Raw genomic sequence first — 130,301 nt, 5'->3', positions numbered from 1 at the left:
AATAGTATATTATTTATTTCTTTTGATTTACAGTTGCAATAAACTCAAATGAACCCACTGTACAGTATATCACACTTTTGCTAACACTCACATAAAGAACATAAAGTTTTACACACGCCATGCACACGATTCAAATTCTAATTCTAAGCTTGCAATAATAGTCAATAAATTAATTTAGTTTATGCGAAACGATGATATGGATTTTTTATATATAAAGACTGGGTTATTACCATGTGATCAATCACAGGCTTCTGTGATTTAATACCATAGTAATATAGAGACGGTCATTTTTTTTTGCATTTTGAATGAAGCTTTTATGTACGCTTTATGACCAAAAGTTTGTGGACAGCTGACCATAACATTTGCATGTGTTTTTTGAACACTGTTTCCCACATTTAGTTCATATTTGCTGCTATAATAATAGTCTCTACTCTTCTGTGAAGATGTTCCACTGGATTTTTTGAGTTTGCTTGTGGAGATTTGTGCCGTTTTAATTCAGCCCCAAGGTCTTCAGTAGGTTTCAGGTCAGAGCTCTTTAGCAGGCCACTCAAAATGTTTCACTCCCATGTAAAGCATATCATCATGAAGCTGGTTTTGTGGTTTTGGTGTGTGGGCGAATGACTGTAAACCGCAGTTGCTCTGCACAGGAAACAGAAAGGAATGACTCGAAGCAGAAGACTAGGCAGGTGCAATAATCACTTCCTGTACAGAGCTGTTGTAGTTTTGAGATAAAAAAATTAAAAAAATCGTATGCATCCACATCCAACACAAAATGAACATTTCGATTCGTATTGGTTTCTCATCATTTGTTCTGCATATTAAATGTTTATCCTTCTTTGGACCAACGTGTGTAAATGTGCTAAAAGTGTTGGATTATTTCAAATGGAACGTTTGATCAAATGAACAAAATACCTGGAAGATTTTTTCATTTTCAGTGGTGCAAAGTATTTGAGTGAATGTACTTCTTCCTCAGACAATATATGGTCAAAAGTATTGGGACATCCGACATTTCCACGCTGTGTTTTTCTTCCCCAAACTGTTACCACAAAGTTGGTGGCAGAAGAGGATTAAGGGCCATGCTCAAGGGCCCAGCAGTGGCAGCTTGTTGGTGGTGGGATTCAAACTTGTAAGCTTCTGATCCAAGTCAAATGCCCTAACCACTGAGCTACCACCTCACTTGTACGCACCAAACACGAGCCTGGTACCAAAATCAGCCCTGGTATGTCGACTGGTCAGGTGAAAATTCTCACCCTAGGGAAAAGATTAAACTAGACATTACCATGTAGCCTCATTTTCAGTCCAAATAGAGCTCGATACATTCCAAAAACCTCAAGAACCTGCTTTTGTTCAATTTTAATAATAATATTGTCCCTTCCTGAGACTGAGAGGTGCATCAATCACAGTCAGCTCTGAAAATGTGGTTTTAACTTAATATAAATCATACTTCAATTAGATTTTTCCATTAAATACTAATCGTTCTTCTACTTTGTAACATGATAGTCATTTTTTTTATTCATTAAAGAGTCCCTTTTTGAAAGATTGCTTTACTACTTGTCTTTTTTTGACCGACTTGTTTGTTGCCGTTGTATTGATGGTCGTGTTGAGGTGTACAGATCGTTTTGTATTTTAGGAAATAAAACCTAACAAATCAAATGTTATTGCGTCTTTGTGCCTACATTCAATATGATTAAAATACTCAAGTACTGTTTAAATCAAATACTCTAAGACGTTTACTTGTCATAATCAAAATGTGAGTTGTAATGGAGTATGGTTTGCAGTAACATATATCTATATCTATTATCTATACTGTTACTCAAAGATAATTTTCAGGTACTCTTTACCCCTCTGTTCATTTTGTTGAACGAGATACAAAGATCGGAGTCGGTAAAACGAGATGTTCTTCCTGTCGTATACTGTAGCCACTAGGGGGCAGCAGAGGCATAGATACAACTGCACCATACAGTGGCATGCATGAAACGTTTCCATACTGTCTAGACAGTTATAAAGAGCACAGCCTGAGGGTCAGCCTGATAGGCCTGCAGCACAGCCATGGTTGACCTGCGGAGGCATAAGCGTTTCCCACCAGCACCGAGGTAGTTTGAGGGGACTTGGTGGGCATCTTTGAGGCATCCGGGGAGAGATAGCAGCCAGCGTCTCTACAACCAGGTGGATTGTCCCAAAAACACAGCTTTTTTTCTAAGGGCCGAATAAGGCTTCACCCAAGACCTGGACACCTCAGTGAAGGTCCAAAAAAAAGAAGGAGCAGATCCCAGCGTGGAGGCAGTGATGCGGTTTGCAGAAATCGCTGACTGGCCGGCTATTTACTTCTTTATTTATTTTTATATTATTACATTGTTTTTATTTTTGTTATCTATCTCAAGCATGGCTCGGCATGGGTCACTACCTCTAATAGCTGCTCGAAGGGGACTGGGTGGGAGGTTGTCTCCATCCCCACCCCCTCCTCAGAGGAAGAGAGGCGGAGCTGAGCGCTCATAGCAAGGGGAAGAAACCGTCAAAGAAGTGCTTCCGAGCCTTGTGACAGAATGCTGGACCGGCTGCGAGCCCCAGGTCTTAGCGAAAGCGAGGCCAGAACCACGAGGAGTGGAGCACTCTCCTCAAAGAGTGCTCCCTGGGAGCGGAGCATGCGAGCGCAATCTGCGCAGCTGACCTAGCATGCTCCGCTTCCAGACAAGCAACACAGAGATTGTGCGCTCCCCACATGCATTAATTAACCTTGAAAATTGAAGTAGAAAGTACAGATATTTGTGTAAAAAATGTAACAAATGAAAGTAAAATGTTGACCAAAAAATAAATAGTAAAGTACTTATACCAGAAAAAATATACTTTAATACAGTAACAAAGTACTTGGACTTGGTAACTTCCCATTTCTTCTTACCAGTTCCAGCATGCAACAAGTCTAAAAGTCTCTCATCCAACAGAAATGAAAGGCGCATCCCCTGAAAGCGCATGTTGTACATTTAGATTCATGGCATACGCCCTTATCCAGAGTGACTTACAAATGAGCAGTGGAGGATTAGGGGCCTTGCTCAAGGGCCCAGCAGTGGCAGCTTGTTAGTGGGATTTGAACTTGTGAGCTCCTGACCCAAAGTCAGGGGAAAATTCTCACCCTAGAGAAAAGATCGAACTGAACATTACCATGTGCATCTAAAAACTCTTAAAAGGCCCTACGTCCATGTTGGCTCACATGCTTTCACAGCCTCTTGGAGGTGCTGTAGGACAAATCATTCTCACTCTCATACATCAAGCACTGTTGGACTTCTAATACTTGGATTTATTGGTATAAAATTACACTATATAATTAAATATAGCCCAAGATTATACAAAATACTGCAAAAAGCTGTATCTACTTACCTTATTTTTTCACGACATAAAAATAAAAATTCTATTTTATTTGTATAGTGCTTTTAACAATAGACATTGTTACCAATAAACATACAGACAGTGTGGAAGAAAATGAGTTAGTACAGTTTGGGATGAATAAAAAAATATCCAATGTTCTAGAAATAAGCATGCACAGTAGTGATGGTAAGAATTACCGATTCGGCATAAAAGTTAACGATGTGATGCATCGATTTTAAAAAGTGTTGGCATTTGTATCAAGATGCATCTTTTTAAGATTTGAAGGATTTATTTATACATAACTATTAGTAGATGCGCTAGACTTTTATTATTTAGAAAGTGAATTTGTGAGCAATATTTAACATGTAGATGCACGTTCTCATAGAATCACATTAATACAGATACAGATTAACATGGCAGAGGTAGAGCTGCATCTTCCTGCAGACACAACAGAAAAAAAAGAACCTCTGGTTATTTAATTTTTCTTTTTTTTTTCACTACAAATATCTGAGAGTGTTTACTAGTGATGGGTGAAAGAATTATTCAATTTGAATGAATACCAATTGACTAAGGACAAAAGTTGGTGCATAACTGACTATACGACTAATACGCAACATCCTGTTCCACATTTAGTTGTTTAGAATAAGTTCCACTCTTTCTGAAGATGTTCCACTTAATTTTGGACTGTGCTTGTGGAGATTTGTGAGATTTCATTCAGAAACAAAGGTGTTAGTAAAGTCAGGTACTGATGTAGGTGAGGTGAGGAGGCCTGGGGTGCAGTCAGTGTTCACAATCATCCCAAAGGTGTTCAAAAGGGGTTGAGGTCAGAGCTCTATAGCAGAAGCTCTGACTTTATAGTGGAGCTTTGTGCACAGTGGCATTGTAATGCTAGAACAGGTTAAAGTGAAGAGGAAATTTCATGCTACCTTCTCCAATGACATCTATACAATTGTGTGTGTCCGAGTTTTGGCAAAAGTGTATTTCCAGGTATATACAGAAAAGACTTATATATATATATATATATATATATATATATATACAGTAAAAAACTTTTAAGTTTAATTACAGCAAGTAATTAACATAAAAAAACTGTTCATGTCTGGGTTTTGCAAATATATGCGTATTGTTTCCCCAGATGATCCACCCGGAGTGTTTTCATCAGTGAGAGATTAAAGACGCCGATTTATCACGGTTATTTATTGCTGTGTAAAGCCCTCGTCCTGTTGCAGCTCAGCCTGAGTAATTTAGAGCCGATGGCAAGAGAAAATAGCATCAAACAGAAGCGCTTCTCCTTCGTTTTTCCTTTTTTTCCCCCTTACCAGCCCTGCAGGCTCTGGCACGCGCACATGTACGCTCGCATTAATCTGCATTTAAAAATTTTTCTTATAAAGACACAGTAAACTCAACAAGTCTTGCTGAAAATAACTTCACGCACAATCAAAAGCTGAGAATGTTTCTATAATTTTATAAAAACTAATACAAATAAATGGCCTCATGGCCGTGTGATGAATATGCATGACATGTTAAAATTCGGTGCTTTACAGAATAAATTCTGACCAAATCTTGAATTTTACGGCTAATTCCAGCACAGGTGTGATCACATTCATCCTCTCGGTAAGTTCGGAAACTAGCTGATCCGAGTCTCACCGTGACTGGGTTGTACTGCCGTACTGCACTCTGGGACTTTGCACAATTGCTGAACAAACAACCCAATAACTACTGAATGACTATTCCAATGTAGTAAAATGTTTAACAATATAGGATGAATAAAAGTTTTCTGGACACCGGACCATAAGATTTATATGTAGTTTTTTTGAACATCACATTCTAAAATTCTCAATGACTTGAAACGTGAGTGTATGATGAAAAGCAAGAGAACTCAGAACACCAGCACACATGACTACCAAAGCTTGCAGATGACGAAGGCTGACTAAATAGAAGCAGCAAATTTCAACAAAAGTGTAAAAATGTAGTGATAAAAATCTATCTACGTTTCTCCCTGATGTGCTACGTTACTACGAAATAGTTAAAATGATTTGATATTTGGCAAATTAAGTGCAAATAACAATTACATCATTTAATCAATTGACTAGTTGTCATGAGTCATTGCTTAAAAGACTAGCGGTTGCAGCACGGGGGTGCAGGTAAATGAACTCATGACCTTCTGATCTACAGCATTTAGCAGACGCCCTTATCCAGATCGAGACACTATCAATGAATAAATCAACACTGGTTCACTAGGTTGCAAACTTAGGATAGCATCAGCCTAAAATTCTGTTGAGAGCAATTACAGCACGCTTTTCTTACAGAAAGACATAAAACAAACAGGAAAAATACACTGATCAGGCATAACTTTATGCCACCTGCCTAATATTGTGTTGGTCCCCCTTTTGCTGCCAAAACATTCCTGAGCATTAACAGCATTAACTTCTTCAGCAATTTGAGCTACCGGAGCTCGTCTGTTGGATTGGACCACATGCCACACACACATCCTACAAGAGCTGCAATTTTGGAATGCTCTGACCCAGTCAGCTAGCTGTCACAATTCAGCTCTTGTCAAACTCACTCAAATTCTTGCGCTTAAATATTTTTCCTGCTTTTAACACATCAACTTTGAGGACAAAATGTTCACTCGCTGTCTAATAAATATATCCACCCACTAACAGGTTGCTGTTTTCATGCTAAAGAGATAATCAGTGTTATTCACTAGCCAGTTCTAATGTTATAATGAAATAATGTTGTGCCTGATCGGTGCTAGTTTAAGTGTTTCAGGAAGAGGTACGTCTTTTAAAGATAGGCAGTGATTCAGCTGTTCGGGGAAGTTCAATCCACTACCTCAGTGCCAGAACAGAAAATAATCTTTTACCCTGAGTGATGGTGTGAGCATTGGTGTGCTAAAAGATCTGAGGTAGCATGGTGCAGTGCAAGTAGTGATAATAGCTTTATTTTAATCATATTAATAAGAAACTCAGCATAGAAGTCTGTACAAATTAGTGATGAGACAGTGAGATCATTTGATCAACTCGGACATTTGAATCTCAACGTTCAAAATTAACTAATTGTTTATGAATGAACAGTCACTAGTGCTAGTCCCAGGATGCAGTGGTGAAAAGAATATGAAAATCATTCAGTTTAATAAATAAATCATTTCATATTATTTATAATTTGTCCCCAGCTGTATTATTATTTTTGCCTTCTTTGGAATACAGAAATCCCCCGCTTTACCGCGGTTCGAATCTCGTGCCCCCTGTTTATCACGGAATTGCATTTGCCACATAACTAATTTGTTTTGAATATTTTCCCAGTTTCTCGCGGATAAGCACGATAGACCAAAACACTTCTAAGGAATGTATTTTTTTAGAGTTTCAAGTTAAAATAAAGAAATGTATTAATAAAAATATAAATATCAATTATAAAATAAAGTAAAATGTTAATACAGTACAGTACTGTATACATAAAATAGCATTTTTAAGGTAGCTTCTGTTTATCGAGGTTTTTCCTTTATCGCAGGCGGTTTTGAAACATAACCACCGCCATAAACGGGAGATTACTGTATAATTAAACGTGCATTTGGCATTGTGTGTCGAAAACAGAACATTTGAATTCGATTCAGCCTAAATGAACAAAATAACTTTTGTAAAAAAAAAGTTTAACATTTGTACATTTTAAATGTTAAAATTCAAAGGTCTGAGCTGGTAAAATGATCCACTGAGATCAACCTCTATGTTACACAGTTTTCTCTTTAATATGATCAAAATAATCACAGCTAATTAACAAAGTAAGCAAAAAGAAGACCTTATGTTTCAAATCATTGAAACAGCATTGCAACTAAGCTAGCGATGTTGTTGTGTGCCCTCAGCACATGACTCAACCTTGATTTTCTGACAGAGAGAATATAAATATAGCACCAATTGACATATTAGTACCACAATCACTTAACATACTGTAAACAATATCATAGCATAAACATATTCAGTGTGTTCCATGGTTTTCCTTCGAGACTGAGTAAGGGTCTTATTAGCTTTGACAAGCCCTGTAGCTCCTTGAATTTAGCCTTGTAGGTTCCTCATGTTGATATTTTAGCAAACATGTGAGGCGGATCGTGTTACAATAGTGAAAATGATCTTAATCATCAAAGTTTATTCAGTTCGCTGCAGTTCTTTCATTGGATTTCCTTCTTTCACTAAACTTCCTGCTCGAGAGAGCGTGAATAGCCCAAGGTGAATGCAGGCAGGTGAGCCGCTTCTCTTTTGTGTCTTAAAAGACTCCCAGCGCTTCGAGGGAGCTTGAAGTGTTTGCCTTGTTTATATGTGTGTGTGGATGTGTGTGTGTCTACAGGTTTCTACGTCGCCTTCCCCAGCAGGTGGCTGAAGGTATGAACTGTTTGCAGAGCTGTGTTTGTTGACAGCAGACTTTAACTTTCGAGACGCATTGTTCGCAAATCCTCGCTTTTTCTGAACGACGCCGCTTTTTTCTTTTTCCTCGCTTCTCTTTTTTTCAGGCTCCATCTTCAATCGCAAAGCCATGACCTAACACTTGGAAATGTTTACTATGTAGTAATCTCGAAGAACACAATTTTGAACATGTGGGTTCGATCACGAGAAGATTGTTAAATTTTAAACACAAATTGTTTTCACGTTAAAAATGTGTGTGATGTAGAGAATAGTGGCAGACTGCGCTAAGTGCTACCTGATGTTCGGATGCTAGGTTATGCCTGGTTTTTATGCCGTGCAGTTCAGTCTTTTAGGATTATGACTTGTTTACTGCGAAAGACGTGATCCGAAATAAAAGTTTGGCTCAATTCTATAAAAGCCAATATCATTGTTCTTTAAATCAGAAGATTCCTGATCGATAGGAAGATAGACCTCTAATTAATAGATTTTGTCCAGATCTTTGTCATGGCTATGATAAATACATCCCATTATGTGTTCCCAGACCACTAAGCTCAACACACAGCTTACCTTTTTTTTTTTTTTTTTTACAGAGTACATTTTTTGTCTCTGTATGCCAAAGTAAAAACGACTAGAAATACTAGAAAACCATTCACTAATGCTAGCTAGCTTGAATTGAAGTGCTGTCACTGAGCTATGCTAGCGAAACATTACACTAATAGCTAGCTAGCTCTACCTACTATTAATATTATCATTACTTGGTTGCATACAGAATTATAGAATAATACATTATAGCATAGATTTTATAGCCATGTCCCAGACTGAATTTGATTGACAAATATGTAAGTGCTAATCCACAGCTAGGTTAGCATTATATAATTTCAATGCGCAGCATTGAGGTGAATAATGGCCCAGTGTGTATTATAATGGTGTAACGTCTTAAATCTCGCTGTGGATTTTTTTTCCTATATCATGTCTCTCATTGATGTTTACAGTGCAAAACTGACCAAAGAAATAAAAAATAACTTTATTTTATATACACATTTGAAATCTGGTGGCTCATACATAGAGATCAATTAGTTTCATATGGTTACATTTTAATAATCAGTTCAATTTAAGTGTGACACAGAGAGAGCAATAGGATATGAATAACCTGAGTACCTCCACGTTTGTACTCATAATGAGTGTTAACTCCTGTTGCTGTTTTTCATTATAATTCTCATTCGAACATTTTTATTAAGCCCTGACCCAGATATTAAAAACAACATATTTCATGAAAATATCCTGTATTTATCTTCTTAAGATCATAAGGAAATGTTTATATATACTGTATATATTTGTTACTTTAATCAATTCAAAATATTTTATCAATTTATCAACACTTGCTCACTCACACAATTCAGGGATTTTGTAGAATCAGAGCCAGGTGTGTGATTAACCAATTCTAATGATCAATTTCATATGTAGGTTAAAACCCAGTCATTACATGAAACAGAAACAGCTGTGTAGGAGCTTCAATGGATGAGGAACAGCCAACTCTGCTATAAATGAGGTGGTGGAAGACACTTTCATGTCATGGTCATACACTATGGTGAGACTGAGCATAGCACCAAGACACAAGGTAGCTATACTGCATCAGCAAGGTCTCTCGCAGACAAACATTTCAAAGACGCAGTGGTCAGCCAAGGAAACTAAGTTCAGCAAATGAAAGATGCGTACTTTTCTTTGATATCTTCCTGCAGTGTCATCAGCAAAGAAACCAGTGGGATCAGGTACATCCATTTACTCTCTGGAGTTGTCTGGCCAGTAGTGGTCGTGTGGAAAAATTGCAGTCAAAAAGCCATTCCTCCAACATGAAAACAAGGAAAAGCGACTTAATTATGCATGAAAACATTGAAACTTGGTTGCAGAAAAATGGCAGCAGGTGCTATGCGGAGATATTTGTCTGTAGCAAAAAATGTATTGTTTGCCAATGGGGTAGAGAGCGGTATAATAATGGATACAGGCTACAGTAAAGCATGGTGGAGTTAGAGATTTGGTTGAACCAAATTTATTCTTTACTAGAAAAACGACCACAAACATACAGCCAAAGTCATTAAGAAACATCTTCAACCTAGAAAAAAAAAGGAGTCCTGCAATTCATGCTTTTGGTCCCCCTAGAGCTCTGATCTCAACATCATGGAGACTGTCTGTGGTTACTTGAAAAGACAGAAGTTTTAAGGCAGCCTGCATCCACAGAAGATCTTCGGTTAGTTCTTCAAGACGTTTGGAACAACCTACCTGCCGAGGTTCTTAAAAAAACATGTGTAAGTGTACCGGGAAGAATTGATGGTGTTTTGGTCACACAAAATATTGATTTGATTCGGATCTCGCTTCTGTTCATTTACTTTCCTTTTTTTGTTAAGTAATAAAGATAAACTATTAACAAATCTAATTTTGAGAGCATTCTCATTTTACAGCATTTTCCCCACAAATGTATAAAACGTTTGCACAGTATGGTATATATTTTATTATTATTTTATTGTTAGATCTTTTATTTTATAGTTTATATTTATTTTATTATTTTTTATAGCCAAATATTTATAGTGTAATTATCTTATTGCTATATATTGTATTGTATTGGTTATATTTATTTTATTATTGGTAATTTGTCAGTTATTTAGTTTATTATGCCTCTGTTGATTTACTTGGGAGAAAATAATTATATTGAAATATCTTCATCCACATCAAAACGTTTACACTTCAGACACACGAACAATTACAGAGATGAAATTACACTGCTCTTAACACTGTAATTTAATAGAGAGAAAGTGTGTGTGTGTGTGTGTGTGTGTGTGTGTGTGTGTGTGTGTGTGGGTGTTATACGGCCTTCCTCAGGCTATGCATTTACGAGGCAAAAAGAGTGTTTGATGTCATGATGAGACTGCAGGTGCTGGCTGGGAATTGTGTGTGTGTGTGTGTGTGTGTGTGTGTGTGTGTGTGTGTGTGTGTGTAAGAGAGAGAGAGTGTGTGTTGGTGCAATGAAGTGAGTGAGTTCAAAATAACAAAATCTAAGCACAAAACATGTTAGGCTGTGGAATGCTAATTACAATTCGAGTCTTTATTTGAGAATAAAGAATAAACCTGAGAATAAAATAAATGAGCTAGATCTCCACTGTGTGTGTGTGTGTGTGTGTGTGTGTGTGTGTGTGTGTGTGCGTGCGTGCGTGCGTGTGTGTGTGTGTGTTTGTGTGTGTGTACACTTGAGGGTTCTTTAGAAGTAGTTTTTTTTAGGAAATCAGTTTTCTACAAAACTGTGTTTTGATTCGAGGATTTGACCACTCAAAGAAAATGAGTAAACACATTCTGACCAATCAGGATGAAGAATGCAATATAATCCACAACTTATGTAATAATTGAAATATTGTCTATATAGTGTGTTATAGTGTATTGTAGTGGGTTATATTGTATTGTTTATTGTGTTATAGCACGTTGAAGTGGGTTATAGTGTGCTGTGTAGTGTGTTATAACGTTGTAGTGGGTTATAGTGGATTACAATGTGTTTAGTATGTTATTGTATTTTGTGTAGTATGTTATAACGTGTTGTAGTGGGTTATAGTGTGTTGTAGTGGGTTTTAATGTGTTCTAAAGTGTTATACTGGGTTGTATTGGGTTATAGTGTGTTGTGTAGTGGGTTATAGTTGGTTGTGTAGAGTGTCATAGCAAGTTGTAGTGTGCCATTGGTGATAATGATTTTTTTCATTGTTTGTTGTGTTGTAATAAGTGATTGTGGGTTACAGTGTTTTGTCTAGTGTGTTATAGCATGTTGCAGTGGGTTATAGTGTGTTGTAGTGTGTTATAGTGTGTTGTGTAGTGGGTTTATAGCATGTTGTAGTCCGGAGCTTGTCTAAAGAGGGGGTAGAAGAAGGAACTGGTTCCCATGCTGTGCCCCCCAAAACAGCGCAGACTGAACAAAGTATAACATCTGTTGCCGGAGCAATTCAGGTGCATTTGAAATTTCACGCGCTGATGTCATATGCTAATCGGCAGCTTGAAGTAAAACACAAACCTACTCACTGTCTGGTTCATTGCCAAATATTTCCTGCATATATAAGACGCCATTGGATTAGAGTGCTGCCAATTTCATGGCTCAAGCAAGAGAAGCGCGATTTCACAGGCTGCAGAACACGTCTTTGTTCAAGTGTTAAATTATATTTAATTATAGCCCCCCTTCTCTCTCTTTATATATATATATATATATATATATATATATATATATATATATATATATATATATATATATATATAAACATTTCACCAACTGTGCCACGTACATCATCTGGAGCTGTTCAGAATCAATATTTGAGGCTGTAAAACAGTGGTACCGCTCGTATTCACTGATCTGGAAGTGGAGAACAAACCTTTACCCGGGCTGAGAAAAGCTAGCTAGCTTCAGGGTTGTCCGACCTCCTTACGATGTCTACATTTGTCTACAGTATGTCCGTGACCAAATGAATTTCTCTAATAAAAAAGTCTAAATCAGATGTATTAGTGTGTGCAGAGCTACACATGTGTTTTGCCAGTCGAACTTGGCTGTAACAGTTTCCCTCTGACCAACCAATCAGAGGACAAAAAACTGCTTACGCAATTCTGGGCCAGCTAGCTGCCCTGTGAGGTGAATATGAAATCTGATTGGTTAAAGAAACAAACCCGTTGCTAATATAGAGGATGAAATCAAATTGGACAAAAAATCTAACATACACTTACACGTATTGGAAGCAGTGCAGCCAAGAGAAACACTACGAAATAAAGAGAATAAACTGTTGCGAATAAATGTATAAAATCTCATGGAACAAATATTAGAATTTAGGTTGTAAATGTAGGTCAGTGCTTCTGATAGTGTTCAGGCCAGCAGAGAAGGCTCCGTCACTATGGCTATGTCGAAAGCTCCTTAGAGTTTGTGCTTAATAGTGTTAATCAGTAATGTTAGGTTTCTTCCTGTTGGTTCAGAGATGAAATGCTCACTTTCCTCGCTAAAATTGGGGTTTTAATAATGTTAGCATTCTGACACTTGGAATTTTAAGATGTAGAAAAGTAAATACCAGTTTGTATTAAATAACATATGTGTGGTAGTAATGCAATGTGGTAGTGGGTTATAGTGTGTTGTGTAGTGTGTTATAGAATGTTGTAGTGGGGTATAATGTGTTGTAGTCAGAGGTAGGAAGTAACGAAGTACAAATACTTTGTTACTGTACTTAAGTAGATTTTTCTGGTATCAGTACTTTACTATTTATTTTTCAGACAACTTTTTACTTTCACTTATAAAATATTTACACTGCTTACATTACTTTCTACTGCTAACATTTCCAAACCAGGTTCGTTATTTTAGTTTTAATCTATTTGGTGAAGATTTTTTTGTTCTCAAGCGCGCCATTTTCAGACCATCAGCCAATTTCCTGTCATTGCACAGCTTTTTCAATCTACCACTAGTTTATCGTTTCACACCACAGACATAGGCTAGTTTACGAAGCTCACAATGACCAGCACAGAAGGCAACATGAAGTCTGGGGGTAACGTGGATGAGACAGAGGGAGTCAGCAATGAAAACATGACTGAGAACAGAGACATTCCTGATCACCTGAACATACTTTTATTCACGACGTCCGTTCTTTACTCGGATATAAAATAAATAAATAAACTCTACCAAAAAATTATTTTGAATCAGAAAAACATTTGTCTTAAATCTCAAATCTCAAATGATGCTCACAATTAACCCTCTGGGGGTCGACAACCGTACCAGCGCGTTTTGTGGGAGTTTTTCCTCATAATGCTGAAACAAACTGAAATTACTGAAATTCTTTTTTGATTTTACAGATAAGAGCAATACATCTTTCGAATCTGAAAAGTGTCTACTTTTATTTGAACTTTTATTTTGACAAAATGCTGTGCTTTTGTAAAATAAAGAAAACATTCACGGTGTGTCTCTGTCATCTCTCTTCACAAACACAACCTGAATCTCAGTGAATATTTGCCTCACAGACAAAATAAATATATGAATAGAAAACTCGAAAAGTATCTTTTAAATGAACCTATTCACATCATAAACAAATATTCTGTCATTATGTAATCCGTATGAAAGTTAGAAGTGGTACAGTTTCTCTGGTTTCACCTCATTAACCGTCCGTGTGGAAACATAACAAAAGTTCTGTTTTGGTGTCCTGATAATTTAGATTAGAACAACAATAATTACTTTAAAACATTTACAAGAATATTTTGTCTTCTTACTCTATTCGATTTGGTTTCACTAATAATAAACATACACTTTTTAAATTAATTTATGGTACATTTAGAACAGATAATAATGTGCGATTAAGTTGCGATGAAATATTTTAATCGATTATCAGCCCTGATTTTAATATGATGTAAGGTGACAGTACTACGCTACTACTGTAGTCAGTACTACAACTTTTATCAGTCTTTTAAAACATGAGCATCTGTACTTCTACTTGAGTGAAGGATGTGTGTACTTTTGCCACCTCTAGTTGTAATGTGTTATAGTGTGTTGTGTAGTGTTATAACACATCACATTTTAGTGTGTTATAGTGTGTTGTGTAGTCTGTTATAGCATGTTGTAGTGGATTACAGTATTTAGTGGGTTATAGTGTGTTGCGTAGTGTGTTATAGTATTTTGTAGTGTGTCACTGTGTGTTATCGATTTTTGCATTGGTAGTTATGCTGTAATAAGTAAAAGTGTGTTACATTAGGTTGTGCACCATGTTGTTCTGGGTTGTAGAGAGTGGAGGCAACTTCTCTCCCTTCTTCATCTGCCTGAAAGAGAGAAAGAGAGAGAGAAAGAGAGAGAGAGAGACCTGCGCTTCCTAGCAGGGGGGTGTGTGAAGGGCGGCTCCACCCATCCTCAAAGCTCCAGCCAATCAGATGACACATACACACTTCCACTACAATAGGTGAATGTCTTCTAAATGGGATGGGAGGGAGAGAGAGAGAAAAAGAGAGAGGGAGAGAGAGAGAGAGAGGCCTGCACACCCTTCTCACTCGTTCACTCGGGATTTGGATTGACAGAATAAATGTGCAGAGACTCAGAGGGGAGGCTCAGAGTTGTTCAGTTACGGCATCTGAACACACACATACACACACACACACACACACACACACATACACATACACTCATTCACACACATACACTTATTCACAGCACATATTTACATACAGCCACACACACACACACACACACACACACACACACACACACACACACACACACACACACACACACACACACACACACAGTTAGTTCTAAAACCTCAACAAGACAGATAGCTATACAGTCATATAGTATTTCATATTCACAAACTCATCAACATATATTCACACACACACACACACACACACACACACACACACACGCACACACACACACTCATGTTGCGGGAGCTGCTGTTGGTGTGTGTGGTGGGCAGCGTTGGTGCAGCTGTGGGCACGAGTGTGTGTCCCTCTGTGTGCTCATGTCAACAGGAAGGAGCTCTGCTGATTACCGACTGCTCCGAACTTGGACTATCATCCGTCCCTGAGGATCTAAACCCCCTTACTTCTTACCTGTGAGTACACACACATACACACACACACACACACACACACACACACACACACACGCATCTATCTATCTATCTATCTATCTATCTATCTATCTATCTATCTATCTATCTATCTATCTATCTATCTATCTATCTATCTATCTATCTATCTATCTATCATCTTCCTACATCCCTTCATTCATACTTTATACTCACACAGACGCACACACACACACACACTACACCTGCTCCTCTCGAGTCTCATGTTCTCTCTTTCTCTCTTCTCCATCTCTCACTCCTCTACTCTCTTTCTGTTTCGTTCACTCTCTAAGTCTCTCCCAGCATCCCTCCTCTAGCCTTATTCACTGCACCCCCACTCTATCTCTCATTCTTCATTTCTCTCCCCTCTCTTTCTCCTTCTCCATTCCACCTCAATCCTTTTCTCCATCTTGTTCAACATCCACTCTCAATCCTTGTTCTCTATTTCCCTTTCTTTTCTCCCTTTCTCCCAATCACTACTCGACTGTTATGTAATCCCTTCACGAGCCTGTCTGATTGTCTTTCTGTCCCACTGTCTTTTACTGTAATTTCCAGTATCTCTCTTTCAGTATCTCCATCACTCATCATCTTTGTCCTCACCATCTCTCGGTTTTTCTTTCTGTCTCAAGATCTGCCCATTTTCGGTCAACATTTCAAAGGCTTTCAGTCTTTCATTTTTGTTTTTCTGTGAATTCCTTTCTTTTAGTCTCGATCACTTCTATCTTTTGATGATTTTGATGCTCCTTTTTCCTTTCTTTCAATCCTTCCTGCAAAATACATCTCAACTTTTTTCCCCAGTCTATCGCTTTTTCTGCCCACCAATCTCTCTCTCTCTCTTTCTTACCATCTCAAGCTGATTAATTCAACGAATCCCTATCAAACTTGAACACTCCTCGTTTCAGTCAATCTTAACTCTTTTATTACTTCTCTCTCTCTCTCTCTCTCTCTCTCTCTCTCGCGCTCTCTCCTCCCGTGTTGCAACCACGTGCTGTGTGTTGCTGTCATGCTGTAATGCCAAACAGACCTGGATTGCACTAAAGTGTGTAATAAGATTGTTATTAAAGAGTTGTTATGAAGCCTCATGTGCAGATGTGACAGTTGTGAACCGCACGTCATGTTTCATGATCTGGGAACTCACTAGATCGCTTTATGCATAGCGAAAGGAACAGAAAACAGCTGGAGCAGATCGGAGATAATCCGGTCCGCGAAGTGCTGCAGTAAGTGCGTTACGGACAGGACAGACATTCTCCATGCCTATGCATTTCATCCTACAACGCATGTGTACGTGCGTGTTTGTGCACGAGGCCGCTATCCGATGGGAATGTGTGCGTAGAGTATTGCGGATTGAGTTTCTCCATGTCAGCTGGACGTTAGCCCACGCTAAGCGCTAAGCCGTGCCAGATGGCCGGTGATAGTGAAACGATGACGCAGGACGAGTGAAATGTTCCATCATAAAAAAAATAAAATAAAAATAATCTTTCGGCTCACGTGAAAGGATAAACAAGAGGTGAGCCGGGGTGTAAACATTTCCTACCGTCGTTTACTTTCAAAATAGCAAGCCATTTTCACGATCCAGTCATGTGACCAGCGGCACTGTGGATCAGATTGATTTGAATTGATTTCATTCAAACTTCTCATAATGAACACAATATTGAATGGAATCTTGGAAATGTGCTGATGATCAGTTCTGCAATCTACCGTGCTATAGCATCAAACTATACTTAAAGAAGAAATGTTTGTGTTTCAGGGAAATTCTGTCCCAACCAGAACACACAATATGAATTGTTTGTCTTCAAAGATTATTTTGCCATATTTTGGAAAACATCCTGGAAATTTTGTAGTCAGATTTAGAAAAAAGAAAAGAACAAGTCGCTCCAGGTATAACATGTAGTCAGTTATTAAAGATGCAACTTGAAATAGTTCAAGTGTATTTTGAAAAGTGCCTTTTGTTATTTTAAAAGGGGTTTTAAAGGTGCAGTTTTATGTGCAAACAAATGATTGAAAGAGGCAGCTTGTAATATTTGAATGTGTTTAAAGGGGCAGTCTGTAATTGTTTAATGTGTTTATTGGGACAGATTATACTATTTTAATGTGTTTATATGTGTAGTTAGTGATTTTGAGGGTTTATTTAAAGGGGCAGTTTGTAATATTTTAATGTATTTAAAGGGGCAGTATATATTTTTTCAGTGAGTTTAAAGGTGCAGTTTGTAATATTTTATTGAGTTTAAAGGTGGAGTTTGTAATATTTTAATGAGTTTAAAGGTGGAGTTTGTAATATTTAAATGTGTTTAAAGGGGCAGTTTATATTTTTTTCAGTGTGTTTAAAGGTGCATTTGTAATATTTTAATGAGTTTAAAGGTGCAGTTTGTAATATTTTAATGTGCTTGTAGGTGCAGTTTGTAATATTAAAAGGTTATTTAAAGTAGTGATTTAGATTAGATTAGATTAGATTCAACTTTATTGTCAATGTGCAGGTTACATGAACTGAGCCAATGAAATGCAGTTTATAATATTTTCGTGTGTTTAAAGGTGTAGATTGTAACATTTTAATAAGTTTAAAGATGCAGTTATATCCGTTAATAATATTGAAGGATTATTTAAAGGTCTAATTTGTAATATCAAAATGTTTTTAAAGGTGCAGTTAGTAATATTAATATTTGTTTAAAGCTGGAGTTTGTAATGTTGAAGGGTTATTTAAAGGCACAGTTTGTAATATTGAAATGAAACTTCAACTTTAGACTTTTAGCCAAAAAAGACTTTATTCGGCAACAACCCTTGTTATTTTAAAAGTTTGAATTTTTAAACACTGTCACAGTAACACTAAATGGAGAATGGTATAATTAAGTCATGTCTATTATGGTGGGCGTGGTCTCTAATGGGGAGGTGTTAGCTTAGTGGTTATCGCATTGGATTTTGGATCTGGACTTTGAATCTAAAGGTCTAGCCACACCAAACTGCCACTTCTGAACCTCTACGCAAAGCCCTTAACCACATAGCTGCTCGGATGTATGAATGGCATGGATAAGGGCGTCTGCCAAATGCCATAAATATAATGTAAATGTCTAATGGGATGACTCCACCCCCACGGAGAAGGCATGAAAATGACCTTTGCACTCTGTTCATCTCGGCACAGTTAACGTTGTTGGAGCAATTTTGTAGTGATGTGGTAGAAATTTCACAATGTCTTTTAACATCACAACACCAGCTGAGGGAAAAGGCAGTGATCGTCAGTCCAGTATGTTTGGAGACTTGTAGATTAAATGCTAAGGCACATTAAAGCTGTTCTAGTGGCTTAATAACTAAAACTTTTTTTTTTAATCTGTAACTTGGACGAGGGCTTATTGTAATCATATCTCTCTTCATAGCTAAGCTTAAAGGAACTGAAAGGATGTCATTCAGCAAGCTTGTATTGAAGACTGTTCTAGACAGAGCTTCACAACTGTTCGTCCTTGGCTGCTGATTAAGTTACAGTCTGGTGTCGATATTGCTGAGCGATTACAGGATCTCATTGACGGGAACAGCAGTCTTTACTGTCTACAAATGTAAACATTGTGATTTGCCACCGAGAGGCGGCAGGAGATCTGAGGGGAAAAAATGGCCTTGAACTCTTGATGGAGGAAAAATACTCAGGGCCTCTAGCAGCAAAACATACCAAGCTGTGTTAATCACACTCAATGGAAGCTCTATGCAGCTTTTCCCACTCAACATGATGAATTTCTGAGCTTTAATGTGTCTTTATATTTAGGCTGCAAATTGGCCAGTGAGCACCAACATAGAACTGGGACACCAGGGGACACCAATTCTGTCTGTGATGTTTTTGGTCCAGTCATAAAAGTGGCAAAAACAAAGCTGTAAGTTGCACTATCATGGAAGTCTAGAGACCACAGGATAATACTTGTGTTTTTTAATGTTGATCCACTTTGAAGAGCTGAATTAAAATGGTATATGGACAATGAGGCACACATTTGTATAAAATGGCTTTGGATATGATTTAATTTTCATTTAAACTAGAAGTCCCAAACATGTTCCAGCCTGACAGTGCCCCTGTGCACAAAGCCAGCTCCATGAAGATATGCTTTACATGGTCTGGAGTGGTCTCCATTAGTACCTGACTTTACTAACACCCTTGTAGATTAAACCCATGTCACACTGTAGGATCTCAGTTGTCATGCCAGACTGTACGACGTGCACACAAGAAAAAGACTCGAAGTTTTACGTCATAAATCTGTAACACATTCAGACCCCCATTCTCTCGCTAACGGTAGCTAGCAAAAAATAAAAACAATTTGTAGCGTTTATTTTGTTCATGACATGCCCTGATAATAAAAACATCATACAAACACCAATTTTCTTCCATAACTCAATAAGTTTCTCTTTTTGCTGCTTTGTCCATCTGACTCTTTTCAAAATTTTTCCTGAGGTGTTTTGATTTTGTCACGCTAATTGCTTTATCTGGTTCTGCGCTCCTATTGGTTTTTGGTTTGACGGTTGTTGTCGGAGAATCAAACTGCAGAAAAGAGTCAGAAATCTTCTGGAACTGGCAGAATTTCATTGGAGGAAAAAAATCTGTAATTTTTTGTTGCTATCGGTGAACATGTCAAACCAGCTTTTACAGAATACAGATTTTAGCCTAGGATTATAGAAATCATTTAGGTTTTTTCCAAATTTGTCTCAGGCGACCAAATCGTGTCTACATGAAATCAAATGACGAAACTCTTATACATCTCTTTGTATAAGATGTACATAACTGTATTCAAGGAAAAAAGAGTATATAGAGTTTGTATGTTATTAAGAAGTACTCTTTTTTCCTTGAATACAGTTGAGTATTAGACTGATTTTGAGTAAATTTGGCAACCCTATCATCACCCATTCTGTCTGCTGCTTCTCCCCTTGAGAATTGGAGCAGCAGGATTCCTGCCCCAATGAGACCAAAGGCAGCCCTAAACAGACAATGTGTGGGGGTATGTGTGAATATTTTATTGCGACAGTACAGTACATCTAGTAGTAAATGATTCCATTGGTAATATTCCCTACCCCAGCCTAAAACCTGATCTTATATCTACCCATCTGGAGAGACACACACCTGGCCCTAATGGACCTCTGTTTCTAGACCACTACGTGCTCTAATACCTCTCAGAGCTAAATACATGAATAAGCATCCTGCCCCAATAATTTGGCACCACCCTTAACCCTAAACCCTAAATCCCTACACCTTAATCGCTTAGAGCCGAGTTACACAGCAAGTGTTCACAGTCGGAGTTCGGTTTGAAATGGAAATACCGTACATTTTCCGACCTTCTGACGGTAAATGAGGGTAAATATTGACTCCACTTTGATGTGTGTGTGTGTGTGTGTGTGTGTATGGGTGTGTGAGGACTTTCTTAGACTGTCTAAATGTTTTGGTGAAATCCTACCTTACCGGTAAAGCTTTTTCACATCACTTTAGATGTTGTGCCAGGACACAGGATTACACACACACACACACACACACACACACACACACACACACACACACACACACTCAGGGTATAAGACAGAGAAAGACGGTACTGTTCACAGGTTTACAGTGGAAATGCTATTTCCTTTTACTTCTGAATCAGCACACACTCACTTTTTGGACAGCTTTTCCTTTAGAGAAACCTGTAGAGAGAGACAATCATTCATTTCAGAACTTTTGAAATATTTATGAAAATTCATTCACATGTAAACTTGAAGTGAGGATCACAGAAAAGAATGAGGGTTAACGACACGGACAATCTCAATCCTTTAGGGTTAAAGGTTAAGGCCTTGTGTTTAGTTTTGGGGTCAAGGATTAATTGTTGTGGTTTTTACCCACGGTTTTAGAGGTGGAATGATTTGTGGGACATATTAGGATTAAAAGTTCAGGGGTTTAGTTTCAGTTTAGAGTTAGAACTAAGATTTATATTAGTGGATTTCACAATGTCCCTTAATGTTTGTGGAAAACTGACTGTAATATTCCTATGTGCTTCCACATTTAGGCCCTGTTTGCTCTTCTGGGAAGATGATCCACTAGATTTTGGAGTTTGCTTGTGGAGATTTGAACTTTTTCAAGCCACAAGGTTGTTTTTAAAGTCAGGTAGTGATGTAGGTGAGCTAAGGTGAGGTGAGGTGAGGTGAGGTGAAAAGGCCTGGGGTTCCATTAATCCCAATGGTGTTCAATAAGGTTGAGATCAAAGCTATATAGCAGGAGATCGTCCACCCCAACCCATATCTTCAAGGAGGTTTGAGTTTTCGGAAAAATTTCATGCTACAGATTCCAAAGACATCCTATACAATTGTGTGCCCCAACTTTGTGGTAAAACTTCGAGGAAGAATCACATGTGGCTGGAAAAGTCAGGTGTCCCGATATATTTGGTCGAAAGGTGTTCGATGAAACGTGATACCAGGAACAAACTCATTTCTAACTCATGATTTCAGCAGATGAGAAATAACACTGTTGAATGATAATTTTTCTATAACAGAATAACAAGTGTTTATTGTACAGTGAACCCTTGGTTTATGAGCATAATTCGTTCCGGAAAGACGCTCGCAAAAAAACCAATTTACTCGTATATCGACACGGGTTTTCCCATGAGAAATAATATCAATTCAGATAATACGTTTCAGAATTAAAATTGTTCATATAAAATGATTCCTATAAAAATAAAAGTACAGTACAGTATACAGTCATACAGTATAATAATACATTTATAAGTGATGTTGTTGTATTACTCTATACTGTAACAATAATAATCTTAAATAAAACTAAATAAACATGATGTTTTCTGTACCTTTGAGAAGAGTCAAGGATGGTATGAGGGCGATGAGGAGGAAAGAGGAGGAGGAGAAGGGTTATTGCTTGGAAGGGTATGATGTCAGGAAGACTTTCACCCAAATCACTGGCTTCACTTAATTTATGCTTTTTAAGTCATTTTAATTTTTTGAGTCACTTGAATCTCTTTCTTTTCTCTCAATTTTCACAAATCCTCTCAGCACCTTTCATTTCAGGGTTCTTCTTCATGGGAGACATTGCTTCACCATTAAACTAATCACTACACTTATTAATATACTTCAAGGCTGTTCTCTGTTCTGGCACCGAGCTGGTGGAATGAACTTCCCCTAGATGTCTGATAGAGTCCCTGACTATCTTTAAGTGATGGTTGAAGACCTACTTCTTCCTGAAACACTTAAATGAGCTCTTACCAAGTTTGCTTTGTAAAAATCAACAGTTGTAGTCTGATTTATCTTAAGTTTGTAATGTTGTGTACCAGTGTAGATTTATTCATTGCTAGAGACTCAAAGCACTTTTGTATGTGGCTTTGGACACGGGTGTCTACCAAATGCCACAAATGTATGTCCCGTGATTGGGGGTATTCGATACTCGTATATCGGATTTTTGCTCGCAATCCAATGCAAATTTCAACAAAAATGTTTTGCCCGTATTACAAAACATTTGCAAACTGAGGTTCTACTGTATACAAATATGTATATATCATACTGTAGTAATTATTATTATTTTTTATTATTACTTTTTTTTTTAGGCATTTCTATTTCTAACACATTTACTTATTAATGTCCAATATTTTTGTAGTAATACCAACAAATCACTACATTGAATCACTTCCCAGTAGTGCCCTCGGACCTTTGGATTCGAGTGTGTGTTAAACCCTAAGTGCTGTGAAATGAATTCCCAAACAAATAGCAACACGCATTACTGCATATTTGCAGCTCGCTTGATGTCATTTTATTAACCACACACTGCGTGTACAGAGGGGAACGCACATGTTCACCCGCAGAGACGCTGATTCGACTTCAGCCTCAAACAAACACGGCAGTAATTGTTCATTTCCTCCTGTTCCCGTACCGACCAGTGAAATGAGAGCAATTATTGCCTTGTGAAGTCGGCCCAAAAATAGTCGGAGTCCATGAAGGGCAAATAAACAGCGAGACCTACCGCAGACAAGCGCATCATCATCATCTCTTGGGCCATCTTTAAATAAATCCAGAGAGCTGAAGCTCGGCGGCGGGAAAAAAAGCATCGACGGCTTAAGAGCTTCAGTGGTCACAATTCCACTGGACGTTCTGGTGGTTCGAGTCCAGTAATCCATTTGAGCAAAAGGGAAATCATTTAATTAGCAAAGCTGCATGTCTTTCCGCATCGAAATATCGAATAAAGTGTTAAGCATCCACCATAATAAATTTAGGTGGATATGTGGTATAGTTTATCAAAATGCCCAGGAGTTGCTCCTATTTTAAAAAAGTCAGTGATTTAGAGTGACAGGAACAGAGCTAGCATTAGTATGTACTCAGTGTTTATTTGGAACCATATTAGAGCTAATTTAAATGGAAAAAACAATTACTATTCTGTACCATGTGACCCGTTTAAGATTAACACGACTCCGATCGCTTAGAATGAATAAAGATACATCCAAGGACATTGTTTAACAGCTGAGCCATGAGATATGGAGCATCTGCAGCGAGTTTGAGTCGGCGTAAAACCCCATTTAACGCTCGAGCTGCGCTCCGTGTATAAACCAATAACTTCAGCCGTCAACTCTCATCCAAACAACTGTAACACAGTGCAAACAGATCCCTCGTGTGCTATCACGGATACGGTAAATACATCAAGCCCTAGCGCCTTTGATAGAGCTCTGGGAAGTTCGGATTATGCTGAATGACACATGGTCAGTGTTGTTTAGCTGATTTCAGACTTCACCATATGGCATCAGGACTACCATGTCTCGTCACTTACTGGGGCTCAAAAAATAACGCGCCATGAAATATCACTTTACAGTAGTCGTTTCTCTTCAGGAAGGTCTCTATCCTGATCTGGACCATAGTGGATGGTTGATAGGAAGGCTATCCAGGGAAGATGAGGATGAGGCAGGAACAGACCCTTCATACACTCGTACACACCTTGAAGCAATTTAGCACAAACAGTATAAACACTTATTAGTATGGGTTTTTTGAGGTCGGGTGGAATCTGAAGAGCAGGAAGGACATTTGGAAAACATTTGAAACTCCACAGAGACGTTCATCTTAACAAATGTATAGTAACATACTGTAATGCTCCAGGATTATCATTAAATAATAATCAGCTACATGTATATAAGTTCTCCTGTTTTTTATTGTATTTTCAGTTCTTAGGCAAAAATGTAAAAACATGCTAATATAGTTCATTTTACACCATGAAATACAAAAACAGCAACATTATTTAGCTTGTTTGCAAACATAGATAGACAGATAGCCAGACAGACATACATGTAGATAGATAGATAGATAGATAGATAGATAGATAGATAGATAGATAGATAGATAGATAGATAGATAGATAGACATTCAAATTATACCATTTAAGAAAAAAAACCCCACAGAATGTGAAATGGTTGTAATGGATGTAATGGGAATTGTATCGGTTTTGATGTAAATTCCCTCATTTGGAAATGCCTCCTCGTGGTGACATTTTAAATCCAGTGGACACCATTAAAGGCGATAAGAGGATAATAGAACATCTTCAGCAAAGTCGCATGTTGGTATCTACTGGACACCAATAAACTTTCTTTCGGCTTCTCCCATTAGGGGTCGCCACAGCGGATCATCCGTATTCATGATCCACATGTTTGATTTGGCACATGTTTTTACGGCTGATGCCCTTCCTAACGCAACCCTCCCCATTTATCCAGGCTTAGGACCGGCACTAAGAGTGGCTGGGGTTGGTTCCCTGACCGGGGATCCTAACCACTATACCACCAGGGAACCCATCTACTGGACACCAATAGAGACCATTAAACATTCAAATACCAAAAGGTTTCTACAATGGTGTCTTTGATATATTGATAATGATTATACACAAACACACTTAGTAATGGAAAAGATTTGTTAATGGTTTTAATGGTTAACCGCTTGTGGTTTGTAATGAAGTGCAATGTTGTTGTAGTGGAAACCATAGTGAAATGTTTCTGTGTCTTTGTTTCAGCAGGGAATTGACCAAATGTTAGCTAGTTGGTAAACACCTGGCTAGGTCTAGCTAATCTTATCGAAGTTTAAGTACAGATGGATCATCATCATCATCTTGATCTGTGCATTGCTAATGTGAAATGTACAGCAAGCAAAAGAGGGATGTAGCGAGCAGAGGAAGGGTATAGGAAGTGAGGAGAGTCGTATTTGATCATATTCCATTAACAGCAAGAACAGACTGCTTTCCTGGGCTGGAGGCAGGATCCTTTATGTTTTTAATGAGGAAAACTTCTGCATGTTCTTACTCGCTATCCTGTTCACAAACATCAAAGTCTTTTGGTGAAAATGCACCAGAGTTATGTATGTGGATCGCTTACGGCATCTCAAGAATAGATCGCCAGAAACTCCTGTTTAAATATCATTAATATTCAATAAAGGAAAAAGAAACTTGAAGAATCAGAGAGAATTTATACTGTATTTTTAAGTTCAGGTGTGACCGGAAGTTATTCAGATAAAACAATTTAATATAAAAACTTATCATTTGTTTACATTTTCTGAAATATAAAAGATTTGGGGGAAAAAGAATCTGGACATACACCTCGCCCTTGGCGACATGCCAGAATTTATTACAACACTCATCTCTGTAGGCAACACTTTAAACCAGATACTGTACTAAATGGTGCTTTGAAAAAAAAAACCTGCCTTTTGATAGTTTTGTGAGTGTGGATCACTCAATTATGTATCAAGTTTTATTTTTTTACCCACAGTAATCTTTACATGTATCATGTGAACTGTGAACATTAGTGATTAGTGGTTGGTCATTTAAAAACAAAAATGAGCAGTAATTGGTCATTAGGAACAATGGTGCTCAGTAATTGGTCATTAGGAACAATGGTGCTCAGTGATTTTTTATTGGGAACAATGGTGCTCAGTGATTGGTCATTGGGAACAATGGTGCTCAGGGATTAGTTATAAGGACTAATAGTGCTAAGCGATTGGTCATTAATAACAATGGTGCTGAGTGATTAGTCATTAGTAACAATGGTGCTCTGTGATTGGACATTGGGAACAATGGTGCTCAGCGATTGATCGAATACTAACAATGGTGCTCAGTTACTGGTCATTGGGAACAATGGTGCTCAGCAACTATTCCTCAGAAAACAATAGTGATCAGTGATTGGTCATTGTGGACAATTGTGCTCAGGTATTGGTCATTAATAACAATGTGCTAAGTGGTTCGTCATTGGAAGCAATGGTGTTCAGCTCAGTATTTATGACACCTGACTTAAAAATTCCAAGTGTAAAATATAGTCAGCTTCAGAATGATTGGAACCCACAACCTTTCTCATGAATGCTAACCTGCAAGTCAGTTTATGAACATAATACAAATAATAGTTTTAAAAATACCATTTAGCAAAGATTTAAGAGTGTGGATCACATACTTTTTGATACCAAGGAATGTAAAGGAGGTGAATAAAAAAAAACCTAGAGATTCCAGTTTCAAAATTGTACTGTCGATGTGAACTTTTTGACCAGTGACATCAATGTGTTATGCTGCACACAAGCAAAATCCCTCAAATCCAATGTGATATACGGCAGGGGATCAGAAATGCTTTAGGGCTGTTTTAAAGGTGGTGGTCCTAGTCGATTTGAGAAGATTGATGGTATCACAAGTTCTGCTAGGATTTTCTGGCTAAAACCTTGTTGAAAGGTTAAGTTCTGTCTTTGAGACTAATATTTAATCAAGATAGTGACTAAAAACATGCATTCAGAATTTGAAAATATTCTGCATGGAGAAATCATCATTTTCTCTATGTAATAGCTTTTAAAGCTAATATAAAGGTTAGCAGTGCTAATAATTATAAAACATGTGCTCATACAGAAATTTTAAAATATTAAAAGTTAAGATTATGGTCATTATATCATCCAATGACTGTGCTTATGGATTATAAAGCTCCTTATACTTTCTAAAGTGTGTTAAGATGTCTATATATATACAGCTTCATGCAAAGTGCATTTTGTGCACCTCCAGTCATTTGAAGTTTCTTGTGTGTGTGTATGTGTATTCACTTTTCAACAGCCTTAGACTAAAGCTTACATTTATCACTGCTGAACAGAGTCTACAAAGTCTACAGTGATTTATCGGCAGTTCCAGAAGCAAAGTGTGTAAAACATTTACAATACGGCACAAAAATGAAAACACATGTCAGATGTGTGTGTTACTCTGCGTGTGTTACTTGTGTGACTCTGTCAGGAAGCATTGAGTGTGTGTGTGTGTGTGTGTGTGTGTGTGTGTGTGTGTGTATGTGTGTGTGTGTGTGTGTGTGTGTGTGTGTGAGAGAGAGAGAGAGAGAGAGAGAGAGAGAGAGAGAGAAAGAAAGAAAGAAAGAAAGAAAGAAAGAAAGAAAGAAAGAAAGAAAGAAAAAGAGAGACTCTGTCAGGAAGCAATGTGTGTGTGTGTGTGTGGTAAAACTTACAGTGTGCATTAACACAGCATAGACCAAAATCCATCACTGTCTATGTGAGACTGAACACTAGCTGAGGAAGGGCACAGGTGCAGTGTCACATTTAAGAATAAGGCCAGCTGGAGGCTATAAAACCTGGTTTTGTGTGTGTGTGTGTGTGTGTGTGTGTGTGTGTGTGTGTGTGTGTGTGTGTGTGTGTGTGTGTGTGTGTGTGTGTGTGTAGGGTGTAAGAAACACCTGGCTGTCCATCGAAGAAAGATTTCTAAGCTAACTACTAATATGTACCTTTACTTTTAAAATGCTATTGCTAGCATACAGAAGCATCAATACAACAAAATGATTTAACTTTTTTAACAGCCATATTTCCACTCTTTAATATTCCAGATTGAACCAAATGACTACCATCAAAAGTGTGTGAAACTGGGAGGGGAACTTCTAGCAAGTTCCTGACTAAAACTGCAGTCCAGCTAACTGATTAGCTGATTAAATGATTAGCATCCATTTTTTTTTCCACTTAATTTTAAGTTCTGTAAATAAAAGTGATAATAAAATGGCAACATTGAGCAGAATAGACTACAGACAAAGTGAAGGACGGTTGACAATAGACGAAACTATAGCGTGGAATGAGATGTATTATTACATAATGTTGAAAACTGACTAATCTGAGGCTTATTTATGTGTCACACTCATGTACATTCCTGCTTCCTTTCCTCTCTGGAGTCCCTGTTTCTCTGTTTCTGTCACTATGACCACAAACTGCTGTCGTTAATTGCAATTGAGGCAGTTCAGCGGTGATGGCTAACCAGTCTGGCCTGTGGAGGAAACCGTGACAAGCAAATTAAGAGTTTTGGGGTAATTCAGACTGCCTGTAATGTGTGTATTTGGAGACCACCCACACACTGCCGACCACGGGGTGAGAGACCATAAACAGGAGCTGCTGGAGCTGCTGAGCCTTTGTAAGCCTCCACCTTCCTCCTTAGAATGCGCGTCCTTCTTCCTTAACTCCTATTCTGATTTTGAGTTGGATGTCCAACTTAAGCCAGACAGTCTTTTTAAAGCTTTTAATTTGAATAATAACAATAAAAAATGCATATAAAATATACTATATATACTAATGTATAGACTATGTGACTTTTTCACCCATATGTGGATCGTCCACAGACTATTACCACAAAAGTTAGAGGCACACGATTGTGTACAATGTCTGTGGATGCAGTTGCATTAAATTCTCCCTTTAAAAAGGAGACCCAAACCTTTTCCAGCATGACTATGCCCCTGCACACAAAACCAGCTTCTAGCAGCTCCAGTGGAAGATCTTGAGTGACCTGCTACAGAGCTCTGACCTCAACCCTATTGATAACCTTTTGGATATATTGGAATGCTGACTGCACCCCAGGCCTCCTCACCCTACATCACTACCTGACTTTGCCAATACCCTTGTAGCTGATGAACACAGATCTCAACAAGCACACTCCAAAATCTAGTGAAACATCTTCCTAGAAGAGTGGAGGGAATTATAAGAGCAAATTGAAACTAAATGTGTAATGCGGTGCTCAGAAAGCACCTATTATATTTGAATGGGTTGGAGTGGAAGATCTTGAGTGACCTGCTATAGAGCTCAACCCTCCTGAACACCTTTGCAATGAATTGAAACACTGACTGCAGTCCAAGTCTCCTTACGTACCTACATCACTACCCAACTTTACTAGCATCCTTGTGGCTGAATGAGCACAAATTTCCACAAGCACACTCCAAAATCTAGAAAAACACATTCTCAGAAGAGTGGAGGTTATCATAACAGCAAATGCAGACTAAAAGTGGAATGGGGTGCTCAAAAACCACATATACAGTACAGACCAAAAGTTTGGATACACCTTCTCATTCAAAGAGTTTTCTTTATTTTCATGACTATGAAAATTGTAGAGTCACACTGAAGGCATCAAGGGCTATTTGACCAAGAAGGAGAGTGATGGGGTGCTGCGCCAGATGACCTGGCCTCCACAGTCACCGGACCTGAACCCAATCGAGATGGTTTAGGGGTGAGCTGGACCGCAGAGTGAAGGCAAAAGGGCCAACAAGTGCCAAGCATCTCTCGGGGAACTCCTTCAAGACTGTTGGAAGACCATTTCAGGTGACTACCTCTTAAAGCTCATCAAGAGAATGCCAAGAGTGTGTAAAGCAGTAATCAAAGCAAAAGGTGGCTACTTTGAAGAACCTAGAATATTAAATTTTTCAGTTGTTTCACACTTTTTTGTTAAGTATATAATTCCATATATAATTCCACATGTGTTAATTCATAGTTTTGATGCCTTCAGTGTGACTCTACAATTTTCATAGTCATGAAAATAAAGAAAACTCTTTGAATGAGAAGGTGTGTCCAAACTTTTGGTCTGTACTGTAAATCTTATGCTTTGGTGTCCACAAACCTTATTTTTTCAAAAATAGTGTTATGATTGCACCCAAATTGTTTAATTTTCCACAAATCTGGCATGTATTAGCGGAAAAGATTATGAAGTTGTTTGCAGCCTGATGGAATACACAAACATACTGTATTGAAATGCTAATGACTGCTTTTGTCCTGCTACAGACGTCTGAATGAACGCACATTCCTATTTTTCAGTACACACCCACTCAGACCAAATCTCATATATAAAGCGAAATATTAGACACACCTAGTATTCTACAAACAGACTATGTAGACCTTACTGGAAGCCCAGCTACAGAACATACAATATAAGGAGACACGACAGCATACAATAGCAGCTACATACACGTAACAGCAAGTCCAATAACACAATAAAATACGATACGTTAAATCCTGTTCACATTATGTAAACAAGATGTAGGAAAAATATATCTGCAGGTGCCAGGTGGTTCTACAAGCAACGACAGGCTAGGTGACAGAATGTCTTCCAAGCAAATGTATTGGCAATGTAAAGCCCTATTTAAGGTGGATTAGTTTGACCTGGGCAGCTGCAATAATTACAGACAAGATTCTGTTCAAATCAGAACTAATGAAAAACCCAGTAACAGTTGACAGCCTCTTTTTTTTTACAGCCTTAGAACATGAGGTATATTCCGGTCAAATGAAGCACGGCTTGACATGGGCTCTTTATTCCCAACAAAGCCCTTCTGTGGGCCCCTTTATTTTTTGTAAAGGCCTAATTAGAAGGAGAAGGAAAATAAAACACCTTCAAAGTACCTCTCATAAAGCAGTTCTACTCAGGCCCTTGTCGAGTCTTGTTGGTTGATGCGGCATTTGGAAAGTTGGGGGCTTTCACCATTTCACTGGTCGAATGTTCTTTTGTCATGAATTAAGCTTGTTATAATTGTATATTTCAGGGTGGAAAGCTTGTCATGATGGTTGAGTAACTGTATATAACTGAGAAACAGTCGGATGTATCTGTTTAACGTTTATTGGACCTGAAGAATTTAGATCATTTTGTGGTAACATATCTCTTAACATATAGAACTATAGAACTTTACCAATTACTAGGTAAAATGATTGCTTCTGACACTATATGGACAAAAGTTGGTGGACACCTCATCATAAGATCAGAGGTGTTCAATAGGATTGAGGTCAGAGCTTTATAGCAGGCCATACAAGATCTTCCACTCCAACCCATGTAAACCATATCTTTATGGAGATCGCTCTATGCACAGGGGCATTGTCATGCTGGAGCAGGTTTAGGTCTCTTAGTTTAAGTGTAGAGAAAATGTAATGCTACTGCATCCAAAGACATCCAACACAATTGTGTGCCTCTAACAGTGTGATAACAGTTTAGGAAAGAATCTAATTCTCTAACCTGGCATGAAAACTTTTTGGAGTTTATTGTAAGTTGAGTTTTTCATAGAGTCACCATAAGTCTGCATGGGTTTGACAGCACTGGACATGGACATGGACATGACAGATATTTTATATTGTTTTAATTATCCCATTGTGTTCCTTAATAAGTACAAAACAGGACTTTTGGACATAATTGGAAGTGTACTGTTAACTGCTAATCGACTTATTAATCTTATTAATCAGTCCTTCTGGAATGATGCCAACTCATTTTAGAAGCTCATACATGCCCACAAAAGTGCAATTAGTCACCAGATAAAATCACATACTAATGCATTATCATTGTGATCACTTGGTGAAAAAACAGGCCAAGGTGATTGTTTTGATTGGTTATTGAGAACAAAGGTGCTCAGTGATTGGTTATTGGACTCAGTGGTGATTGATGACTAGTTGGGTGGAAGAATCATGATCATTCAACCAAGATGATGCTGAGTTGACTGAACTTGCTCTATATATATTCTCTATATACTGTTTATATTCTTATATAAACAGTAAAGGACAGTTTTTTAGGTTGTGCAGCCTTTAAAAAATAGTTCATGCACTGCTGTTCAAATTGGTGTCGCTTGCAGAGAGTGATGTGCATGTGTTCCCTTAGGAATGTCAAAGTGAAAAAAACGTTAATCTCTTCCTGCTACACTTCCACATCACATTCCCCGGCTTGAAAACGTAAAGCTTTTTTCCCTGATCTGTCAGTGGTGCGATGGCTATCAGGCATAACCCGGGTCAGAGAGGGAGGTAAACACGGCCTTGTGAGGAGAGGACCAACGATATTATCAAACCTCTGGCTCCAGACAGTTCCCTCGCTCCCTCTGTTTCCCTCTCCCAGCCCTGAGTCATGCTGCATTCATGTCTAACTGTCTGAAAGCACCGCAATGGACGCTTGATCTCAAATGGATAATTAGAATTGTTATGGTTCTGATACTGACCGGATGAGAGTGTTCTCCATATCAAGCCACACCATTCAGGACACTAGGGAAGGGTGATGGAGTCATTCTATTGAACAAGAATTTGATAAAAAATACAGTTTTAACCCACAGTTCTTATAAAGAAAAAGAGGTGTGGCCTAATATTTTAATGAGCACAAGTGATTGATGGGTTAAATGACTTCAAGCCTGCTTTACAACTAAAAAGCACAAGCAAGAATAATCTGAATTGATTTAAGATGTATACATTTCATGCAAACTAGCTTTAGCTTGCTAGGTTAGAAATGTCTGTGCACTTTGTCCAGTAGCTTAGCATGCATTTGCAATGTTGATTAGCTTTAGGTAGGTTTTTATTGCTTGGAACTCAGAGTTTTGCTCAGAAATGTCGTCATTTTTTGACTGCATCGTTAAAATTTGAGGTGGTAAGAGCCAATATACCATCAACTTGGAGCTGGAGCTTCTATTTTTACACTAAAACGGATGACAAACAATAGAACATTAATTCCACATCATGTTACCCATTAGCACGCTTTCACAATTATTATTAGCAACATTAGCGCTCTGCCGAATGCCTGTATGTGTGTGTATGTGTGTGTGATGTGGAAAAAGTCACAAAAGATGACATCTCAAATGATATTTCATATTAGTGGAGACTCTGAAGTGTGTGTGTGGGCTTTTTGGTAATCAAAGTGATGGTTAATGATTCCCATCTGCAAGAGACTGCGCTGGTTTCGCCTCCTCACGCTTTCCATGCCGTAGACGACAATAAGCAGATGTCACACTGCCGTTTCTCCCCATAATAATCCAGCATAATTCCGAAAACAACAACATCGGATCGGCGCCAGGCCTCGCTCCTGCTCTGTATTTTGTTACTGAGCAGAAAGAGTAAGAGGATAAAGCGTGTAATACCTACACCACTATTTCCATGATTTATACTCTCAGGTTCCTTTAGGCAGATCCGAATGCTAATTACCTGCTTTGATATATATACCTGGATAATTCATATAATACCTGTACAAGTGTAAAGACATCAAATCTGAACACAGACAATCGAATGTATGTTTGATGAAATATACATTTCACATGCTGTAAGTTTTTTCAAACATATTTTATTACAGTTGTCAATAAGTGCCAATATAAACCAAGTTTTTCACTCTGGCAACAAGTCACTCCTCTTACATATGGCCTAGTAACGGCCACTGTTTAAGTTGCTTGTGGGTGTGTAGTCTACTCTCTAGCATTTTACTAAATAAACTATATATACCTGCTAAAGCTATCTAGATACAACAAATGAAATTATCCAAAATGCAGCAGCATGGCTTTTTTTCCAAACTTACCAATACCACTCTATCACAATGTTCCCTCCACTGGTTTTCTGTAGCAGTCTGCATCAGATTTAAAACACTGATGTTTGCCTTTAAAGCCAATAAAAATGGACCAGCACTTCTATTTCTCACGGCACTTACAGTATCTCACCCCACACTGCACTACACTTCCTTAATCCTCAAGCACTGCTCAACTGGTCCCTCAATCTCTCCAGGTACAAGCAAGGGAAACGTCAAAACTCGTCTCTGTTCTGGCACCTCAGCGGTGGAATAGACTTCCACTTGATATCCGAATTGCTGAGTCACTAGCAGTTCAGGACCAGAAATAAAGTTGTAGAACATAATTTACAGTGCCGTAATGAATAAACTATACAGTATATATATAATACTGATGTGCGACAAAATACACACACTGAGACAACTGAAATCTGTCGACCGAGTAAGGCATCTCACAAGGTGGGAGATATGTACATCCTGGCAGCATCCCAGTGTATCGCACCGCATATACGCTGCTACGTTTGACTGCCACACAAAAGTTACAATATTTTGTACAATTCTGTCGTATCGCTATCGGCATCGCAAGATCGAGAAGCGAAAGTTGTACCATCGTAACTCGGTGACTGCCGTAACTATCTGTAATTTAATGAGCATTTCTCAGTTGCTTTTTGATTGACGTCCCATTCTCGGATTTGTTCTAGCTTCCCTGACAAATCGACCCAATTATACTAGTGACATGCATTCACACGAGATTCCAACAATCTTGTTCCTAAGCGTAATTATTCTGGAGATGGCTTTAATGGCTGGTTAATTATGAGAGGGTAAGATGAAAACCATTGATTTTTTTTTTTACTTAGTTTTTTTTGCATAGCAAACAGTAAATAGGAATGAACTGCAGGAACTTATGTAGAAAGTGAGTACCTGAAGAAACATCAGACCACATGCTGGCCAGAGCAATTGTTTTAGCCAATCATTTGCATTTCTTGTGTTATATAGACATAAAATTTGGTAGTCTAATCTTTAGTTCAGTATATCTTATTATTTTTCAACCTTCTGGGAAAATCCTTCTCTCCGATTCAAACACTCAAAATGTATTAGCACAGCCTTTAAGTTGAGAAAAAGAATCGAAATATACCGAAAAGGAAGACAGAATTATTTTAAAGAAATCAACTGAGCTGAAAAAAGTGAGTAGCATTCATAAGAGAGGTAAGTAAGGCAACGTGGAAGGAGAGAAGTCAATAAATGTGCACTAAGAACACGGCCAGGACAAAAGCAGTAGAGTAAGGTTTCAACTGTAACGACAGCTTACAGACAGCTAGGAGAGAGACAAAGAGGAGGGTGACCTCATTGCTACAGCGATATTCCTGTTCCCGTTAAAGGAACAAAGGTGGCCAAGGTGTGTGTGAGTGTGTGTGTTACTTCATTGTGAGTTGATGTTCACCTCGAGCAAGTGTGATCTCATAGTTCTCATAAATAAATGGATGTTTACGAGCAAAAAAATCATTACACACTGGCGTGAAACACAGCAAGAAACATTATTATTATTAGTATCATTATTAGCAGTAGTAGTAATCAGCAGTAGTTGTAATAGTAGTGCTAGTAGAAATGTATACAGTACAGTGCATCAAGAAAGCATTCACAGCACTTCACTTTTTCCACATTTTATGGTGTTACAGCCCTAATCCAAAATGGATTATGTGAACAATGTGAAAGAATTTAGTTTGAAATCTTTGCAAAATTAATTAAAAATAAAAAATGAAAAAATCACATGTACATAAATACATGAATCCCCTGTTACAATCCAAAACCGCCCGTGATAAAAAAAACAACCTTTTTTTAGCCTTTGCAATGACACTCAAAATTAAGATCAGGTGCATCCTGTTTCCACTGATCATCCTTAAGATGTTTCTACAACTTGATTAGAGTCCACCTGTGGTAAATTTAGATGATTGGACATGATTTGGAAAGGCACACACCTGTCTATAGAAGGTCCCACAGTTAACAGTGCATGTCAGAGCACAAACCAAGCCATGAAGTTCAAGGAATCATCTGTAGACCCCAAGACAGGATTGCATAGAGGCAGAGATCTGGGGAAGGGGACAGAAGAATTTCTGCAGCATTGAATGTCCCAATGAGCACAGTGGCCTCCATTATCTGTAAATGGAAGAAGTTCGGAACCACCAGGACTCTTCCTAGAGCAGGCCACACCGGCAAACTGAGTGATCGTGGTAGAAGGGCCTTAGTCAGGGAGGTAATCAAGAACCTGATGGTCAATCTGAAAGAGCTCCAGCATTATTCTGAAGAGAGGTGCACCTTCCAGAATAACAACCATCTCTGCAGAACTCCACTAATCAGGTATGTATGGTAGAGTGGCCAGATGGAAGCCACTCCACATGAGAGGTACATGGCAGCTGACCTTGAGTTTGCCAAAAGGCACCTGACTTTCAGACCATGAAAAACATAGATTTAACTTTTTAGCCTGAATGTCAAGTGTCATGTCTGGAGGAAATCAGGCACCGTTTATCACCTGGCCAAAACCATCCCTACAGTGAAGCATGGTGGTGGCAGCATCATGCTGTGGGGATGTTTTTTGCAGAAGGAACTGCGACTATTCAGGATCGAAGGGAAGATTAATGCAGAAATGTACAGAGACATTTTTGATAAAAACCTGCTATAGAGCGCTCTGGACCTCAGACTGGGGCGACGGTTCATCTTCCAACACAATAACTGTAATTTTAACTCTATTATTTTGTAAATCTGCTTCGAGACAATGTCCGTTGTAAAAAGGCTATAGAAATAAAGTTGAATTGATTGTAGAATTTTGAGGAAAATAACGAATCTAATCCATTTTGGAATAAGGCTGTAACATAACAAAATATAGAAAAAGTGAAGAGCTGTGAATTCTTTCCCGGATGCACTGTAGTAGTACCTGTTGCAATGGTAGTAGTAGTAGTAGTAGTAGTAGTAGTAGTAGTAGCAATGGAAGTGGCCTCTGCTTGCCTAAACTCTATCAAATTACATACTTACATTTTAATATATTTTTGTCCATAAATATGTATTCAGTTATTCTTATTAGACTATTCTCTTTTTTACCCGAGTGTCTGTAGGGCCAGTAGAGTCAGTACTGTGAACTTGTTTAGCATAAACTCATTGTTGCTTGATGCTGTTGATTTAACCATCAGATTTCGATTTGGCCCCTAGAAGGCGTCCAAACATGTTGCCATTTTCACAACCCTTGAATGTATGGTCAGAGAGTGCATTAGTCAGAGCCAACAACCCACATCTCGTAGAAACTACACAAACGCAAATATATTCGTGTAACTGTTCTTCCACAATGGTTGACCAAGGGGAAGAAACTGATTTGGTCACAGACACACTTACAAGGACATTTATACAACCATTAAAAAAAAAAAAAAAAAAAAAGGTTATACTTTAGCATTTTCTTTCCTGTAGACAAAAAACACAATTTGCCTTCATTTCAAATCCTCAGGATAACTGTAATGCATAGAAAAAGTACACAGAAAACCTGTGGCCATTTTATGAGGAAAGGAAATTTGTTGAATTGTGTTTGTTGCGTTTCTTGCTTTAGTAATGGCATTCAATCTTGCATGAGTGCATGAGATACCTGTCTGTGATGCAGCCGCTTATATTGTGTTTCTGTATAATATTGATGGCTTCTACAGCAGTGGTGTCATAATGATGGTATTAAAAGGTGGATTGACTCAGGTACTATACCACTGAAGGTCTGGGTGGGAAATTTACAGCCTGACATTGAATAATGATAGTAGAAATTGTACTAGTAGTAGATGTTCTAGTTGCAGTAGTAGTAATAGAAGCAGAAATACTAGTAGTATTAATCAGTCAATTAAGGAAGGACTTAAATAAACTAAACTGCGAAAAACTTAGTTTGACTTTGTTTAAGTGTTCATTGTGTGTTATTGGGGAACACATATGGGGTTAAGTGAGTTTCTCTCTATTTCTGAATCGTTTGTACACGTGAGCGGCCTGCGACCGAATTCCTAGTCGAGCTTGAGTGCATGTTCGCATTGTACAGATTCTTCCTTGTGCATGGGACTCTGCTGAATCGTCATACCCTATTCTTTCGAAAGACAAAGGGGGCTTTTATAGAATCGCTGGACTATCCTCAAACCAATCGTGTTTGGCAAAGTGAGTCCCATTAGAGCCGAGGGATTTAAAGAAAAAGCACGACGCCACTCGATGACAAGATGATGATGTCAGGAGGAAAGAGTAGGACAGGGACAAGATATTGGGAAGGCTGTAGACCACAAGGCTGCACGATAAAGGCTAAAACAATAATTACAAACAGTCACAATCATTCCACATGTTTACATTTTAATTATTGGAAGGATTAAACAAGTATTTCTAATAAACAATTTTCAGGAAACAACCTAAATTAGCTACAGAATTGAATGGGATATTAGAAACATATTTATGATGCAATCGAGGAACCAAAAATGGTGTAAGAAGAAATAAGAAGAGAATCAAGCAAACTGAAAAATAGGGAACAAAATTAAAACAAAGTTTTTTCTCAACGTGTGTATTAATGAGCGAAGCTGCTGACATAAGCTGGTAGTTGGAATAAAGATTTCTCAAAAATTGTTTAGGGTGTTTTGGAAATTTGAATGTTTATTTGAAAATGTGTAGAATTAGTAGAAAAATGCAAAGTAGAAGGAAAAACTAAGGCAAAATATGTACATTTGCTAATTTTAGGCTAGCATGCAGATAATGTGCATCGGGTATACATTCAATTTACAGTTCTCTATGAGTAATAACAGTGTGCACTACACAGGGAACATATTATCATCATTAAAATGTGAACGACGTTCAGACAAACTTTGGAATTATATTAACCGAAGTTCCTCTTCAGGTTACAACGACAATAACTTGCATGATTCAAATTAGACCAGGAGGAAGAGAATTTCAAACCAGAAAACCTGATTTGAAAAAGGTTTTAAGGAGAAGAAAAAGAAGGAAAAAGACATTCCACCTGAATGAAGCCCATTCATTTCTCTTTCAGCCGGGATTTGGCAGGTGAAATAAACGGAGCTGCCGTTAATGACACTTAATGCTTCCTCAAATCCCCACAGTAGCATCAAAGATGAGGAGGGAAAAGGAGAAGCGGATTACACGGTGGTGGAAAAAAAAAACCCTTTGCATGGGACATTGCAGTCAATGAGGAGAAAAGGCAGAGCTCGATGTATACACTTGATGACAAGAGAGAAGATGTGGAGGAATGTGTGGTGTATGATTGTGTGTGTGTGTGTGTGTGTGTGTGGGGGTGTTAAGACCCTCTGAATGTCTCCATCAAAGAGACTAGGTGCTTCCGTTCCACCTGAAAACAAGGGAAAGAGAGTGTTTGTGAAAGAAAAAGAGAGAGAAATTAGGAGCCACAGAGTAAATATCATTAGTGCCTGAGGAGAATCAGGCTGTAACACAGCTAACCTGTCAGGAGTAATGGATCGCCTTTTAGACATTCCAGACGAAAACCGGCTGCAGCCGGATATTTAAAATGCAGCTCTTATTCTAAAGTTTGAAGTCCCTCGTACGGAGAAAAAACAGGATTCCACATTTCCTTCAAATCCTACAATAAACCCTTCATAAATTAAAGTGTAACTGATCTGCTCATGATCTGCATATAGTGGAAAACCCTGTTGCTACTGTAGAAACAGCTACAAAGCAGAGTACAATACCGTAGTGTCCAAAATCCCATATTTTATTAAATATTATAATATAACATTGACAGGGAAGAAACAGTATTATAATGGCAGCTTTCACCAAGAATGGCACTGTGCTTTTTGATCCCCTGATGAAAAGCACTTGATTTGATTCTTTTTGATTACGGTGTCACAAATGTTGAGAGCTGTGGTCTGAATGGTGATGCCTTAGTGGTTAAGACAACCAATGAAAAAGTTGTACACTTTAGAATAATCAAGCTGCCACTGTTGGGTCCTTTGGAAAGACCCTCAAAAAATCATGTGTTCAGTGGTATGCAGTAAAAATGTGTTTGGATATCAACTTATAACAAAAAGTAGCATTGGTGAAAGAATCTGTCATTTTATTGTTTACAGAAGCATTATGATATGGAACCATGAATTAATTGGTCACAGGGGAGGAGATCTGTGGTCTAAATGATGGTGTCTTAATAATTAATACTTGGGTCAAGCCTAGTGATCAGAAGGTTTTGAGTTCAAACCATAGAACCTCCAAGTTGGCAGAGCTTTTTTTGAGAAAGTTCCATCTAAGTTGTATAATATTTCAATTGCAAATTGCTTTGGATAAAATCATTAGCCAAATAAACAAATAAGTGGCACTGGAGGATAGTGCTGGAATTGTGATGGTAGCTGTAGTCATGAGTGGTGGTGGGAGCTGTTGTTTGATAACAATGGTTACGGTGGGGTGGCAGCTGTGGTACACAATATTTCTGAGTATCGCATTCCATATTTAGTCCCAGTTTGCGCTTATAATTTCCTCCACTCTTCTGGAAAGATGTTCCACTAGATTTTGAAATGTGTTTGCAGAGATTTGTATTTATCAGCCGTAAGGGTGTAATGTCAGATACTGATGTAGGGTGAGGAGGCCTGGGGAGCAGTCAGTGTTTCAATTGATCCAAAATGTGTTTGGTATAGTTGAGATCACAGCTCTACAACAAGCCATTCAACATCTTCCTCTTCAAACCATGTCTTCTTGGAGCTGGTTTTGTGCACAGGGGCATTGCCATGCTGAAACAGGTCAAGTGAAAGCTAAATTTTATTATACCACATCCAAAGGCATCTGATCCAATTGTGTGCTTCCAGCTTTGTAGTAACAGTTTGAAGAACCACATATGGCAGGAAAGGTCAGGTGTCCCAATACTTTTATCCATATAGATAAAATGGTTAAAGTTAAGTGGGAAATGTGGCCTGAATGATTACCGTGGGGTGGGAGCTGTGGTCTGATTGGTCACAATGGGGTAGGAGCTGAGGTATCAATGGTTACAATGGAGGTGGGAGTTGTGATCTAAATTGTTACGAGTGGAAAGGAGCTGTGATCTGATTGGCAGTGATTTAATGGTCTGAACAGAGGTGGCAAAAGTACACACATGCTTTACTTAAGTACAAGTACAGATACTTATGTTTTAAAATATTCGGGTAAAAGTTGATGTACTGACTAAACTTTTTTACGTAAGTTAAAGTAAAGAAGTTTGGGCTCTGACATGTACTTAAGTAAAAAGTAGCCATTTCTAATACCAGTTTTAGTGTCAAGCTGATAACTGGACCTCACATCATATTAATATAAGGGCTGTCAAATAAATAAAATATTTAATCACGATTAATCGCATGATTGTCATGAGTTAACTCACGATTAGGTTAATACTTCTATATTTGTTTTTACTTTAATCATTTTACATAATCATCAGTTCCCCAAATTACATAAATCATCAGTACATCAAACGGAACCTTTGCTATGTTTCCACACGGACTGTTAATGAGGTGATACCGGAGAAACTATACCTCTTATAACTTTCATATGGACTACATAATCAGAGAATATTTGCATTCGATGTGAATTCGTTTATTTAAAAATAGACCTTTCGAGTTTTCTATACATATATTTATTATGTCTGTGAGGCAAATATTCACTGAGATTTAGGTTGTTTTATTTATGAGTCTGGCAAGAGAGATGACAGAGACGGCAGAAAGCGCCCCCTGTCTGTTTGCTCTATTTAAAAAAAAAAAGCACAGCATAATGTTGTTATTATGAGTGTATACAAATAAAATTTGTTCCGGCGTTTTGAGAAAAAAATTTGGCCCCAGAACGTAAATTGTCAGATCGTGTACATCATGGTGGATTACAGTGGTGATTTAAGACTTCAAAATGTACGTTTATTTATAATTTTTTTTATATACGAGTAAATAAAGGATTCCGAGAATAAACGTGTTGCGCTGAAGTCTTTATTTTCGCCTCTTTTATATTTCTTTTTTTATATATTTAATAAAAATGGTGAAACAGAAATAAGCACTGCATTAATCGTGCGTTAATAAAACCAGTGCCGTTCAAATTTATTTGCATTTATTTGACAGCCTTAACTAATTAAGCCTTAAGCGAATTAAAAATGTTGTTAACTAATGAATGTTTTAAGGCAAAGAAAAGATGATGATCAGGTGATTAGGAATGTCTCTGTTCTCAGTCATGTTTACATCACTGACTTTCTCTGTCTCATCCACGTCACCCCCAGACTTCTTGTTGCCTTCTGCATGGCTTGTTGTTAGTTTTGTAAACAAGCCTACGCCTGTGGTGTGTGAGAGCCAGGAAATGATACACCAGTGGATTGAAATATCTACGCAATGACAGGAAATCGGTTGATGTTCTGAAAACGGAGCTCGGTGAGAAGATAAAATATTGACATTTCACCAAATAGGTTAAAACTATCTGGTTTGAAAATGTTAGAAGTAGAATGTACAGATATTTGTGTAAAAATGTAATGAGTGAATGAAAAAGTTGTCAGAAAAATAAATAGTAAAGTATAGTACTTATACCAGAAAAATATATAATAAAAATAAATACATTAAGTATTTGTACTTAAATTAATGAATGAAGTATTTGTACTTTATTTCCCACCCCTGGTCTGGAAAAAAATGTACCAATGCCAGTCGATTATTTCTGACTAGTGCTCACTTGCTAACTACTAACAATTGAGAGAGCAGAAGATCTAACAGCTTTACCAACAATCTTTCAGTTCCTCTAAAGGTGTTTTTTAAATAAATACTTTTTTCCACTTCTGTATTCCTTTAATAAAGAAATGCATGAAATGCAAGCCAAAGACTTTATTTAAAAAATGTTGTCAAAGCCTCAAACATTACAGGCTGTACTGAGTCACTTTGAGATGGACACAGTACACATGTTTACTTAATGCACGTGGCATGATGTAAGCATGTGCGGTTAATATGTTCCTATATTTCCTGTACATTTAGCAAACAGGGAGTTCCTGATTTCTTCATGTCGCTTGCAGCAAAAACATTAGGAGCTGCAGTGACACGGAAACAGAGCTCAGAGTTACTCATCCGAGGGATCAGGCTTCACTGAAAATGATGATGAGCAATAATAAAAAGTAATTCCAGCCATGTGTGTGCGAGTGTGCGTTTCAGTTCATCCTTCCAGTGCCCCAAGGGGAGAGTGGAGTGTAAAACGCAGCTCCCATGACGTATACACAGACTAAACATCCCATTTAACCACCCAGACATCTGACTCTCTCTCTCTCTCTCTCTCTCTCTCTCTCTCTCTCTCTCTTTCATGTGTTCCATCTAAAAAGAAAGACAACACTGCTCTCCTTCCTCCTTCCTTGTTCTCTCCCTTTCCGGCATGTGTATGTGTGCTATGTTATAAACTCAGGTGAAAGGATAGCAGACAAACCTGAGGAAACTTGACGATGCGTCAAATAAAGGAGAAAAGGAGGACACTACTTAAAAACAAAACAAAAGGAGGGGAAGTGTGTATTGTCTCCTTGTCCTTTCTGTGTCTGTGTGAGCACAATGCTAATGTGCACCACCTTTTCACCAGCACAGGAAGAGCAAACAAAGTCGCTTTTTTTTTCCCCCCTTTCACCTACTTTTCTGCTCGTCCTCTTTTTGTCACGGTCGATCCGGTCCGTATCTCCTTTCAGACTCTTAGAGCTCATCTACCTCCGCTCCATTTATGAGGACTAAACTTATGTAACAAGCAACAAATTCTACCCTAAAGCCATTCATTAAGGAGGTATTGCATGGCCATTTATGTAACTTACCATTCAAGTTGCAAAAAGGGTTCTTAATGCTTCCATACTTGATACTTAAATAAATAAGATGACTTTTGGGGTTTTGTCAGGTTCCTTTCTTAGCAAAACAAAATTCATAGTATTTTTTTGTCCTCGAATTGTGTTTTAGCCAAGAGCAATTGCATGAAACGGGAATCCAACCTGAATGGGATCTAGTTCATCACAAGGCCAACCTCCAGGGGGGCAATTTATTGTAGTCAGTCCACCTCCTGGCATGCTTTTGGGTGATAGGTCGGAACCATATCACTAATACTATAGCTAATTCTAGGTTAGCATATGCCACATAGCTAGCCAGTGGGTCATTCTGAGCAATTTGGGATATAAATGTGTTTATTAAACGTTGAATTTGTTCTTGTTGAACATCTTTTTCTAGACCTTTGCTCTTATGATAAATTTTAGAGCATAGCGTTCTCCATGGGAAGGTGGACTAATATATTATTTCCAGATCTCTTAGACTTTAGTCCTGATCTGCTTTTTATGGACTGCTTCTGCATAACCTTTGGAAGATAACATCACATTTGACCTTTTATAAAATTACAAGTTACAATTTCTTCACTGCCAATTACTTCACCACCAATAACCTCACCTCCAATTATTTCACCACAATTACCTCACTACCAGTCACTTCACCAACAATTACTTCACCAACAATTACCTCACTACCAATTACTTTACCAACAATTCTTTCACCAACAATTACTTCACTAACAATTACTTCTCCACCAATTACTTTATGGCAATTACCTTACTACCAATTACTTTACCAACAATTACTTCACCAACACTTACCTTACCAACAAATACTTCACTAACAATTACCTCACCAACAATTACCTCACCAACAATTACTTCACCAACAATTACTTCTCAACCAATTACCTCACCAGCAATTGCTTGTTCACTAATTACTTGTTCACCAATTACTTCACCAACAGTTACTTCCCTACCAATTGCCTCACCAATTACCTCACTACCAATTAATTATTTAACTATTACTTCACCACCAACTGCTTTTCCACTAATTACCTCTTTACAAATTACTTCACTACCAATTATTTCTCCAACATTTACTTCATTGCCAATTACTTTTCAACAACTTCAACACCACATACTTTTCTACCATTTTCTTTACTACTAATTACCTCTCCAACAATTACCTTACCACTAATTACTTAATTACCAAATACGTCACCACCAAAAACTGTACTTCTTCATCATTTACCCTGCCACCAACTACTTTTCCACTAATAACTTCACTACCAATTACTTCAACAATTTGTTCATTACTAATTACTTTACCACCAAATAAATAACCACCAATTACTTAATAGCCATGCAGTGTGTCTGGTAAAAAGACACCATGTAAGGTGTAACAGCTTCAGCGTAGAAAAAGAAAGAAAGATGAGCGAGTGATAACTGCGTTCCAGTCTCCCCATAACTATGTACAATCAACAGTCGATTTCATCATGACATCATCTTATTAATACAAACAGATCTATTTATATGATATATAATATAGAGCAAAAGCATAAAGTTTGAGTATTATTCATTTATTCGCATCAGGACCTGAAGTCATTTGTGGGTAAAAAAAAAAAAAAAAAAAAAAGGCATTAGAGTCATAGAAAGGCAGCACCCATCATTTGTGTGCGTAGTGACGTTGCTTACTCAGGCATGGTGTGTTATGAGAACCCTCATCCCGGTGCCTTTTAAAGTGTAGCTATGAATTAGCCATCTATATCTCGAGCTTTGTTCAGTCAATCCTGCCGTTCTCTCCAGGGTGGTCTCATCTGAAGCACAGAACTGTGTCTCCTGACCTGCAGGGAAGTGTGTGTGAGTCAGTATTGTGTGTGTTCATAGAAGAAAGGCGAAAAAACAGAATGCATGCCAACAATGTTCAGATTGTTCCACTAGCAATGATGAATGAAGCTCTGTCATCATCAGGCTGAGGAAGACGAGGCGTTTCCATACCAAACCTAGTCCAACACTTGGAATGCTCTTATCAGAGACATGAATTCATAAATTTGGGCCGGGCGAGACATGGCCTTGCACTTGACACAGGAATATATACAGTATATTGGCTTGTTTGTTTTGGGGTCTACAAATTCCCAGGTTATGATTGATGACTGGCAACTTCCTTCACACTTTGATTCACCTGAAAAGGACTCGAGGTTTCTCTCCATGGAGACTTTGGCAGCATCCTTCAAAACAGGATTGTAATCTATACTGCAATTTCCTCTTCTTTATGCATCAAATAAGTCTTTTTTCCCCCTCATCCCCCAATCCTTTTGAAAATTAAACGTTTTCTTGTATTCTTGTTCATGGTGTGGCGGTTGTGAGTCACAGGAAAGTCACTGAGCACAAAGAAGCTTAGAATACATCGCCAGACGTTTACATGATGTCTAGATTTCCAGAATGAGGGTTTGTTTGAAATAAACATGGCTACTGAGCCCTACAGTTAACAGACATCTCTGATTGGCTCACCTTACTATGATTGACAGACAGACAATGACCATCCCACTTGAAAATAAGACGATTCTTTTTCTCTCTCCAGTATAAAGACAGCACCACCAGAACCAATGCTTCATCATACAAATCTGGATTCAAATGGTACATTCTAGAATAAAATGATGACCCAGGAGAAGTGCAGGGAAAGAAAGAAAGAAAGAAAGAAAGAAAGAAAGAAAGAAAGAAAGAAAGAAAGAAAGAATGAAAGAAATTACACAAAGAAGAAAATGACAAAAAGACAAAGAAAGAAAATGTTGTTGTAATTCTTTAATTACAATTAAAGCTGAAATTGAAGTGTAATACAAATTTATCAGACTTTCAAACTGCTTCTTATGAAAGAGATTTTAAAAATCTAATTTATTTAATTTTTGTGTCAAATAAACTCTGGTCGGAATCATTATATGAACACTTAAAATAATTGAAAAATGTAAAGAAATTAATTCTAATCTGATTAATGTGGACTAAAGTGGGCTTAGAATGGATGAATAATGACTCCATCTCAGGCCGCCAGGCCCAGTGACTCTAGTGGCCCGGTGGAGGCTGAGAGGCTCTGAGAAAAACTATGTGTATTTTGCACTGCTTATCCACTACACATTTTTGCCCCAAACATAACTCACATTTATCATTGCACTCCTGTATATTCCACCCATATTTATTCTTTGTATACATTCATACTTGTACATAACTATATCATGTCATTTGAGTATATTATCTTTTGACATGTCTGGCTATGCATAATCTTTGCACAGTATATTCTATATTACTATATAAAACATATTATTACCTACTGCACCTTCTGTACATTAATCACCCCCACCCCTGTATATACTGTATGACCTCATATGCTATTTATATTACTGCTACTTATGCAATTCTGGTTAGATGCCAACTGCATTTCATTGGCTCTATGCACAATGACAATAAAGTTGAATCTAATCTAATCTAATCTAATCTAATCTAATCTAATCTAATCTAATCTAACCTAATCTAATCTAACTACACTTCTTATGTGTATCCTGATGTAAATATCTCACACCCTGTAGCCAGACTGACTCAGCAGTTTACAACACTGATGTGTTTGCAATAGCCCTATTTGGAAAACATCTCATTGGTTTCACTGCAGAGTGTGTGTACACAGAGATGAGTGTGTGATCGGACGCGAACATGTACGGCTCTCTAAATCCCCTCCTGCAGCATTACGGACGCTGTCAGTGGGAGGGCTCGGTGGATTAAAGCATACCTGTGCACTTTGGAGCGAAATCTTCGAAGCCACTTCAAAGACGGCGATTTTCACTTTGTGTGTCTTGACACGATCGGCAGAGCAGTCTGGTCATGTTCTCATGTCTTATACAACACCTCTATAGCTTTCTATAGCATTCCAAAAAATGTTTTTAATGTCTTTCCGGGTGTTCAGTCCTCCGGGACATTTTAAAGCGTCTTCTGAGAACAAATGAAAGCGAAATGTGTGCATTTGTGTGTTTGGAATCCTGAACTTGTCTCTGTGAGGTTCTCCATCACTACTAGGGTTTAAGTGTAATAATCACTGTCTGGTTGATCAATAACTGAACGTCCTGAAGTATTTTATTCATCTCACACCTTTACACACAGCCAAAGCTATGGTTCAGAGGACCAACAACAAAAAGGTGTGATGCGTCAAAATGCACATGTGCAATATAGACATTATTTTTCATAAAACAGCATGGCATTGAGTTCGTCATTCCACTTATAACACAAAGATTTTAGCCTCAACGATGTCACCATTTTTAAAGGCCTGTAGTTGGATTCACTACTGTGGAATGTCAGAAAGAGGAATTAATATACATTTAATATAATCATATAATTTATATTTGATATTTATTATCATTTGAAGTGTATGAGCTTTAACTATAAAAACAACAATGTTTTTGTGAGGATGTAAAGTTGGAGACCCCTGGTGTATTCAAATCTGGCAGATTTTTGTTAATGTTATATGATATGAAAGCTGTTTTGTATAAAACAGGATAGAATTTTGTATTCTCTGCAGTTCACACTGTGAGGTATCGACTATCAGTAACACATCTTCATGTGAGCAGAGTCAGGTGAAGGTCAGAGTTGACCCAACTTACTGAGCTTGCATTTCCAGCATTCACATACATACTATAGGAATGGAAGTTAATAAAACAAAAATGTAATGTGGAAAGTGAAATAAAAGTAAAGGTGAGGAAAGGAAAGGAATAAGAGTAAAAAGAAAGCAAAGGAAAAAGAGTAATGTGGAAAAAAGGAAAGGAAAGTTAATAAATAAAATAAAATAAATATGAAATAAAAGGATGACAAGTGAAAAGGAAAGGAAAGGAAAGGAAAGGAAAGGAAAGGAAAGGAAAGGAAAAAAGTGAAAAGTGATAGGAAGAAGAGGAAAATGAAAGGAAAGGAAATAAAATGAAATGAATGAAATAGAAGGAAAGGAAAGGAAAGGAAAGGAAAGGAAAGGAAAGGAAAGGAAAGGAAAGGAAAGGAAAGGAAAAAGAGAAAAAGGATAGGAAGAAGAGTAAGCAAATGAAAAGGAGAAAAGGGATAAGAATAAGGAATAGGAAGAATGAAGTATGAAAAATTAAATGAAAGGATAAAGAGGAAAAGGAAAGGAAATAATAAGAAAAGGAAAGAATAAGGAAAGGAAAGGAAAGGAAAGGAAAGGAAAGGAAAGGAAAGGAAAGGAAAGGAAAAATAACACGTAAATAAAGGAAAAGGGAAAGAAAAGGAAAGGATAAAGAGAAAAAGGACAGGAAATGGGAATGGAAAGACAAAACTACTTTGCCTATTTTGCTGTTCCAATCTGTTTTCCACATTCAGAATGAAGAATTTAACACTGTTGTGGTAGAACTACGCACAAAGTGTTTACTCCATGTATACTATAGTGTATTAATGGAAAATACATTTGTATTCTGATGTTTGCTTTTTTCGCTCACACACTCAACTTTATTTTTTGAACTCTTTTTTCTCTTATAAGCTGGTTTATTTCAGACTGGTTCCGAACACAAAACTACAAAACACGGAGGAAGATGTACAGACCGAGCTTCACTCTTATTACGAATCACACTAGTGGGTCCTTGTCATTCAGATGCTTTGCATTGGGCATTGCTTCGAACTTGGTCCAAATAATTCCCATTTCTGGCCGCAAAAAAACAAATGTGGTTTGCATTAGGTCGTAATTATTTCAATAAAAACAGCAGCAGATGTTATGTAAGGGATAAGAGAAGGGAATATGAATTACCACCCAGTGGAATAGACTCAAATAAAACAAGCTGTCAATTGAATCCTGATGGATACGAATGACTATTTCTATGGAAAAAGGCGGTTTTGTTTTGAATGTTGTGTCAGTGTTGGGGTTTTCAAGGCTATTTTTCACCTCGGACATTTTGATTAATGCGCAGTCATTAAAATCATAAATCTGCTGGAGGATCGTAGCGCCATAATTTGTCGAAAATCTTTGTACATCGACTGCTTGGTTTTGTTGAGTTACTTCATGATTTATTTATTTTTGTAAAGAGGCTTCAGAATCCCGATGTTCAGCGTGGCTTGCGGCTTCACGTCATGCTTACAGTAAGCGGACAGCATGGCCTGTGGAAAATGACTGCACCGAAATCATCGAGTAATTGCACAGTGATGTCATTTAACTGAAGCAGATTAGATTAAACGTTACCACTAAAATTAAAGCAATGCTTAAAGAAAAACGATTGCACTATGAATCTTGACAAAAGAGAAAATATTAGGTTTATATTGTATTATTGAGCCTGTTGTAGAATCCACATTCAGGAACAGTATTGTGGGCATGGCCTTAATGAGTATTTTTGGATGTTTGAAAGGGTTTATCTGTACCAACTGAGAGCATTGAAGGACAGAATCCTCTTTTAGAAAGTTAGAATTATTAATCATTTAAAGCATCCTGTTTACTTTAATGTGTTGAAAAATAGAGAGCGTTTGTTGGGGTTCATATAAAAAACTTTCTTTCGGCTTCCCCATTAGGGGTTGCGACAGCGGATCTTCCGTATTCGTGATCCGCATGTTCGATTTGGCACATCTTTTTACGCTGGATGCTCTTCCTAACACAACCCTCCCCATTTATCCCGGCTTGGGACCGGCACTAAGAGTGCACTGGCTTGTGCAACCCTAATGGCTGGGGTTCATATACAGATTACAAATACAGACAAAAGGTTTGGCTCTCTGATGCTGCAAAAGGCATATTTAAAAAAGTCCAGCTGCAAAAACGAAAAATGAAAAATGTAATGTTCTTCAGAATTATGAAGCTTGTGGCCAGAAAAGTGATACAAATGATATCAGACACTCAGCACGATGGGTTAGGTGGGGCGGGGTGTTGCAGCAAGATCTATAGGTTGATCCTAAAGGCAGTAGTGGCTCAAAGGTTAAGGCTCTGGGGTACTGATCAGACGGTAGTGGGGGTTCAAGTCCTCCCAGTTCTACCACTGTTAGGCCCTTCAGCAAGACACTTAACCTTGTCTGTTCCAGAAGTGCCATATCATGGCTAACCCTGATTTCTGACCCCAACTGACCCCAAGAGGTTGGAATAGCTTTTGATTCTAAAGGTCAAGTTCTTTCTCAAGTTTTGCCTGTTCTACTATGATCTAAATGTGTTTTCAGTTTCTTCCAAAACGAAATATGTTACTTATACAGACTGTATTCCCATCTAAGCATTCTTGGGTTTGACTCTGGATTCTTAGCAACCCTGACTGGAACAAAATGCTTAGCGACGATCTTCATGATTAAATGTAGCGTGTGGAGAGGGGATGTGAATTGGTAAGAATGTAGATTTTATTTTATAGAATGTATCTGGAAACTTTTCCTTTACAAATGATATGAACGTGCCGTTTTTTCCTGTGAAGTAAACAGATTCCAATCCACTCTATACAGATGGAAACACCATCAACGCTGAAAACTATATGTTTTCCTTCAGTAACACTACACGATGTATGTATGCGATGTATGCGATATTGTGTTTGCTCGAAAACGTCCAAATCCTCCCCGCCGTTTTACAGGTTTGTGTTGAGTGTACTCCATGCCACCGTGTCAGTATAAAGCGTCGGCGTTCCTCCTCGGCATGTGCTCCCGCGCTCCTGTTTTCCATAAGATGTTTTCCAGACGCCCTGCCGTGCAAATTAGCTTTTCACCTCGCCGTGCCTGACACTCTGACAAAAGAAATAAATAAGAGAGTATCAAAGTCTCGGGCGATGAATATTTTTCAGACCACTCCGTTTATCCTCTCTTGCTTGGTGGTCTCGGGTTATGGATTCCCTTTGGGACGTAAATGAAGTAATGTTGCAGTTCGGTTCTGTTCGCAATGGTTTGCAGGCTCGCACAGACGTCTCGCGAGGGAACTGACACTCGCTGAAGGTTTCGATTTAAATCAAACGCGACGCTCCGCCTGGCTGCTACATACGATGCGAGAATTTGTAATCCAATCACGGCCAGAGTGACTGCCGTTTTGAAAATAGTAATTTTTTCATAGAGGACTGAGAACGATTGATAGAAAAATTAAGCATTGTTTCCTTCCAAATGTAGTCGCTCGACCGAACTGTGAAATTCGCTTCTATTTAGTTTTGCTAATCTGATTTATCTTTAGCATGTATCTTTATACCTTAAATAATCATTTCCAGCAGAGTTCCAAAGATTCACCTCAACGATAAGGTCCATTAGAGTTTAGTACAATGTAAAAACAAATAACTCAAACCACATGTCATTTGATGCTAAACTAGAGGATATACGCTTTGCTTATTTATAAAGCTACAAGAGCTCCATAGCGCCAGTCCAAAACTAAAGCAGCACTCTTGTAGCAAGAACCTTTCTGAAAGCATGATGGGTAAGGTGTCAATTCTGAGCTGTCTGTCTCTAAAGACAGAGAGGAGTTGCCTTGATTAGACAGAAGGTAAAAAAAACATCTGGAAAACACCCTGAGAAACCTGACCTTGTCCACACACACATAAAAAAAGAAAAAAAAATTACCAGCTGCAAAACACTGATTCACAATGGAAAGTTCCTTCCTCTCACTCCATGTTTCTTGTTTTCTTTGATGGATGGTAAAAAGTGCTAGTGCACAGCATCCGTCTTTGATATCCGAGTCCACATGTTTTGTTCGGATTGGGTTTGGCTAGATTGACCGACTCGTTCTTTCTTTCCGTCCAGATCCTCTCATCGAGATGGTCCGGGTCAAGTCTTACAGGTGCGGCGTGAGTGGCTCGGGCCGTTAATCAAGGCGATAAAAGGCTGAAACGCGATACGTCGACTTTCATCAGCGAACGAGCGCGCTCTCTCGAAAGTTTCTCCCCCGTCAGGAAATCCAGACCCGCATCTGCATCATGTTAATTAATGAGATGGGAAATTGGGAAAGACACGAATAATGGAAAGACAGTTCCAGATTTCAGATGCTTTAATTAGGGTCCGGATCCTTCTGGGCAATGACCTTCTCTGGCATGAAATACTAGAACAAGACGGAGCAATTACCACGCAAAAAGTAATAGATGCTCTGCAGTTTTCATCACATCATGAAAATGGATTGAAGGTGTGGAAGATGGTGGAAATGAAAGAGAGAGAGAGAGAGAGAGAGAGAGAGAGAGAGAGAGAGAGAGAGAGAGAGAAAGAGAGAGAGAGTTATGTTAATAGTCCAGCAGCAGTTTATCATATGTGTCAGAGGCTCCACATGTAGAGATGGTGATTTGGTGAACTACAAATATTTGGACATTATTCAGTTTCTGATTCAGTTCAAATTCATACCTGTTCAAGCCGTACTCATACATACAGTATTTACTCATAGAGATGTATTTATTCCTACTATCACTCAACAAATCTTATATTTGGAGCTTTTAGTTTTTGCTTTATTAGATGCCTAATTATGGAATTTTTTATATAAATCTATCAACTCGACCCCTCATCAAAAAACAGAAAGCCTGGTAAATCCTGGATGACTCTGAAGCATCTAGGAAGGGTTCTTCTGCAATGATAATAGTACTTGTTATTGTTACTGTTACTGGTTTGTTATACTTCATTGCATTTTGTAGTTTGAACATCTAAATATATTTGCACTATTTTTTAAATACCACTTAATCATTATCTAATATATTTTCTCATACCTTCTCTTATTCTCTTGCATTTTCTAATATTTTTCTGTAATTTTAGATTCATAGTTCCTAATGCACACATTTCTAAGTGGCCAATCAGGTTACATTTTACTGCAAGTTATATTCTGCATATAATTATGTTTGTTACAAATAAAAATCTTTAAGTTTTTGCTTTACTCATCTTATTTTTACCTTTGTTAACCAAGAACAATAAAATTACTTAAAACAATTATTATTATTATAAATATAATATTATTTTGGGAAAAAAGCGCCTTTTTTTCAAAAGATGGAAAAATTCAAAGGAAACAATAAAAAAAAATTTTTTTTACTCCCCAAATATGACAAGACGACTATTTTTTTACTTTTTTATTCTATTTTTATTCTAACATTTTTTTTTATCATATAATTACTTTCTTTTCCCTTCTTTTACTTTACTTTTATTTTCATGTTATTTTTCTATATTTTTCTATAATCCTCCTGTTGTGCATATTATCCCCACTCCAAATACATATAATTCCTTGCCTAATTTTGAATGTATTTTATAAAAAACACTTTCAGATTGCGATCTCAATGTGCAAAGTGCTATATGATGATGAAGATGATGTTGAAAGTCCTGTACTTTATATCCATGTTTCTTAATCATCTCAGAATCATGCATTCATTATTTCTGTAAATCTCTTTTATTTATGAGGTTAATTTACTTTGAAATCTTTATAATCAGCATGTGTTTACCACAACATACTTTCTGACACTCCTCCTCCTCCTCCATGTGTCTTTACAGAGATCTCAGCATGAACAACATCAGCGAAATCCAAGCCAACGCTTTTCACGGCCTGCCCTTCCTCACCGAACTGTAAGTGTGTGTGTGTGTGTGTGTGTGTGTGTGTGCGTGTGTGTGTGTGTAAGAGAGAGACCCTAATGCACTCGTGTAAACAAGTGAACAGGAAAAAGTTCAATGCTACAGCCTCATGTCAGTCAGGATCAGTTATGTGTGATTGGTTCCAGCAGGATATGATTCAGTGAGGCAGAAGATCTGCTCTCCTACAAACAAAACCATACATGTTCTGCCACGAAGAACCTCTCATTAGTGATTAAGAGTCATTACAGCCTTATTGCATGCTTTATATTTTTACAGCTTAGAAAACAGTGAGTAGGACGTAATGGTAACGATGATCAATTATCCTGATTGCTTTTGTTGTGCGACACTAAAGAGCAAACAGTCTGTCTGCAACATGGGCGTATTCTGCGACAAGATAACAACCCAAATCAGGGCAAATCAAGGCAAGTAAACAGAACCAGTTTTGCCATAAACTTCTCAGGCTCCACAACTGATTTAATAAAGGTATTGTGTTGTAATGGATATGTCAAGATTAAATAGCAAAGGGCTGCCAAGCAATCTGGAAAAATAAAAACAAATATGTCAAGAAGACTCTATGGTAGGATAGGGTTCTGAATGCAGACGTTTTCCAGTGGAGAAAATAAATGAAAAGATGAAAATAGATTATCAGAGGATTATTCTATGATAGGTGCAAGATATAGGTTATATTACTGTTTAATATCTAAGCCTTCTTTATTTATAATTTATTTTTAGTCAACCTGATCTGACATTTTTTGTAAAATTGCCCAAACTTTCCTCACACAAATCACACACAACAACTCGAAATGCCCTTGTGCCACTACCACTTATATCTAAAGAACCTTAAACTAAAATCCCAAATCTAACCTCTTAATTTATCTACCCCTTTCCATATTTGATTCCACCCTCCCAAACACCCAATTGTACCTGCCCTTTAACCTTTAACTTCCATTCAAACCACCTCTTTACTATATTTAACCACTCCCCCTCTCCATAGTTTTACTTGCACCATTAAACATTGCAACAAACCCTTTAAAAACAAACTACCAATTACTCTTTATAGGTAAGTATACTATTTTACCACATAAGCCTAAAACTACACTACCCTTTAACAGCCCTTTAAGTACCACCAATGACACCACCCAACAACCGCTCAGTTATCTCAATTAAAAGTGTATCGTCATAATATAGTAACTATCCTTTTTAAACTACCCCCAAACACAAAAAATACCTAAGAATACTTACCCACCCTAAGTTCCTGCTGTAGATACCTAATTACCATAAACTACCCTTCAAGTACGCACCCATACTACCTCTCCAGCTAATTACAGCCCTAAATATACCTCTTGTTCCTGTCGGCCAATACCCCCCCAGTCATCAGTTATCCCCTAACAACCAATATCTATCATTTTAAAGTTGTCCACGACCCAATATTTTTTATAAAAGTTACAAATAAAGGATGTTATACAGGTTAATAGTGAATAATTCAATGGTAGGTGAAGGATGTTATATAACTTGTAATATCTTTGCATACTTTATCAATTTTCCATTAGTGAAATCAATCAAATCTAATGCTATACTGCTATAATTTCTCCTTATTTTTTATTTGTCTTGAGGACTTTTCTTTAGATTTCAAATTCTAGATATTTCTCTGACCCCTAAAAACATTGTTGGTGTACGTCAGCCATGGATGTACACGATTGTGTTCACTTGGAGAAACACAAACAATTGTACCGTAACAAGGATAAATGGTGGACCGTATGCCAAACAAATGTCTACTCATGCAGTACGAAAATGAACGGGAGAAGTCCATCAAAATATTACATACAAAACAATCATGGATACTGATGAGAGTGTGTTTCTGCTGTATGCCTTCATCTCAGTGGAAAGTCATTAAGTGACAAATTAGACAGAATTGCAAATTTTGTGTGAATTCTGAACCTCATTTGCATATTCAGATATGCTAAATAAAGAAGGAAGATTTTCTGAATCTATTTGAATTGGCGATTCGTCATTGCAAACACTGTTAACCAATGACTTATCACTGGGGAAAAGGGTAATCAGTGATTGGTTGTTGTGAACAACGATAATCAGTAATTGTTTTTATTTTTAGAACAATTATAATTATTGACTGGTTGTTGAGAACGGTCAGTGGTTGGTCACTGGGAAAAATAGTATTTAATGACTGCCTTTTGTGAACAATATTAATCAATGATTGCTAATTGGTAAAAGGAGTAATCTATAGTTAGATTTTAAAAACATTGGTTATTTGTGACCAGTTGTTGGTAATGAGAGTAATCAGTAAAAAAATGTTGAAGTGATAATTTGTGGTAACAGCAGATGATTTTACCAGCCAGTCCAAAGAGCTCAATGTATTTCAGGTAATATTCCCATTGGCATAAAGTCCAAAGCCACCCACAGACCCACACATTTCTATAAAATTGTGCAATTAGCTGGACTGAGACGTATGAGACTCCCCAGAGTTTCTGGAGAAGGTTAGCATGGAGGCTGTTGGCAGTGCTTCTTCGATTCTGTATACTGACACGGACAAACTTGGCCTGAGTGAGAATCCCGGATCTGTTTAGCATTTGCAGAGTGAACGTTCTCTACACAGAACCGGAGAATGCAGTGTACTGAAGGAATCAATAAGTTCTACTTCAGAGCCACCGAAGCAGAGCGACCCCCCACCTAATTCTACCTCACACAGCTATGGAGTGCAGACGAAATCCTGCAGCTTCGAGTGTGTTTAAACAGAAACACTGCCAAATACCTCCATTAATGTGGATCAGCTTGCTTTTGTGTCTCAGCTTAACCTCTTCATTTTTTCCTTATCTTGGTAGCTCTAAATTGGGGCTTTCACACTAAGTCTAAGAGGTAACTTTAGCAGGTATACCTTAACACAGGAGTTAAATGCTTTTAAATGTAAGCCCTGCCTAGTGAATGGTAATTGCCCAACTGGGAAAACCATAATTTAATTAGCAGATGACCACATATATTGAGACTATGAGACTATATATAAAATCTTTTCCTTAGGCTTTCCACTTATATACCAATTTCTTTGCAACTAGAACTGGTCTACATGTGCAAGTGTTTTCAATAATATTAGAGTTCAATGTAGGGTGTAGGCTGCCCATTACTTGTGACAGGATAGCATTTTTAATCTTAAACCTGCTCTGACTTCTCCAGTTACCTTCCACCTTAACTTAGCACTTTAAAAACCTCACACAAATCAACCCAAAATAACATTGTGTCACTGCCTCTTACCTGTGACCTCTGCTAATCACAAAAGCCTAACCCCTGCTAAACCCTAATCCAAAACCCTAACTCATCTACCCACTACTGATATTTGATACCACTTTTACACCCACCCTTTCACCCTTCAACTGCCATTCCAACAATTCTAATAACCCATTTACCATTTTTTACCCATTCCTCCTTTCTACAACAACTGATTATCATACTACTAATTACCCCTATAGACAAGTATACTATTTTGCAACTCAAGCCTAAAACCACATTACATTCCCTTAAACAGCCCTTGAAGTACGCCTAATGACTTCATTAATGCTACTATCCCTCAATATACCGCCACCCAAAGACCCCTCATCTATCTCATTTACAACTTTTTCCTCCTTAAACCGCAACAAATTTTTTTAAATTACCCCCTGACACAAAAAATACCACCTTTTTACATTTTTTATTAGAGACTAAAAATGCATTTTAGATCCTGGGTGTTAAAATCTGGATTTCATAGTCAAGAAAAAGGGTAGCAATCTGTTCATACCCACCCTCAATGTACGGCATGCGTGAGTGCAACTTCAGGAGAAAGTACTTACTTAAGTGTGTGTGTGTGTGTGTGTAGGAATGCATGAACACCAACTCTAAGCTCAAGAGTTGACAAGAACAATATTCAAATATGTGTGTGATCAGATGTCTCAAATCCGAGCGGATCGTTCGTCTTCTGCACTGCTTAAGCTGCACAGCTGCAGATGCCTAAGCGAAAAAAAAGAGGGATCAAAATTTTATCTCTCTCTTCCTCTCTTGTATATGTATTTTTTTTTCCTTCTGTCATTCCGTCAGCGGAGATGAAAAGCAGCAGATTGAATGAGGGAGAGTAAGACCAGCTGCTTTTTTAAGACCCCATATATAGTCCCCACATACCAACCTCATACCCCTAAACTACTTCAGGCAAACCCCACCATGGTGTATCATTTCCTGGCACCACAGATGTAGGCTAGCCTACGAAGCTAACAACGAGCAAGGCAGAAGGCAGCAAGAAGTATGGGGCTAATAAAAGTATGGGGCTAGATAATCATCTTTGCTTAGTTCAGACGGGATACATTCATTAGATAACAAAAATGTGAAATTCTTTTGTATAAATAAATTAATATGATGTGAGGTCCAGTTACCAGCGTGACACTAAGACACTTTTCTGCAGTGTGCCTTCTCCTACGACGACCGTCCAACCAAGAACCAATAGGATCGCTGAACCAGATGATGCAATTAGCGCAATTAACCAGTCAGGTGAACAGTACAGCCAAAAGAGAAACTTATAGAGATATGGAGGCAAAAGGAGTGTTTGAATAACATTTTTATTATGATGGCATGTCCTGAACAAAATTAACAATACAGATTGTTTAGGTTTGTTATTAGCGTACCATAAGTAAAGAGAACGTGGGTCTGAACATGTAACAGTTTTTGACTGTCATTGTTGACATTATGACAACTACAGTGTGACATCGGGATCATGTTTGTGTAGTCTGACACAAAACATGCAAAGGACTTAATAAAAATTGCTCAGTGTATTTACCTTGAAACTAATTCTTCTATTACCTGCCCACCCCAACCACTTATTCAACTGCTGTAACTTTCCAAAAATTGACACATGGCTACTTATACTTTAATCCTAATCCCATTGGATTCTTTAACTACTCATCTACCTAAAAACTCCCTGGTCCTAGTGAAGTCTAACTACCATAAACTTCCTTCTATGCACATGTCACTCTGGGCACCCACAAGACAACCCACAAACACAAACAATGAACAGATCTTATATCTTATCGGAGTTCTATATTGAAAAATTAAGCAACACACATATAAGTATTATGTCCTTTTTAATTTGCTTTGGTAAACACATTTTGGTCATTTGGAAAAACTGCTGAGGAGGACACGAGCACCATGGAGAGAGCGCTGTAACGACGTGTTGATTCTCCTGCGGCTGGCGATGCGGAGACGCGTGACCACAGCGTCTAAAACACAAACCCCATCTGAGCTGTGGGAGGTTTCGAACGAGCAACCAAAATCATTTATATTATTTACAGCCGAAAACGATCCAAAGTTTACAAAGTTTCACAACTCTGAAATTGAACAAGCCGAAGAAGGACAGCAATGTTATTAGAAGCTGATGAGGATGGAAAGATTGTGAGCGAGCGTGTCAGCTCATCAGGGAGACGATGGGAGGTAAATGACAGCGTTTCTTAATCAGGCGAGAAATGCACAGCGCCTTCTACCTCCTGGTCCACTAAACACAACGCCGCGGCAAAACACACAAATCACGCTCCGGACGCAGTTTCGGAATTCACATCTGCTGTGCGTGTGTTTACACGTGTAATTTGTGTATTTTCACACAAAAACCGTGTTTACAGTTTCGGGCTGCAGTGAAAAATCGGAGTAACGAGAAGCATTCGGCGGCAGATAAATCATTTTCAAGTCGTCCAAGAATGCATTATTACAGGCCACCCATCGCTATTATTGTCGTTATAACTATTTTTTTGTCTTAATATATTTCTCGATTTTGTAAACAGGATCAGGAGGATGATCTGGTCTATAGATGAGCAGACCAACTTGCACCATGTTTACACCAATTGTTGGACTGCTATACAGCGGAGGACATTGTCATAGACATAAGTCATATGTAATGATCTAATAACTGTGGGACAATCAGACACACAGATGTTAAAAGGCACTAATTGTTTTACCAGTCTGTAAAATATGTAAAAGCTGAAAGGGGAGGATTAGGACTTAGTCACACAAGGGGACCAGGAGGACCCCATACAATACAAAAACTGAATGATTTTGGTATTTAAATTGCTTTTCTGCACAATAATCTGTTAGGAAGCATGCTATAATGAATGCCCCCTTTGTGCCGAGTGCCTGTGCGTATCCGTGAACATGTGTCCCCTTAAGACGTTTGCGGGATTCAGAAAAGCAGCACTTCACAGACAGCAAAACTCAAGAATGGTGCAGAGAGAATCAGGTGTCTAAAGAGAAAAACTGAAAAAAGTAGAAAAAGGGGAGAGAGCAAGACGGGAAAGACAGCTAGTCAGCCAGTTTTCAAAAAAGAAATAGTGATTATTGTTCCCTATTTTGTGTTGCAATTCTAAAGTTAGCCCTTAATGAAGCTGTTTTAATAAACATTAATTAGAAATTCTATCAGTTACTCCAAAGTTTATCCACTCCACAGTATTTCCAACTATTAATCTTTTTCCAGTTTTTTTAACATGCCAACAGATGGCAGCACAAGGCTGCATGCACATTCATAGGGAGCACCGACCTTCATAAGTTAGTGTGTCAAAAAACATTGTCCTGTGTACATCGGGAGCTGTGCGACGGGTGCTATTCTGACCACATGCATAACCACGTCTGCAATGTCATCATCGACAGCAAGTTAGAACAAAGAGCAAATTCTACATGAAACTTGACAAATCTGCTAGAGAGACGTTTGATATGATTTAGAAAGTTTACGGCGATACTGCAACGAGTCGTTTGAGGTGCTTGGTGTGGCACGAGCGCTGCAAGAGTGGAATAACTTCACTGGAAGATGATGAGAGATCAGGAAGAACTTCAACAAGCTCAACCTCCGAAAATTTTGCAACCGTTCGACAACTTCCACAATGTTGCTGCCGTTGTCAGTCTGTCAAATGGAACAGTCCAGGCGATCCTCACGTGATTTGAACATGCGCCGTGTTGCTGAAGCAGAAGGAACACCGTGTCAAAGTCTGTTAAGAACTCTGAATCGTGTCATAGATGAACCATCCTTCATGTCGAGGATCATCATCGGTGACGAAACTTGGGTGTACAGGTATGACCATGAGACAAATCAACAGTCCACAATGGAAGAGCCAATCATCTCCACGAAAAAAAGGAAGGCAGGTCTGCAGCTCGACCGAATGCATGCACATCATCTTTTTCGATATTGTGCATCGAAAATTCGTTCCCAGGGGCAAGACCATCAACGGGGCGTTCTAGTACCAGATTTTTAGGCGTACGAGGGAGGACATTTAGGGCGCTACTCTATAAACTTTTTGATACCATGTCGTACAGTATGCATAATTCCAGTTAATTTATTAAACTGCTCAAATTTTGTTCTTTATTGTCTCTTATAGAAAATGCAATAATAATTATGCTTTTTGATAACGATTGTTGTTACATGTAGCACCAAAGATCAGATAATTGGGGGATAGGGCACCGGGGATGGGCCCCTGATCGTAAATGCTGGTGCGAAATAAAAGACGCAAACTTCAAACAATACGACTTTGCTGGAACAGAAGATGAGCCGTTCTTAAGCTTAAGTGTTCCAATTAAAATGAGCTTTGATTATTTTGCTAAAAGGTCAAAGGTCACCTTAGTCTCACTGTGCTGTTGGAGGATTTTGATTGACGCATGTCAGGGCAGGTGACGGTGTGTTTGTATCTGCGTGTTTGTGTGTATGGGTGTGTGAACCTACCGCAGTGTTTTGGCTAGTTTCCCACTCTGAGTCCTGCCATAATAAACCATAACCCAGCAGCTCTGCTCATATGGAGTAAATTACACACACACACACACACACACACACACACACACACATGCACGCCATGATAATTTGTAGCATGTCTTGTTCTGTACAGTGCCACACAGATAAATGCTGTGCATAAATGAACACACACATTCATCTTACTAACCTTTTGATTACCTTTAATTGATGTTTATTTCATTAATTTATGCTATGCTAAGCCTAAATCTAACCCCAAAGTAAACCGAATGAACCGTATTTAGAGTTTTTGTTTTGTTTTGCTTAATAAAGGCAGCTTTGTTAAAAAAACAACAAAAAAAACACACTCACACAGATCAACTGAGGTTAAGAACGAGCTAAGCTAGCTCCAACCTCGGCTTTTGCTAGCTAACGTCAGTCACGTTTCAATTGAATTCAGATCAGATTTATTTGTATATTGCTGTGAACTGTTTTAGAGCAGCTTAACAGAATGAAATAGATTGCGATTATACATTTTAGCACTATAAAATAATTTGCACTATAAATTAGTCCGGAATGAGCGAGCCAATGGCGACAATATCACAACATCCGTGGGATGGTATGAAGAAGAGACCTTGAGAGGAACCAGACTCTTAGGAGAACCCATCCTTATCTGGGTGACACTAGATGCCCATTCATTACAGTTCTGTTGCTTTGTCCATGAATTTCTTAATATTACATCTAAATCTTTACATTTATGGCATTTGTCAGATGACCTTTTTATATCCCACATTCTGTACACACACTAATATAACTTCTCATGTATGTTCTTACATATTCTTAGAGTATGTGCTCACCAGCTGCTGCATATTTTTACACTACCTAGAGCCTTTATATTTATTTGTTGCACTTACTCAACAGCTCATGATCATCTTTGAGCGCTATAGCCTTTATATTTATTTGCTGTGCATTTATTTACTTATTTTCTACTGTACATATATTTGCACATTTATCTGCTCTTGGCAATTTGTACATTTGCTACTATCTGCATTTCTGTTAGATGCTAAACATCCATCCATCCATCCATCCATCCATCCATCCATCCATCCATCCATCCATCCATCCATTTATCCATCCATTTATCCATCCATCCTTCCATCCATCCATCCATCCATCCATCCATCCATCCATCCATCCATCCATCTATTCATCCATCCATTTATCCATCCATCCTTACATCCATCCATCCATCCATCCATCCATTCATCCATCCAACCTCCTGATCCAAAGTCTTAATCAATGAGCTACCTTATGTTTCTTTCGGCTTCTCCCATTAGGGGTCGCCACCGCGGATCATCCGTATTCATGATCCACATGTTCGATTTAGCACGTTTTTACACTGGATGCCCTTCCTAACGCAACCCTCCCCATTTATCCGGGCTTGGGACCGGCACTAAGAGTGCACTGGCTTGTGCAACCCTAATGGCTGGGGTTGGTTCCCTGGGTTATTTTCCAAAGTATAAATGTGAATTCCAGGTGTAGTTTAAGGTTTTGAAGATGAGGTGCGCAGAAGAGTCAATCAGAGGAATATCAGAATGCTGCGGTGTAAAGTGCTAGCGTGCTAAGCATCTGTATTGAAAACAAGCGAACGTGACATTTTTATAGTTACACATACGACAAACAGCTTTCAGACAAACAGCTTTCGAAAAAACATTTCAAATCGTATTTAACAAAGGCATACAACCGGTTCTCACAGAATGTCAAACTTCACTCCCAAGTGCAGCCTGTGTTTAGATGAACACGTCTCTGATGTGAAGTGTTTTCATGTTGTTCACACTGTGGAGAGAAAGCATATCAGGGGTTAGAGAGTAAAATAGAGAACAGAGCACATGGTTAGTCATGCTGAATGGCTCAGTAGAAGCGGTTTGGAGGTGACGATTGATATCATAGAGCATTTACAGTATCTCACAAAACTGAGTACACCCCTCACATTTTAGCTATCATTCTAGTACGTCTTCTCAGGGGACAATACTATAGAATTGAAACTTGGATATATTTAAAAATAGTAAATGTGCAGCTTGTATAGCAGTACAGATTTACTGTCTTCTGAAAATACCAACATACAGTACAACTATTACAGTCTAAATAGCTGGCAACAAAAGTGAGTACACCTTAAGTGATAACAGCTGTACGTCGCTTAACCATGCAAAGGCACATGTCCTATTCATTCTGTTCATGTTTTTGTTAGCTTGACAGGACCTTACAAATTTTGTATTAGAGCACCTAAAATTTGGTGCTTTGAGTACAATTCTCTCATACTGACCACTGGATGTTTAACATGCACCTCATGGCAAAGGCTCTCTAAAGATTTAAGAATTAGACTTGTTGCTCTCCACAAAAATGCCGAGGCTATAAGAAGATCTGTAACACCCTGGAACTGAGTTACAGCACAGTGGTCAAGGTCATACAGAGGTTTACCAAGAAAGGTTCCACTTGGAACAGACTTTGCAAGGGTTCATCAAAGAAGTTGGGTCCTCGTGCTGTGTGTCAGGTGCAGAAGCTGCTTCAAAAAACAAACGCTTGAGTGCTGCAGCATTGCTTTAGAGGTTGCAGAGACAGAAGGTCCACTTGTCAGTGCTCAGACCAAATGGCATACATTGCAGCAAGTCGGTTTGTATGGTGGTCGTCCCGGAAGGAGCCTCTTCTAAAGCTGGCTTACAGTTTGCTAAAGAAAACCTGCCAAAGAGCATGAATTACTGGAACTATGTCTCGTGGTCTGATGACAAATAAAATAAACTTGTTTGGCTCAGATGGTGTCCAGCATGTGTGATGACACCCTGGTGAGGAGTAGCAAAACATTTTGTCTTGCCTGCAGTCAAGCATGGTGGTGGTAGCATCATGGTCTGGGGCTGCATGAGTGCTGCTGGTTCTGAGAAGCTGCGGTTCATTGAGGGCAACATGGATTCCAACATATAATGTGACATTCTAAAGCAGAACATGATGCCATCCCTTCAGAAACCGGGACGGACAGCAGTTTTCCAACATAATAACGACCCCAAACACATAGCCAAGATGACAACTGCGTTGCTTAGCAAGCTAAAGGTGATGGAGTGGCCAAGTATGTCTCCTGACCTAAACCCAATTGAGCACCTGTGGGGCATCCTCAAGTGGAAGGTGGAGATGCACCATGTGTCTAACATCCAGCAGCTCTGTGATGTCAAAATACAAAATATTGACTATTTTGACTATAATTTGACTATTATAGTATTGTCCCTTAAGAAGATATACTAAAATGGTTGCTGAAATATGAGGGGTGTATTCACTTTTGTCAGATACTGTATATGTAAAAAAAATCTTAAATTGGTTTTGCAAACACTATGCATAGCATTCTCTAAATCCATTCAGGCTGTGGGTTTTTTAAGAAAAGTAAAAAGAATGGGATGCTCAGCTTGAGATGATCATCTCAGATGTCACAAGATACACTGCATCTGAACATATTTTGTACACTTTTTTTTTGGCCAGAAGCTTCAGAATCCTTGATGTTACAATCTAGTTGATATTTAATCAGTGTGCTGGTTTCTCAGTGGGAATACAAACAGCAAGAAAAGACGTTTACGGATTTTCATAACTGAATTTGAGTTTTTTTGAGAAAAAAATAATGTTGCGTGCTTGATGACAGACTGATGGTTTGGAAAGTGTGTTAGCGGATAATCTACCAAGTCAAATTGCCATTTTCTGTAAAAGTATTCAGATGTTGATTGCATTTATTTGACAAAACCTTCTACCTCCTTGCAGGACATAGGTTTGTTCAACTGCTGGCCAAAAGCTTATCTTTTTGATTATACACATTTCTACTTTTAGCTCTGATTGGCCGTTATAATGACTTACTCTTCACTAGATTTTAGAGTGTGCTTGTGGAGATTGTTGTTTATTCAGCCACCAGGGTGTTTAGTAAAGTCAGGTACTGTAGTAGGTGAGGTGAGGAGGCCTGGGGTGCATTCAGCAGTCCAGTTCATCCCAAAGGTTCAATCGGGTTGAGGTCAGAGCTCTGTAGCAGGCAGCTTAAGATCTTCCACTCTTACCCATGTCTTCATGGAGTGGGCCATGGACCTTCTTGTTCAAGTGAAGAGATATTTTTATGCTAACACATCCAAAGACATACAATTTTGTGCCTTCAGGAGCCACACATGGCTGGGAAAGTCAGGTGTCCCAATACTTATTTCCTGTGTAGCTTTCCAGTGTAGCTTGAAATTAATGTAAACACCATTTATTACATTAATAATTTGGTAAGGGCACCAGAAAACAAAAAAGGCAATTACATGAATAAAACCTATAGTTAGAAGTAAAATTTGGGACAAAAGGCTGAAGATGGCGCCACAAATCCCACATCACATAAAGATTAGAGGGAACATGTTCAGGACTCGTTCTCATCCTGATCACTGCTTACTTTCTTTATTTACACTCAAGTCCCTGTCATTAATGGCGTCTCTGCCTCCTTCAGCCCCGATTCATGTTTGTTAACTGTAATTAAATATTATCAGGGGTTTGAGTTGCGCTTTAGGCATTTTTAACCTGCGTATTAAAGCTTCCCCTGTAAAACTGTCACTGGAAAGCTTTTTTTTTTTTTTTTTTTTTTTTTTGCATTGAAACTCGCATTGTCACCTGTCTAGACTTTATAGCATTAAAGCTGGAACATATATTATAACCCTGTATATGTCTACAATTCCAAGGTTTTTTCACTCTGATGCTAATGAATGTAGTCAATCCGACCGGAAAAATCTCCCCTTCATATGTGGGATTCGCATGTCACATTGCTTATGCTTTTAATACTTTTATATCATAAGCAAAAAATAATAGCAAACATACACAATCAGAACAATTACAAGAATCACTAGCGAGAGCCAGTTCCCTCTGTGCCTCATTTTGAAGCAGGTCAAGGCAAATTAAGTGCTGCTTATATACAGCAGTATTTCTCTTCTACCAAGAAGGACAAAGTTACCAAGAAGTTACTCTCTGACCAGCGATTTTAAAAAATTGAGCTCCTCAAATCAGTGAAAATCACCACCAGCTAGTATAGAGTTCCACCTTCTTTATTCAAATTTCTTGACTTTAATGAATAAATATTTGAGATCGAAGAAAGCAATCTGACCTCACAGCTTCAATTCTGATTTCAGGTTACATGTTCTCCCTGTGTCCATGTGGGTTTTAGAGTTTCCTCAGACCTCTCAGAAACAAATATGTGACTGTATAATGAGCATGTGTAATGAGCACCATCCAGGGTGTATTCACACCTCAAGGACTACAAATGTCCTGCTAAACCCTGACCAGGAGGAACCGCATATGAAAGATTAATGAATGAATAATTGAATAACTGTTGCGTTATTTCTTCATAAATAACTTCTAGGATTAGCACTGACCATCTGGAAACCACAGTGTGTGTCTGTGTGTGGTTGTGTCTGTGTGTGGGTGGGTGGGTGTATGAGAAAGACATGTTTTTCTTAGCCACATGGGCGCTAATAAGCTCGGACAGGGAGACAAGTGGAAGCACACCGAACCTGATCCAACACTTTACAAGACAATCCAATGCACCACATGCAGCACACTTCCCCAGAGGCCAAAGGTCAATGTGACGATAAAGCCATCTTTTGGTTATAGAGGGAGTATAAGCAGAGTTTTTTCCATTCCCAAGTCAGGTTTAAAATGTTTTTCAGCCCGAGGACAGTGTCTCAAATTTTCCACTCTATGCTGAAATACCAACACAGTGATTTCATCAGATAATTAAGACCATTTGATCGAAGATTTGTAAGCAAAGTACCAGGGATTCAGTCACTCTGAATACACAATCACCACCTAGTGCCATATACAGAGCGAGAGTTAATGTCTTTTGCATCCGGTGTAGTGATGTACGCTGTAAAAAAGCCTAGAAAGGACTTGTTTCATTGGAAATGCAATAAAATAAATTCATCCTCCCTTTTATAGTCTTCAGATTCGCATTGTAACGCGGGATAGGAAGCCTTTCAAGTCAAATGGCTTATTGTCATTTCAAGTGTATACTGTTTAAATCAAATCCAATCCAATTTTATTTGCCACATACACATACATACAGAGTACGACATGCAGTGAATTCCTTTTAACGACGATCCGGCATTGCGTGGAATATATATATATATATATATATATATATATATATATATATATATATATATATATATATATATATAAAAAGGAATGGAATGGAATATAAGGGGATGGAATGAGGAAAAATAAACCAAGATGCTTTAAAAGCAGAAGAACATCACTGGAAAATGATGAGAGATCAGGAAGACCTTCAACAAGCTCAACCCTTGAAATGATTGTCGGAGAATAATCCACATGCAGATTTGGCTTCTGCGGACTTCTTCCCGAAGATGAAGATCCAGCTCAAATGTCGATGTTTAGACACCATTGCTGATATCCAGCACGAATAGCAAAAGGTCCTTAACAAGCTTCGAGAAAAAGACTTCCAGGACATATTCCAGATGTGGCATATTCTATATTATAATTAAATACTGGATATGTAAATGTTTTTTTTTTACTTCAGCATCAGGGCTTTAGTGGAAAAGCTGCAGAGAAGGTGTTCACTAAGTGTGTATGTAGGTATGTGTGTTTGTCCAGTCCAGTCCAGTCCAGTCTCTTCTTGTTAACAGTCTCATGGCTTTTGGCCTTAATCTTATTCGTGTCACTGAAGCCTGCGTTAATGTCATTAAGACGCCACACCCCATTCACACACAACAAAAAACAATTGTGAAGCGATCTCTTTAATTCTAATGTAGCGACAGGATAAACTATGCTTCAAAAACGCATTTACAATCCAAAAGAAGTCTTTACTATTCCAAAAGCTTATTTAACTTTATATTTTTATAGGTTTATATAACAATACAGTCATTTCATTTTATAACAGGTCACTGAAACCAATAGAGGCATAACATCATTCACAGTGCGAGATTCACATTACACTAATTCCTCTGGGTGTTGTGGTTGTGTGCAAAGCAGGGCGTACTTCTTTTTTTAATGTGTACGTCTATTCAAAGACAAGGTGAAGATTTCTCAGAGGCTGACAGTTCGGTTTTGAGTTGAAGGGGGACGAAATGCAAAACAAATGTGTTTCACGGCAAGGGAGAATTAGTCAACAAATAGTTGTCCAATAAAGTACAATAAATAAAGATCTAAGTTATGATTAAATGACAAGCACAATACACACAGATCACAGCTGGCATGGAAAAAAAAAAAAAAACATAAAAAAGCGCACACACATCTCTCTACACTGATTCAACTGAGCAGTGGCCAACTGTTGATGGAAACAGAGGCTGCACCAAAAGCAGAGTGCCTGACAATGGTCTAATTTTTCTTCCACCCCATGCACACAATACTCCTTCTCGGTTTTGAGTGCAATTACTTCTCCGAAAACAAACGGAAATTTAGCCCCTACAAAAAAAAAAGAGGGACATAATTAAAGTTTTATGGTATTTTGTCCCCCAATGAAGCGTTTAAGAGAATACAGATGCCTAGCATGGCGGAGGGGGTTAGCTGCTAATGCTAAACATGCATCCGTAATTCTCAGAAATCTCCAACCAGTTCAGTGGTTAAGGGGTTGGAATTTGAATGAGAAGGTTGTGAGTTTAAATCCCAGTACCACCAAGCTGTCATTGCTGGTACCCTGAGAAAGGCCCTTAACTCTCAGTTGCTCAATTGTATAAAAATGTACGTGGATCTAGATAAGGGTGTCTGCTAAATACCACAAATGACCAAAACTTACTAAAAATAAGTCCTGATTAAAACATTTACAATTTGGCCAATGCTCTCACCCAGAGTGACTTACAGTTATCTCATTTATACACCTGAGCAGGTCAGGGGCCTTTCTCATGGGCCCAACAATGGCAGCTTGATGTTGCTGAGAATTGACCTCATGTCCTTTAGATCAGTAAGTTCAACACCTTAACCATTGAGCTACCACTCCCACTTTAAAAATTGAGCTCAGTGGTTAAGGCCCTTGTTTACTATTTGGAAGGTCATGGAGTTCAAGCCCCATTATCCAAAGGAATAATTTTTCTTCACAATAATAATAATAATAATAATAATAATAATAATAATAATAATAATAATAAGTTGTGTCATTCTGCAGGTTTAGCGCTGAAAATCAGGAAAAGCTAGAACTCACACCTCGAATAATGAGATTTGGACTCACACCGATGTGTTGGGCTGTCACAAAATAAACCAACAAAATAGAAGATAAAAGTTACAACTTAAATCCCAATGAGAAAGAATTTCCAAATATTTTCCAAATGGTGTGTGAAAAATAAACAATCAGGGTTGAGGTTAGCGGTTGTGGTAACTTAAAATTAAATAGGGGTTGTGTCAAGCTGGAAAGGTTTTCAAACAATGATTGTATCAAACATTGCATTTTATGATTTTTATGATAGATGGACTTAGCTAGCTTATGACATCTTAACACCTTAACTCTGGACTGTCACTTCAACTCTGAACTTGCACCAGAACTTGAACTTACGCATCCATCTCCATCCAGAGTCATGTATATACATATATTTTCTATAGTTTATAATTTTTTATTTATCTACTTTATTTTTTATGCTTAAATGTTGGACAGTTGTACAAAGCATTTCACTGCATGTCGTACTCTGTATGTGTATGTGACAAATAAAATTTGGACTTGAACTTGAACTAGCATGTAAATATGTACAGGCTAAAATGAGCTACTCAGCAAAAACAAGATATGCTGACAAGATTTAAGTCATTTCCAAAAATGTTCATGCCAGTTTTTAACTTGACAGCCAACCTTATACTAAAATACATATAAAACACTTTTCCTAACATTAGCCTGGTTAGCAGGCTAAAACAAGCTAACATGACAGGATTGCTGAGAGGGTTTTTCCATCCAAGTTATCTTTAAATTGTTCTTATTTTTGTTGTTAATGCTCGGCAGCTCGCTAACATCAACTCTCCTGACAAGAATTTGAAGTCTTACTCAAATATTGTAAAGATACCCCAATGCTAGCTTGGTTAGCATGGTGGCAGGGTTTTGAATGTTATTGTCAGAAAGGTTTAAAATATTCAGCACTGATGCCAGCAAGTGCTGATCGGCTCATCACTCACACCAATGACTGCACTGACCTGTCAAATCTTACACCTTGCTTCATGTGTGTGTGTGTGTGTGTGTGTGTGTGTGTGTGTGTGTGTGTGTCTGTGTGTGATGGTGCTTTGGGGTTTGGCATGGCCCAGTGTGTCAGCTACTAAAAACTCCAGTCTGTGTTTGTGTGTGTGTGTGTGTGTGTGTATACTTCACTTTGATCTTTATGTAGTCCAAATGTGGAGTGACAAAATAATAAATCTTTTTGAGAGGATACTGTCATAAAGGGACACAAATACATCATGGAAGCGAGAAAAAGACAAACAGAATAATGGAGAAAGAGCTAGACTGTAAGACAAGAAGAGAAAGTGACAGAGAGAAGATAAACAGACAAAGAGACACACACAGACCAAAAGAGAGACTAAAAAAAGTATGGAAAATGAAGTGAAGGATAAAAACCGTAAGAGGAGGACGAGACAGAGACAGGGACAATGCAAAGAGAGTGACCAGGATAAAGAGAAAGACTAAAGAAAGAAAGAACAAAAGAAAAACATTTGAGAAAGTAGACCAGATGCAGAAATGGAGACCTTGAAGGAAAGATCACAGAAGAAAAACAGACGCAATGCAAAGAGATGAAAGAGTGTGAGAAAGAGTGACATACAGAGACAGAGAGAAAAGAGAGGAGAAAATAAAAATAAAAATTAGACAGACAAGCAGACAGAGAGGCTGGGATATTCAGGATGTGGGGAATATAAGGAGTTTTGTAATATAGAAACCCCCCCCTCTCTCTTTCTCCCTCTCTCTACCTTTTATTTCCACTCTCTCTATCTTTCACCTTCTTTGAACTATCTCCACGATGTAACAAAGACTGCAGACCATCTATTACTGTCTGTGGGCTAATTGCACATGTTGTTCTACTATTTAATGTTACACACACACACACACACACACACGCACACACACACACACACACACACACACACACACACACACACACACACACATTTCTGGTAAAGGTGTCTCACTGTCACTCTTCTTTCTTTGCAGGCGTCTCTCTGGGAATCAGCTCCGACACATCAGTGGCTCAGCTCTGCATGGCCTGACTGCTCTCAAAATCCTGTACGTACACGTGGACATACACACTCACACAGATGGAAAGATGGATGGACGTCAGTCTGTCTTTCTTTTTACATTAATTGTCCTTTAATACTATTTTCCCTTTCCATTTCTTTTAAAGCTTAAAATACCTTTCAATATCACACCATCCCTCTTTTTATTTATTTATTTTTTATTATTTCCATACCTCCCTTACTTTTTAAATATTCTTCACCATTACTTTATCCATCTTTCTTTCTTTCTTTCTTTCTTTCTTTCTTTCTTTCTTTCTTTCTTTCTTTCTTTCTTTCTTTCTTTCTTTCTTTCTTTCTCTTTTTTATTCCCTTCTATTAGTCTATTTCTACTTCTCATCTTCATGTCATTCTTTCATTACCGTCTTAATATCATTCTCTTTTAATTTTTTCTTTCTCTTTTTCTTTCTTTCTTTCTTTCTTTCTTTCTTTCTTTCTTTCTTTCTTTCTTTCTTTCTTTCTTTCTTTCTTTCTTTCTTTCTTTCTTTCTAAATGTCACATTTTATTTAAGCACAAAGAAAGCAAGGAATGTGCAAGCAAAATAAATAAATTGTGATCATAATAAGTATGTGTTAGGATTACAATCAGTGCCCCCCCCCCCACACCTCATTCCAATCCTTCTTCTTTCTTTCACATCAACAATCAAAATTAAGAGATTTTTTTATACAGGACGTCAATCATCCTCGAGTCTCACATCAACACTCGCCAGTGTAAACTCTTCATCACACCAAACGCATACAAGTGATGCCCAAACACGCTGCTATTCCCTATCTAGGGAGCCTTTCTGTAAATGGAACGCAGAGCCTGTTTTGGATTTGGATTAGTGATGAGTGATGAAGTGTTGTTGTAGAAATGTGTAATAAACACTTGTGGCTTTCCTTGAACCCATGTTTATTAACTCAGATGGAAATCTTGTGAAAAAATGGACCTTCATAGTCCATGTGAAAGAGAGAATAGGGACAGGGATGGGGTGAGACAGGATGATATGAGATGGGACAGAATGAGACAAGATGAAATGAGATGGGACTGGATGCAATGCCATGTGGGTGGGATGAGATGGAATAAGATACAGTTGGGTTAGATGGGATTAGATCAGACAAGATGGGATTAGATTGGGTGGGATCATACAGGGTGGGATGAGACGGAACAGGATCAGATTCTTTCTTTCTTTCTTTCTTTCTTTCTTTCTTTCTTTCTTTCTTTCTTTCTTTCTTTCTTTCTTTCTTTCTTTCTTTCTTTCTTTCTTTCTTCTTTTCTTTCATCTCATATAATATTTCTCTCTTTCTCCTTTTCATTTCCTTCTGTTTCCATCTGTTTCTTTTCTTTCTTTCTTTCTTTCTTTCTTTCTTTCTTTCTTTCTTTCTTTCTTTCTTTCTTTCTTTCTTTCTTTCTTTCTTTCTTTCTTTCTTTCTTTCTTTCTTTCTTTCTTTCATCTCATATTTATCATATAATATTTCTCTCTTTCTTCTTTTTGTTTTTCTTTTTTCACTCTCTTTTCATTTACATCTTTCTTTCTTTCTTTCTTTCTTTCTTTCTTTCTTTCTTTCTTTCTTTCTTTCTTTCTTTCTTTCTTTCTTTCTTTCTTTCTTTCTTTCTTTCTTTCATATAGGATTAGACAGGGTGGTATGAGACAGAACAGGATCGGATAAGATTACATAAAAGAGGATGCAATAGGATGGGACAGTCCTGGACTACAGGATTAAATTAGACAGGATGGAACGAGAAGGGATGGGCCAGGATGTGATAAAATGGGATCAAATGAGATTATATGAGACTGAATGGGATTTAATTGGACAGGGTGGGATTAGAAAAAACAGGATGAGATGAGAAGAGATGGGGTGGTATGTGATTAAATAAGATGGGATGGGATGAGGCAAGATGGGCCAGGATGGGATAAAATAAGATGAGACAGAATAAGATGAGAGGGGATGAGATGGGATTAGATTAGACAGGATGGGATAAATTGGGACGGGATGAGACAAGACAACATTGGATGAGACGGGATGGGCCGGGACGGAAGAAAATGGGGTGAGACAGAAAAAAATAAGAGGGGATGAGATGGGATTAGATTAGACAGGATAGGATGAGACTGGATGGGATAAAATAGGGTAAAATGGGATTAGATGAGACAGGATGGGATGGGATGGGATGAGATGTGGACGGGCCACAGGGGGGATCAGGGAGTCCAGAGGAAAGAGTGGATGAATAAAAACATTGTTATATTCTAATGAGTGCAGGAGAACAGAGAGGCTTGTTCTTTATGTCGTTTTTTGAACTCTCGTTTCACAATGGCTGTTGTGGCAGGGCCATGTCCTCAATAAAGACGTCTCCTTCACAAAGGCTCATCTATTCTCCATAAGAAACAGGCGTCTCTCTTTTCTTGAATGTCAGAGGTTTTAGCCGATTAGACGTGATAAAGCTGTCTGCTGTGAAATTTAAAGATCTGTTCTCTCTTTCTCCCTCATGTTGGAATAATTTGCTTTGAGCTCCATTGTTCTCTCTGTTTCTCCCTCACTTTTCCTCTCTTTTATTCAGCCGGTTCTACAAGCATGACATCAGCAGCCCACCCAAGCGGTTCCTCCTCCTTCCTATTCACACTTTAATTCTCTTATTCTGTGCAACTTCTCACTTTCTTTTTTACTGTATGAAAGATATTAAAAAACTTTTCTTTCTCAATGGATGAAAACTTTAAAATAATCCCTCCTTTAATGAAATATAGTGTGTGCTAATACATAAGTTGTGATTCTTCTTTTCTCTGGCAACTTCAAGCACTACCGCCTTCCAGCACTAAATTTTTCATCTCTACAATCTTTTCAATTTTTTGTTCTTTCTTCCATTTTTAATTGTATTAATTATTTTTTTTTATTAATTTTTTTCAAATTTCTTTCATTGACAATTTTATTTTATTTAAATTTTTTATTGATTTATTGCATTTTGAATCTTTTTTTTAATTTCATTTTAAGTTTCATTTTATTTCTTTCATTTCCAGATTTTTTTTATTTCTCTTTCATTTTTTATGCTTTTCCTTTTTGGTTTTTCTCTCTTTTTCATATTTACACATTATTTCTTTTTGCTTTTATTTGTTATACATATACAAAATAATAAAGGAAAGAAAAACAGGTAAGCGAGTTGAAACAAGGGATGAGTGGAATAGTGATAAAAAAAATAATAATGTAAAAAAAAAAGTAGGGAAAGAATAATAGAAAGAGGAGATAGATTTGATAAAATATAAAGAAGTGTGATGGATGGAGTGTTGAAAAAAAATATTTCAAGAAGTGATCAGTGGAATGATGTTTAGAAAGAAGAGTTGACAGAAAGCAGCTTAGTGATGGGTAGAATGATGAAAAAAATGTAAAATAAAATAATAAAAATAAGAAAGAACAAGGAAGAAACAAGAAGAATGAAATAAGTTGTGTCTTCTTCTTCTTATTTTGGCTGCTCCCATTAGGGGAGCGGATCATCCATCTTCATACCCCCCTGTGCTCTACATCTGCCTCTTTCACCCCAACCACCTGCATGTCTTCCCTCACCACATCCATAAACGTCCTCTTTGGCCTTCCTCTTTTCCTCACTCCTGGTGGCTCCATCCTCAGCATTCTCCTACTGATATACCCCATGTCCATTTTCTGCACATGTCCAAACCATCTCAATCTCACCTCCCTCACCTTGTCTCCAAAACGTCCTACATGCGCTTTTCAGAAATCTTTATTTTTAATTTTTTATAAAACACCCAACCGAAAAACATAAGATTCTGTTTTTTTCTTTTATTTTATGTTTGATTCACACAAACAATTAAATAATTATTTTTACCTTTCTTAAAACTCGTTTTCGTTTCAGGATGCTGCAGAACAACCAGCTGGAGAGACTGGAGAGTGAAGATCCCTGGGAACTGCCCAACCTGCTGTCACTGTGAGTTTTCATCATCATCATCATCATGATCATCATCATCATCATCATAATCATCATCACCACCAGTACATTTAACTGATCATTTGGTCAGCACATTCCTCTTTATTATTAAAAGAGCTATCATATAAGGAAGTAGCACCTGGCCTGGTGGTGATAATATTATGGTCTTTAATAGAGTGAATGCAGTGCATTGAGTCCCTGTTCGTTATACCCCTACTAATGTTATGTTGTTTATTATTTGCCTCAGTGGGGGGTGGGGGTGGTATCTCAGTCAGGTCTCACAGGAATTGGGCTGTGTGCTCCATCACTGTAGCTAGTTAGCAGGAGTTTGTTTCTTTTTTTCTTTCTTTCTTTCTTTCTTTCTTTCTTTCTTTCTTTCTTTCTTTCTTTCTTTCTTTCATACTTTCATTCATTCATTCATTTCTTTCTTCTTCCTTTTTCATTAATTACATTTTATTTTCCTTCAATCATTCTGTTTTTTTCCTCTCTCTCTCCTTTTCTTACTTTTTGTTTGTACTTCGTGTGCTACTTTCTACTTTTTCCATTTCTTTCTTTTTTATTCCTTCAACAATCTATTCTACCTCTCTTGAAATTTCAAATGTCCTAAATTAAAATTAAGAAAAAAAAGAGATTTCGCTGAAAATCCAGCTCTTTTCTGCTTTGCTGATCTCCTCCAAAATCAGGTAGCACACAGTGAAATCAGTGCTACTGCCCGAGTTCCACACCTGCCTGAAGCGTGGAGGAGCGCTGACTCGGCGAGCTGAATCCTACAGAGCCGAACCTGATATTCACCCAACACACCATTAGGTTAATGATAAGATGCAGTTGGGGTTAATTACTGGGCAAGGGCTTCAGGAGCTGACGTCCACTGGTGCCTGGTGAAGACAAGTGCGAACAGGTGGAGCCGAAAAGCTTTATTTTCCATTAAAGGATTACTGCACAGTCTGTATAAAATACCCAACATGCAGAACTCAATGAACGCTCAGTTACTCAAACAGTCTAACAGTTTTTTTATAGTAGCAAAAAAACTATAGAAAATAAGTGTCGCATCAACTCTAAGCCTAATAATAAATGTAAAAAAATGTTTCAGGAAAAATGTGCATGCTCTTTTTTTCAATAAGATGACGTTTATTTCTAAAGCATTTTTTTTTACATTGGTTATTGTCTCAAAGCAGCATTACAGAATTTAAACATTTTATTTAAAAAAATGTCAATATAATTGAATTATGTGTATTTATTCCCAAGTCTGGGGCGACGGTGGCAAGGAAAAACTCCCTAAGATGAGAAAGAAACCTTGAGAGGAGCCAGACTCAAAAGGAGAACCCATTCTCATATGGGTGATATCAGGAGTGTGATTATAATTCATAAAACCTAAAAATAATGCAAAACCCCCGGAGTGTGTGATTATGAGTAATGTCCTCTCTACAGTCTTATACTGTCAGGTAAAGTTGTGGAACCAGTTAATAAGAACCTCTATGATTTTGTCAGCCAATTAGAAAATGCTATGCTTTACTCAGCCAATTAAAGCACTCTATACTAGTTTTAGATTTTTAGAACACACTATGCGTGTGAAGAAGATTAATTCAGGAACGAAACACCATTATGTCGCTCTGAGACTCAAAACAGTGATTTGTCTAACTATATGAAATGATATAAATGTACACATTTTCTGCCTCATATCTTGATGGATGTGGTGAGGGAAGACATGCAGGTAGTTGGTTTAAAAGAGGCAGATGTAAAGGACAGGGGGGTATGGAGACGGATAATCCGCTGTGGCGACCCCTAATGGGAGAAGCCGAAAGAAGAAGAAGAAGACTGTGTGTGTCCACTGATAGGAACATTTTGCTTGTGTTAACCAATATGAACACATTCCCCTTGTGTCAGTCAGTAGGAACACACTACGCTTGTGTCAGTCAAAAGGAACAGACTGTGCTTCTGTCAGACAGTAGAAACACACTATGCTTGTGTCAGTCAATTGGAACAAACTATGCTACCAATCAGGACACAACAAACGGCACTGTTATTAGTAAAGAATGACTATGGCAGTTCTCTTGAGTGCTCTCAGACTCTGAGCCTAGACTATAATAAAAAAAACTGAAGCAGGAGTGAGGGATGAGGGGAGGGAGAAGGAGAAGGGGAGATGAGGAATGAACGAGTGTGAAAGGTCAGAGGAGGGGAAGAATGTGGAGGAAGTGCTCGCGGCTGACTTCGCTGTCATACATCACAACTCGCCCCGGAATCCGGAGGGCAGAATTCATTAGATCAAAGGCTTAACGTGTCGACACGGGGAGGACATCCATCTCCACCGGGGACACAGGCGGGCCACAGACGAGCGGCGAGGAGGAGGAGGGAGGGGGAGGAGGAAAGGAGGGGGAATAAAGAGGAGAAAACATGAAAAGAGTGGAATATACTTGGAAAAAGTCAAATGTTTAAAGAAAAGAACAAAAGAAGGAAAATAATAACGGAAATATATAAGAAGTACAAACAAAATGGATCTATAAGACTGAAGAAGAAGGAGAGGGGAAAATGCAAAGAGGAAAAAAAGAAACAAATAGCTGAAAACAGTAGGAAAAGAAAAAGAGGAAGGAGTTAAGAAAGCACAAATTAAGAAAAAGAAAGAGTCAAGAGAGTGAATGGGTGGAAATTCAGTGCCACCCAGATGGGAATGGGCTCACTTTTGAGTCTGGTTCCTTTCAAGGTTTCTTCCTTATACAACTAAAGTTTTTCCTTGCCACAGTCGCCACTGACTCTCTTATCAGCTATAAACAATTTAAGGTACTAACTTATAGGCGATAAACTTGCACATTCTTTTATATAGCTTTATTACTGCTTTATCTGTGTGAAGCAGCTTTGAGACAATGTCGATTGTAAAAAGTGCTATACAAATAAAATTGAATTAAAAAGAAGGGTAGGGTGTCAGTCTGCATTTGGGTCATATAGTCAAGCTCTTTATGCCTGACATTTTTTTTCCAGCATTCTCTGTGTGTGTGAGACCTTTAATTACTCTCCTAAAAATAACTTTCACAATTTCACAAAGGTGGAGAAAACTGACAGCATGTCATAGCTGCTATTAAACAAGTCCAAGCTCGAGCAGCGAATCACAATTTCTCCCCCCAAAAAACAACAAATAAAAACGGAGCTGTGCATCAAACCAGACGCTCGGAGACCCAAGAGAAAGTAAGCAGCGAGACAAAACAGTCAGGGTTCGTCGGGTCAAATATGCGATTGACAGAAGTCAGTTATCCGTGACTGAGTGTATGGTGTGGTAGCGTGTGTGTGTTTTCCGTCAGGAGGGAGTGGAGGCTTCAAAAGGAGTTTTATACGTGAACAATAGTAAATTGTTCGCGTGGCTCAAGGCAGCAAGTTTGCTTTCAAAGAGCTTTTATGAGGCAGCAAGTGAAAAAGGGAACGTTTCCTCTGCCCTCAAACCCCAGAGTCATTCATGTCTGGATCTAACAAACATCCAGCAAAGACATGCTCAAGACATTTCTGCTTCATAACCTGCAAATATTAATGTAAACACAAATATTTACTTTACTACATGGAAACCTGAGCAACAGCTGGATGTCATGTATTCTTCTTTTTCTTCTTCTTAATATTATTACTACTATCATCATCATTATTATATTGAGTCTGAGTGCCTGTGTATGTCTTTCCATTTCAGACGTCTAGATGCCAATCTCATCGCAGACATTCCCACTCAGACGTTTTCAGGCATGCGCTCACTGCGCCACCTCTGGTTGGACGACAATGCGCTAACCGACATCCCGGTGAGCGCGCTGAGTGACCTTTCGACCCTGCAGGCCATGACCCTCGCTCTCAACCGCATCACACACATCCCCGACTACGCCTTTAGGAACCTGTCCAACCTGGTCGTGCTGTATGTAAACACTCCCTTTATTACTTCCCGCTTGCGTGGCTTTTTGATGCATTTGTTTTGTATCAGTAAACAGAGACTGAAATCTGAACAAGAACAAAAGAACTGTGCAACCAGTTGAGTAACTTGAGAGCCGAGAACCGAACAACAAGATTTCGATTGGAATGTAGGAATGTCCTGGGTGGAAATGTGTTACTGTTTCTGCAGGTTGAAATACAAATAGAATTGTGATTTGGCCAGTATATCACCTTCTGATCATTTTGGTCAATTTCAACTCAAATCATTTGAACCGTGTCAAATTGGTCACTTCTATTTATTTAGCCTGGGTCATTGTAGTTACATTCCCTTCCTTTGTCATTTGGTCTACTTGACATTTTTCATTTTGCCTCATATATCATTTTGCCTGGGCCATTTTGGATCGCTTCTGTTCCCAAATATGGGTCATCCTATTACATACCCTCACTTGTCTTTTGGTCAAGTTTATATTTTTTCATTTTTACCGTATGTCCTTTGTCCTGGGTCATATAAATCACTTCTGTCTTTCTATATATTGTTTAGCCTTGGTCATTGTTATATCCCTGTCACCTGTCATTCGGTTTAGTTTGAATGTAATGTCTGCCTTCATGTAATCTGGCCTGGGTCATTCTTGGTTTTTTCAGTTCATGTGTCATTTAGCCTGGGTCATTTTGGCCACTTTCTACTCATGTGTAATTTGACCAGGGTCATTTTGGTCATTTTCAACTCTTGTGTCATTACTCTTGTGTCAGGGTTATTTTGGTCACTTCTATTTCCATGACTTGTTTTACCTGGGGCATTGTTATTATATCCCTCTAACTTGTCATTTGGTCAAGTCTATATTTTTGCACTTCTGCCGTATATAATTTGGTCTGGGTTATTTTTGTCACTTCTATCTCTAGGTATGTGTCATATTCCCCTCACCTGTCATTTGGTTTAATTTATAATTTCATTTCTGCCTCAAAGATTTGTCACGTTCAGTTCATGTGTCATTGTTTGACGTTTGGACTCATTTGGGTGACTTCTGCCTTATGCATCATTTGGGCCTGGTTCATTTTGTTCGCTTCTATTACTTTATTGTTTAGCCTGGGTTATTTTTTATTACATCCTCCTCACTTTTCATTTGGTCTAGTCCTTTTTCTTTCACCCACTTCTTGCTCTACTTATTGTTTGGGATGATTTTTGTCCCTTGCAGTTATGTATTATTTAGCCTGGGTACATTTTTGTTATGTCTATTACATGAACTCTCTGGAGGTATAAATTGTCACCTCTTCCTTGTTTATTGCTTGTCCCAGGTCATTTTTGTCCCTTATCCATTATTATTGTAGTGACATAATCTTCATCGTTTGTTTCACTTGGGTCATTTTTGTTATCATTGGTTTTTTGTGCCTCATTTTTCATTTAGCCTGCGTCATTTTTGTTGCTTCCACCTTGTATATTGTTTGGTGTCTAGTCTTTTTTTCTTACATCATCCTCATTAATTGTTCAACCTGGTTCATTTGCATTCTTTCTGCTGAAATGTTCTTCGACTTTAAATTATGTTACCTTCATCTTGTTTATTAATTTCCTGGATCGTACCTGTGAACTTCACCTTGTTTATTGCTTGGCCTGGGTTTTTTCTGTTTTATCATCCTGCTTTATTGTTTCTCCTGGTTCATTCTTGTCACTTCCTCCTTTTTTAGTGCTTGGTCCAGGTCATTTGTGTTTCTTTCCCCTCATTTATTATTCAGACATGAGTCATTTCTTACAATTTCTATCTTATTTATTTTTGCCAGTCCAGAGGCTCGAGACTAAAACGTGCTTCACACTTGCACAGGACATTGAGACAATGATAGATTTGGGGCCAAATGAGGACTAGAAATAGACATCTTCGGTATTTATGTATTAAAGCAACAGGTCCATCCGATTTCAAGCCAAATGATTCCTTTAAACTTTTGATTATACTCTCTACAGTCAGCAACAAGAAAAAAAAACTAGGATTTTATGGTACATCCTCATTTATGTAGAGGAATTACATTGTGTTGTGGGGCATTTCCATGGTTTGTGGTGGTAGGCTATGACAATAATGACAAAAAAAGTTCAAGGTTGTTGATTCAGACTTTTGAACCTGACTTTATCTCAGCCTTCTGCAGCTTTCTGTTTATATAAGACATGATTGCGCTCTAATGATTATAATCTCAGAGGGCTTTTGATGCTTTTCTTCACTTTTAATGACTGTTTTTGTGTTCAGGCATCTTCATAACAACCTAATCCAGACTCTAGGGGAGAACTGCTTCGAGGGCCTGCGCAGTCTCGAGACTCTGTAAGTGCAAATCGCTTTTTTTTTGATTAAAGGCAAACATGAAAAGCCATTTCCTGTTTTTTTTTTTTTTTTTTTTTTTTAAGTATCAGGCCCTATTATTTCAGTGACTGAAGGCTCAGCATGGCGCCAGGTTCAAGGAGACGATGGGAAATAAATACAAAAATAACCTGAATTGATTTACTTATGGCGATCCGGTTTCGTATTCGACGCAAAACAATGGCGCTCTTATAAAAGCAAAAATAAGTTCCCTCCTATCATTAAAATAGTTAAAGGAGGTTAAGGTTGAGTTGAATTCTCATCCATGACCCCGACATGGAAAGCTTTGATCGGTCACAGCGAGCAGATCTAAATGGGGGAAGGCAGCCAGGATAGTGAGTCACACCGTGATTAGGACATGACCCCCTAAAGTAACACTTCATTGGCGGTGAAACGGTTGTTTTCATCAACCCTGTACGAAATTTCATGCTAAGTATTTTATGGCTTTGTCCTTTTCCTACGAGGAATGAATTTTTTCAGGTTCAATATTTGATTATTTTTACTTCAGCTCACACCCAAGGGCCTTTGTTCTTTCCTCTCTTCGTCACTTCAATCATGACCAGGAAGACTTTAATACTGTAAAGGTTTTGGAACTATTTGTCAAATGTATCTTATTTCAAAGGTTTCGCTCTCTTGAAAGAGCAACGTTTCCTACAGGAAGTGGCGAACGAACTTTCCAAAAAGACCACATGTTCCTCTTCTCAGTGCATCGACTTCAACATCTGAATAAAATGATACTTCTTTTTTTTTTATCATTATTCTGAAAAAGGCCCCATGAGAAGCACTATTAAAACTTCATGAGGACTTTTGAAAGGCGCCATGAATTTCAGAGCCAACATATCATTCTCGGACCTACCATAGGATTTAAAGTGTTCAGCACATGTTTAAATCATGGTGGTCTCTAACACACGCACAACTTTCACACCTGCCAGTTTAACGGCCTGCCGAAGTGCTAAAAATGGCGTTTTATGATTTACGAGAAACTATGAACCCCGAGAGTCGCAAACGCACACATCGCTTCATTTGAAATGGATCGCAGCACTGCGTAGAAAAATGGCTGCATTTCGGCTTCCGGGCAGCTGGGCCAGGTCTCGGCGACGTCTCCTGCTTCATCTCAAACGTGTGAAAGCCGCCCACAATGTTCCTCTGACTGATATAAAGGAAAATAAAATAAATAAAAAGGAGTTGCGTTTTTCTAGCTAATGCAGCTGCACGAGAAGCATGATCCCTGTTGTGCATGGAGGTTTGATTTGCGTTTATCTCTAGTACACCTGTTTTGTCGAAGACTATTTTTAATAAAACCCACATAAAAATATATATATATTTATATTCGCCTAAAAACTGTGATGCCACATTGATGATGGAATGTAAAAAAAATAAATAAATTAATAATAATAATAATAATAATAATAATAATAATAATAATAAAATAATAATGTCCTAAACTATCACACAAACTTGGGCTATTGTAAACAAGCTATCAAAAATAGCTTGATTATAATCTCCTTAATAAGCAGACTAATATTATAGTAAACAGGGTAACAAACAAGCGAACACATGATCAGTATTACAGTGCAAAAGCTAACAAAACAAACTAGCATTATCGTAAACAGGCTAAGAAACAAAAATAGCTTTATAGCAAACAAGCTAAGAAGCAAACTAGTGCTAAAGTAAGCAGGCTAACACATGAGGCAGAAATACAGTCAAAAAGCTAACACAACATAACATAGTAAACAGGCTAACAAACTAGCATTTAACAGTGTAAACACAAATTAGCATTATAGTAAACAGGCAAAGGAATTTGCATTAAACAGTCTAACACACAAACTAGCATTATAGTAAACAGGCTAATAAATAAACTCTGAGTAGTTAAACAATTTAATATAAAAACAGGCTAATCCATAAAGTTTTGAATGCTCAGATTTTCAAATAATTTCCAAATAATCACAAACGTCCATCATAATGGGAACATTAGTCTCACACACACACACACACACACACACACACACACACAGACAGAGATTGAAATCAAGCGAGTGTGTTAGCGTGTGTGGCCTTGGGCCAAGGCCGCGCTGCCTCCGCTCTGCACTTCAAACACTCTGGCAGCTTTCCAGCTTCCCCTTTAAAAAAAGGAGCTAAAATACATAAACGATTATTCCTGCTTTGAAAGCTTACACTTAGCACTGAGGGATGAGATCGATAATTACGGAGATGATGAGGCCTATTCAGCTCCGAGTGCTCTTTAGTTCAGGGATGGAGCTTTATGAGTCAGGAGGAACGTGGCCAAACACACTCTTACTGAACTGATTATACCCTCCACCACGCCTTTCTAACAGCAAGTGGCAAAGAAGAGCTGCTTTTCCAGCCCTTTAAAGAAGTCTTGCAGGAATGTACATTTCCATAATGGCGTACTGAACACACTGGATCATCACCCACCTTATCGAGTCTTATTGATTTTTAGTCTGTCAGGTGCTCATGTAAGCTGAGGTATAAATTACATTAAGTGCACATATTAACAGTTGCAGTAGTAGACAAAAAGATTCAAGACATTTCCGGGTTTTCTGAGTCTGGTTACACATCTGTTTAAGTTACACGCAAGTAGTTTATGTAGTTAAACTGCTGATAGCTTTCTGTTTTTAGGGTATAGATCAATTCCTTATAACTTGCCTTTAAACCTGACTGTATTAAAAGTGCTAGAAAATACAGACTGGGAGGACAGGGAAGGAAAATCGACTGCTACTCCTCCGCTACCCTGCTTATTGAAATGTTGCATCGGTTTTGTCAAACTCTACAAGTGCATAACTTCTGAAAAAAATCTGTACAGAGCTTATACAATATAGACAAAAATATTTGGACACACCGGCATGCGGTTCCTCTCCAAACTCTTGCTCATCATTTATAGAACAAAGCCATGATGACACCCAAACTAGCATTATAGTCAACATGCTAACAAACAAACTAGTATTCTAATAAAGGAATTAAGAAAATTATCTTTTTAGTGAACAGGCGAACATATACATTAGCTTTATAGCAATAAGGAAAATAAAAAAAACTGTGCTACAGCAACAAGCATCCAAGTGGCATTAGAGTAAACAGGCTAACAAACATACTCGTTATGTTTATGGTAAAAAGGCTAACAAACTAATTAGATTTATAGTAACACATGTAAGAATAAATGATAGCCACAAAGAAATTTGGCCACAAAGGAAATCGAGGGTCTTGCACAGAGGCCTTATTTCTACTAAATACCTTAGGGATGAACTGGAACACTGACTCAAGTAAAGAAATAATCCAAAAATGATGCCTGGGTCAACCAAATCCGAACAAGTACTCTACAGGATGGTTAATGAAAGGCATGCAGCAAAAGTAAAGTATGCGTAAGGAGCTCATGTCATGGTGAGTTAGGCCAAGCGGAACAGCTGGAACACTACATAAACCTCGGCGAGGATCAACTCCACCCCACAATCTCCAGCTGTTTGCTTATGTTATGGAACAGCAGGACGACGGATAATGTTACCTAATCAAAACACGACAGCTCATACTGTATAAATGAAGAGCTGCTGGTGTTCAAAACGGCCTAAATTCAAAGCTCTGTAACTTACGAACTCTAAATAGAGCCAGGGTTGCCAGGTCTATACGAGCAAATCAGCTGGATGGCCAAAAAAAATCAGGCCAAAATCAGTCAATCAATCTCAAACTCAGAAATGTAACACCATCACAACACACATACATACATAACATTACATCTACCAATTGATCAACTGATAGTTTTTCAAATGTATGCTGAATAAAAAAACAAGCATAACACTCCATGTAAAATAGTACTGAACTTTATAACAAAAGATTTTTATAAATAAAACAGTACTGAATCATGAAAATGTGCTAAATGAAATAAATATAAATATAAATATACTCATTAATAAATATAATTATGTATTTAATAAATTATAAATAATCAATATAATATACCACTCTCCGTGCAGCACGTGTCTCTTGTGAAAACAAACAGCATGCCATGTCAGTGATTCGCCACTTGGGGCCGCTCTTGTGATGACACCCAAATAAGCCTAATTAGACTTTCATTGTTCAACCTCTGTCCATCATAACCAAATATACCCATATCACCATAAAATTGATTGTTTCAACAATTTTAAACTTCCTAATGTGGTCTTTTACTTATACATGCCAATGCAGAACAAATTATTAGTTTTTCTTTTTTTTTTATCCAGTTACATTTAATGATGTGTCCCATCTATAACACAGGCTATCACCGCTATAAACAGCTGCTCCTTCAAATCCCTTACTAACTACATTTTGAAGTTCACAAAGCCGCTGTGCTTCTTTCAGCCTGTTCTAAAGTTAGAAAAAATAAACTACTGACTGATTCAAAGGGCTGAGAGTGAAGTCAATAAAAGAGCCTCCTTTCAAAAAAAGTTATCAGATGCAATAATTGTTAATAGGAGTATGATGTGTTTATATGGGGTGTTTTCAGGTACAAACTGTTGTAAATTAGTTGTTGATATAGATACAATTGTGATTTAATATAAACATATGAATTCGAGTGGAAGTAAATTGTTTTATATATGTTTTATATATATATATATATATATATATATATATATATATATATATATATATATATATATATATATATATATAATTATATAGGATGCCTTTGGGTGGACTTTTTCCCTTCACCTGAACTAGGAGCACCGGGCCAGATCCATCATGAGTGACCTGCTATAGAGCTCCAACCTAAAAGCTATAAAGATAAATTGGATTGCTGACTGAACCCCAGGCCTCCTGACCCTACATCAGTACCTGACTTCACTAAGACCCTTGTGGATGAATAAGCAGAAATCTCCACAAGCACACTAAAATCTAGTGGAACATTTTCACACAAGAGTGGAGGTTTTTATAACAGCAAATGGGGAATGAATTAGAAATGGATGATTAAAATGGACAGACGGGTTTCATGGTCAGGTGTCGACAAACTTCAAATCAAAAAAATTTTTTATGGACATTCATATATAGTACAAGAAGTCAGTGAAAGGCTTATTATGACTGTTTAAAAGAGAAATAAAATATAAAAAATAATAAATAAAATACATTTTAACAAATATACAAAGTATAATAAAAGTATAACTAAGGATAAATTATATATATATATATATATATATATATATATATATATATATATATATATACAGTGAGGAAAATAAGTATTTGAACACCCTGCTATTTTGCAAGTTCTCCCACTTAGAAATCATGGAGGGGTCTGAAATTGTCATCGTAGGTGCATGTCCACTGTGAGAGACATAATCAAAAAAAAAATCCAGAAACCACAATATATGATTTTTTAACATTTATTTGTATGATACAGCTGTAAATAAGTATTTGAACACCTGAGAAAGTCAATGTTAATATTTGGTACTGTAGCCTTTGTTAGCAATTACAGAGGTCAAACGTTTCCTGTAGTTTTTCACCAGGTTTGCACACACTGCAGGAGGGATTTTGGCACAGAGTTTGAGCTCCCTCCAAAGATTCTCTATTGGGTTTAGGTCTGGAGACTGGCTAGGCCATGCCAGAACCTTGATATGCTTCTTACAGAGCCACTCCTTGGTTATCCTGGCTGTGTGCTTCGGGTCATTGTCATGTTGGAAGACCCAGCCTCGACCCATCTTCAATGCTCTAACTGAGGGAAGGAGATTGTTCCCCAAAATCTCACAATACATGGCCCCGGTCATCCTCTCCTTATTACAGTGCAGTCGCCCTGTCCCATGTGCAGAAAAACACCCCCAAAGCATGATGCTTCCACCCCCATGCTTCACAGTAGGGATGGTGTTCTTGGGATGGTACTCATCATTCTTCTTCCTCCAAACACGTTTAGTGGAATTATGACCCAAAAGTTCTATTTTGGTCTCATCTGACCACATGACTTTCTCCCATGACTCCTCTGGATTATCCAAATGGTCATTGGCAAACTTAAGACGTGCCTGGACATGTGCTGGTTTAAGCAGGGGAACCTTCCGTGCCATGCATGATTTCAAACCATGACGTCTTAGTGTATTACCAACAGTAACCTTGGAAACGGTGGTCCCAGCTCTTTTCAGGTCATTGACCAGCTCCTCCCGTGTAGTTCTGGGCTGATTTCTCACCGTCCTTAGGATCATTGAGACCTTACGAGGTGAGATCTTGCATGGAGCCCCAGTCCGAGGGAGATTGACAGTCATGTTTAGCTTCTTCCATTTTCTAATGATTGCTCCAACAGTGGACCTTTTTTCACCAAGCTGCTTGGCAATTTCCCCGTAGCCCTTTCCAGCCTTGTGGAGGTGTACAATTTTGTCTCTAGTTATGTTTGTATGTTAGTAGTTGGATTCTTACTGATTGTATGGGGTGGACAGGTGTCTTTATGCAGCTAACGACCTCAAACAGGTGCATATAATTTAGGATAATAAATGTAGTGGAGGTGGACATTTTAAAGGCAGACTAACAGGTCTTTGAGGGTCAGAATTCTAGCTGATAGACAGGTGTTCAAATACTTATTTGCAGCTGTATCATACAAATAAATAGTTTAAAAGTCATATATTGTGATTTCTGGATTTTGTTTTTAGATTATGTCTCTCACAGTGGACATGCACCTACGATGACAATTTCAGACCCCTCCATGATTTCTAATTGGGAGAACTTGCAAAATAGCAGGGTGTTCAAATACTTATTTTCCTCACTGTATATAGTATCTTACATTTAAGCAACCATTTCAATATATGTTCTCAAAGAACAATACTATAGAAATGAAACTTGGATATATTTTAGAGTAGCAGCTTGTATAGCAGTACAGATTTGCTCTCTTCTAAAAATAACTCTACATACAGCCATTATTTGCATTATATATATATATATATATATATATATATATATATATATATATATATATATATATATATATATATGTACATCACAGACTTCATAGGTGCACAGTTACTGACAGATTTGACACTGACATGGTAGTGAGTTTGGTGTTTCACCTGAATGTAGTCCCACATTTGTGTCATTGCTGGAAGGCCAGAAAATCTCCAACTATAAGCAGCTTACATCTAAACTCATGCTACTACAGTATGATGACCCTCTTTATTTACCCCTTTCCTTCCCCCAACCCCTCATTTTTTTCCCCAGCGAGCTGAACTTCAACAGTCTTCAAGAATTTCCCGCAGCCATCCGGACACTAAACAAACTCCAGGAGCTGTAAGTAACCCTGAGTAACCCTGTGTAACATTACCCAGCATGCATCTGTTCACAGCACCCCCCCCCTTTCCATGAAGGCCATCTGGCGTGTTACCTTTCAGGAAAGGAAAATAAAAACTCACTTAACTTGACGGTAAAAATGCAAGTGAGCCGAGAGCAGATGTGGCGAGGGTGCGAGATGAGTGTGTGTGGAAGGGGGTCCGCCTCGATATGACAGCTGCTTCTACACTCACACACGCTTACACACACACATGGCTTTGTAATACATGTAACAACATTGATCTACAGGCAGAATACTGGGCTTGTAGACAAATAGATGGATATAGATAAACATTTCCAAAATGTTCGATGAGTCTGTATGATGTCGAAGCGTCATCACCAAGCTGACAGGATAGGATACGATAATTGGATGAGATCTGAAGCCATGTCGAGTTCCACTTCAGCTTAACACTAATACTCTGTTCTGCATGTTCTTGTAACAATATACGGTCGTATCCTTTGCAGGGGTTTCCACAACAATAACATCAAAGTGATTCCTGAGAGAGCATTTGTGAGGAACCCTCTGCTCCAGACCATGTGAGTCTCATCACACCACCACAGCCTTCCAGCTGCACATTTGAACACTCTTGGGCAGGTTGATTGTTAAAATGATCAGATCCACAACAAAGCTGGTCAATTTCGCTAAATCGTTTTCCTGAAAATCGTTATCCCCCCAGTCACTTCTATGAGAACCCCATCCAGTTTGTTGGAAGATCTGCTTTCCAGTTTTTGCCGCAGTTACACACTCTGTGAGTATAACCATTGTTAGATGCAGAAGTGTATCATTATAAAAGATTATGTAAATGCTTGAAATAATTGATACATCATCTGACAATAATCATGAGTGACAAGTGTGGATTATAGATTAGACTGAGAATGAGAATCTGTGGAACTTATATGATGCTATTTTTGGTTCTTTTTTGTTTACTAAAGAGTTCTTAAATCTACTCCTAGATCTCTGAATGGTGCCGCTGAGATACAGGAATTCCCCGACCTGACAGGGACCACCAGCCTGCAAGTACTGTGAGTACCATCTTCACCACCACTCACTCAAATTCACCCATTCAGATCTAAACGCTTAATTCCATTCAAATCCTTTCACCCTCTTTTATCTGCTTCAACCTTCTTAAACCTACCTGCGCTCATCTTTCCAGTCAGATTCACCTTTTCAAATCCAGCTGCTCAGTACAACCAAGACAAATCCATCCGCTCAAATATGTGCACAATGTCTCTACTCAAATCAATCCCCCACACTTTTCTACATGTTGCTTTCTACCCACTCAGACGCTCTATAATATCCACCTGCTAGCTTCCAATTGGTCAAATCTATTCGCTTAGTGTGGCTGAAATTTGAAATCACAATCAATGCCTTTACCACTAAACTACCACCTCTGCTACTCTACTTAAGCACACAGTCAAACCCACAATGGCAAATCCACCCATGCAAAAACATCTTGCTTCCACCCCTCAGATCCACCCACTGAATTTCACCCATTAAGATCTACTTACACAATTCATCCATTTGCTTCTACCCACTGAAATAAAACAGCACAAATCATAGTACTAAAAAATAAAAAAAAATAAAATTTTAAAACCCAACTATTTAAATATAAGTGAAATATATTCACTACATCTCTCTGACTTTCCTAAAGCGAAAACAGTACTTCTTCTTCTTCTTCTTTCGGCTGCTCCCATTAGGGGTCGCCACAGCGGATCATCCGTCTCCATACCACCCTGTCCTCTACATCTGCCTCTTTCACACCAACTACCTGCATGTCTTCCCTCACCACATCCATAAACCTCCTCCTTGGCCTTCCTCTTTTCTTCCTACCTGGTGGCTTCATCCTCAGCATTCTCCTACCAATATAATTCATGTCCCTTCTCTGCACATGTCCAAACCATCTCAATCTCGCCTCCCTCACCTTGTCACCAAAACATCCTACATGCGCTGTCCCTCTAATAAACTCATTTCTAATCTTGTCCATCCTCGTCACTCCCAACGAAAACCTTAACATCTTCAAAAAAAAAAGCGAAAACAGTACTAAACTACTGAAATGATCCGACACAAGCCGTGAGAGACACAACTCTATCTCACACACACACACACACACACACACACACACACACACACACACACACACACACACGCACACACACACAACCACTTATCCTCTTTTTTAATCTCTCTCTCTGTCTCTCTTTCACTTGTTCTTTGCATTTTAGCACTCTGACCCGAGCTGGTCTCACCAGTCTGCCACCTGATCTCTGTCAACAGCTGCCCAATCTCAGAGTACTGTGAGTATACACACACACACACACACACACACACACACACACACACACACACATTTGCCCCCTCTGATTAAGTTCTCATGAAGATGTTTAATTTCTCTTTAGACACTATACTGTACCTTATATGGCCAAAGGTTTGTGGACACTTAACCATAAGATTCATATGTGCGTTCTAACCATCCCATTCCACATGTTTTCCCAATTTGCTGTTATAATTATCCTCCACTCATTGGGAAAGATGTTCCACTAGCATTTTGAGTGTGTGCTTGTGGAGATTTGGTTGAGATTCATATAGCCAAACAAGTGTTAGTAAAGTTAGGTACTGACGAAGGTGAGCTGAGGAGGCCTGGGGTGCAGTCAGGGTTCACATTCTTTCCAGAAGTGTTCAGTAGGGTTGAGGTCAGAGCTCTACCACAGGTCACTCAAGATCTTCTACTCCAACCCATGTAAAGCCTATCTTCATGGAGCTCTGGTATTGTCATGCTGGAACAGATTTTGGGTCTAGTGATGGGAAAATGTCATGCCACCGCATTCAAAAGACATCCTTTACAAATGTTTGTCTACAACTTTATTAAAAAGGTTTGAAACAGAGCCACATATCGTCAAGAGTCAGGTGTCCCAATACTTTTATCTATATATCGTATATCAAAGCACACTTTCTTTTGCCTTCATTTAAGAAAATGTCAGCTCCAAAAATACTGCCACCTTTTCCATATTAAACTTAAACATTGTATAATCATGTCAAAAGCAAATAATAATTCATTAATAATATTTGCTTGTGTGTCTTACAGCGAGTTGTCTCATAATGCAGTCGAGGATTTGCCAAGTTTTTACCACTGTACTTCACTGCAGGAGATGTGAGCTATCTTTTGAGCAATTAGACCTCAGACACACTTTTATATCGCTGTGTATTTTCTGAGCTTATGCTTTCGTGTGTGTTTAGTGGTCTGCAGCACAATCGGATCAGGCAGGTCGAGCTGAACACGTTTCAGCAGCTCGTATCACTTCGATCACTGTGAGTTTTCAACCATTTAATACTATATACTAAATATACTAAATTTTTGTTCTTGTATACTCTTTTATATAACATTTTGTGTTTCTATTTCCAATCTATCAAAATCCGTTACTTTAAAATTGATTATGAACATTCATCACAAAATTCTCGAATCAAACAAATCTGTCCGTTTACCTTTTACCTTATAAATGTGTAACAAAATGCAAGGGTTTACAAATTCATATAATTTAATCAGAGAATGAATCTATTATTGTTTTGTATTATAAAAATGTAAAACATAAGGTTAAAATCAGTTAACATCAGTTTAAACACTACAATAACTTTTCATACACAACAATAATTATTTATTGTTGTTTAATTATTTATAGTGCAAATAAAATGAAATACTGTATATAAATGAATAAAAAAAAAAACAACAAGAGTGCGCTTGTCGGAAATCTTTAGCGACCACTAGTGGCGGGTCGCGTCCCCCAGGTTGGGAACCAGCGCGCTAAAATGAATGTAATTTATTAGCAAATCAACACTGACACCTAGTGGCTACAGGCAAATTGCATTTCTAAGAACTTGGACAGATAAAACAAAGGCATTGATTTGGCACAATGAAGAGGAATTTTATAAGAACAATTACAATTTTTGTAATTATTAATATGAAACGTAATAATCTGTATTTATTCACAGTGATTTGAGTTGGAATCAGATTGAGATGATTCACCCAGACGCCTTCACTTCTCTGCACTCTCTGCTCAAACTGTGAGTGTATTCACACACACAAATTTTCTAGTACAGTGCATGGGTACAGAATACACCCATTTGTTAGAGTATGCTGAAATAAGTACAATCATATCTTTACAAAATTGAATATTAAATGCAAAAAACACACACACACACACACACACAAACACACACACATTCACATCTGTTTTACTTATTGTGTTATATATATAAAACACGATATAACAGAATTATAAAAAAAAATCTTACTTGTGCATGTGTAGTTATCTCCACAGATTTAAAGGTAACTAATACATACTTTTATGAGCTGTCTGTCAAATTCATTCTCATATGTATTGTAAGTGTTTAATATCTCTCTAATATATAATCTCTCTCTCTCTCTCTCTCTCTCTCTCTCTCTCTCTCTCTCTCTCTCTCTCACTCTGTCTTTCTCTGTCTGTCTCTCTCTCCAGTGATCTGAGTGATAATCGTTTATCCAGAGTCCCCCTGACCGGCCTGAGCAGTCTTACTCACCTCAAACTGAGAGGAAACACACATCTGTCTCACTCCTTCAGAGAGGAAGAGCTACCAAACATCAGGTATCTCAGAGTCCCATATTCCTGCCTGGGAAGTGTCCCTTGGTTTTGCAGTCACAATATTGATATGTTTAAGATCCTGTCTAACACCTGCATAATTATAGTCCCTGATGTAAAAAAAAGCATGTGGCCCTGTGTGTACCTGTTATTTAATACAAAATAACAATAAAAAAAATCAAGCTAAATATCAATGATACTTATTTGTTCACTCAGGGATTGTACTAGATAAGCCAATAGATATTTGAATATATACAAAGTAAATGATGCTAACAAGTTAGGGAAGCCTTTTGCTACCATTTCAGCATTCTGAAAATTTTTCAGTGTATAATGTGTATGTTTATTTTCCCAAGGGTAATTGAGATGCCCTATGCCTATCAGTGCTGCGTGTTTGGAGCGTGCAACAGCTACAGATCTGCCTCTCAGTGGGAGGAGTCAGCAGCCACAGAGGAGGAGGAGCTTCAGAAAAGAGCACTTGGCCTCCAAATTCACTCTGACTGTAAGGGCATCAGATTAGGCGTGTATTGTAATAATGTATATTAAAATGCAATAATAATTATAACAATTATATACATTTGTAGTTATAATACGTTTTGTTGGGCAAGCACCACTAATATATTTTATCATGTCATTCATTCATTATTGATAATTTTCGAATAACAGCACACCCTTGTGGGTAAAAAAAAAAATACAAATGAAAAAGTTGGCAAAAAACAAGTTCTGATTTTGAAGTAAAGAACACTTGATTTCTCTGGATTTTCTTCTTCACCTGATAAAAAAAGATTGATTGCATTTGTCTATTTTTATCCACGCGTCTGTTTACCTTTAATGAAAACGTTAAAAACATGTCTATGCCGTACAGCAACCGCAGTAAAGTGTTTCTCGGTGCATTCCTGTGTCAGGCGTCTCATCTCAGCCGACTTTAAAGCGGTGCTGTAATTACGCGGTGAAACGATTGACGAGAAAACATCTAAAAGCTCCATTCATCTCTGCGAAAGAGAAGGAAAACAAAGCGTGATTAGCCAGTGGCTTTTTTGATCCGTGTTGGATTTACAGAACCATCAAGCTGTTGCTGTTTTTTTTAAAGGAGATCTGAAAGTGTTGAAATATTAAAAATGGAGATCAAAGGCATCATTTCTGATTAAACGCAGCAGGAGATTAGGCATATTGTTCACCCGATTACTTTTTGTTGCAGATGATCCTGATCTGGAGGAATTCCATGCAGCCATTGAAGAGTCCAAACTCCAAACTAGTGTCCAGTGCACTCCAGTCCCAGGTCATTAACATATTAAATTAATGCACTATTTGCTTTTTTTTTTACTGCCATACTGAAAGAAATCATGCAAACTTACAACTGAAAAACAAAGAGACTAACTTGGATGTGTAGATCAATTGTAAATGAATATAAAAGAGGCTTTTTTTACTTATACATTGATGAACAGTGAAATTCTTTCGTTGCAAATTTTGGAGGTCAAAGGCGGCCTCCTCATTGAACATTTACATTATTGGCATTTGGCAGATGCCCTTGTCAAGAGCAACTTACATTTATCTCTTTCATACAGAGATAAATGCATGTGGCAGTTTGACAGTCCAATCAGTAACCCAGAGCCTTAACCTTTGAGCCACTACCACCCCAATTACTGTATCCATACTGTGGTAATGGAGGTATATGAAGTAGATCGATTCTTACATAAAAAATATTGATCCTACCTTGAATTTTTGAAACAAGCAAGTTTAATATTTATGTAGCGTGAACAGAAACTATTTTTCCTTTCTGCTATGCCTCCATTCATTATACAAACAAATCAGTATTCTGTCAGTCATATAGCTTATGCTCCCTAAGTCCTGTGGACATTAAGAAAAATCTTTTCAGAAGCAGGTGAGTCAATCAGTCAAGGAAGAAGCTAGAGGTGGAAAAATATCCTCTTATGTTCCTTTACAAAAACCTATAAAGGAAATGGAATGTAGAACCATGTGTGATGTGTGTGTGACAGATTATATTTCTGTTGAAAGTTTGATTTGTTTGATTAATAATGTTTTAAAATGAATGATTCACATTTTAATAGATTTTGAAGTCCAGTATAACTAATTCGACCGATAGTGGATTGGGTTGGATCGCACTATAGTTTTGAAAATGGATACTGAAAATAAAACATGTAAACACACTCCATGCAAAATAGTACTGAAATTTATTTTTAAAAAAAAATAATAAAAGACTTTTCATCCAAATTATAAAAAAAGGCACTTCAAACAGAACGTGGCAGTGATTAGCCTCTAGAGGCCGCTCTAGCACGGTATAATGACAGCGGATCTTACAGACGCAACCTAGAAAAACGACTGTTTTTTTTTACCGATAGCCGATAGTTCCAGCCATCAACTATCGGAGCTTATTAAATGGCAAAATAATCGGTTGATCTTTATTATTAATAATGATGGGTTTCATAAATACTGTTATCTGTATCGATATAGATGCTATGACTCTTAAAAGTCCTTGGTATCAGATAAAAGAAAGAGTAATATTGGCTATCTTTACAGATCAGAGCTTATCTTTCTATGTCGCCCCCTAGTGAAATAAAAGATTAGCTTATTCACTGTTCTGCATTATAAAGACATTTTTGCAGCTGATGCTTCCACATCATTATTTGTAATTCTCGTGTTCCAATGCATAACCTAGCTGCCGCATTACTCTCCCTGTCCTGCAGGTCCGTTTAAGCCATGTGACGCACTGTTTGACAGCTGGCTGGTTCGCTTGGGGATGTGGATCGTTTCTCTTGTCTCTCTGTTGGCCAACCTGCTTCTTGTGCTGTCAGTCTTCGCCTCGCCCAGCTACCTCTCACCCGTAAAGTTTATCATCGGCTCCATTGGTGCTGCAAACCTGCTCACAGGGCTCTGCGTGTGCGTCCTGGCCCTGATCGACGCTCTGACCTTTGGCGAGTTCGCTTCGTACGGTGCGCGCTGGGAAACTGGTGTCGGTTGCCGAGCAACAGGGTTCATCTCTGTGGCAGCGTCGGAATCGTCTATACTGTTCCTGGTGCTTGCAGCGGTTCAGTGCAGCGTTTCAGTGTCGTTTGGAAAGTCGCCATCTCACTCCAGCGTCCGGTGCGCAGCTGCGGGATGCATCACGCTTTCGCTGGTCTCCGCAAGTTTGCCGCTGCTAGGCGTTGGGAAGTTTGGAACTACCCCGCTCTGTATCCCTTCGCCTCTCCCAGATGCCCCACCCACCACACTGGGCTTTATGGTAGCTCTAATTATGATGAACTCCCTCTGTTTCCTGCTCATCACCAGCACATATATTAAGCTCTACTGGGATCTGATGAAGGGGAACTTTGACAGCGTGTGGGACTGCGCCATGATCAAGCACGTCGCCTGGCTCATTTTCACCAACTGCCTGCTTTATTGCCCCGTCGCCTTCCTCACGTTTGCCTCCCTGCTCTCTCTTGTACCAGTCAGCGAGGACGTGATCAAATCCGTCCTGCTGCTTCTCCTCCCACTTCCGGCATGCGTCAACCCACTGTTATACCTCCTTTTTAACCCGCATTTCCGCGAGGACGCGAAGCTCCTGCTGAACCGAGCTCGCCTGGTGCAGGACCGCGTTCTCGACTCCTTTGTCTCCGTAGAGATGGAGAAGAGCTCGTGCGACTCCACCCAAGCACTAGTTCCTTTTTGCTCCGAGGCAGACGCGATGCTCGAGGGCTCGGTGCCACTCGTGCCATGCCAGCTACAGATGACGAATAAAGAAAATGACGCGAAGGAGGAGATCGCGTGGAGCAAACGGATGGACAATCAGAGAGGAAGCGCTCTCATTTCTGGAGTGTATCAGTCTTCACATCCCATGTGCCTTTCGTAAATCTGGGGCGGACATTTTTCCCACATCAGAACCCTTCCGAATAGAAGAGACATTTTTTATAGACATTTTCATATTATTGCTTCATAACGGAGTAAACAAATATAGACTCAAACTGTTGGACCCAACAACATTATAACGATATGAGAGGTGTAATAAATTCCTACCATGACATAATGATTTGGTCAAAAATGAAATGCTCACAACGTCCATTCAAATGTAATCGATCAACTGAACCCTGTTTGCTGTCTGGTGTTGCCTAAGCTGGCAGCTATCAATTTTTATTAATTCTTAGCTGCATAAAACTCCCAGCTTCAGTGAAACATTGCATAGGACTCTAACGATCGCAACATCACAGTCACAAAATGACATAATTTTTTCCTCTTGCCATTCTGACATCATGTTGTTGCAACATAACATCGACAATCATGACTTTTTAATCCCACCACTGTGACATGACACAATTCCGGCAACTGCGACATTGTTTTATTTTGCTATTTCTACATTGCATGTTTTGAGGTTTCACGCAAAGGTGTTGTTTTTATCTTGCTGTTGTGGTACAACAATCAATTGGGACTTCATGGTTCTCAACGAAAACAAGAAGCTAGTTTTTGATCACACAACCAGAAATTGTTTATCTTTTCTATTTTTATTACCAATCACACAATTCTGGCACATGACTGCAAATGAATATTTCTCAATTCTGGTTTTGCACCCCACAGTTTCATGTTAAATAACACGCAGTTCACCTATTGCTTCCGATAACATCCAGCAGTGTCAACATTAATATAACATACACTATATAGACAAAAGTATTGGGACACTAGACTGAAGGCAGACAATTGTACAGGATGTCTTTGGATACAGTAACATGAAATTTCCCTTCACTTGAACTATTAGACCCAAACCTGTTCCAGCATGATAATACCCCTGTGCGCAAGCAAACTCAATGAAGATATGCATGGGTTCTAGTGGAAAATCTCCTTCTTTAGAGCTCTGACCTCAACCCTATTGAACACCTTTGTGATATATCAGAATGCTGACTGCACCCCAGACCTCCTCACCTACATTAGTACCTGATTGTACTACCACCATTGTGTCTGAATGAGCACAAATCTTCTCAACTACACTTTAAAATGTAGTAGAACATCTTCCCAGAAGAGTGGAGGGAATTATAAGAGAAAATTGTGACTAAATGTGGAATGCGATGCTCATAAAACACATACCATCCTTGTGACCAGGTGTCCACAAACTTTACGCAATAGAGTGCAGCTGAAGTACTTTGTCCAGAATGAAGTGCCCATTCAGGGAAATGTTGCAAGCCAAAGAAGACTCTATATGTGTATGTGTATATGTGTGTGTGTTTTAGTGTTAGTTAGACAGGTGTAGTACATAGCCTTATAACCTCAGGTGGAGAAAGCCTCAAATAACTAACAAGCGAGATGAGATAAAAACGAAATATATTTTCTTAAAACAAGTTTCCATACCTCACCGCATACATTCATCAGACTCCGATCGGACGCTGTGCGCATTTCACTTTTGCCTGAACTGTTCTTTTGATATTACAGTGTGAAAATGGGTGCTTTGGTTGTTTCCAGTTCATTCGGGCTGTTCTCAATAAAACACTTCCTAATAATGATGATTAAAAATTGTGGTTCATTAAACTTGCTATTAAAAATAAATGAACAGAACTGGAATATTAAAGTTTATATATCGTTTCATCAGTCTGGCGGTTGACTTGGACATGCATTCAGTGGATTTTGTTGTTTGAAATGTGTGTAAATATAATCAGAGAAACAGCCGTGGATTAGACTGTACTACAGCGCGGGGGTTCTGCTTTTCACAGCTGTAAAGTAGCTAGCTATTTTGTATAAAATATACATATAACTACCTCTGAACTAGCATGCTCATTTCCTTATTATTATTATTTTTTTTACCTAGAGTGTGTTTTGTTTCTAGTACTTTTCAGCACACACACACACACACACACACACACACACACACACACACACACACACATATATAAATGTACATTAAAAATAAAGAATTTTATATCGACATTTGAAGCCCTTTAGTTCGTGATTCAGACATGCTATTTTGGATGTACATATTTTTCTTTCATATTTCTGTATACATGATGAAAAAATGATTTAATAAAGTTTATTAGTTTCATACATGTCCTGATTTGGGTGCAATCTCTTCTAAACTTTTGTTTGGTTTAGCTTAGTGGTTATTAATGTATATTAACATGTATTTTATGAGTATTTGTTGAATAGATGCTAGCAAATTTTCACATGCTACTCCAGCTTCTTCCTGCAAATGAACAAATAAATAAACAGCTTTCAGGGGGGAAAGTACCAAAGAGGTGTGGATTTATAATCATATCGCCATCCTTATCTTCATCTTCATCGTAATTGTTGCAGATGTTGGGATCAGTAGCTTAGGCAGTATCAGTTTATACATGTCTTGAATTGGGTGAAATCTGTTCTAATACTATGTTTGCTACAAACTTTCTAACTTTTTTTACTGGATTTTATAAATATATTCGAGTCAAGTTTTTTTTTTTTTTTTCTACACGAATTAAATCTTTACAATTGAAAATACTACCACTAGATGGAAGCAAAGAGCTTTCAGGGGGCCAAGCACCAAAGGGGTCTAGTTTACAATTATTATTATTATTATTATTATTATTATTATTATTATTATTATTATTATTATTATTATTATTATTATCATCATTATTATTATTATTTTAATATTAGTGGTATTGGTAGTTTCGTTTGTATCAGTTTCATACATGTCCTGAATCAGGTGAAATCTGCTGTAATGCTACACATTTACAATACACATACAGCCAAAACTTTCCTTTTTTATTTTGCAGAAAAGTCCGAAGTTTCTAAATATATTTGAGTCAGGTTTCCTTCCTGATCAAATCAAAACCTGAACATATGAGATTTAAAAAATATTAAAAAAAACACCACTAGATGGGAGCAAAGAGCTTTCAGCAGGCCAATCACCAAAAACTTATTATTATTATTATTATTATTATTATTAGTAGTAGTAGTAGTAGTAGTATTATATTCATCATCAACATAATCAACATCATCATATCATCATCATCATCATCATCTTGTCGCTTGAAGTGAAACCTCCAAACACCAAAAACTGTAACCTTGAAATGATTACATCTGCAGGAGATCTTATCAGGGTTTCAGACAATTAACAGTTATCTGATGCTACACAGTAGACACACTCACCCAAACTGGTCAGACGATTGGGAGGGGAAAAAGGTCAAGTTTTAATATTTACCTGAGTGAGCAGGTGCTTATTAGGCATTCCTACTAATGTGTTTGGTAAATGTATGTTTCAGTTAAAGACATTAATTTAAATAAACACATTTTAATTTATTTTAAACTAGGCAAATCAAAAATACTTGATGTAGGCCTGTGAAATCTCCAGTGTGTTTCCCAGTCCCAGGGTTTTTTATAGCCTGGAAACAGAAAAATTTCCTCATGCAGCACATGCAAAAAATATATATATATTTAAAATCTTGTAGGCTATACATTTTCATTTAAAAGCATGGGGATTCCAACATGCTCTGGTTATAATTCTGACTTTCAGGTGACGTCCTGTATGAACTCCTACAGCATGTGAAGCAGCAGAGACGCTCACACCCTGCAACCCCATCGCTCTCGGAACTACAGGTGAGAATACACACTTCCTGTCTGGACAAAGGTTTATGGGGTTGATATTTGCTATTTGTAGTCTGTTTCTAAATATATTTGAGTCAGGTTTCCTTCCTGATCAAATCAAAACCTGAACATATGAGATTTAAAAAATATTAAAAAAAACACCACTAGATGGGAGCAAAGAGCTTTCAGCAGGCCAATCACCAAAGAGTTGTAACTTATTATTATTATTATTATTATTATTATTATTATTATTAGTAGTAGTAGTAGTAGTAGTATTATATTCATCATCAACATAATCAACATCATCATATCATCATCATCATCATCATCTTGTCGCTTGAAGTGAAACCTCCAAACACCAAAAACTGTAACCTTGAAATGATTACATCTGCAGGAGATCTTATCAGGGTTTCAGACAATTAACAGTTATCTGATGCTACACAGTAGACACACTCACCCAAACTGGTCAGACGATTGGGAGGGGAAAAAGGTCAAGTTTTAATATTTACCTGAGTGAGCAGGTGCTTATTAGGCATTCCTACTAATGTGTTTGGTAAATGTATGTTTCAGTTAAAGACATTAATTTAAATAAACACATTTTAATTTATTTTAAACTAGGCAAATCAAAAATACTTGATGTAGGCCTGTGAAATCTCCAGTGTGTTTCCCAGTCCCAGGGTTTTTTATAGCCTGGAAACAGAAAAATTTCCTCATGCAGCACATGCAAAAAAATATATATATATATTTAAAATCTTGTAGGCTATACATTTTCATTTAAAAGCATGGGGATTCCAACATGCTCTGGTTATAATTCTGACTTTCAGGTGACGTCCTGTATGAACTCCTACAGCATGTGAAGCAGCAGAGACGCTCTCACACCCCTGCAACCCCCATCGCTCTCGGAACTACAGGTGAGAATACACACTTCCTGTCTGGACAAAGGTTTATGGGGTTGATATTTGCTATTTGTAGTCTGTTTCTAAATATATTTGAGTCAGGTTTCCTTCCTGATCAAATCAAAACCTGAACATATGAGATTTAAAAAATATTAAAAAAAACACCACTAGATGGGAGCAAAGAGCTTTCAGCAGGCCAATCACCAAAGAGTTGTAACTTATTATTATTATTATTATTATTATTATTATTAGTAGTAGTAGTAGTAGTAGTATTATATTCATCATCAACATAATCAACATCATCATATCATCATCATCATCATCATCATCTTGTCGCTTGGTGGTGTTATTATTTAAAAGATAAATAGAAATAAATAGAAATTAATTTAAGTCTCATTTCATCTCTTGGTCTCTCTTCAGTTTTTTTCCAGCACTCAGGAAGATAAGCAGCAGTGATTCTGAGGTTTTAGGGAGTTTTCGGCATTTCTGGTCGCGTTGTTTCTCCAAATCCCACATGCAGATCCTCTTTCACTTTCATTTCCCGGAAGGTTTCTACACTACAACAGCCTGGACTGTCTTTCAGCACCGACAGCATTCTGGGAAAACATTGCATTTCATTTCTCTCGAGATAGACAGGTAGATAGACAGATAGATAGACAGAAGCTCTTGGCACATCTTTAACCTTTCATGAAAATAATGTAATGTGCAGTTTGGAGATAAGAAAATGACCAACAGCTCCACAGCGCCTAAACTCATCACGGTAAGAGTGCTCTCTCTCTCTCTCTCTCTCTCTCTCTCACACACACGCACACACACACACACACTCCAAAGATTAACGATTTGAATACTCACACACAAGCCTTTACACCATTTTACAATCATGCAGATACACACACACACACACACACACACACACACACACACACACACACTTTATTATTACTATAATTATCATACATTTATTTATTTATTTTGACACACTAAGGATTTGTTGAGTACTCATACACAGAGCTACAGTATACACACCTGTTATATCTTTTCACACACTAAAAATGAACTCTTTAAGTAACACAAAGTGATACACACCATTATATAAGAATGTTCAGGAAATCCAGTCTCCATTATACACACCCCGAGGATCCTATTGTGAAGCTGTGGGTGGCTTTTAATTATGCAAGTGGCCAAACCTTTTTTTTTTTTTTTCAACTATTCAAATGTGTTACAGAATTATACCTTTTATAAAACATCGGCAAATCAAACCGAAAAGAAAAAACCTGCAGCACATAACGCACTTCATTATACAATTTACTTTCACTTTTGTCCTACCCCATACTTTCACTTTACAGCTGAAAAACAGGCAGTTAATCACAGTAGTTACAGGAAACCTGGTCTCATTTCTTCACAACAAAATCATACATGTCTTTATATACACTATATAGACAAAATATTAGGACACCTGTCTTTTCCAGCCATATGAGGTTCATTTCTAAACATTTACCACAAAGCTGGAGGCAAACAATTGTAAAGGACATCTTTGTTTGTGATAGAATTATATTTCCCTTTCACTTGAACTAGGAGACCAAAAACCGTTCCTGCATGACCATGCCCCTGTGCACAAAGCCAACTCAAATCAAATTTTATTTGTCACATACACATACATACAGGGTACGACATGCAGTGAAGTGCTTTTTACGACGGTCCGGCATGAGGGAATAGGATGGGGAGAAAAAAAATAAACCAAGAAAAAGAAGGCAAAAGTATAAAACTATATAAAATATATAAAGATATATATGAGAAAAAAAGGTGTATATACAAGCTATGCTTATGGCGTGAAATATGCTTTAAATGGGTTGAAGTAGAAGATCTTTAGTGGCCCAGCTTTAGAGCTCTGACCTTATTGGACATATTCGTGGTCAATTGTAATGCTGACTGCACCCCAGGTCACTTTATTAACATCAGACTTTACTAACACCTGAATGAACCTCCACAAATCTTCAAAAGCACACTCCAAATCTGAAGTGGAGCATCTTCCCAGAAAAGTGGAGGTTATTATAAGAGCAAATGGGGACTAAATGTTTGATGAGATGTTCAAAAAACACATAGAATCTTGACTGGGTGTCCACAAACTTTTGTACCTACAGTATAGCCTGTATTTTTTGTATCTATCAGACATACACACAGTTATATATGGAGCTATACAATATATTTTAGAATAGGTTTTATTGACAAATTTGCTCATACACAAGAAATGTCTCTTGCTTGAAGTATTGCCTAAAGATATAGGAAGTGTATGCACTGTAATAAATAATACATTGAAAAGAATATGCATATAATGCAAAGCTTGACATATTGCACCTGAACGCGTTCTTTCGTATATACAGGCAAATATATGGACAATTGGGGACACCTGGCAATAACATTTGTATGGGCTTTTTGAACATCCAATTGCACATGTAGTCTGTATTTAAATAAATAAAATAGAAATAAATCAGATCCGAGCTAGCCAATTAGACAGGTTCCAGCTTTAAAAAAAATTATAATAAAATTTATAAAAATAAAACAAATGTAAATAATCCAAACTACATGAACATGAAATTAGTTTTGTTATATATTATAAGTTTAAAAAGATGTTTTGTGAATTTTTTAGGATACAGGTGAGGGTGAAACTCAACTTCACACCACAAATCCCTCAACTTCAATGTTTCCTGACACACTAGATGAACTCTGCAAACTTCCCGGAAGACTACGTACGTCCTGCATTTCCACGTATCATTAAATTTAGATTCAAATGAGTTATTCCCTGTTTAAAAGCTGAAATATCTCATGTGTTCTGGATTTGCAGGGAGATAATTCCTGTGTACTATCCTGAACTTTATATGAAATATGAAATTCATGAATTCAATGGTTTATGTTTATCTAATTAGTTATTTATGGAATATAAATAAAGTTTTATGTCGTTTTATGTTGTATCTGTATTTGCATTATATAATTGAATAAATCAGCCATTTCTGAGACTGCTAATTCTATAAATAATGATTAAATGTTCTAGAAAAAATAATGTAATTAGAAATGGCAGATTGTGTCAGCTAATATGCATCAAACTTTTTTTTTATATTATTACAACATTTATACAAAAAACAAAAAACAACAACAAAAAATTATATATATATATATATATATATATATATATATATATATATATATATATATATATATAAACATACATACACACACACACACACACACACACACACACACACTCACACACAAAATACTACAGAAGTAAAACCTAATAAGGTGCATTAAAGAAGCTGCATTTTTACCGAAAAATGCTAATTTATGTATTTGTTGATTTTTCTAAAAAAAATCTAAAAAAAAAAAAAAAAAAAAGCATATTTTAAACAGTTAATTAATTGCTCTTCAGGTAATTTTTTATGATTTTTAGATGAATCAGTTCAGCAGAACATCAGTGAAATGCTATGGAATAATACCGTACCAGGACACAAATGTACAATTTTATCGCTAGGGGTACATAAATGTTATTTTAGAAGTACAAACAAGAAGGTACCAATGCTCAGAGGTATATTGTGGTACCCTGCTAGGGTACAGCTGGAGCAACATAGCATTTGTACTCTTTTAGGTACATTCCTGTACTTTGATTTTTCTGTGTGTAGGTATTAATCCATCCCTGTGGGATAAGGACGATGTGAATTTGTGGCTGCGGTGGGCTCAGAGGGAATACGCCCTGCGCCGAGCTGATCACGAAAAGTTCGAGATGAACGGCAAAGCGCTGTGTCTCCTCACCAAAGAGGATTTCCGCCTGCGCTGTCCCAGTTCAGGTGAAAAATTTATGTTCTAACACTAATAATGAGCTAATTGCCTGCTACACTACAATAGTGAGCATATATTCATAATATCTGGACACCTACTACACAATACCTGCACAGCTACTTCAATCAGCCAATCATGTTTCAGCAGCACAAGGTGAAATACAAAGCAGATACAGGTCAAGAGCTTCAGTTAATTACACATCAAACACCAGAATGAGAAGCAAATGCAAACCTCTGGGATTTTCACCCATAACAGTGAATAGCGGTAACAAAAAATCCTCAGAGTGGTAGTTCTGCCGGTTTAAGCAGGTCAGCTGACTTGTTCGAGCTGACAGGAAAGATGTGCTAACTCATAAGCAATCAGGGTGGCAAGCATAGAAGTGAAACCTCCAAACACCAAAAACTGTAACCTTGAAATGATTACATCTGCAGGAGATCTTATCAGGGTTTCAGACAATTAACAGTTATCTGATGCTACACAGTAGACACACTCACCCAAACTGGTCAGACGATTGGGAGGGGAAAAAGGTCAAGTTTTAATATTTACCTGAGTGAGCAGGTGCTTATTAGGCATTCCTACTAATGTGTTTGGTAAATGTATGTTTCAGTTAAAGACATTAATTTAAATAAACACATTTTAATTTATTTTAAACTAGGCAAATCAAAAATACTTGATGTAGGCCAGTGTGTTTCCCAGTCCCAGGGTTTTTTATAGCCTGGAAACAGAATAATTTCCTCATGCAGCACATGCAAAAAAATATATATATATATTTAAAATCTTGTAGGCTATACATTTTCATTTAAAAGCATGGGGATTCCAACATGCTCTGGTTATAATTCTGACTTTCAGGTGACGTCCTGTATGAACTCCTACAGCATGTGAAGCAGCAGAGACGCTCTCACACCCCTGCAACCCCCATCGCTCTCGGAACTACAGGTGAGAATACACACTTCCTGTCTGGACAAAGGTTTATGGGGTTGATATTTGCTATTTGTAGTCTGTAGCAAGAAGACAGAGGATTATAGCAATAAACTATAGGTTTATTGTTGCAAGTTCAAACAAGGTTGTGGGAAACAAGATGGTGAAGCTGTGAAGAATGGACGGGGCCACCAGACCTGGTGTTAACAGCCATGATATCGTTCTGAGCTGCAAACCATGTTCTTGAGTAAAAGTAGAGATTCAGTATGACTCCAGTAAAAATACAATTGTTTCCTTTAAACTTTTACTTGAGTAAAAGTAAAAAAGTTCCTTCAATTATACTTATTTCTTCAAATATACTTAAATATCCAAAGTATTATGATTTATTTTGGCTATAATGTTCCTAATATAATTTTTGTCAGAGGAATCTTTGCTGAATCAACTCAGTTTATGCGAAAAGATTTACTCTTAATAGAATGCTATTAATGAGTCAAACACTGATTGATATCTATTACAATTGAGCCCATGAGCCCAAAACCTTCTTTTCAACTACTTCAGAATAATTACACAAATAAAGCCATGGGGGTAAAGACAGGAGTTTCTCCCATCAATTATTACTCTTCAAATGTTCTGTTTGCTGTTGAACTGATGCTGAACTATATGATGGTGCTGAGTAGATACCACCAAGCACCAATAAAAATGAGTTTAAAACAGAACGTGCGCTCTACCCTGATTGGTGGCACGCTTGACCAGTTAAGTTTTTATACACTCATAAATAAAAAGGAACAACTGATTTCTCAAAATGTAGTACAAGTAAAATTCTCCTCAAGTGGAAATGAAAGTAAATTAATAAATTAAAGTAAAGAACAGATATGCCAAAAAAGCTACTTAATTACAGTAACGATTAACGTACAATTTACTTCATCACCACTGTTTTATATTAAATTCATTCATTTTGAATCAGTGCAAAACTCAAACAAAAATGTTTCCATTTGCTTAAACCAAATGAATTACCACCATATAAATGGAGAATGGGTTGGTCTGTCCACGCAGTGCCGTAAAACATCAACAAATGCTTCAGCTAACATAAGATTATTAAATATTATGACTGGTCCAGACACAAGTCAAAATAAAATCCATTTCTGTTTCTCAACCTTTACCCTGATACTTAATTTCATGGTCTTGGATCTCTTGTAAGCATTACCATTTATGGGTTTTGTGGGCGTTACAAAGTTTGTGCAAATCTGACTATATGGCTGGGCGATTTTCTTTCAAATTTTCGTATTTAGACAATTATAATTTCTTTTCAATTAAAGGTATCGCGATTTTCCATCAAAATGTTGATGCACGCATCCAATCAGATACATTGTCATCGACCAATGGCAGAATGATGGCGCGTCTAATTAACCGCTTACATATGAGAGCATTCTATGAGGGGTTGTAATGTAGAAATAGCGTCTAACATCATGCTCTTCACATCAGAATTACCTTGTGCCAAAGAAAGATAGTATTGTTTCCTCTGTGGTTTGGAAAGACGTTGAACAAACTTTTGTCGAATGCAAAACATGCCGAAAGTCGGTTGCAACCAGTAGTGGCAGGACCACTAATATATTGCAGCATTTGCGACAGACACCAAGCAGAGATCGTGTTTACATTGGTTAAAATGGGTATTTTCTAGCTATGCTTTCAGAAATATTTAATCTTTAATTCAAATTGCACAATATCTGCTTTAACTAGAGAATTTGTTTTACATTTATTTACACCATGTTGACCACTTTATTTATAGCATACCCACTAAAAATACAACGTTCCTTAACCAGATGGTTTTTCAAATTATTATTAAAGCGAATGTTACTTCAGTCATGTTGTTATAGTTATGTTTTAAGTAGTAACACATAAAAAAAAAAAAAAGAAATCGAAATTGTGAATCGTCAAAATTTTTTTTTTTAATTAGCACTTTATTCGTGGGGCAAATGAGCTATTGTGGTGCTGGAACAAGTTTAGGTCTCTTCCAAAGACAATAAAATTGTGTTCCTTCAAATGTGTGGTGCAGTAATGTTAATGAAAGTCTGCAGGTTTTAGTGTTACACAATAGATTTATTTTTTTAAATGTTTATTTTTGTATAAGGTGAATGTGCATGTTTATTCAGTGTGAGTAATATTCCTGAAATGAAGTATTTCTGTAATCGAGTTGAGACAAGATGATTAGAGAAAAAATATCAGATGCTGAAATCCAGGGCAGTGAGTCATGACTACATCAAGAATCCAGTTACACAAATGAAAAAAAAAATTCTCACTGGTGTTACAGAAAGAGCTAAAATCTTCATTGTGAAGAAAATGGCATCAAGTATTTAAAATACACTCCAATTTAAGTGGTAGTAATAAGATACATTATATTACCAAAGGTTTGCGGACACCTCACCTTTCCTGCAATATGTGGTTCTTCTTCAAACTGTTACCACAAAACCGAAGACACACAATTGTATACGATGTCTTCGGATGCGGTATATACATCTTTGAGATAAATGGGAATGCTGACTGCACTGCAGGCCTCCTCACCTCACCTACATCAGTACCTGTCTTTATTAACACACTCGAGACTGATGAACACAAATATCGACATCTTCCCAGAAGAGTGGAGAAAATTATAGGAGCAAATTTGGACTGAATGTGATGCTCAAAAAGCACATACCATACTTATGCCCAGGTGTCTGCAAACGTTTGGCAATATAGTATATCATTATATAATAATATAACGGTTAAAAAGACATAAAATAACTAAACCTACACATTTGCCCAAATCTCTAGACATTTGCAATGATTTAAAGTAATATATAGTAGTATAGCAGTAGTAGTATTTATATATCGAAAGCTCTGTACCAAAATGTTTCCACACGGACGGTTTTAAATGCCAGATGTGTGCATCCTGGCGGTTTTTGGTGCTTGATTTAAGACTTGGTGCATCAGTTAAACAAATGTTTTATGGTCGAAAAATGGTCGAACAAAAATGTGAGCTGCATTAATCGCGTGTTAAAAAATCTGTGCTGTTAAAATGCAAAATACAGGAAAGGAGCTACCTCTGCTGCAGAAGATGAGTTTTTTAGAATTAGCAGTCTCAGAAATGGCTGATTTACATCCTTTCTTCTCTGAGTTTAAGTGGCAGACATATTTCAACATCCACTATTTAGAGGAGACTGCATCATGGTCGAATTGTAGCAAAGAAATGATTACATCGGAAGAACAACAAGAAAAAAGCTTTCGCCAAGAAACACTGGACTTTGGACTGATGAGTCCAAATTTCAATTATTTGTGTTCTAACCACCATGTCTTGGGTAGACATACATTACAAAGGGTGAACTGACAGTCCCTGAATGTGTGGTTCCCACAGTGAAGCATTGAGGAGGAGATGTGATGGTGTGGCAGTGCTTTGCTGGACACTGTTGCTGATAGAGTCAAAATTGAGGGCACTCTTAACCAGTATGGCTACAACAGCATTTTGCAGCGACATGCAATTTGCACATAGCGGTAGGATAAATTGTTTTCCAACAGTACAATGACCCCAAACACATATTTAGGAGTGCTGCATCAGAAGACCTGGTGTCCACATTTACAATTGAGAGGGATAAGTTGGATTGAAGAGTGAAGCAAAGGCACTTAACAGCTCTTGGAACTCCACAAGATTGTTGGAAAACCATTCCAGGTGACTACCTCTTTAAAGAATGTGAAATAAAAAATATATTCGCTGTTATTTATTACATTCTTGTCTACTACTTAATTCCATACATGTTCTTTCAAAGTTTTGGATGTCCTCAGTATTAATGTAGGATGTTGAAAATGATCAAAAGAAAGAAAGACCACTGAAGGAGAAGGTGTGTCCAAACTTTTGACTTGTACTATAAACATTACAGAGAAACACTACTGATTTAAGTGATTTTTTTTAATGCAAATATAATGCACTTTGGGGTTAGCAGCACTGCACTTGCACATCATGCCACATCAAATCCCCGCACTATGCATCAGTTAAGCATAGCATATGAATGTGTACATTTTACCTTTGATTCCTAATCCTTTGCCACAAGACTGTTCTTGTTCTAAGAAATTTGAGAAATTCGATGTATTAAATAAAAAAGAAAAACAGGAAAGCAATATGATCAATAGTGGCCAAGTTTGCACTTTCATCTAGTTTTAAAATGTGTAATTTTCTTACACTATTAGGTTTTACATTAAAGATAGTTTGCTGTTCTAGCAAAGTAGTTTGTTTTCATAACCTCTTAGTTTAAACTGCAGTTAAATGTAATTGGTGATATTTATAAAAACCACATCTGCATTTGCTCCTAAGATGCTTCGTTTCATTCGGATGGCAACATATTTGCATATTCTCTTGACACAAAGCTTCACTATCCGAGCCTGCTACTGTTTGTTTTGGTTTGCTATGTTTTTTTTTGTTGTTTTTTTTTTATTTCCTGGTTGTACCAATGCCAGAATAGAGATGAAAACCTGCACCAACCTGCAGCACTCGTTCTACAGAAAAAGGAAATCAAATTCTCTGCCTCTTCCTTCTGTGCAAGTCAACAAAAAAGTGTAACCTGATTAAATGGCAGCATTCATTTCCCTGTGCATGTTTCGATACAGGTAGAGTCAGATAGCTTCAGTGTAAAAGAAGGTGTGGTTTCCACAGATAAACAAACATAGGTTTGTGCTGAAATATATATATATATATATATATATATATATATATATATATATATATATATATATTCATGAAAAACTTATATCTATTATTTCAATGCAAGAAATTTGAGAAAGAAAGAAAGAAAGAAAGAAAGAAAGAAAGAAAGAAAGAAAGAAAGAAAGAAAGAAAGAAAGAAAGTGAGTTATAAGCAAATAAACAAAAATATATTGCACAGGTTATGTATACTATTCTATTAATAACTACAAATAGCTACAAAACATAATACCATTTTTAAGTATTTTGTCAAACACATTACACATGCAAAACAAAATGAAAGAATGCATTATAATTGAATAAATAAAATGAATAATATATAAACATATGTATCAGTGTATACAAACAATGTATCAGTGTAAGCAAAGCAAGGTAATTTAACTATGGTACACTAAATGTATTAAATATAAAATTAATATTTATATAAATATTAATTTATATAAATAAATATTAATATATAAACATATTTATTTTTATATTTATGTTTTAATAAAAAAAAAAAAACAGTTGCTTATACTTCAATACTTTAAACCCTGGGACAGATCTGCGTTCCTGCTGTGACCCCATACTTTATATCTTATTCATGCTTTAGCATACATCAGTGTTTCTCTCCTACTCATTAATCCCTAATGTCAACATGATGAACAATGTTTCTGCTTTCAGTCAGTAACATGGTCTAGGACTGAAGAAGGGGATTGAGTTTGTTAATCACTCAGACTTTTAGACCTTTGTGGTTGTGGCTGTGACAGCTACTGATATTCTCTCTTGCTTCTTAATTGCAGGTCTATGCAGCTCCACTAACAAACCTGTGCCTGTTTGTTCAGTGAATCCACACTCTCGAACCCAAAACCCACCTGGCCAAGAAATAGCACAAAACTCTCAAATGCAGCCATCAAACCTTCCACAAACACACACAGGTCAGAATGCAAAATATTACATACATTTACACATCTACAATTGTGCAAAAATAATTTACAAACAACTAAAGGATTAAGAAATTAGGTACAAAATATAATCAATATACAAAAATAAAAGTTTGTGGACACCTGACCATAAGATTTGTATGTGCTTTTTGAATGGTAGCTCATTGGTTAAGGTTAACCCTCAGTGCTCTAGGGGTGTTGCATCATGGCTGACCCTGCGGTCTGACCCCAGGGTCTGAACAAGCTGGAATATGTGAAGAAAATAAATTCACTCTGCTGTAGAGCACATGTGACAAATAAAACATTTCCACTAGATTTTGAAGTGTACAGGTAAAGATGTTTGTTTGTTCAGCTAAAAGGGTATAAGTAATGTCAGGTACTGATGTAGGTGAGGTGAGGAGGCCTGGGATGCAGTCAGTGTTCCAATTCATCCCAATAGGGTTGAGGTATGAGCTCTATAGCGGGCCATTAAAGATCTTTCACTCCAAACCATGTAAAGCATATCTTCATGGAGTTTGCTTTGTGCACAGGGAAATGATCATGCTAGAACAAGTTTTGGTCTCCTAGTACAAATTAAGGAAAAAATTAAATGCTACCACATCCAGACATCCTATACGAACTATATGGTAACAGTATGTAAAAGAACAATATACTGTATGGGTGTCAAAGGTGTCCCAATACTTTTGTCCATGTAGTGCATGTCTGATATTCCAGTCTTTTGTCCCTATGAATATGCGATATATAAGATTTTCAGCTTAATCATGTCAGCTTAAGGCTAAAATGTTTTACACAGCAGCACTCCAGTAAAATGTTTAACGAAGTGGCGATTATGTACAGTAAGTAAAAAATAATTAACACAAAACATTTTTTTTTTTTTTTTTTAGAGACTCAATATGTTTCTGAAGAAGGCAAATCAAAGCTGTCTCCAGTCCAGGCTGCTCAACCTCATGTCTTCTGCAGTACAGAGGAACCACTCAACCTTTCCTACAGAACTGAATCATTCAGGATCAAAACGCCGGCCGTTGAAGCCAACGGAAAAATTGCAGGTAGCCGACTTAAAACACTTTCATCCAGCACTCCTCCAGCACCCTCGCCCTGTTTATCCAATGCCTAGGAGTTCAAACAAACAAAAAATGTTCTAGATGTTGTTTAGCGCGTGACGGTCAAACTGAATCAACCAATCACAATCTGACTCAGTCATCATATGACATAAATTTTACTTATCAGTCTTGACATACTGCATACCAAAAAGGTTTATAATCCACAACGAGGAGCTAGACGCTGACTTTTATCATAACCTTAGCATATCTAATCTCCAATTAGTAGCAAATAGTAGGTAAAAGGGTTTTGCTAATCAGCTTGGTCATGCTAGCTATAATTGCTTAGTGCATGACAGATAAACTGAATCAACCACTAATAATCTAACTCCGTCACCATCATATGACATCAGCACTAACCTTAAATATTTCTGCTCAGCATTACTGCATCGCAAAATGCAAGTTAGTGAAGCTAGACGCTTACTTTAGCATATCTAATTTCAAATTAGTAGCAAACAGTAGGTAAAAGCATTTTATGAATCCGCTTGGTCATGCTAGGTAAACTAGTACACTGGGTAAATTAAATCCCGCTTCAAATAAATTAACTATGTTTTAAATTATTACTTTAATAAAGCTGATGGCTATGTTTATTAAGGTTATTCATGCTAAGCAGTCCATCTGAAAAGCATTAATGTCATTCTGAATTACAGAAATATACCATTTAACCTGTACAAATGACCCTAAACATGAACGATACAATCTAATTGCATATATTTAGAATATCTAATCTCTAAATAGTAGCCACTAGCAGGTAAAAAGGTTTTGCTAGCAAGCTTGGACATGCTAGCTAATACACTGTAATTCAATCCCAGGGCCAATAAACTATCTACCTACTGTATTATTTTTACTGTAATAAAGATGATACACTAGTGTTTGGTAAAGCACATAGCCAGTGGCTATGTTTATTAAAAGCATTTGTTTCATTCTGGAAAAAAAAAAACCATTTAACCCATTACAATGACCCTAAACATGAACTATAAAATCCACCCAAATCACCCAGTCGTGTTGTCTGGAACTAAAGTTAACATACAAAAGCCTATATTTTGTGGTAGAGAAGACATGGAACACACATCTTCTGCTTTAACATCATGTAAAATCTACTATAACTCAGCCAGAGTTGCATTATAAATATTACTGTTTCTTCATTCTCCACCTCACCAGATTGCAGATTATTATGGGATTATGTTTACCAGCTGCTGCTGGACACAAGATATGAAGCCTACATTAGGTGGGAGGATCGGGACTCCATGATCTTCAGAGTGGTGGACCCGAACGGACTCGCTCGCCTCTGGGGGAACCATAAGGTGAGTGGCACAAGCTACCGAAAAAACTTTGTAGCTTTAAATAAAGAATGGTTTTACATCGTTTGAGCTTGGTTTAGTGACTGTGCAGTGTTTTGAATGGTGTGGTTGTGTCTGTATGAGTTTCCTCTGTTTCTTTCCGATCTATTATGAATGTCAGTAGGAAAAATGAGAAATTGTGCCCCTAGGTGAAAGTGTGCATGGTGACAGACCATTCAGGCTGTGTTTCTGTCTGACACCCATTGAGGGAAGTGGTTGATAAAAAGGTTTTAAGTTACATATTTGAAGGTCAGGGCTTTAAGCCCCAGCATCACCAAGCTGCCACTAGTGGGCTTTTGAGTAAAGCCCTTAACCTTAACCTGGAGCAATCATGGTTGTCCTTGCACTCTGACCCCAGCTACCTAACAAGCTGTGGATATGTGACAAGTAAAAAAACAACCTTTTTTTTAAAATATAGACACTGCCAGATGAAGATGAATGTGTTTTTTCATATGTGTATTTGTAATTAAACAGCCTATTTACTTGAATGTAAGAACACATAGTATATGATTAAAGAGATCTACTTAAGAAAGAAGTAAAACTGTGAATTCACCTTTCCAAAATTGCTGAATCTGCTGGTTTCGGAAGTTTAGGCCAGTAAATAAAGAAGTAGGCTGATGCGATGTCTTTGTAGAGTAATTAATATGGAGGATCTGTTTATTTGTTTATACACACACATTTCTACATTTTAAATTTTCTTTTAAATGATATGAAACTGTCATGCTAGAGTCAAATTAGATCCATTGTACATATGGATTAGCATATGAACATTTAAGAAGAATTCTAAACGATTAAACAGTGATTTATACATTTTAATAAATGTAATAAATGTTGAAAGTTTATTCAAGCTTGCCAAAGAAAATTGACAAAACAAGCAGGATGTTCTCAGGCAATTCCCTCTCTCATTATTCCCAAGAACTAAAAGTAAAAAAAACTAGCACTGATCCCAGAATAAAAAACTCACCAAAATAAGTTACTGCTACAACACATTAGAAACAAAACCAACTTAATTTTAATACTTTCCATTTCTGAATCCATATAATCCAACATGATAATGATTATCATTTAAACCTATTTTAATATGACAAACAATTATTACATTTCTGTATACTGTACTTTCACCAGCTTACTACAATATGCATGTATTACTGGCATAAACACACCATAATAATACATAATATTCTTACAACACAAACCAAAACACAAATATTGGTATACAGCACATACTGACCCTGAATGTAAATAAGACAAGTAAATAACAAACAAAAACAGCTGGCTATATGTAACAAGGCCACTGCATTAACTACAACCCTCAGTTATGGTAGACACTCAATGAATGCTGGGAAAAAAACTGCCTCAACATTAATTGCCTTCCTATTCAAAGCACCCCCTAGTGGAGACTTTTTCCTGAAAAACACTGTTTAAAGAAGCAGCCAATCATATACTCTAGGTCTATGTTCTGGGTTTGGATAAGAGTTGGCTAATCAAATTCCAATTTTTAATTGCTAATTACAAACCATATCTTCTTCTTCTTCTTCTTCTTCCTCTTCTTTAGGCTACTCCCATTAGGGGTTGCCACAGCGGATCATCTGTCTCTATACCACCCTGTCCTCTACATCTGCCTCTTTCAAACCAATTTCCTCATGTCTTCCCTCACCACATCCATAAACCTCCTCCTTTGCCTTGCTCTTTTCTTCCTTCCTGGCAGCTCCATTCGCAGCATTCTCCTACCGAGATACCCCATGTCCCTCCTCTGCACATGTCCAAACCATAATTACAAACCATATCAAACAATCATATTTTGAAACAAAACCTATCAAGGACCAATACAGAGTTTGTATTTTAATTACATTTTTAATGTATTTCTTTTCTTATTATTATTGTGAATCCGTACTTGAAGAGGATATTTATTAATTTGGTGGAACTCTTTAATTTTAGGAAAAATAATACGTAAAAATAATGAGATTGATTAACATAAGCGGCTGGTTATTTTGTTTGATTTAAAAAATAATTGACAGATCTGAGATGTATGTTCCCACACACAGTAGTGGAACATTGCCTTACTAGATATCATTAAACTCTCTACTTTTTCATCCTTAAGATCTTTGATTTTTATTGTATCTCAGAACCGGGCCAATATGACGTATGAGAAGATGTCTAGAGCGCTGCGCCATTACTATAAACTCAACATCATCAAAAAGGAGTCAGGGCAGAGACTCCTATTCAGGTGGGTAAAAACATTTATGACAGGTTTCTTAAAAAAAAATGCTGTATGTACACTACATTAAAGATTTGCCCACTGGACAATGATATTGTTATGTGCTTTTTTAAACATCTCATTCCACATTTTATCCCCATTTGCTGTTATAATATCCTCCACTGTTCTGGGTGGATGTTCCAATAGTTTTTGTAGGGTTCTTGCGGAGATTTGTGATCATTCAGGTACTACCAATGGTGCTAGTAAAGTCAGGTGATGTAAAATAAGGGGGCCAATTTAGCTATTTATATATATATTATACCAAATTCATCCCAAAAGTGTTCACTGGGGTTGAGGTCAGAGTAGTAAAGCAGGCCACTTAAAATCTTGAACCCATGTAAAAGTATATCTTCAAGGAGCTGTATGGAAAATGTTATCCTAATGCCCCAGACAGCCTATACAATTGTGTACAACTTTTGTGCTAACAGTTTGGAGAAGAAACACATGGCTGGAAATGTCAGGTGCTAATATTTTTGTCCTTAGTCTTCTTCAGGTTGACAAGTCTGAATGTTGACTATCTGAAATATTCAGTTATTAAGATTCTGCATTATTTTTTGGACTGAAATTGAAGCACATTTTTAATATCTAACATTTAATTCAGATTTTCTTTGATCTTTCTGTTAAAGCACAACATTAAAGCAGATAAACAGAAAAAAATTGTAAAAAGACAATTCTAAAACTCATTCATATTTCTATTCCTCTCATCTGTTTTGTAGATTTCTAAAAACTCCTGACCAGATTATTCAGAGCAGGTCTGACCGCCCTGAGCTTCCTGAGTCCCCCGATAGCCCTGCATCTCCCGCTTACAAAGAGGGAACTCTGGAAGTGTCGCCCTCCTCGACCCCAGAACCTTCCAGTCCGGAAGCTCTTCGCATACTCAGCGTGTCCCCACTGCCTTGAGCATTAAACTACCCCAATCTTCATCACAAAAGTAGCTCCAACCTCACTTTTCAAAATTTCTAAATGCTTATGAATGTCTTTATGGTGAGCATACTGAACTAATCAATACATTTCTGCATTCATTTCAGCTCGAGAGACCTGAGCTTCACATACCTGCCATAGAAACTATACACCTATAAATATCAGTCTTCATCAATTGCTACAACTCCATCATCTCAACTCATATCATAAACATACTCTTTTTTTATTCACCATATATATGCATCTTCTTAGTAAAATACAACTTCTGCATTAAATTTTTTTGGTTCTGGTTACATTTAAATTCTGTTTTCTTTGTCTTTGTAATTAATGTAATTATTATCAATTCTTATAAGGAATTCTTATAAACATTAAAGATAAAGAAATGTTTGAAATAAATTATTTTTTAATGTACAGTAAAAAAAAAAAAAAAATTTAATGAATAAAAAAAAAGAATTTTAAAATACATGGATTGATGTCTGATTTCGATGGGGAAAACAACTTTCTGTATGTAAGAGATTATAGCAGTCAGAGACATTATAGAGTGACTTCCAAAAGAATGGAAAATGAAAGTAGGAGGAGAGTAGTCTGAATTGGGTTCTGGAAATCAGCTCCAGCTCACACATTGAACTCTGTTGCCAGCCATGAGCATTTCCAAGCCAGTGATGTCATATCCATCAGCAGTTCTACTTTCCACAACTGACTGACTTCTCTTATGAAGACACACCACTCAGGCCCAGGGTTTCTGTGCACTCACTCACCTGGATCAGGTGATGCCCCGCAAGGACAGTGATTGGCGCTTGTCTCAGACCTTCCCCAAGGTTCTAGAGAGAGTGATAAACACTCAGTGTGTGACCTCTGCAGTGAGCTTCCTCCCACTGATTCTGAGGAAACCTCAACAGGAGCTTAAATACCATGCCAGCAGATCTAGCATACTCAGTCATGGTTACCTTCATCTTTGTCAAACACTGAAAGGACATGAGAGACAAATCTGACCATTTTATAACATTGAGAGGTTTATGAAGCTGATATGATGGTCAGTGATTTGGTGCTTGTTAAGCAAATACAATGCAATCTTTTTTCATTTTGCTGTAGTGGGAGTGGCTTATGATAATGAGTTGCTACATGTGAATTTAGTCCTGTTTCTGAACTGGGAGGCAAAATGGAAATATTGAAAAAACAAGACAAACTAAATGACTGGATTTGACATCTAGTGTAAATTGTGTTAAAGGCTACAATTTTATGTGTGTGGTTATGTTTGTGTATGTGTGTGTGTTGTTAACTAGTTCTGATATTATTTTACAGAAACCCCAAGTGGTGAAAAGGTGAAATTGGCATTTACATTTATTGGCCTTAACTTAAGAATAATTGATAATAACCAGTTATCTAGAACCATATGGAAAATGAGATCATAGTCTTACCACATTTCTATACAAAAGGATGGATAAACATTGACCCAAAATGATTTGGATTTAATGTCTAGTGAGAATGCACAACAGTATCATTATGTGTTTTGTGTGTTTATTTAGAACTTTTACTGACGTTACATGTGCAGAATCACCTAGTGTCCGAAAAGTGTAATTGCTTCAAAATTGATTCTTATCAGCTCCTATTCCACATCATTCACATCAGCAGAAGGAGATTAAAATAAATTTGAATAAAAAGCACAAGACTGTTGTCTAACAGGATGACATGACATTTGACCTAAAAAGAAGGAATAGTATCTCTGTGAGAGCTCAAGTTATTTTACTTTAAGTTTATTATCCATAGAACGCTTCAAAGAAAACCTGGAGACAGCTCTGGCCTTTCCCATCATCTATGACCCACATAATGCATACATACTGCAGCACTCATGCTGCCACAAATCCCCCACAATTTCCCTAAAAACAATAGAGTGCACACCCATAGTCATACAGCTACTACTTTACATTGACATTTTTCACTATATGTCGACATGTAGTGGTGTTTTCTTGTGGAAAATTGTGTAGCTATGAACACACTCAGCAATACTAAATGTATAGGATGTACCAATGATTGCAGGTGTCCATACTTATAAAGAGAAAACTTGTTCTTAATAAACTTTAAAAATGTCACCACTGCTGCTACAGAAGACCTAACTGTTAAGAAATGTAGTGTTGTTCTGTGCAGTGTTTTTCATGTTTCACTGGAGCTTTACTATGCAGGTCTGGCTCTAATATCTTTGACAAATTTTGGCAGTGGGTTGTAATATGGTTAATCTGGAGAAAGAACTGCTCTATTGGGAAACACAGAGCAGCAAACTGTAAAGTCCCAAAATCAAGTACAAGCTCTAATAAGTCAGGACTCGATATTTAGTGTCATACTTAAAATATGAATAAAGATAAAGATGGAGAAAAATTCAAACACTAAACTCATACAGATACTGATACAGTTAATTTCACTGCTTTCCACCACAGACTATGATCAACCCATAAACATACCTTCCTGGAGTTTGCTAATCCTGACTGGAATGTTTACTGAAATCCGGTTCAGCAGAAGGCTGCACTAAAATATACTGTATGACGTTAAATATACCTTTCAAATGCTTATGGACCCTTTTAAGGGATATTCAGCATTATTACTACTAGCTAATACCCTGACATGTAGGAGAATAGTCTAATTATTTTGGCTATCAAGCTACAACAAGGGAGAATTTAAGCACAAAGGGAGAAATAACTGATTATTGTTTGAGATAGAGAGTAAAAAGTAGGAGGAGAGTAGTCTGAATTGGGTTCTGGAAATCAGCTCCAGCTCACACATTGAACTCTGTTGCCAGCCATGAGCATTTCCAAGCCAGTGATGTCACATCCATCAGCAGTTCTACTTTCCATAACTGACTGACTTCTCTTATGAAGCCACACCACTCAGGCCCAGGGTTTCTGTGCACCCACTCACCTGGATCAGGTGATGCCCTGCAAGGACAGTGATTGGCTCTTGTCTCAGACCTTCCCAAGGTTCTAGAGAGTGATAAACACTCAGTTTGTGACCTCTGCAGTGAGCTTCCTCCCACTGATTCTGAGGAAACCTCAACAGGAGCTTAAATACCATCCCAGCAGCTCTAGCATACTCAGTCATGGTTACCTTCATCTTTGTCAAACACTGAAAGGACATGAGAGACAAATTTGACCATTTCATAACATTGAGAGGTTCATTAAGCTGATATGATGGTCAGTGATTTGGTACTGGTAAAGCAAATCCAATGCAATCTTTATAAATTTGCTGTAGTGGGAGTGGATTATGATAATGAGTTGGTTGCATGTTGATTTACTCCTGGAAATGATCCTGTTTGCATTTATAAGAAGAATGGATAGACATTGACCCAAAATGATTTGGATTTAATGTCTAGTGAGAATGCACAACAATATCAGTATGTGTTTTGTGTGTTTATTTAGAACTTCTACTGACTTTACATGTGCAGAATCACCTAGTGGTAGAAAAGTGTAATTGCTTCAAAATTGATTCTTATCAGCTCCTATTCCACATCATTCACATCAGCAGAAGGAGAGTAAAATAAAATCTTATAAAAAGCACAAAACTGATGGATAAAGATGATGTCTTACAGGATGACCTGACATGTGCAGATGTAAGCAGGGAGGAACATGTTTTTTAAAGATCGAAAGAAATTTCTTTACTCAGAGTGATGAAGTGATTTAATTTGTTTAGTGCAAGTCTCTAAAATCAGTTCACTAGATTTGTATAGAGATAAGCAAAAGAAGGAAGAGCAACTCTGTGAGAGCTCAAGTTATTTCACTTCAGGTTTATTATCCATAGAATGCTTAAAAAACCTGCAGACAGCTCTGGCCTTTCCCACCATCTATGACCCACATAATGACACATTTTTACATGCATACATACTGTAGCATTCATGCTGCCACAAATTAAACACAATTTCTCTAAACACAATACAGTGCACACCCAGTATCATACAGCTACTACTTTACATTGACATTTTCACTATATGTCGACATGTAGTGGTGTTTTCTTGTGGAAAATTGTGTAGCTATGAACACACTATGCAATACTAAATGTATAGGATGTACCAATGATTGCAGGTGTCCATAATTAAAAAGTGAAAACTTGTTCTTAATAAACTTTGATAATGTCACTACTGTTGCTACAGAAGACCTAACTGTAAGAAATGTAGTGTTGTTCTGTGCAGTGTTTTTCATGTTTCACTGGAGCTTTACTATGCAGGTCTGGCTCTAATATCTTTGACAGATTTTGGCAGTGGGTTGTAATATGGTTAATCTGGAGAAAGAGCTTCTATTGAGAAACACAGAGCAGCAAACCTGTGGCATGAACTGAATAGTCCCAAGATCAAGTACAAGCTCTAATAAGACAGGACTCTGTTTTTACTGTCGTAGTTAAAATATAAAAAGATAAAGATGGAGAAAAATTCAAACAATAAACTCATACAGATACTGATACAGTTAATTTTATTGCTTTCCACCACAGACTATGATCAACCCATAAACATACCTTCCTGGAGTTTGCTAATCCTGACTGGAATGTTTACTGAACCGGTTCAGCAGAAGGCTGCACTAAAATATACTGTATGACGTTAAATATACCTTTCAAATGCTTATGGACCCTTTTAAGGGATATTCAGCATTATTACTACTAGATAATACCCTGACATGTAGGAGAATAGTCTAATTAGTTTGGCTATCAAGCTACAACAAGGGAGAATTTAAGCACAAAGGGAGAAATAACTGATTATTGTTTGAGATAGAGAGTAAAAAGTAGGAGGAGAGTAGTCTGAATTGGGTTCTGGAAATCAGCTCCAGCTCACACATTGAACTCTGTTGCCAGCCATGAGCATTTCCAAGCCAGTGATGTCACATCCATCAGCAGTTCTACTTTCCACAACTGACTGATTTCTCTTATGAAGACACACCACTCAGGCCCAGGGTTTCTGTGCACCCACTCACCTGGATCAGGTGATGCCCTGCAAGGACAGTGATTGGCTCTTGTCTCAGACCTTCCCCAAGGTTCTAGAGAGTGATAAACACTCAGTGTGTGACCTCTGCAGTGAGCTTCCTCCCACTGATTCTGAGGAAACCTCAACAGGAGCTTAAATACCATCCCAGCAGCTCTAGCATACTCAGTCATGGTTACCTTCATCTTTGTCAAACACTGAAAGGACATGAGAGACAAATTTGACCATTTCATAACATTGAGAGGTTCATTAAGCTGATATGATGGTCAGTGATTTGGTACTTGTAAAGCAAATCCAATGCAATCTTTATAAATTTGCTGTAGTGGGAGTGGATTATGATAATGAGTTGGTTGCATGTTGATTTACTCCTGGAAATGATCCTGTTTACATTTATAAGAAGAATGGATAGACATTGACCCAAAATGATTTGGATTTAATGTCTAGTGAGAATGCACCACAATATCAGTATGTGTTTTGTGTGTTTATTTAGAACTTCTACTGACTTTACATGTGCAGAATCACCTAGTGGCAGAAAAGTGTAATTGCTTCAAAATTGATTCTTATCAGCTCCTATTCCACATCATTCACATCAGCAGAAGGAGAGTCAAATAAAAATTTAATAAAAAACACAAAACTGATGGATAAAGATGATGTCTTACAGGATGACCTGACATGTGCAGATGTAAGCAGGGAGGAACATGTTTTTTAAAGATCGAAAGAAATTTCTTTATTCAGAGTGATGAAGTGATTTAATTTGTTTAGTGCAAGTCTCTAAAATCAGTTCACTAGATTTGTATAGAGATAAGCAAAAGAAGGAAGAGCAACTCTGTGAGAGCTCAAGTTATTTCACTTCAGGGTTATTATCCATAGAATGCTTAAAAAAACCTGCAGACAGCTCTGGCCTTTCCCACCATCTATGACCCACATAATGACACATTTTTACATGCATACATACTGTAGCATTCATGCTGCCACAAATTAAACACAATTTCTCTAAACACAATACAGTGCACACCCAGTGTCATACAACTACTACTTTATATAGACATTTTTCACCATATATGGAAATGTAGTGCTGTTTTGTTGTAAGAAATTGTGTAGCTATGAACACACTATGCAATACTAAATGTATAGGATGTACCAATGATTGCAGGTGTCCATAATTAAAAAGTGAAAACTTGTTCTTAATAAACTTTGATAATGTCACTACTGGTGTTAGAGAAGACCTAACTGTTAAGAAATGTAGTGTTGTTCTGTGCAGTGTTTTTCATGTTTCACTGGAGCTTTACTATGCAGGTCTGGCTCTAATATCTTTGACAGATTTTGGCAGTGGGTTGTAATATGGTTAATCTGGAGAAAGAGCTTCTCTATTGAGAAACACAGAGCAGCAAACCTGTGGCATGAACTGAATAGTCCCAAGATCAAGTACAAGCTCTAATAAGCCAGGACTCTGTTTTTACTGTCGTAGTTAAAATATAAAAAGATAAAGATGGAGAAAAATTCAAACAATAAACTCATACAGATACTGATACAGTTAATTTTATTGCTTTCCACCACAGACTATGATCAACCCATAAACATACCTTCCTGGAGTTTGCTAATCCTGACTGGAATGTTTACTGAAATCCGGTTCAGCAGAAGGCTGCACTAAAATATACTGTATGACATGTTAAATATACCTTTCAAATGCTTATGGACCCTTTTAAGGGATATTCAGCATTATTACTACTAGCTAATACCCTGACATGTAGGAGAATAGTCTAATTAGTTTGGCTATCAAGCTACAACAAGGGAGAATTTAAGCACAAAGGGAGAAATAACTGATTATTGTTTGAGATAGAGAGTAAAAAGTAGGAGGAGAGTAGTCTGAATTGGGTTCTGGAAATCAGCTCCAGCTCACACATTGAACTCTGTTGCCAGCCATGAGCATTTCCAAGCCAGTGATGTCACATCCATCAGCAGTTCTACTTTCCATAACTGACTGATTTCTCTTATGAAGACACACCACTCAGGCCCAGGGTTTCTGTGCACCCACTCACCTGGATCAGGTGATGCCCTGCAAGGACAGTGATTGGCTCTTGTCTCAGACCTTCCCCAAGGTTCTAGAGAGAGTGATAAACACTCAGTGTGTGACCTCTGCAGTGAGCTTCCTCCCACTGATTCTGAGGAAACCTCAACAGGAGCTTAAATACCATCCCAGCAGCTCTAGCATACTCAGTCATGGTTACCTTCATCTTTGTCAAACACTGAAAGGACATGAGAGACAAATTTGACCATTTCATAACATTGAGAGGTTCATTAAGCTGATATGATGGTCAGTGATTTGGTACTTGTAAAGCAAATCCAATGCAATCTTTATAAATTTGCTGTAGTGGGAGTGGCTTATGATAATGAGTTGGTTGCATGTTGATTTACTCCTGGAAATGATCCTGTTTGCATTTATAAGAAGAATGGATAGACATTGACCCAAAATGATTTGGATTTAATGTCTAGTGAGAATGCACAACAATATCAGTATGTGTTTTGTGTGTTTATTTAGAACTTCTACTGACGTTACATGTGCAGAATCACCTAGTGGCAGAAAAGTGTAATTGCTTCAAAATTTATTCTTATCAGCTCCTATTCCACATCATTCACATCAGCAGAAGGAGAGTAAAATAAAATCGAATAAAAAGCACAAGACTGATTGATAAATATAATGTCTTACAGGATGACATGACACTTGACTTGAAAAGAAGGAATAGCAACTCTGTGAAAGCTCAAGTTATTTTACTTCAAGTTTATTATCCATGGAATGCTTCAAAGAAAACCTGGAGACAGCTCTGGCCTTTCCCACCATCTATGACCCACATAATGCATACATACTGCAGCAATCATGATGCCACAAATCCCCCACAATTTCTCTAAAAACAATAGAGTGCACACCCATAGTCATACAGCTACTACTTTACATAGACATTTTTCACTATATATCGACATGTAGTCGTGTTTTCTTGTGGAAAATTGTGTAGCTATGAACACACTCAGCAATACTAAATGTATAGGATGTACCAATGATTGCAGGTGTCCATACTTAAAAAGAGAAAACTTGTTCTTAATAAACTTTGATAATGTCACTACTGGTGTTGGAGAAGACCTAACTGTAAGAAATGTAGTGTTGTTCTGTGCAGTGTTTTTCATGTTTCACTGGAGCTTTACTATGAAGGTCTGGCTCTAATATCTTTGACAGATTTTGGCAGTAGGTTGTAATATGGTTAAGCTGGAGAAAGCGCTTCTCTATTGAGAAACAGAGAGCAGCAAACCTGTGGCATGAACTGAATAGTCCCAAGATCAAGTACAAGCTCTAATAAGTCAGGACTCGATATTTAGTGTCGTACTTAAAATATGAATAAAGATAAAGATGGAGAAAAATTCAAACACTAAACTCATACAGATACTGATACAGTTAATTTCACTGCTTTCCACCACAGACTATGAGCAACCCATAAACATACCTTCCTGGAGTTTGCTAATCCTGACTGGAATGTTTACTGAAATCCGGTTCAGCAGAAGGCTGCACTAAAATATACTGTATGACATGTTAAATATACCTTTCAAATGCTTATGGACCCTTTTAAGGGATATTCAGCATTATTACTACTAGCTAATACCCTGACATGTAGGAGAATAGTCTAATTAGTTTGGCTATCAAGCTACAACAAGGGAGAATTTAAGCACAAAGGGAGAAATAACTGATTATTGTTTGAGATAGAGGGTAAAAAGTAGGAGGAGAGTAGTCTGAATTGGGTTCTGGAAATGAGCTCCAGCTCACACATTGAACTCTGTTGCCAGCCATGAGCATTTCCAAGCCAGTGATGTCACATCCATCAGCAGTTCTACTTTTCACAACTGACTGACTTCTCTTATGAAGACACACCACTCAAGCCCAGGGTTTCTGTGCACTCACTCACCTGGATCAGGTGATGCCCTGCAAGGACAGTGATTGGCTCTTGTCTCAGACCTTCCCCAAGGTTCTTGAGAGAGTGATAAACACTCAGTTTGTGACCTCTGCAGTGAGCTTCCTCCCACTGATTCTAAGGAAACCTCAACATGAGCTTAAATACCTTCCCAGCAGCTCTAGCATTCTCAGTCATGGTTACCTCCATCTTTGTCAAACACTGAAAGGACATAAGAGACCAATCTGACCATTTTATAATGCTAAGAGGTTTATGAAGCTGATATGATGGTCAGTGATTTGGTACTTGTTAAGCAAATACAATGCAATCTTTTTTCAATTTGCTCTAGTGGGAGTGACTTATGATAATGAGTTGCTACATGTGAATTTAGTCCTGTTTCTGAACTGGGAGGCAAAATGGAAATATTGAAAAAACAAGACAAACTAAATGACTGGATTTGACATCTAGTGTAAATTGTGTTAAAGGCTACAATTTTATGTATGTGGTTATGTTTGTGTATGTGTATAACAGAAGGTTTGCTGGAAAGTTCCACAAGGCATCAGGGGGAGACCAAGTAGTTGAATAAATGTTGTGGAAATTGCTATCGGTGGTTATATTTTGTGAATTAAAATGTCATTTTACCAGCAGCCTGGGTTGTTTTCAGTGGGCATGGGGGTTTCATGGTAGGGTGAAACTTCAATTAACCAATGAACTGGAACTTCAAATTTGAATACATATAGATAAGGGAAATGTGAGCACTAAACACATACAAATACTGATACAGTTAATTACATTGCTTTACACCACTGACTATGATCAACCCATAAACATACCTTCTGGATTTTACTAAACCTGACAGGAATGTTTACTGAAACCAGGTTCAGCAAAAGGCTCCGATAAAATATACTATATGTCATGTTCAATACCTTCCAGATGCCTTAGGATCCTTTCAAGGGATGTACAGCATTATTACCACTAACAAATGCCCTAATATGTAGGAAAATAATCTGAATATGTTGTCTAGCAAGCTACCATTAAACTGGAGAAAACAAATCAAATTAAACCTGCAGCACTGAATGACTCATGATATTCATGTCTATAAGGCAAGAACTCTAGTAGTCAATGTTGTGTTTGGGGAAATAAAATGTAATAACTGATTATTGTAAGAGGTAGAGAGTAAAAAGTAGGAGGAGAGTAGTCTGAATTGGGTTCTGGAAATCAGCTCCAGCTCACACATTGAACTCTGTTGCCAGCCATGAGCATTTCCAAGCCAGTGATGTCATATCCATCAGCAGTTCTACTTTTCACAACTGACTGACTTCTCTTATGAAGACACACCACTCAAGCCCAGGGTTTCTGTGCACCCACTCACCTGGATCAGGTGATGCCCTGCAAGGACAGTGATTGGCTCTTGTCTCAGACCTTCCCCAAGGTTCTAGAGAGAGTGATAAACACTCAGTTTGTGACCTCTGCAGTGAGCTTCCTCCCACTGATTCTGAGGAAACCTCAACATGAGCTTAAATACCTTCCCAGCAGCTCTAGCATACTCAGTCATGGTTACCTCCATCTTTGTCAAACACTGAAAGGACATGAGAGACCAATCTGACCATTTTATAACGTGAGAGGTTTATGAAGCTGATATGATGGTCAGTGATTTGGTAGTTGTTAAGCAAATACAATGCAATCTTTTTTCAATTTGCTCTAGTGGGAGTGACTTATGATAATGAGTTGCTACATGTGAATTTAGTCCTGTTTCTGAACTGGGAGGCAAAATGGAAATATTGAAAAAACAAGACAAACTAAATGACTGGATTTGACATCTAGTGTAAATTTTGTTAAAGGCTACAATTTTATGTGTGTGGTTATGTTTGTGTATGTGTGTGTGTTGTTAACTAGTTCTGATATTATTTTACAGAAACCCCAACTGGTGAAAAGGTGAAATTGCTGCTACAAGGCTTATAAGCAGCTCCAATTACATTTATCGGCCTTAACATAAGCAGAATTGATAATAACCAGTTATCCAGAACCATACTGAAAATGAGATTATAGTCTTACCATATTTCTATACAAAAGGAAATAGGCTTATATTTAGAGACCCACTGATCCAAATGATCATCTGTCTTCTGTTGTGCAAAAAAAAATCAATCATTCATTTATATCTGTAATGTTTTTAAATGGACATTCTATATCGTTTTTAAAATAATAGAAATTAAAATATGATAAAAATTCAGCTTGAAATAGCCCATATTACTAAGCAGCACTAAGCCTCAGCTTCATACCTCAATTTGAAAACGATTCAAAATAGCTTTTCTGACAGCAATGGAAGAAAACAAACCACAAAACTGAAGTGAATCTGTTGACAGATTATTAAATGCCTATTTACATCATCTCTTCTTGATAGTTCACTGATTTGCGAAAGATGGTGTCAGCCAGTTAGAAAGGTTTTTCAACTGAAACAGAAGGTTTGCTGGAAAGTTCCACAAGGCATCAGCGTGAGACCAAGTAGTTGGATAAACGTTGTGGAAATTGCTATTGGTGGTTATATTTTGTGAATAAAAATGTAATTTAACCAGCAGCCTGGGTTGTTGTCAGTGGGCATGGGGGTTTCATGGTAGGGTGAAAACACTGTTAAACAATGAACTGGAACTTTTGAATACATATAGATTGGGGAAATGTGAGCACTAAACACATACAAATACTGATACAGTTAATTACATTGCTTCGCACCACTGACTATGATCAACCCATAAACATACCTTCTGGATTTTGCTAAACCTGACTGGAATGTTTACTGAAACCAGGTTCA

General features: G+C 37.6%; 2 protein-coding genes across 3 annotated transcripts; both read left to right on the top strand.

Annotated features, from left to right (window-relative positions):
• Nucleotides 1-14,812: 14,812 nt before the first annotated feature.
• LOC124399077 (leucine-rich repeat-containing G-protein coupled receptor 6) lies at nt 14,813-98,182 on the top strand. The gene is made up of 18 exons (XM_046869775.1): nt 14,813-15,346; nt 54,073-54,144; nt 72,048-72,119; nt 75,965-76,036; nt 79,701-79,916; nt 82,159-82,230; nt 89,443-89,511; nt 90,016-90,087; nt 90,228-90,299; nt 90,505-90,573; nt 91,774-91,845; nt 92,634-92,699; nt 92,786-92,857; nt 93,536-93,607; nt 94,042-94,167; nt 94,515-94,660; nt 95,357-95,437; nt 96,864-98,182. The coding sequence occupies exons 1-18, from the start codon at nt 15,171-15,173 to the stop codon at nt 98,006-98,008; spliced, it is 2,742 nt and encodes a 913-aa protein (XP_046725731.1). The 5' UTR covers nt 14,813-15,170; the 3' UTR covers nt 98,009-98,182.
• Nucleotides 98,183-103,138: 4,956 nt separating this feature from the next.
• Nucleotides 103,139-119,005, top strand: etv7 (ETS variant transcription factor 7). 2 transcript variants are annotated; one of them, XM_046869777.1, is made up of 10 exons: nt 103,140-103,353; nt 105,241-105,340; nt 106,268-106,432; nt 107,274-107,360; nt 112,851-112,985; nt 113,876-114,037; nt 115,250-115,392; nt 117,555-117,655; nt 118,402-118,616; nt 118,714-119,000. In XM_046869777.1, the coding sequence occupies exons 1-9, from the start codon at nt 103,318-103,320 to the stop codon at nt 118,583-118,585; spliced, it is 1,113 nt and encodes a 370-aa protein (XP_046725733.1). In that variant the 5' UTR covers nt 103,140-103,317; the 3' UTR covers nt 118,586-118,616; nt 118,714-119,000. The 2 variants fall into 2 exon arrangements, with proteins under 2 accessions (XP_046725734.1, XP_046725733.1); XM_046869778.1 differs by lacking the exon at nt 112,851-112,985 and having other exon boundaries at nt 103,139-103,353; nt 118,714-119,005.
• The last annotated feature ends 11,296 nt before the right edge of the window (nt 119,006-130,301 follow it).

The sequence above is a fragment of the Silurus meridionalis genome, chromosome 16 (assembly GCF_014805685.1).
Source record: "Silurus meridionalis isolate SWU-2019-XX chromosome 16, ASM1480568v1, whole genome shotgun sequence".
Taxonomy (NCBI): Eukaryota; Metazoa; Chordata; class Actinopteri; order Siluriformes; family Siluridae; genus Silurus; species Silurus meridionalis.
The sequence above is the reverse complement of the archived record's forward strand: the minus strand, read 5'-3'. Positions and strand labels throughout refer to the sequence as shown.

Coding starts and splice junctions, on each gene's coding strand:
- LOC124399077 (XM_046869775.1), top strand. CDS start 15,171: ATGTTGCGGGAGCTGCTGTTGGTGTGTGTGGTGGGCAGCGTTGGTGCA. Junction 89,512..90,015: donor CTAAACAAACTCCAGGAGCT/GTAAGTAACCCT, acceptor TATCCTTTGCAG/GGGTTTCCACAACAATAACA. Junction 92,858..93,535: donor CTCGTATCACTTCGATCACT/GTGAGTTTTCAA, acceptor ATTTATTCACAG/TGATTTGAGTTGGAATCAGA.
- etv7 (XM_046869777.1), top strand. CDS start 103,318: ATGACCAACAGCTCCACAGCGCCTAAACTCATCACG. Junction 106,433..107,273: donor CCTGCGCTGTCCCAGTTCAG/GTGAAAAATTTA, acceptor TCTGACTTTCAG/GTGACGTCCTGTATGAACTC. Junction 115,393..117,554: donor GCCTCTGGGGGAACCATAAG/GTGAGTGGCACA, acceptor ATTGTATCTCAG/AACCGGGCCAATATGACGTA.